Raw genomic sequence first — 110,094 nt, 5'->3', positions numbered from 1 at the left:
CAAACAAAGCAAATCGACTTCCATCTAAAATATATGTCTATATATATATATATATATATATATATAGAACAAAGGTGTTAACTCCTCTCACGTCCAAACAGAGCGAGTCCCATTTTCCCTGAATCTCTATTTATTTCATGTGTTTGCGTTGTGGAGGAAGTGACTTGAGGAAACCAGGGAAACAATGAGACGCCACCAAACAAACAGCCCCACCCAACTCGACCCAGAGCGACCCCTCCTCCTCCTCCTCATCTTCCCTCTCTCTCTCCCCTCATCCCGTCATCCGGATGACATCAGCGGGGGGGGGAGGCGGCCCCGCCCTGGATCAATAGAAACAGTCAGCGAGTGTTTATGTGCACAAAAGAATAAGGAGAAACAGAAACTGTGTTTACATGAACTGAACTAATGTGAAATCAATGTTCACATTGCAAATATAAGTAATCAGATTACTGAGGTGACATACATATAGAAAAGATTTGATTTTTAGAGACAAATAGAGAAAAAGGCTGTTTTTGGAGATTGAAAAGTATTTTGAGTGAAATACAGCCGAGGTTCCAGCATTTAACTTCAGGTATTTATATGTAGCTGACGTTACATGCTCCCAGAGCCGTGTGAGAGCGGGTTGACACCAGAGTTAGGGTTAATGTTAACTGAGCACATGTGGGAGATGTTTATGTTGCCTGTGAGTCAGTTCAGAGCTCAGAGTCTGAGTTGTGTTTCTCTCCATTAGTTTCCTGATTGCTTCTGGATATCAGAACCAATCCATCGTTATTTTCTCTTGGATGAAACTGAAAAGCTCTGGACCAAACCCAGTCGCTGTGAAACGTCCCCGAGACTCAGAGAATCCATTTGGACGTCAGAGACAGAGGGTTCCTTCCTGAAAAATGAGTTTCTTGGCAGCTGACAGATGATGAAAGTGTTTCTGTTCCATTCCCCGAGCCTTCAGTCCGGGTATCAGAAGAATGGATTTTTCAATTTTCGTCCTCCACTTTATCAGGAAGACAATTTTTGAGAGACACATATTTTTTCTCTGAGCTGATCGAGCTGCACGACGCCTCCATCGTGAGTCTGACCTGCTCTTCATGTTCAGGCGCTCACAGCACATATAGAGTTAGGTCAAGAAAGTGGTTGTGTTTTAAAAAAGAGACAGAAAATGTGGACCTTACCGACTTCTAACTGAAAAACATTACATATTTCAGGCTTTGTTTTAAACTCTCCTTCCCAGCCTGGCCACCAGTGGGATGATAAATCACTGTACCTCTCGCAAAATGGTTCAACCACTTCTGGGCTCTGCAGATATATATCAGTTTATATTTCTTGCCACAGCTGGGATCAAAAACACACTACATCCGGAGCTACAGCTCATTTAAAGAGTAGTTATGATTGACCAGATGTGGGTTTCACATTGTTTTTCAACAGACAGTTTACTTTAAGGGAAGAAATACTGGGAACGGTGGAAGAGAAAGGCATCAGAACCAGTTGCTCTACTTTCACTGGTCACTGATAAATGTCACAAACCTCAGAACATGTCACGTTATCTGAGGTTTCCTCCGGTGGAGCCGCCCTCGTCTGTGAATCACTCATCTGGTGACGCACACATGGAAAACACTGATAAACAGTCGGATGCAGGGATTCTTCTGCATGGTCACGTCCCCAGTGTGTGTACGCAAGTGTGTAGCGACCTCTGTGTGTGTGTGTTCATCAGCATCGTGACTAATGAGTCTCAGGCCCAGCAGGTTACAATTCAAACGACCTCCCGACAAACACACACACTCACATGCATGAATTCTCCCGCTCACTCCCTCACTCACACACAGACAGTAGGAAGGTGATCTGCAGGAGAAGCTCTGGGCCGATGGCTCTTCAGCAAAGTGCCACAGGGAAGCTGGCGGCTGCCGTCGTGATCCGCAGCTGCACAGGAACACTACAGACCCCGAAAACACAACCGCTACACTAATCTGTGGATACACAATCTGCACGGCTCCTCTCATCCACCGGTCCGGCCCGGAGAGATGGAACCACCCACACAAAGAAGATGGAAGAATGTCCAGGATTACATAATCTGTGGGCTTTATGTAAGAGCAAGGGCGAGTCGGTCAGTTGGAACACTCCTTTTTAGGGCTCCTCTCTCGATCTCTCTCTCTCTCTCTCTCCGACTGGGTGACTGGATGGGTGGATGGTTTGTGTGCCACTGGCGATGCCCCAGACCAGTACCTCTGTGACAAAGAATGGCGCAGATGGCGGCCCAGGGCTGGCTGCCGCTCAGGGAACCAAATGGCATGCCACAACAGGTCCAGATGGACTCGGGCTCTCTGGTTTTATTTTCCGCCTCTGAATAGATGGAGGACAAACAGCGAGACAGACACGGGAGAGAGGGAATAGGAGAGGAAGAACAGGGCTGACGGGGGGGGGGGGGTCAGAGGAACAACGTGAGGAGAGGGAAAAAATAGATTTGCTCTTCACCAGATTCACCAGCTGCATCTTTCACCAACTTCCCATCATCTGAGCTGAATCACACAAGTGAAAGATTATCTGACTGAATGAGAAATAGTGAGTCTTCCTCTCCTTGGATATGGTTATTATAGAAACTACTGTATGATTTGTCTCGGAACATATGAAGGTGAGAAAGGAAAGTACATTTTCCAGAAATAGCCGCAGGTGGTTCTCGCACATTTCTGCTTGTTTCCGATTGGTCCAGATGAGACGTTCGACTGCTGATTTCAGTTCAGACCTGAGAATGTGAACAGTACGAGGGGCGAAAGGAAAAGGGCTAATCTGAGAAATGAAAGAAAGTCCTCCTGGTTCTTTGTGTGGATTCTAAGTGTCTGCAGGCTGCGAGCGGTGGAGTGTTGTTCCACAGATCAGCCTTCGAGGCAGCTTCAGACTCATGTGCTAACAAATTACTTTCTCCTGCAGGATATTACATTTTCTATAAAACATACAAGCCACAGGAAATTCTCCAATGCACTGAACTTAACCAGGGACGAGCTTTGATCTGCGGTATCCAGGTTAACGTGAAATCTGAGGATGGGAGGTTTTGAAAGAGACGTCAGTCCAGTGTGGACATTCGACGTGGAACAACCTTTGTGAACTAGCTCCATGGTCTCATTCATCCGGGGACGAGGGGAACCCGCTGCTCCCTAATGAACGTCCACACATCACAGAGCAGCTCATTCTATTCTTAGATCAGAGTTTTCTCCCTCACAATCAATCGGTTCAGATTCTGTTTAATAATCTCTGCAGCATCATTACAGAATGGATTTCTATTCTGAGGGCAGCAACTGGGTCCAGACATAAATCCAAAGATAAAGAATAATGGTCGTGAACAGTCACAGAGCAGCCGACACTTGGCCGTCACAGGTCTGCGCTTGATGGGACTTTTACTGGGTATTTCATTTTCTGAATGATAAGGATTAAAAAAGTCAGTGTCTGTGGAAGATGATTGTTTGGTGAAGCAATCCTGGAGCCGCACCAACATTTAATGGGTTCTTCCTCCACCCATTCCGCACTCTTCCACTAAGTTTGGTAGTATTCCATCGGATGGTTTTTGTGTGATCCTGCTACCTAACAGACAACCCCTGGCAGATTTAACAATAAAGGCTTTAAAGCAACATCAAGTAAAGGTTACTGAGCAACAGCGCCCTCTGCAGCCACAAGTGATACTTCAGTCTGTTAAGCTGTGAGCAGTTAAACGTTTCTTTAATATGCAGAAATCAAATCCTATGAAAGCCCATCAATCGGTTAACATTTACACTCCTCGTAGCACCAGGCCTGTTGGAACCAGCTTTAACAAACATTTTAAAAGTTAAGTTGATGAATATTGGAGATAAACTCTTTTAATGACGTCTCAGTCGTTGATTCATTGTTCTGCATTATACCGAAACTTGCTGGATTAGAAGACGCTTCTCACAGGTTAAGGTAGAATAGTTTGCAACTGGATGTTATTATAGAACCCAGTGAGACCAGCAGTGTCTCCAGGTACAAAGTCAAAATGACCCTGACGCAGCTGCAGGTTGACGGCATCGAACTCACGTCTCCGCTGCAGGACTGCTGAGCGGCGTGATCATGTACAGGAAGTAGACCACACGGAATGAGCCATGAATTATTGAGCTGCAGTAGTACATCACAGATGAGGCATAACTAGGGCACATTCCAGCTCCGCGACTCGGGGCTTCTGGGAGCTGTTCGGAGATGCAATGTGTCGTCGGCTGCAGCGGGACAAACTGTACTGTGGCACAGTGTACCCGTCTGCACTGTGACACGCTGCCTCCTCTTCCTCCTCTTCCTCCTCTTCCTCCTCTTCCTCTGCATCCTCCTCTGCCTCCGCATCCTGTGTCAACCCTGCTCGGGTTAAGTGTGTTTGTACTTGATGTGTTCCAGTATGTGGTGTTCGGCCCCGTGGAGGGAAAAGCACATATGTATATATGACAGGTGTGTTTTGATTTTTCCAAAACAAATAATCAAACATGTAAAATAAAGGAAGTGACTGAGATGAGCACTAAATTAAAGATAAAGCTCCGTCATTAACTCCAGGGAAGCCACAGTGAACATAGAGGATGAGTCAAATGATTCTTACTGCGATAGAGCTGTAAATTCCTCAGTCAGTATTTTTAAACTGCTCCCTCAGTGTGATGATGAAATATTATAAGAACTGTGCTCGTAGCCAAATTCTTAATATTTAAAAAGTAACTTTAAACCCAACTCTGATTCCCTGCCACCGACCTCTTCCTCAGAGCTTTATAATAAAAACAATAAAAGCTTATAACATATGTACCAGTTAGTGTGGTTCCCATTCATCCATCTTTATATCCTGCTGCTTCTCACCTGAGAAAGATGTTTGGATGCAACAGGATGAAATCGGTGCAGAAGGTGAATTCAAACCACCTCCTGTAATTGTGCTTTGTGCAAAAACAAACTTCCATTGTGTGTTTGATTTCATTCTCAAATGGAGTGTGACTGTGAGACACAATGTAAACAAGGTCCCCGAGGACACGAGATGTTCTCTGCAGTAGGTTAATCCCCAGTAACTTATATAACCGTCAGCCGGAGCACTTTAAAGAAAGAGCAGAGAGGATGATCCTTACGGATTACTGGAGACTCAAACACCACAATCTGTCGGTGCACGAGTTGTGTGTGTGTGTGTGTGTGTGTGTGTGTGTGTGTGTGTGTGCTGGATGAGTTCAATGTAAAGAAAGGAAACACAAAGCGGGAGTAACACAAACGATCCCATCACCTCAAACTGAGACTTTCACCTTGTTTGCCTGCGTGAACTTCCAGCAGGATTATCTCATCGCAGACTGGGAGTCGATACTCGTGTCCTTGAGGGGAGAGTTTGTGTGAAGACGATTCAAAGAGAACAAACTTCCTCATGAAAGAAGCTTCTCTGCTCCCGGAGCAACGTGCACGTCCATTCAGAAGCTGCTTGAGTCTGCTCAGACGTGATGATGCAGCTCGGTCACAGAACCTCAGGGCTTCATGACATCAAGCCTCCGTATGATGCGTCTTTATTTGGAGAATAATCCCCCCCCCCGATCTTTCATCCTGTCATGTATGAGTCACGTCTTCTGTTACATTACAGAGTCCGTGACGGGGCGGTGCCGACGTTCTGTCCCTGCAGAGCTTTACAGATGATAAATCCTGATAATTAAAAAGACCTTTCAACATGTTGTTTATTTATTTTAGGAAAGATCACAATGATGCATTTTTGAATAACATTATAAAATAATCAGTATCTGGACCATAGTCTTGGTTTCTTACATCTTGGACCAAGAAGAAACTAGAATCACCGCTCTGCAGTTTTCTGCCAATCAGGACAGGTTCAGCCCACTTTTACAGAATCATATGAGGTCACTGCGACCTTTGACCTTTGACCACTGAAATCTAAAAACTGGAAACGCTCATTTGCGTTTTCACATACAGCCCCTCAGGAAACGTCTGGACTTCAGTGTGTGGAAGCCAAGAAAAGACTGAAGTGAACTGTGCGTTGAGCGAAGCCACAGGAAGATCAGATCGTTCCATGAGCAGCAAAATGCCCTGATATATATTTATTGTTTTCCTTTTCTCCAACACGGTGGCAGACGTCACTCGTTCTGGGGACAAGTCTCCAAAGAGGAACCGTGATGAGCTGCTAATTGAGAATCCGTATTCTACTTTGTGCTTTATGTCACTTTTCTCCTCTCTCCTCATCTCCTCAGCGTTTCTTCTTAACTCACCAGGGAATCTCCCCCCCCCCCCCCAATACAAAGCCAGGGGAAGTTTGTTCTTCTCTGCAGGGAGAATAATTAGCCTCATCTTCCTCCGCTCGCCGTCTCCTCTCCTCCCTCCTTCATGCCTGTGGCGATGTGTATAAATGAGCTCAAACCTCGCTGCTAGAAAAAGCTCGTGCAGGCTTCAGCTGCATAACAAAGAGTTCAGCTGCTGCTCTGGAGGAGAGAGACGCAGTTCTCCAAACGCCTCAATGTCATTCGGAAACAAAACCAACAACTCTTAGAAGTAATCAGACGTTTAAAGCAGCCGAGTGGAGACGAGGATCAGGTCGGAGAGATGCAGCTTGAGCATTTTCTATAAATATTCGGTCACATCCAGCTGCAGGGTAACTTGTCTTTTTGATGATGACATGTGATCACGGAAATATTTAAATGTGATCACATTTAAATATTTCCGTAGCAGCCAAATAAATAGATTTAATAAAAACATCAATATAAATTATGTAAATGTGAAATAAGGTGTCAGTAAAAGACGAAAATGTGTTTGAGCGAACACAAAGCTGCAGCTGTGATTTCCTGTGAGGTGTATGATGGAGGTTCATCATCCTCATCTTCACCATCATCTTCCTCATCATCATGATCATCTCAATGGAAACTACGGCTGAAGGTTGACATCTGAAAGCTGCTATGTTTGCAATATGTGTCACTAGTTTCAGCAAATCATGGAATAACAAAAAATGCACTCATACAAATATGTAAATATATTCAAACCATGAAATATTGCTGTAACAAATATTTAAATATTTATTTTCCTTTTCACACAGCCTGAAACCACAGGTCACTGTATCTGGTTTGCATATTTAAAATTTTAAGAAATCTAGATCTTAGAATTACCAATAATTCTCTCGTCAGGATCTTTAAGACGTTAAGAATCTCAAATAGACAAATAACGACCGTCTGCAATGATCCACATTTCCCTCCTGCTCCCTGAACCAGCTCTTGGAGTCTTATCCCCACTGAGCACACAGAGCAGAGCGCTCCTCTGGCAGAGCGGCAGCTGTGGTCAGCTCTTCAAAAGCAGCATCGTGGAATGATTGTGCTCAAAGCCGACAGCAGGAGGATCAGATGTGGCCTTTGCAGATCAAACGGCTCCTGTCGCCTCGGGGGGGCGGGGACCAGGCTCAATGAACCGTGGCATTCGGAGCTCGCACAGTGAGATATGAATATGTAGCTGTGAGTTTCTTAAGAACCAAAAAAAAAGTCTGGATAAAAGACAAACCAGGACGGTGGGGGTGGGGGGTTGCAGAAGGGACAGAGGACGCCTGAAGTCAGAGAGACACACCGGTGACCGGAGGGCCGCTGCTCCCCGAGTCCCAGACCTGACAGAGGAAACTCACTGGGAATGCAGAGTGATGCTGTCACGCTGCCCTTGAGCAAGGAACTCAATTCTCAACTGGTCGGCTGCAGCTTCAGTAACTGTTGCTCAGCAGTTTCCAGTGCAGCAGGAACATCTAATAAGGAGGATGGTTCAGGGAAGAGCTCAAGCATCACTTCACAAGTTCTGATTGTCATTACGACTGACCTTCATTGACCCTGCCTCCTCCGTGTTAGGAGACAGGACATGGACCAAACTGAAAACTCAAATATACACACATTGAGATCATTTTAGGTCATTATCACACTGATGTTTGTTCTTTTTTCCATCAAGATGGCAGCGTGAGGATATTTTGGTTTCATTTTCTGATTGTCGGAGACGCGTCATCCATGGTTATATACATTCAATGGACTTTATATACTTTTTAGGGACGTTATATGGACTCTATGGTATGTTGTATAGAGTGTATTAAAATAAAATTATGTTAATGGGTTATTTGTTTTACTACAGAGGATGTTTCCCCTTGTTAAGTGGTTTGTGCATATGGGCTATACGAATATAATTAGTATGATTGATTGACATTTGATAAGGAAATGTGCTTAATTGATAAACAGCTGTTAATGCTGACATTAGCTATGAAGCAGTATCAAAAAGCGACATAAAGCAGCTTTAAAACACACAAACACTCGAGTAAAGCAGCACATTTATCAAATTCACTCCCTGGATCCTCACAACTACATTCGGGCTCCTACTCTACGATATCTTGACTTCACTTCTGGACAAATGGAGGAAGTGGAGACGTGTCGTCCATCTTTATTGTCGGTCCATGATGCAGCTGAGCGTCTTCTCATTGCATCACGATGCTCCATATCAGGAAAGATCTCTTGACGTCACATCCTGTATCAAACTCTAATCTGTAGATGTGAGGGCTCGAGTGTGTGAGGGTCTGAGGAGGAGCTGCCTCCGGTTCTCTCTGATCCTCACCAGCATCAAGGCTCCGTTGAATATCTCGTGTTTGGAATCTGCACAGTGTGACCCACAACTGTTTGTGTAACTCTGGTTCCAGGACTTGAGCAGTTCACAGTGTGACAGGCTCAACAGAGCAGCACTGAGCAGATCTGGAGTCTGGGCTCCAGGAAGCACAGCAGGTCTGGGATTTGTTTCGCCCCCTGTCTCGATGACCAGGATCAACCTGAGATCCATAAACATGTTGTTACCTGGAGAAACCACAACACAACCAAACCGACTCACACACACACACACACTGTGTCCTGTTTGAATCCTCAGCACTGTGTCTATTAGTTCTGATCAAAGTGAACTCGGAGCTCTGTCCAGGACTCGGTCTGATTTCAGCCCCGTTCACTTTTTCTTTGATCAGTTTGATCCCAATTTAAATGTAAAAAAAATCTCCTATAAATTATTAAGTGTAAGTTCTATCACGAGCGACTGTGAAAACATCTCAGTCGCTCAGCGTCACCCGCAGCACGGAGAACTCTGGCCTCCTTTGAGAAATGAAAAAAGGAGTTTAGTGAAGTTTGAAAATCATCTTATATTCCTCTTATATCAACACACTTTATATTGTGTTGTATCTGCACTGCATCAAAAAAGACACTAACCCTGTGTAGCCCTGACAGAACAACAGTCCATACAAACATGAGGAGGTATTTAAATATAGTGACGCTTTGTCACGAGGTGCGTTTGAAATACATATTGTAGAATCTTGTAATATCAGAGAGGTTGAACAGTTAAGGAAACACTGAGCGTTGGGTTGATTCCCTTTTCATAAGACAATAAGGAAATCAGAACTGACTGGATGCTCGTCTCGTTTCTTTCTGCCTCTCTGGTCGAGCCCCAGGTGTTTATGCTTTGCCGCCATCTAATTGGTCAATTATCATGATTGTGTGGTGGGCTGCAGACACACACACACACACACACACACACTCACACAGACACACAAACCCTTCCATTATTCATTCTGCTGTGGAGGCAGACTCTCACCACAGCCCAGCTAAGGGAGTTGGCAGAGAAGTGGGAAATGAGTCGATTCCTGATTCCTCTCTATGTGTTTGAACCCGACCTCCGAGTCTCACACACACACACACACACACACACACACACACACACACGTGCACAGTTCACTTCCAGATCAAATCCATCTGAAGTAAAGAATGAAAACAAGTGACTGTATCTGAAATCTGGTATTTACAGAGGAAGCTATTTGGGAGTAAAACGTGGAAACAGGTTTTTAATTCTAGTGCGTCTTCATGAAATAAAACAAATATATTTACTCATCAGAATAAAATCACATGACCGTGGAACCAGCCTGTTGAAGAAGCTGTGACCCTCTGGTGGAAGAAATGTTCAGAATGTTCTCTGACAGACGGATCAGGAATTCTCCAAAATGAGAGCGAGCATATTTTATTTCTGTAGATAACTACATGGTCCGACAGATATAGAATCTAATCTGAAGCTGTTTGGGTGTCATTTAATAAAAAAATCAGCAGCAGCTCGTCCCCCTCTGAGGATTAATAAAGACATGATGCTCCTGTTTGTCTCTTTCTGTTCTGTGACTGTGTTTAACATCAGACTGTAAATAAAGAAGAACGACACATCTCCACTTCCTCCCACTGTACAAACACAAAGCCAAGTCATCATGGATACAGGAGGCGGAGAACATGGAGAGGAGCCGAGGTCGAGGACAGAAACCATCTTTGAAAACATCTCCTGGTTCTAGTTTGGCCCATGTCCCATCTGTTAACGTGGAGGAGGCTCCTCTTCAGCCCTGATGTGATCATGGGCAGCAGCTGAAGCTCACATTCCAGAGGATGCTTACATACCAGACATACATGGACCCAGACCTCCGGATAACATGAGCATCCTTCACTTAACGGCTCTGCCCTCACACGCCCTCAGTGGAAGTGGAGTCAAGTCCTTCACGTGAGAATGTGAAGGGAATTCATCGTTTGCAGACTATTTGGGGATTTGAAAACACTGAGGCCTCTTCACATCTTATCCAGCATGAAAAGCTGTTGTGTATTATTAATTAATAATTAGCAGTTCCTTGTTTTAACTCGATTAGGCACTGATTGATTAACGTGTGACTCATGATAAACATAAAGAATAATGGCTACAAGTTTATGTTTTAACGTCAGAGCCTTAAACCATCACTGAGGTGGAAGCGGCTCTGCAGCACAACCCTCTCGTTAAGATTCACAGGATTCAAGATTTGGTTTGCAAATTAGGACACACACACACACGCACACACACACACACACACACACGCACACACACACACACACACACACTGTAATAACCCTGTCAATCATTCCACAGGAAGCAGGAGCAGTGAACCTGAAACTCCACGATGGACGAAAAACAGGAAAAATGAACCTGCTTATTAATCAGTCATTAATTATGTGGCAGCTTTACGACGAGGGAACTGAAGACAATCGTTGGTATCACACCTCAGCAGCCGATCGGCAGGCTGACGTTTACCAATCAATGAGAGCCACCGGGGGGGAGGGGGGGGGCATTATGCAGATGTGCTGAAATAAACAGAGACACGCCCACACCTCTGGGAGACGTGAGGTTGTTATATTTGGTTTTATATCTACAGGATTAAAAACATTAGCTGGAATAAAGAATAACTCTGATGGAGGCAGCGGATTCGTCTGAACAAGATTTGATTTGTACATTTGTGTGGTTGTGAAAAAAGGACTTTATTCATCTTATGATGAGCGTCACACGGTTCTTCTGCTTCATTATGATTTATCACCAAACAAACATTGAAACGTGGAGCTGGTGACATCATGACATGCTGTTGATCTTGGTGCTGTGACATCATCACGTCATGGATTTCCAGGCATTTCAGTGACTCAGCGTTCACACTGTGTTTACAACAGGGAATGCATTGTCTGATTTTATTTATTTGATTTTAACTGACTCTGTGAAGCAGCCTTGGGTCCTTTGAAAAGAGCTTCATAAATTCAAGTCATTATCATTATTATATAAGTTTGTTTCTGTAGGATCTCCAGGGTTCAGTACCTGTAGTCACAACATTTACATGGACACCAACAATCTGACTCTTCACCTTATTATAAGATATGATCGATATTATAATGTTTATTTGCTTTGCTAATAGAATATTCCAGTCATGCCTGTTTACATGTTGCAGAGCAGAGTGTGATTATGACTCAGATCAACATCGTGTCCCACTTCCTGTTTACACTCAGGTCATGTGTTGTCGAGCAGCTGGTTACTCCGTGAAAATCATAATTAGATCAAGACGTATTCATGCCAACACAATGTGACCAAGGTCAGAATAAACTGAACATCTTATTTATATTCTGACTCTGTCACTTTGGGTTCTGACAGATTATAACAAGCAGTTTTTAATACCTCCTGTCATTCGTCTGTCTGAGTCTGGTATTTGCAGCCCTCATGTTTCCTGTCATTTCCTGAGCTGTGTGACAGACGTGACAACACAACCTGCTCGTGCCACACGCTGCGTGGAAATGTACACAACCTTATCCTGTCGCACAATTTAACTACTGATTTAAAAAATGTAATCTCACTTAACTGAATAAAAGCAGCCCTGTGGGGGCCATGGGCCACGATGTGTCGTGAATAAAACATGAACCCTTAATATTAAGAGAGAATGAAGAACCCCCTGCTCTGACGTGTGTCTCCTTACAGCCACAACCAAAGACTGTTTATTATCTGATATGAAAATGTCCTGTTGGTTTAACAGCCGGTGCGGCCTGGAGCATCTTCAACGCATGAATTTAAAACACACTGTTTTCTAAAGGCTCTGTGCTTGGACACGATAAGAGGAGCTGCTGTTCCCCTGTTAACCCCCCCCCCCCCCCCCCCCCCCCCGGCTTCAGTCCCACTGAGACGTCTGTATGTTCCTCACCTATTATTATTATGTGAATTTCTAATTAAAAGCAATGCAGCAGTTTTTATAATACTTGTAAAATCAAGAAACCTTTTCATAAATATTTAGTATATTTATTTGAATTGCTCTGCAGCAGAAACCTTCTTATTGGTTTGTTTCTTCTCCTTTATCTCTTATGTTAAAGGTGATTTATTCCTTTGTTTTTCATCATAATTACACAGAAACCACTGAAGGGATTTCCACCAAACTCTGGAAGATTGGACCTGGACCAAGAAAAGAATTTGGCGTGGATCTTGTCGAAGGGCAAAGGAGCGGATCGAGTGTTTCACCCCCTTTTCATTCGGGCGTTTTCAGAGAATCATTTGCGGATCTCGATGAAAGAAAACAGGGATAATTAGAAGACTGACATTTATGAGCTGGTGCACGTCCAAGTAAAAATATGGATCTAGCAGATTGAAGCATGGTTTGATAAGGGGACGGCTGGGACGTGGCAGAGGTGTCCTTCTAGTCTGCATCTTCAATTATTCATCCGGTGCAAACATCTCTCATTTCTTTGTTTCTGCCCTTTGTTTCTTTTCATTTATTTCTATAATTTCTTCATTCAATAATCACTCGCTCGGTGCTGTTATCTCACAAACTGCTGGAACAATCACTCTAATCCCTGTTTGTCTTTCTGAATCCCTTCTGTGCACGACATCACATGCAAAAACCAAAAACATATTTAATGGAACGGCTCTGATTGTCTGATTTTCTATCGCAGTGAAAGAAGCAGGAGGTGAAGCTTGACTCTTCCTCTGGTGATGTCAGCTGAGTAATGTGAGCGCGCACGGATCACCGGCTAAACTCATTATCCGCACTGTTTCCACCGCAGCACGCTGGCTGCTCCTAATGAGACTGATGCTGGCATCGGTTTCATCGATTATCAGAGGGAGTCTGGTCTCGGGCGGTGGTACAGTGTGTCGTACGTCCAGGTGCTAACATCTATTTACATATACTTATTAAAGACACATTGGCACAGTGACAAGACGCTATAAATATTGAATAAAATGTGCATAATAACCTAAATATATTACTATATTACTCCTTATTACTGTTTATATACATGTTAAGGTTTAATTTATTCTGCCTTTTCATGCAAAAACATCCTTTCAAGATACAGCCACGCTTCCTTTACGTTGGTGTTTCTGACAACGACAAACATGGCAACAATTCTTATCTTTGGGAAAACAGGAGGAAAATAAATTGATATTCTCTAAAGATAAGAATAAATTAATAAAAATGAATCAAACCCTGATCTGCATCAACACAACAATCCCACAAATGCCACTTATCAGCATCTGCTTTATTTATCCAACTAGCTGAACAACACACCATCAGTTTGACTCTGTTGATCAACTTATATATTTCTTATATTTAACAACATAGGATTCCTAAATAGGATTTCTATCAGAAACACAAACAAATAAATAATTTCACACAGACTCTATAATTGGTATGTGTCCCATCTGCTACCATGGAGGAGGCTTGAGACCTGTACTGCTGCCAGCCTCCAGGGGGCGATCAAAACATTCTGACTTCATATCAATAAGTGTGAGAACGTGTGTCTGTGTCGAACGTATGAATGATGACAGATGTTTGTTGAAAGTGTCTGAAGCGTCAGATCCAATAATCTGATATTCGGAGGAGGTGGCGTGAGCTGAAAACACAAGTCGGTGCAACCTAAGAGTCAAACTATGTGAATCAAAGCGACTGTATTCACTCATATTCATACGAGCCGCAGAGCCACGCTTTGAAGTCGAGCTTTAATGAGATAAACCGACTTATTGGGGTTAATCAGCTTAAACTGTTCACTGCAGTCCTTTGTGACGCTGAAGATTTTGTGTTATGATACAAACCAACACCCAAACATTCACAGATTAAACATGATGGCCGTACATTCTGTAACCTAGAGGGTCATGTGGGGGCCGGAGCCAATCCCAGCTGACATTGGCCGAGGGGGGGCGGAGCTCCACCCTGGACAGGTCGGCTGTCCATCACCGAGTTTCTCTTTACCATCTGCACATCAAAGATAGGACTCCGAAGGTCAAAGGTCAGAGAGCGACCCTGCCTTTGTGTTCAGGGCTGGAGGTTAAGTGGAGGGAGCTGGTTCAGAGACGTGAAGGTCCAAACGTCAGCTTTTCAACAAAGACACCGACTCCTCAGGACTCGGGTCAAATAATTACAGAGGAAAACAACTTAACAGATCTTCTCTGATCTTCCCATGAGGAACGCTGTTTAAACACTAATGTGACTAATAAACTTCTGACTCAGAAATGAGAGTTTCTTTACCAGTTGCAGCACGAAAACATATCTGTGGTATGAGTAGGAAGCTGTATTTTAACAGTAACCAGTTACTATTTCTATGTCTCGATTCTAAAGGTTTATATTTGATGATGTTTCAACTTTAAACTGACGTATTGACCTCTGACATCTTCTCATCCCTGAATTAAAACCGACATCATCAGATGAAATTAAACCTGTGACCGGACAAAGTGACATTTCCAGGAAGAGTCGACTCTACGTCAGCCGGTCGTCGCTCTGTGTGCAGAAGCAGCAGGTTGGAGCAGAGAGCTGGAGGCCGGCGCCCGGGCTCTGACTCAGAATCACAAGACCAGCAGCCGGTCCTGAGACCAGCCGACCCTTTCAAAATAAACTCTTCAGAACAGATCCTGATATTCCCCTGCTCCTCAGACGGCTAATTTCATCACTGTGCCTCAGTGTTTATATCTGTGTGTGTGTGTGTGTGTGTGTGTGTGTGCGTGTGCGTGTGTATGTGTGTTAGCAGGCTGCTATGACAGGGTTACATAAGACGTGTGTGTGTGTTTGTCCAGTCTGATGACAACAGAAGGTTACTTTAGATCACACACACACACACGTCTCTCTATTGTTGTGAGGACACTTATTGACACAATGCAGTCCCTACCCCCCCTCTCCCCCCACCCTAACCTTAACCTAAGTCTTGACCCTCAGATGACCTCACTCTTTAGGGTCTATGCCTGAAATTGAAACTCAGGACGATAATGGCCGCTCTGGGGAATCGGAGCGAACCCGATGACATCACAGCGTCTTCACGAACATCTTCCATTAATATAATTGATTCACTGGTGGTCTCTTAGGCGCCATGGGGGGGGGGGGGGGGGTCACTATCGCAGCCTGGGTCAGGGGTTTAACTCCCGCCAGAGCCACGCAGGTCAGAAGGTCAGCAGTGGTGTTACTGTACTGGGCTGTGGACTAATCCCATCTTCAACTGGTGCTGGTCACCCGTGGCCTCTAACGGGATTACATGTTCAATAAGACAAAGATGTCAGTGTCAGAAAAGTGTTAATGCTCTGGAGTGAGACAGACGTCTGTCTCTGTCTGTGAGGCTCACGAGCAGAGAGAGGACAGAAGTGTACAATAACAAACAGGCCTCATAACGAGTCCACTGAGTCCACTGAGTCCACTGTCTCCATGCTATGACCAAGGCCTCGGCTCAGGACATACGTTAGGACGTCAGAGGGACAGTTGGACGTCCTGCTGGTGACGATAGAGCAGAGGATCATGGGATCTCATTGAGACAGAGCAGCATCTGAGGAAGATTGCTGTTTTAAATTAAACTACAAAAATAAACGGTGATTGTAGAAGTTTCTAATTTGTTCCAGAAAAAAAAAAGGTTTCTCCTTCCGATTGGGTCGAACTCATTGAACGATGAGGTTTTTATCTGAGGTCTCATCCCACCTCTGTTTTATTTGGCTGCGTATAAACACAGTCAGTGTCTGTGTGGTGGAACCAGGACTTTGGGCCTCGGGTTCATCACCTTCACTGACAGTCACTGAGCGTTAATGAACCTTCGGCCTGAGGGAGAAATGCTGCACGTTGGTTTTGGCCGATGTCCACGCTCCCACCACTGATTTGCTGATGTTGGAGAAAGATTCTTGTCTCTGAAGAAACACGTTTACATAACCAGTGTCCTTCTATCTGTGTTATGCAACCAGCCTGGATTGTGAAAAACGTTCCTGTGCCACATGCTCATCATTCCTCTCTGGGCCTGGTTTATATTTGTGTCAGGGACGTTCTGGCTCTGTGAGCAAAGAGCAAATGTTAAAAACGAACTATGAGCACGAGCATGTACTCTGGCAGTGGCCTCACGGACCGACCGCTCTCAAGTTCAATTCCCTGCAGAGGACAAGGACCTGTCCATCAACAGGCATTTGCCGAATTGCACTTGAGAACAATATGTACAGAGACATTTGAAAACTCAGATCAGATCCCACCTGGTTTGTTAGGAGACATTCAAGCTGCAACAAAGTTAGAGTCTGATGTGTGAGTGTGAACGAGGAGAAAGTTTCCTCCTTCTCTCCCTGAGCGTCTGTTCTCTGTGACTCTGGTGAGTGGGTTCCATCTCCTGTGAGAAGAACTGACTGAGAGTCACTGCCTGTCACAACCAGCTCCAGTTGAAGAGTGAAGCTGATTGTGGATCAGTTAAAAAGACTCAGAAGTGATTAAAAAACAGTTTTATCTCAGCAGGAAAATGAGGGGAGCCCTTGAGATGGGACGGCCCACTTGTCCCCCTGTGACACGGCCCTGCTCTGCCTCCACAATCTCTAATAACAGTCACACGGCTCTGATTCAATCTCAGTTTTAAACGTTTATTCATCAGAATGTTTTTGTAATCGTCAACAAAAGGCTGCAGTTAATTATCCTCATCCTAATGGAACCTGCTCTAATGACTGGAATCTACGATCAGTAAATCAATCTTCTTCTATGTCACCGACTGTACAGACACGAGTCCTCGGCCTGGTCGTGAGCTGCGAGTCGGATTCCTCCACTTTTCAAACACAGTTCAACCTACACATGGTGAAAAAAATCAATTAGGATTTCGGCACAACTCTGGTTTCATTATGAGATTAATCCCACGAAGAGCCGTGATGCCTTAAGAGAGTTAAGACGTCGGCGGCGACATCGGGGCGACTCATCTTCTCCGACTGCCGTGTTTCTTTTGCTCACGATCCAAAACATTAGCTTAATCTTCGTCCAGCACCTGCCGCCACCTCCACCTGGGCCTCGTGAGCCCAAAGGCAAAAACATCCAGAGGAGGCGTAAAGTCAGGGATGAGGAGGAAACCTCACCTGACCTCCCTCTGCTCTGGAGAGAGAGAGGGGGATGAACGATGGGTGGATCGTCTGAAAGACTGAAACCAGCTGGAGAGAAATGAAGCCGGGTTTTATGTGATGTGGTGTTTTTCTACAGCTTTAGCCCCTTAACCCTAAAAACCCTGACCTCTGACCCCCGGTGATGCACAGACACAGAGCGAGATGACGAGTGACGGAGATGAATTTAAGATCCATGTTGTCTGCACCACTTCAGGAGAACGGCTGCAAATATAATCAGTTTTCTTTTTTTAAATTAAAAACCTCCTTTAGGTATATGATGCAGGAACAAGTCGGACCATGTTTGAAGTATCTGTACAGAATGAAAGGATGAACGGAGGAGCAGAAAGGATAGAGGGGTTGTCAGCAGTGGTAGATTGTGTGAGGAGATTATATTGTATATCCAAATAATCTAGTTCTCTTCATAATCCATGATCACGCTCCAATAAGCTTTTGGTTACAGGCTCAAATGCATGAAATACCAAACTGAAATGATTTTATTTTTTATCAGAAAGAAGAAGCCACGACTATGAGGAACAATATGATTCTCACACTTTTTTAAAAAGGGTCAAGAGTTGAAAAATCCTCGGAGTGTGCAGGAGGAGATTCAAATGAGGTGATAACTCAAATATCAAGTTTCTAACGAAAATCATTGATCGGTCACATTATGAATTCAACCTGGTTTGATTGAATTAGGTTTTCGTGCTCACGTCTATTAACATGAACTCAAACCTGAATAAAGAGCGACTCCCTGGACTCGGAGCAGCTGAAGAACCTGGACACATTCCACCAGAGCATCTTTACATCCTCACAGGGTTTAAACGTCTTTCATGATCCGCTCCATCAGATGTTATGGCTGTGGATCACCAGTGGTCCGCCCCCCCACCTGCTGCCATGCTTTACTGGGACCTGACTGAATGAAGCCAGGGGCCGAGCTCAGAGAGGCTGCTGAACGGTCCCGGGCCCTTCGGTGCTTTGTGGACGGAGCATAAAGAGACACGTTCATTGTTTTCTCATCAATGGGAAATGGACGAAACCATCAATCTGCCGGCCTCACTCTGTGCCGCTGGGCTAAGTGATTAAACAAGTGGTGCCAGTTGGCACAAGCTCACCGGGGACTCGCCTGCTCCCCCAGTTGTAGCCACGTAAACAAGAAGCCAGCTTAATAATTTCCTTTCTAGCTGGTTAATTGGCTTTCTGTGGCGTCTGCCATCCTCGTCTGTAGATCACAGCCACAGAGAGAGAAGAGGAAATCCACAGAACCTGGTGTCATCCACAAAGACACAAGATCTCTGCCATCTGTCGAGGAAGCTCGAAACGCAGCTGAGACCACGTTCTGTTCATAGTGTGGCAATATTCACAAAGAGGTACATTCAATCACAACACACACACACACACACACACACAGCATGGTGGACATCTGTTGCTGCTTCTGGGAATATATATCCTCAGGAATTTTAGGTTAATTAAAATTCCCACAACTTGCTGTTTTTCCATTAAAGCCGTCGTGAGCGTGACGCCCTCAGAACCCAAACGTCCTGACTCCGCCTGCGTCACGTTCCGGTAGCAGAAAGTTAAAATGGAGGTGACTCACCAGTCTGTTGTCACATCGCGCTCGCTCGTGGTTCAACGTCCCAAAAATCGTCGTCTGCTGGAAAGAAAGACGAGAAAGATTCAGTCACTTTCATGCAAAACACGGTGAGAAGCTAACATTAAATCAGGAACATGTCAATTCAGGGTTGTTTCGTACAATGGAGCAAAGAAATCGTACTGTAAGGTCATTGAATTTCAAGGCCCTCATAATGAATTAAGAATAATAAACACTGCACATGTGGCCTGTTACACAACAACAGGATTCTAAAGGACTTTATGAGGAATCTTTCAATATCTGTGGAAAAGTGAAGAAGCTTCTTGGATGAGAGGAAAACACAGTGAATCCTTTAAATGACTGGAATCTTCAGCTTTCACACGGACACGAGGTGAAGCAGCAGGAAGTCTGTGTTCGCTTCTTTTATTATAATTTAAATGATCAATAAATAAACGAAGGAACATGGAACAACTAAGGACAATTTAAAACTAGAGTTACATTTCTCCTCTGCAGGCCCCTCGTGCTCCTCAGTCGAGTGTATCGGTCAAAACTAATCCAGCAAACCAAAGCAGATAAATCTCTTGGCAGCACAAAGCAGCGACCGAGCAGAAACCTGATGAGCTGTGGGCCGGTGGAGGTGGACGCCACTGACGGCCCGACGGGGGGGAATTATGGAGCTAATAAAAACCTTTGATTTATCACGGCGGGACAGGTGCCTGCGCCCAGAGGAACGGCCGTCATCGGCGTTTAATGTGCAGCAGAATGTGGGCAGCTCATCCGGGCTCATTAAAGTCGAGCAGAATGAAAGTGCTTCTCTCCGCAGGTCACATGACCACCTGACGCCGACACAACAGACACAGATCGACAGACGAAGACTGAGAAAACTGAGGATCGTGAGAAAGAAGAGAAGGAACCGAGCGATTAACAGTTTGTCCCGGGATTCAGAGACGAGGAACAGATCTCTCCTTTATGTTTGTGCTGAGGCGAGTTATGAGGTGCAGACACAAATGAGTGTGAGGTTTGCTGAGTCACTGGGGGGAGATTCATAACTCTGCAGAAAACTGCTGCTGCACGAGCAAAACATTATTTAACAGATGATACGTTTTTACTGAAGATGTTTACATCAGTGAAACAAGGTGGAACTATGGGTCAGGGAAGAACCGTTATAATTATGGTGCGGATCCAGATTTATATCAATTTCTTTTGTTTTGAGAAGGTATTTGATTTCTTGGTCTTGAAGATGCAGGAACTAGAATGTCACCCAGAAGAGCTCAAATCACTCAGAGAAGCTAAAATCGATCAGAAGAACTTCACATTCTAGTTCCATTTGTGAAATTTCGTGCAGATTCAAAAACATTTCTGCATCTTCAAGAGCACAAAATCAAACCTTTCCTCAAAACAAAGGTTTCCAGTCTGCTTCTCTTTATTCCAGCAGAGTGTAAACTCGAGTGGCAGCGACTCTGCAGTCAGGGTGGGCATTCACTCAACTTTAATCTCCTCAAGTTGCGCACTGGCAGGGATTTATGAGCAGAAGCCCACAGCTGCATGCTGTTCTGTTGCATAACTCAGCCTATTAGCCGACATGTTTCTCTCTGACACACAAACAGGAAATCAATGGGAAAGGCCACTTTGATGCTGCCACACTGGATGTTGTGTTCATTCTGCTTCTGGTCGAGGTGACGCGTTAACATGTGTTTGTTTGTGTGCAGGTGTGTGTTTCCTTTCATGTGTGTCACACTCCTTCGTTATAAAATATGCTGTTTTTTTAATAATGCAATTGAACATATGATTCAGAGAGAAAATTAAAAATCTCTTCTGAGGAATTGAGGCCATAATAACATATAGAGATAAATCCTCTTACAGCAAATTGACAGAAAATGGATTATGCTGATTAAATCATGGAGGTTTGTTTTATCAAGCCCGAGGATCAAGAGATCAACTCATATTTCACAGATTCCTAACAGAGCCTTCTTCTGCTGGACAGAGCAGCGACACGAGCCGCTGTCAGAGCTCCTCCGTCGACCACGTTATCTCAGATCCTCTCCAAAACCCACAGACACGTAATGACCGAGATCATTTAGGAGCTGTTTGGATAACGGTTCATTTCAGCTCTTTATCAGACGACCTCCTGCAGCGGGAGCGTGACCGGCGTAATCTCCGAGCTCTCTGACCCTCGGCCGTGCCAACCAACCGGCTGCCCCCCCCCCCCCCTGTCACTTAGTCCGTCTGGTTATTAATTCAGGCTCAGGCCGAGTTATGTGAGTCGTGTACTGGGCTAATTGAGAAGAAAGAACGGTAAAGGATCATCAGATTTGTAGGAAGTATGAAGGAGAAGCAGAGAGAAGTCACACTGGAGCTACTGTAGGTCGTGTCACAGCAGAGCAGCCTCGACCAATCACAAGCCAGTCTCAGCTGTCAATCACGACATCTTAATATCATCAAATAACTGATTAACAACATGTTAACATGCATCAGTGTGATAAGAACGACCTGAAATGACAGAAACCATTTTTTACTCATCTGCTAACATGGAGGAGCTAACTTCAGAGGTTCTCACTCTGAGGAGGATCTCCTGGAGTTCAGGTCCCGTCTGGAAGCAGCTTCACATTACGACTGGAAACGAGTCACAGTTCAAACGGCTCCAGGTTCAGATGAGGGAACAAGTGACAGGAGCAAATGACCAGAGCTGCTGGGTGACAGAGTCAGGAAGCAGTGCACAGACGTCCAGCTTCTCTCACGTCCACTCGGCCTCTCAGCGTTTTCATTTCCAGTCGTGAGATAATCGCTTCGGGGACTTGAACCCCTAAGCGACGCTTCTCCCTGTGACCTTTGACCTGTGACTTGTGACAACTACAAAGCTGCTGATGGAGGCTGACCACCAGGAAGCCGCCGCCCTGCGACATCTGAGGGAAACAGGATTGTTATCTTGATGAAGGCTGCTCTGAACTACAGCTGACCTGCTGGAATTTACTATTTTTTACAGCTGAACGGAGACAGCAAGCCTCTGACCTCCATAACCCCTCCTCCTCCTCCTCCTCCTCCTCCTCCTCCTCCTCCTCCTCCTCCTACACGATTGCCCCTGCAGTTGTATTCTACGTCTAATTAGTTATACATATTTTCCTTTTATGCATTTATTAGAATAGATCCTCGTCTTTATCTGATCCCAGCGTCTGACTGATATTTTCCCTCCTGAGACGTCCAGTAAATCTCGTTTTGTCCTTTTCGAGCTTTGTGCAGCCGTCACGTGACTCGGTTACAAAGCCCGGATCACAGTCTGTGTGGTTTCTGGACAGCCTCTGCCTCAGATTGAAAAGACTTCAGGATCGTGTGACCCCGGTCAGTCCGTCATTCACTGTGAACCAGGTCAGCGAATCAGGCCACGGCGCTGCGGAGCGACCGTGTAGTTTTGATATTTGTCGGAGATTGACTGCATGTTTCATTTGGCCTCTACACCGTTCTCTAAACGCTCACCGCGATTACAGGGACGGCTCAGAAGGAAAACAGGACACGAGAATATGAAAACTGCAGCGAATCTGAACGAGGGAATGACCTTTGAATTCAACATCAAATTACACACAGTCGGATTTATTTCATCAAGATACAGGAATTATTCTCATTGGTTAAAATCAAACAAATAGAAATCTTCTGTTTCTTTGCAGACCCTGTTTTTTGTTATTGTTTCTTCCTGCTAACAAACAAACCAATAAACAAACAAATTAAAATATCTAGAATGTCTCTCAGCATAAAGTCCTAACTTCTCAGTCTCCTTCTGACTGTATCTGCAACTTAAATGTATCTGCAACAAATTCCACACACACTTGGTTTCAAGGCCTGTTTTTGTTTTCCCATCAAGATGAAAACGTTCTTTCTTTGCCACTGTCGAGTTCTTCAACCAAGTTTTGAGGAAATCTGATTTGTGCCCAGGAAATTGTTTATTTTTAAGAGGACCCAAATCTACGAGTGTGTGAGATTTGGTGAAGCCTGATTGAATCTAAGGGGCTGTTGGACCTGAGCTTTATTGTGTAATTACAGTTGTCTATAATAAAACTATATATTTTACTTTCTAAATAATGTTTGTCTAACGTCTGATGAATCAGATCTTTGCAAACATCCCTGAAATGAAAACATCCTCAGTCTAAAACCATCACGTCTGCATCCGGCCGCATCTTCATTAATAAAACTGGTCCCTTGGTGTTTACCTCGTCCTATAAAAAGAAAACAGAGCCGACTACACCGTGTTTAGATTGGATAATAATCCCGTGGGCGTCATCGTGGAGATGGCATGCATGCTGTAGGTCTGCGGAAATTAAAATTGGATTATTCCTCTGGAGGACTGCTTGTAGGAAGCAGATTTGTCAGCTGACGTGGAGAAAGGGGAGGGGGGGGGGTAGCATCCATGTCATGATGCTACATTTTCTGTGCGTTGTGTGTCCCGAGGGAGAAGTGAAGCTACATGAGCTGCAGTTTGTTTATTGTCCTGTAGGGGGCAGCGATACCTGGAGAAATCAATGTTTGACCCATGAATGACCTCATTTCCTGACTTCTAATGTCACATGACATCTTATGACGGTGGATCATATTCTGACTTTTCTTTTATCACATGATTTCTCAACGATATTAGATAAAGACTGTCTCTGTTTGCAGGGATCTCTTTCTTGTTGACCTTGACCTTTGACCTTTGACCCATCAGCTTTAGAAGTACATCACCTGGAGATAAACTCCATGATAATCTGTCCATCTGTTTCTGAGTTATTCTGCAACACACACACATACACACACAGACACAGACACACACACTACCCTGCTGCTGTCATGCAGGATAATCAACTTCTTATAGTTGTAATACTTGTGATGTGATAACATGACACAGCGTTTTTCCTGTGAACAGACAAACAGACGCAGTCACAGTCTGAACCTGAGGATCTCGTGATATCGACTCAGGACATTGCTGTGAACGATGAAGTATCTGCTGCCTCTGCTGACTTGAGGTCTGTGGGTTTGTGGTGGTTTGTCGTCGTCTCCTCCAGTTTGTGTTTAGTCGCCTGAAGAACTTCTTAACACCCGTGAACCCACCGGTCCTCGGAGCTGAACAGAGTCGGTTCTGTCTCCTCCGGTGTTTCCCTGGAGGTTCGGTTCAATGATCTGTAACAGCTGCAGGTGAATCTAATACTCGTTTCTCTCTTTAACTCTAAAGCTGTGACCCACTGACACACAAATGCCTCCTTCCACCCCCCCCCCACCCCCCCCCCCCCCTCCCACCAGGTGGAACCTTCCTGGCCCAACACACTGTATCCCAGGATTCATTGCACTTCTGTGACTGCTGTTCTAATACTATAAGATATGTAAGAATGGATTTAATGTTGAATAAGTTGAATATGAAGTTTCCTGTGACACCAGGAGCAGCTTCAGGCCGAGCTGCTCCATCACCACTGGTTCTCCAGGTGACTCAGCAGATTCCTCTCCTGCCTCTCGGTGTCAGTGTCACTCCTCAGGCTTCAGAAGCTCCGACCAGGGAACAAAAGCCCGGCGCTGAGCTCAGGCTTCTCAGATGATCGGCGCCAGGCTCCTCGGATCCTGACGAGGTCACAGCCGGACGCAACCCCCCCGCCCAGCGAGCTCCAGGGGCCGCTCGCCAAAACACAAACTGCCAGATTACACAGTCGTCCAGGGTTTGTTTAATACTCGCAGACTGACAGAGGGAATCAGGAGCGAGATGAAAGACGAGTTCGGCGAATCAGCCCGAGTTCAAGAGGCAGGACGTGTTTTACAGAAACCATCAGAGTTCTGTTCTCCTGTTCCAACAAAGGTTTCATGGATGAAGTTATACGATACGATGGAGAGAGAGAGGACGACATTAAACAAGAAGAAGGTAAGAGGGGGGGGGGGGGGGCGGGCAGGAGTCAAACAGAAGGAGAAGATCAAAGGGATGGCCTCCAGCATTCAGTCCTAAATGTGTGTGTGTGTGTGTGTGTGTGTGCGTGTGTGTGTGTGTGTGTGTGTGTGTGTGTTTTATACCATCTTCAAAGTCGTTGCCCTCGGCCCATTAACCACTAAAGCTGAAACCTGGTTCTCCATCACAGGACGACCTGGGATGGAGTCAAACCAGTGTTTCAGTCGGCCGCTGTGGTCATGTGATGTTTTGTGCACACTGAACCAACTCAATGGTACATTCTGTACAGTCTGCTGTGTGTGTGTGTGTGTGTGTGTGTGTGTGTGTGTGTGTGTGTGTGTGTGCAGAATGTCTCTCAGAGGAACACACTGTTCCACAAAGACCAATTTCCCACACGTCTGTGATCTAGAAGCATCACAAATAGGTTCAACCTGAAGGATCCAAACATCATTCCCTGAAAAACTCAAACTCACAGTGGATGTATAGATCAGATGTTTGTGCGTTGAACTGACAAACAAACAAACAAACAAACAAAGAGACCAACAGACGCTGGTGAAAACAAAACGACTGACGGAGGTAGAAGAGTCATTTGAGGTCTCAGAGGTTTACGTACCCTCGGTTTGGACGGAGGCCTCAGGCCCAGATGACACTGCAGAGAGGGAGAGGAGACAACACGTTAATTATTATAATGCTTATTCTCATATTAAATATGAAGTTACATATTTGTTCACTTTTATAGGAACATATGAATGTGGATTTGACTCCTTTCCAGAGAATTGGGAAATATCCTCTCATTATTTTTGTTTACGTCGGTTTCTAGAAAAGTGGATTTGAAACGTGCAGCCCACCGCTGGATGTGGATCCAAAGGAAGATTTATTCTGTTGCTTTAAAAATAATTGCTCTTCCCCTGTCGCACATTTTCTGTTGCATTAATGTCTCGTCCTAAACGCTGCAAATGCAAAAATGCAAAACAGCTGAACTGCAGCCGTTAAGATGAATGGAGCCATTAGTGATTCTCAGAGATGAACATGTTGAGTTTCTACACACAGACGACGACAACCAATCCTAATGAATCTTAAAAAGAGACAAGAGTAACACACACTTATACACAAAGATACACACACAGCTCCCCATGTACACATCCACACATCAATCACATACACGCACACGTTCATACACACAGTTTGTCGCCCAGTGTAGAGCTATACTTTGATGTACACACACACACACACACACACACACCCACACACACACACACACACACACACACACACACACACACACACACACACACACACACACACACACACACACACCCCTCCACCCTAACACATATATTATTTGATCCACAGAGGAAGCAGCATTAAACCTCCAGGAGGAAACGGTGGATTTAATTTTACGAGCGGCAGCATCTGGGGATTTTTTGGGGGGTGTTTGGTGGTACAGGAGGGGGGGGGGAGACAGGATCATTTGACCTTTGACACAACGAGTCTGGAATCTGACGTTCGCTGCTGTTACTCGTGTTTCCTTCATGAAAAGCTGAAAAAAGGGGTTTTAGTTGTTTAATAAACGAACTCAACACAGTTCTACAAAGATCATAACATGATTATTTATAAACATTCAACAGCCTCAGCTCCCACGAGCCTCAGAGCTTTAATGTTCCAACGTCTTCATCTTCAAATAATGAATGTGTTTATGAATCCGTTGGAGGCTAAATGAAGAGGCCGCTGTTCATTCTTCTTTTAATTAAGGATTTTGTGCCGAACACCCGTGAGTAATCGTTAGATAACGTTTTTACAGACTCATTTGTGTGTTTGTTTGTTTTAATAAAGAAGTTTCGTCTCTTCGCTTCACGTGAGGATTTTTAAATTTTAAAGAAAGAGCCGATTCAGAGATGTTTTAAAGATGTAATCAAACAGGATTACTGCAGGAGCAAGGGGGGGGTAACACACTGCCCCCCCTACAGGCCCACTGCTGTATGTTAGGTTCTCACTTTCTCCAACCAGGAGGACACATACCTGCAGTAAAGACCCACAACAGACCCTGTGAATTCCTCCAAGCTGCACCACACTGCACACACTAATACGAATCAGTTTCCTAATATAAGATATGAGTCATTTTCTTTAATATCCATGGATTCACTTGACGGACGTCTTCATCTGCTTCTTCTACGTGTAGGACACTATTTTTCCTGCAGTGAATTCTGTGGATAATGTTCCTGCTTTATTCTCACCAGAGTTTTACTTTGGTCCAGCGTTTTAACTTGGGATCTGGAAGAGAAAACTTTGACATAGCTTGTGTCCCCGAGAGACACACGAAACCTAAAGAGACATTTGTACCTGACATGAAAACAATTTATCACAATTTGATTCAGTAAGTTATTGCTTCAAAGCACCATTTAAAATTCTCCCTTTAGATCTGCTTCTTTATCTTTACATGAAAGAAAATGTGTCAGAATAAAAACGAAAATCTGAGTATAATCTGAGTAGTTCTGCTTTCATCTGTCCTGAAGTGAGGACACGGCTGAACACAGATTATAAAACAAAGGATTCACTTTATGACCTGGTTTTAATGAATTCTGCAAATATGACTTGTCTTGTCTCATTTCGACCTTCATCCGCCCAGAAAAAGTTTAAATATCAAAGCTTCCCTTCGCAAACTTTCCCTCCTGACCTCTCTTCACCTCCACTGTCATCATCTCGTTAATTCCATTGAAACCAAAGAGCAAATATATCATCCATATCTTATGATGCCGCCCTCCGCCCAATCAGACTTCACAGGCGTCGCTTTAAGTCCACAAGCAGATCGTATCCCCCGAGTCGGACGGAGACGATCTGATTGGTCTGTGGACGGAGCAGACGAGAGGGGTTTCATCATTTTTGTCCTTTTTTGTTTTTTACTGCTGCAGACAATGGCCGTGACCTTTAGAGGAGTCGTAAACAGAGAGAGAGAGAGAGAGAGAGAGCGTCACGGTGTCTGTGATTGAACACGTCTTTGAAGGGGGGGGGGGTGAATTGGAGAGAGAATGGCCTGGTGTCTTTGCACATCGGATCATGAGCTCTGGACATTTGGTTCCTCACATTTCAGACGTCTCATCCCTCTTTTGGAGGTTTCTGATATCGGATGTCTCTTTTCTGAGAAATAAGATTCAGGACAAACTCTGGAAAAACGATAGGATCATAAACGGTGTTAAAAAACCATGTTCATGTCAGGATGGTGCAGTCGTTGCTTTTAACTCAAGATCTTCATAAGTTTTTGTGGAATCAAGAAGTAGAAGAAATGTGAGAATCTGCTGATTCTGTTCCTACAGGCTGAATATTCCATGGAGACGTGAAGATGAAGAGAAAATGGAATCAAAACGTCTTTAATCACAAACACGTGAAAGATAAAGAGAGGATCTCAGTTCTGAGTTTACTGTTAATTCATATATTTTACATTTAACGGCACATCTGCTCCACTTCAGCAGTTTACAGGAAGCTGCCGTGAACAAGAGGCAGTTTAATGTCCACCACTGTTATCTGCTAAATCTGTCCCAGTGGGCAGAGACCTCGGTGACCCGTCGCTGCTGGAGCCCTCGCCCTCTGTGGAAGGTCAGACGTGTGTGTGTGTGTGTGTGTGTGTGTGTGTGTGTGTGAGTGTGAGTGTTTAAAGGTCACACGGGACCTGGGTGCATCAGTCGTCCTGGAGTAATGATGTATGAGGTGTCAGTGGGGCCGTGGTCGTTCTGTTGGGGGAGTCGACCTCACGGGTCAAGGTCAACTCTGTGGTCACATGGTTTCACTGACAGTAACAGGAAGTCTTGAAAAGGCTGAACTCTCACATCAGCCGAGCCGACACCGAAGATGTTTACTGCACAATGACACAATGACTGAACAGAATAACACACAAAGGACGGCTGAGGCATATTCTTCTTCACATCAATTTTAACCTGATGGTGGCGCTGGATGGAAAATGATTAAATTCATCTTAAGGTGGACAATTTGAAAAACACACACAAATATTTACTGTGCACAACATTAAGTGTGTGTGTGTGTGTGTGTGTTTGTGCGTGTGTATGCAAGTGTACTTATTTTCTGCAGAGACGCAAGCTGCTATCAACAAGCACATATTGACCTGAGGTCCCCCCCCGCTCTGGTTTGTGCTTATGTAGAATTGTACGTGTGCATATGCAGTGGTTGGCTCTGCAAATAAATGTGTGTGTGTGTGTGTGTGTGTGTGTGTGTGTGTGTGTGTGTCTGCCAATGAGCCGGAGTGTAAGAGACACTGTTATGTGCATATGAATGGCGGGGGGTCTCCTCTTCCCGAATGCAGAGCGCCTCCAGAGCGTCTCATTGCTATTCATGTGAATGAGTCTCCTGGAATCAAACCACAGTCAAAAGCATATTTGAGTTCAAATGCTGGAAGAGAAATCCAGCAGAGTTTCCTCTCAGATGAAATCGGCTTCACTGCTTCAACTCGCCTGGTGTTCACGGTGCAGCTGAACAGAGACGCTCCCACCGCCGCCTGTCGGCTTCTTCAGTCCACCATTTGTACTTTTCTGCTGTGACCTTTTGACCTTAAGCTGCAGAATTGATTAAAAACATCAAAAGCTGTGGTTTTTGATGTTAAGTTGATTTATCTTCTCATCTGAGAGTCGAACCTTTACCGAACTTCTACTGATTCCCCAAACGTCCGTCTGTATGTTGAGTATCTTCACGAAGCGTTCACTCTACTTCACATTTAGGACTTGAACTCCTAGTGGTCATGGAAGTGCAGCACAGAGTTTTGTGCGATTCAGTCACGTGACGCGTTCAAGATGAATAAAGATCTGATGAACCATCGACCAGCGTTCTGCTGCGATCGTTTCACTGCTGCAATGCTTCATACAAACTGAATCACAGAGCTTTTGTGTTGAAGGATTGTGAACTTGGGTCTGATGATTGTGTTGGTTACAAACACTGACAGAGGAACCCGGCAGGATGAACACAAAGCTGTCTACCTTCACTCTTACACATAACGTCCAGAATGCAAACAATAGAAAGTGACAGTGTTTTATAGAATTGTTCTAATGACGACACAATGCGACTCAAACGTGAAGCTCCTCATCACTTGACTCCCTTCCAGCACCTCCCTCCCTCCTTGCTCTTCTCCTCCTCCTTCTCCTCCTCCTCTCCTCTTCATCTTCCTCCTCCTCCTCTTCCTCCTCCTCCTCCTCTTCCTCATGATCACTCCAGGATCATGAGAGGACGGTTGTGATTTGAGTTCACTGAAGAACTGGATGTCTGTGTTCACACCTTTTTTTCTCAGAAGAGAATTTGCTTCCAGTGAATCTCAACGGCTCTGAGCCCGAGAGCGACTTAAAGAGAAAGCACATCCAGAGCAGATGACACGAACAATATCTGCTTGAAAGCACAGAGCGTCCTCTTCGTCTCCTCAGCGCTCGGCTGCTGTGACGTCCTGAATTCACCCACATTTTGACAAAAACAACAAAACATGTGACATAAACGACACACGATCATTAGAGTGAGAGTTTAAAGGTTTTTAAATTCAGTCAAAATCATGCTTGTATGGATCTTTGTGTATTTAAACATTCTCAACAGCAGTGAAGAAGAGTCCTCAACCTGCTGCTGAGGCTGAACCCATAAAAACCAGCAGGTATTTCAATGAGCAGCTTTTATTCTGTTGTTCTTCTTCACAAAATTAAGAATAAAAGAAGAAATGTAACATTTAAACGTCTGTTTCCCAGAGAGTCGGTGGATTAAATCACTTTCTCTCTCTCTGGACTCCAGTCGACCAATGAGCTGCACGTGGATGTGTGTTGCACGCTGCCCCCTTCTGGTTATATCACATAGTAAATACATGAACTGGATAACTGACAGAAATCATGGAAAACTGCTCAGATTAACACTCATTGTAATAATAATAATAATAATAATAATAAACTTTGTCTAGCCAAGCACAGAATGCAGCTCAAGGTGCTTTCCGTAAAACAGAATAGAACCAGCAACCTCTCAGTTGCCAACACACATGTTTAAATCATTCATTGTATATAAGAGTTTCCATAATAATAATTATTTGCAAGCAAAACTTTAATAAAAACTAGTTATAGTTGAATCACATTTGTTGATTTACTTTACAGGTGGTAGAAATGTGAATCTATAATCCTGCAGGTTTCTGGTGAGAAGTTTATTCTCCACCTGGATTTGGTTTGCCGCCATCTTTTGCCAATTTCTTCAGATAGAAACTCAGAATCAGAGACTTCTCCCAAAATATGATTCTATTCAAGCCTTTAATATCAGTGTGATGGATCAATAATTATCAAAACTCTGAAAAGGAAAGAGAGTTTGAAAACTAGTCAAAGTAGCTTTTGAAAGTTCATGAAAAAGTAAAGTTCTGTTTTGTTGGCGCCGGTATCCGGCAGCCATTAGAGGACTCGTCCATGATTCCTCCTTCAGTCACGGGGGGGAGGGGGGGGGGGGGGGGGGGGCACTTGATGACAAATCGCTGTGGATAATAGGAAATCTGCTCCCTCTTGTGATTGGCACATTCTGGAGGAAGCGCAGCTGTTTGTTGTGAAGGGAGAAGAAGAAGCTTCATCAACAGTCGATCCTCCGCCCGTCAGGAGAAGCCCTCTGTGACGAGCTGTTCTCTTTGACTGACAGCTCGCTCTGATGAGACCTTCCACCCAGTGGCTCTCCTCCTGCAGCTGCAAGGCTCAGACTCGATGGTCCCAATTAAACCACTTCCCTGCATAGAAAACCAGTCCTGATGTCCATGTGGAGACGTCCGAACAGACCTAGTTTTTATTTATCTACAGTGAAATGTTAGTGTGACAAAAAAGCAGCGGAGCATCTCTTCACCAGATTTCATGGTTGAAAACCGTGGATTAATAAAATGCTTGTGAATCTAATCTCTGTCCCCCGGTCGATCTGCTCCGAGCAGGTCATCGTTTAATTTCCCCAGAAGTTCCCGCGATGATCCTCTCCGACACATTTCTGGGATGATTTTAATACGCGGCTCTCGCCCAGTGAGCGTTCAGCAGATTGAGATGATGCTCGGGGGATTAACGGTCCCGCGGCTGCAGTGGATTACGACTCCTGTGTGTTTGTATGTGACGGGGATGAATATAAAAAACTGTTGTTTTCAATTTGAGCCTGTGTTACACAACAGGTCTCGTTTTTCAACACTAAACTGAATCGTGTTTCCTTTTGTTCTTTCATCTCTGGGACTGTAGCCGGTGTATATAGATGTAATGAAAAATATATATATATATCTTTTGTGACTTGAAGAAGTGGCGTTTGCTGAGATGCTGAAGAAACGGGGTATAATCAAAGATCCTGTTGTTTTGGAGACGTCTTCCCTCATTTAGCTTCTCAACCCATGTTCTCTTTTGCCTTTCGTCAGTTCAACAGACACACATCTCTTTTCTTCCTCTCAGAGCTCAGGAAGCCAGATAATAAGGGTGTTGCACACTTCTCTTTCCCCAGCGACACTTTCCACCTCTCGGGGGATCATGAGCAGCTCCCAGTGAAGATTGGCTCAGGTTTTATATTTCATTGCAATTTGTTTATTTTCTGCTACGTGTGTAAAATGAAGAGAATCCACCGTTCACATTTAAAACACAAAGACAAACCTTCAGGGCGACACATCAGACAAGGAATCCAAAAAGTTCTGCAGTTTCTACTTTTCAACAAAAACACATTTCACAGCAGATTTATCCATCAACCCGTGAAGAGTTGAATGAAAGTGAATGGTCCTGAGGCAGAAGATCAAGCAGGTGCAGTGTGTGTGTCTGTGTGTCTCTGTGTGTGTTTTTGTGTAGCAGTGTAAGTGTGGCACACTGACCCATATACTTGAGTGTTTCAGCCAGTTATCCCCTGAGACTCTGCTTCCTGGCACCAAGTCACCAGCTTACAATAAAAATCTCAACATAATCATCCTTAAATCATTCTTGGCAGGAATCTGCAAATATCATAGAATCAAATCTGCTCCATGTCGCAGGAGGAGAAAAGAACGAACCCACAAAGTGAAACCAGCTGGTCACAAACTCAGCAGAGATGAAGCACACGCTCGTGTTACAGGAATTTTACAGGTCATTTCAAATGACCATGAATCCACATCAACATGCAGGAGAAACATCTTGTGTGGGCACAGATCTGAGCTCCTGGTAGCTGTCAATCACAGGGATCTGCCTCAGCCTCCCGGTACCATGGAGAGGTGATGCTGTGAACATGTGACCTGGTGATGGATGAATGTTGGTGAAGATGACAGATAGATGATGAGAGAACTTCAGCTTCTTACCTCGAACAGAGGCGCAGCGCTCTTGTCTGGAAGCGTGCAGCCCAGGAGCTCCGACAGGAACTTTGCCATCGAGATGAGAGGAAGTGATCCTGAAGTATTCCTGAACTCTTCAGTGTGAGCAGAATCAACAGGTGAACTTCTCTGATGCGTTCAAGGACCCTGCGCACATTCCCCTTCTTCTTCTTCTCCTTCTTCTTCCCCTTCTTCTTCTCCTGCTTCTTCTATTCCACTTCTCCTGCAGCTGCTCCAGTAAACCCTGCAGAGAGGAGGAGGAAGAGGAAGAGGAGGAGGAGATGTGCAGCTGGATGCAGGATGAAGGTGTGAGTCCAGCGTAGTGAAGCTCAGTGTTGAAATCCTCTGAGCAGCGAGTAGGTGGTGGTGGTGGTGGGGGGGGGGGGGGGGGGTGGAGAGACAGGAAGCAGGTGCGGCCAATGGGAGGGGCCGAGCAGAGGGGGAGTGGGCGGGACCTCTGGTGTCAGGTGGTTCCTCATCCTCCTGATTCATAGAGAGAATAAAGAATAAACCAGGAATCACATCAACATGATTAATCCTCACATTCATTCTGTGTCACACTCAGTATTTTATGCTTTGACCATAAATTAAACCATAATTTAACGTATTTTAATAGTTTATTTTGTACGGTTCAACACACGTGCAAATCAAGAAAACAACTCCATCAATTTGTGACACACAAAAAGTCAACACATGCAAATACAGAAACGTGCTGCACAAATCTAAACGAGTCCGGAAAACCAACAAATCCATAAATGAGCCTTCAAGGATTTGTGTTTTACATGTGTTGTGACTTTGTGCAGCGCGTTGCTTTATTGTTGAGTTATCACTTTTATCATGTGACCACATCTGACAGTGATGCATGTGTTTCTTCTCATGTTTTTAAATGATTTATTCATCAGAATCTCATAATTCATCTGCAGCCTCTGTGTGTGTGTGTGAGAGACGATTCTACTTTGTGTTCATTAGATTCAAACAAAAACAAAAGCGATTCATGCAGAAGTTAATCTGAAAAAGCTTGTAAATCAGTTGTAAATCTAAGTTTTACATTGTACATCAACTCGAGGTCGGGGGGGCTGCAAAGGGAAAAAGGAAATGATAAAGATTCCCAATAGGGAAGATATAGCTATAGCATATTACAGTTGTAATTTCAAAATAAGACGTGTAGCATTTAGGAATATAAGACACAAAAGGGATGAACATATTTCCCTCATTAAATATTCATTTGTAATTGTGTTGCTGTGTCTGCTCTTGTCCTAAAGGGATCATATTGTAATCTATTACTTCATATGTGCCATGAGGTCCTGATCCCGGCACCATCCTTTCAAATTAAATCGACTTTGTGTTCTCACTTCTTCTTTCTGCCTCTTGTCACCGTTTCCACCTCCTCCAGTAACGGCTGCACCTGAAACAGCCTCCATCCATCTCACTGGTCCACTGGGAGTCTCCTCCGCCCAGTAAAGGATCCCAGTCCCTGAAACCAACAGACAATTCAACACAGATTATCAAACTCTTCACACAAACACGAGGCCCCGGGTCAGAATCCTAATTTAATCCTACACATCATATTAATCTGCTGGAGAAAGAAAGAGGTTTCCACTCAGGGATTCGACATCAAAGGATCTGTTCACTTCATCATCTGAGGAAAAAAAAACAAGAGATGAATCTGAAAGGACTTTTATTTTGATACTGGTTGTTCTTAGAAACCGTCATAGTGGGTCAGAAGGAGATTATCAGGTCACGACCCTCTGGAAAAATTTAAAATACCAAACAGAAATATTAAGTGTGTTAATCCACAGTTAGGGTTGAACCCCCCCCCCCCCCCCCCCCCCCCGCTTCATCACCATATTGCATGTTGTTCCGATCTGTTTTATCTTTATTGTATCTTCATCACAGCCTCGTGATGACCTGAGGAAGAAGAGTAAGAACATGAAGGGAAGCGGCTCAGGAGACACGAGTCTGGATCTTCTGCTTTGAAAGTGACGTCCATGTTCCTCTGCCTTCCCCCCCCACTCGGCTGTGACGGTCACAGATCGGGATGTGACCACCATCACACGCAGGATTCATCTTCATATTTCCAACGTCTCTGCTGCACTTTGAAGTATGAATGTATGTGGGAGTGTAAGAAGTCTGTGTGATGTCACCTCTTTCATCAGGCTGCCTCGTCCCCCCCCTCCCCCCCCCCCACACACACACACATCCAGTGAAAAACTCGGAGAAGGAAAAAAGTTTTGAAGAAGTTTCCAGCTCAAAGTAGAAAGGAGTGAAGTTCGAAAAATTGAAATTAAGATGAAGCAAAAATATTCAGAACTCATGAAGAAGTCAGAGGGAGTTTCAATATTTAAGTTTGATTTCATGTTCTGAGGGTTAGAGCTGGAACAATTTCACCAGGAACCAGGCCCCCCCCCCCCCCCACCCCCTCAGGGGCGTACCTTTGTGGGTGGGGCTTGCAGCACTGACGATGCCTGAACTGTTGTAGTTTTTTATTGAAATATTCTTCATGTTTGGGATATTTTGGCTTCAAGAGGAAGTGGAGAAGCTTCTTTAATCTATTTTTCAGACTCGACCTGCAGAGCAACTCCAGAGGAATTCTCCAGAATTAATACGAGTAGGCTGCAGTTAGAGAAAGTCTGGAGGAACTGTGGAGGATCTCCGGAGTTCACTGCAGGTCTGAGAGCAGCTTCATTGAACTTTGTGGAAATCAAACCTGCAGCTTGTTCACTTCAACTCCTTCGCTCCATTAGAGCTTCCTGTGGGTTTTGGCATGTTTACATTCTGGTGACACAAATGACTTTGATGTTACCTCCTGTTGTTCCACCTGCTGCCTGGATTACACACACACACACACACACACACACACACAGACACACAATCGTAATTAGATGAATAAACCTCATTTATCTAATAACTTCCAACACATAAAAGACAAACTGACAGCGTGCAACAAATTGTCGAAAGAAAAAAAAGAAGAGAAAACACAATTAATGAAGCAATCAGCAAGCTCATCGCCCCCCCGCTGCTGTATGTGATTTTGATAATGCTGTTTAATGACGAGTCCGTGTTGGCTGGCGAACGCGGCTCCATATGTTGCTCCAGCTGTGGGGAGCTGCATCTACATGGTCCAAGGCAGCTTCAGAGAGCGAGGCCCCCTGCTGGGATATGAAGCTTCACATGTTTGTGTGTGCGAACCCGTCGGCTGCCAGGACATTTGATTTATCCCCCCCGAGAGGATTCTGCTTCCCTCTTTCACTCCATCATGAAGGTTTACGTGTTGATGTAGAAATGAAGTAAACGCTGCAGACGTGTTAAGTTCACTTCAGAGATCATGATTCTCCTCCGCACCACATCTCAGGGTCTGAGGGGCTTTTACTTATCTCTGGTGCAACTGGAAGAGAATTCAGGTCCAGGCACAAGAAAAAAGATTATTTCTGTTTGGAGAATCAAGAGATAAGACTTTGAATTTGAAACAAGTTTCATTCAATCCTGAAACCTGCAGATCCAGATATTTACTAGATGTGTTGTAATGTGCACGTGTGTTAATTACATGTGTTAAATGTGACATTGCAGCACCTGTGGTTTCATAACCCTGCAGGGTCCTCACCGTGCACACAAGGGTTTTGCTCTGTGAGCAGCACATTTCTCCAATGTCAGATATGTCCCAAACATTCAGTACCTGTTTCAAAATAAAAGCACACCTGCATTTCTGTTGGCTGATCCAATTAATTTGTTTTATTGCAGGACTGGAGGATGCTGGATATTGTAGAGTCCTGGCTTTAAGTTGAGAGCTAAACCGGCTTAGATTTGAGGAGATGCAGTTGTTTCACTAGAAACCTGACGTAGCAGCAGTGCAGCCCACAGAGTTAATCCAGGTTTAGATGATGGAGATGGAGTTGTTTCACTAGAAACCTGACGTAGCAGCAGAGCAGCCCACAGAGTTAATCCAGGTTTAGATGATGGAGATGGAGTTGTTTCACTAGAAACCTGATGTAGCAGCAGAGCAGCCCACAGAGTTAATCCAGGTTTAGATGATGGAGATGCAGTTGTTTCACTAGAAACCTGATGTAGCAGCAGAGCAGCCCACAGAGTTAATCCAGGTTTAGATGATGGAGATTCACTCGAACACATTTCCCAACTGGCTGAAGGTTTGTGCCTCTGCTCAAAGATTTCTCATTTCTCCTGAAGCTGCAGCGACGAAAACAAGAGACACATTTCAAAACACTTTATTTTTCTTTAATAAAATATCAAAGACAGGATCAATAAACAGAGGAACTCACACATGCTCACACCCTGACACGGTGACACTACCCCCCCCCCCCCCCCGTTCACCACAGCAGCTGCCTAATGTTGCATCAAAGACCCAGACGCTCTGGAAACTCAGTGATGGAGAGTTTCTTCTTCCTTCTCATCCCTCTCTCCGTGTCTCTGATGGATATTCACAGCGTTGGAGCCACGACGCTGCTCCATCATCAACCCCATCGACTCCACAGATCACGAGAGAGAGAGGACAGAAGAGAGAGAGATTCTCTGCACTGCAGCACAACAGAGGGTGTGATTTATCCTCCGCTCGGCTGCAGGGACATCACGTTTCACCATTTAGCAAATGAGCCCTAATTCACCCCGATGGCAGAGAACACACTTCCTCTCGTTTTTTGGTTCTCAGCCCGAGGCCGAGATCCGGCGCCGCTCAGGAAGCTGAGTTCACTGCTGTGTCTCCGCCCCCCCGAGTCCGTCCTCCCGTGCATAACAACACAAACAGCCAGTTGACCAGAACAACACGTTCACCTTCAGTTTGTGGTGGTTCCCTCAGTCTGAAGCAGGAAATGCTGATTTGATGTATTTGAGTTCTTGTCTGTTTCACGTTGAGGTTCACTGATGACACTCTCACCAAAAATGTAAGCAACTTAAAATGCTGTTTGCATGTGGACAAGAGAAATGATTGTTCAGGGGCGTCAGAATCCCAGAGAAGTTTCCTGACGAATAAGAACTGAGAGAAGGTCCCTGAGATGAATGCTTTACTGTTAAACTATAGAAGTTCTCTGTTGTGTTTTTGAAAGCAAAGTCTATAAGAAGCCCAGATTTCACAAACCTCATCCAGAGCTCCAGATATTTAACATAAGCACTAAACCGATGGTGTTTTTCTCCTCTGCAGCTTCTCTCTGGTAAATGATGGATGAGGACGGATGTGTGGCTGAAAGCTTCTCACTCTATTAATAATGTACTTGGGAACAGACGGCAGGTACGAGGAGTAAAAAGAGTTTCTTCACAATCTGTCCTCTGAGACGCTCGACTCACGTTACACAGGAAAGATGTTTAACATTCTCAGTCGGTGTAAATTGATTGGATGTTGGTTTCTGCACTTTTCAGTCTCTTATTTCCCTAAAATGTCTTTCAGAAACATGAACAATATGTCAGTTCACACTTTAATTGGCCCTGAAGTGACTCAGCTCGGTTGAGGTCTGCAACTCGTGCATCTTCTTTAAACTGTTTTACGATTAAAACCAAACGTAAGCAAAGCTCTTACAGGAGACCTGTGATGATTCCACAAAGAGAGCACGTAAAGCTTTTCAAGTTAAAGCTCATATTATCAAGGCTAATTGCATCATGTCCCCATGACCGACAAACAGACAGAGAGACAAACAAACGCTGATGGAAACCTAACCTCCTCTGCTGATTTAGAAAATGCATTAACTGAATGTTTCTCCAGTCTGTTGCAGCAGACGACTCCGGACTTTACATTTTTAATTAAACCCATTAGCTGCATGGCTACAACCTCCTCGAACCCCCCGAGCCCCCGTCTGATAAAACGTGACGATCGGGTTTAAATAGACAAAGCAGGTGAAAGGAAACCGGCTTTCAAAGTAAAATGTGTTTAAAGGTGTTGGAAAGATTCAAAAACTCTGTGATGTCGTCTAATTTGATTGTCGTTTGTCGTGTTTAACGTGAACTCATCTTTGTGTGTTACTACTGAAGGGGTTGGGGGGGTCGGGGGGGATGATCGAGACCTCAGATGTTGTGTTGTTGGAGGTGAAATTATTCCCAACATCAGACAGCTGAGCCGACACACACACACACACACACACACACACACACACACACACACACACACACTCACACAGAAACGCAATTTCCCTTTCCGTGAAATCGAGAGGAGCTCGAGTCTCGTCCGCCGTCCACAAAAATGAGATACAGGCAATTTGTCGGGTGATGATGTGAATTTTACATTCATTCATGCATCGACTGAAACCAGATGCATCCTTCACCTCATCAAATTCCCTACTGGCTGAGTGACACACACACACACACATACACACACACACACACACACACATCTGATATGTCAAAAACGAGAACAAATCTCACGGGCTTGATGAAAATGTCAGATTCAGATGAGAAGGAGCAGAATTCATCACCTGTTTGTTTTCCTTCATCTCTTCACAGTCCAATGACGAATGAGCGAACTGTAACACAAACTTCAAATCCCCCCGGCCGCAGTGAATCACTCACAATCTGAATCACTCAGTCTGATGCAGGGAAACATGCAGCATGAAATCAATAAGAGACAAACTAGAGAAATGACCAACGAGCTTCAATTCTCCATGATGAGAACGTGAGGAGACGTCACATCACAGAGTTTGTTCACTGCAAAGTGAGAGAGAGAGAATCCATCGAGATTTCTGCTGAAATACACTTAAACAACATCCATCCATCATCCATCCATCATCCATCCATCATCCATCCATCATCCAACCATCATCCAACCATTATCCAACCATCATCCAACCATCATCCATCATCCATCCATCATCCAAACATCATCCAACCATCATCCATCATCCATCCATCATCCAAACATCATCCAACCATCATCCAACCATCATCCATCCATCATCCATCCATCATCCATCCATCATCCATCCATCATCCAACCATCATCCAACCATCATCCATCATCCATCCATCATCCAAACATCATCCAACCATCATCCATCATCCATCCATCATCCATCCATCATCCAAACATCATCCAACCATCATCCATCATCCATCCATCATCCAACCATCATCCAACCATCATCCATCATCCATCGATCATCCAGCCATCATCCATCCACCCTAACCCCGATCTGCCTCATACCTTCTACCTTAAACAACCATCTTTACATGAATTGTTAAGTTAGGTCCATGACCCATCCACTAACATGGAGTTGGCTTCACTTTTGGGAGATGCTGTGTCGTCCATCTTTATTAACCCTCTACAGATTGAATAACACTCTCTGAGTGTTTGGCTGAACGTGCTCTTGCCACCCCCTCAACACCTCGTCTTTGAAAACAGTCGACCAATTAACTCCGCCTCCCTCCCGCCGTTATCTCCGTGTTCCTGTAGATAATAAATCATCCACCGGTTTCCCCTCAGGAACGAGCGGGGAGTTTATTTCCTACCGGGCTTCTCGCTGTGCAGCAGGTTTTAACGTCAAGGAATCGGATGAGTTTAAGACCCGGGAGTCATTTGTTCAGCAGTTCTTACAATCCACCTAAAAGCAGCAGGGGCAGTTTAATAAGTCCCAGACGGAGGAGGTGACGGAGGAGAAGACCCAGACGGATCCTGGAGTCTGTTTTATAGACAACGTGCGGTGCAGGATCTGCTGAGGCGTTGATTTCTTACTTCCTGCGAGGCAGTTTCATACGACTGTACGTTCAGACCTGTCACCTGGAATTGATCCGAGCAAATTGTTCAATCTCCCGAGTCTCAAGACAATTTAAGATCTCCTCATAAAAGAGATGTTTGTTTACTATCACTGGATTTGTCCCAACAAATTACTGCTGCACATCATCTTTTACTTTTATGACTGTTTTATAAAAGATACGCTCACGTCTCACAGATCGGACTCACACTGGCACTTTGAATTAGTTTTCAGCCCTTTTAGTTTGTTTGTTTGTTTGTTTGTTTGTTTGTCAGCAGGATTCGATTGGATCTTGACGCTGAAGCATTAATTCTTTATCACTTCCATAAAATTGTGAGATTATTTGACATTTTCACCATTTTCCAAGAGCAAAATTCATGGATTTCGACAAAACAAATCTTGACACAATGCGATTTTTATCCAACATGATGATCCCTTATTTGTCCCACAGCAGATTTACTGTTTCCTTTTCCTCTTCTCTCCTTTCCTCTTCATCTTCTCTGTCCTCCTCTTCTCCCAAAATCGTTTCCTCTCCTCCTCTCTCTTAGAAGTGGGTCAGCATCACATCGACTCCTCTTCCAATCCATCACTGGTGAAGTACCAGTGATGTTTAATCTCGACACCGCTCGAGTTACTGGTCGAATAGGTGATGTGCACTGGTGTGTGTGTGTCTGTGTGTGTGCATGTGTGTGTGTGTGTGTGTGTGTGTGTGTGTGTGTGTGTGTGTGTGTGTGTGTGTGTGTGTGGTAAAGACAGCGATTTAGCAGAGGCACCCTCGATGGAAGGTAAACCCCTGACCCCGCCCCTAATATCTCCAACCTGTCACTCTCCTCTGACTGATAAGATGCGATCATCTGGAGGGCGAGGACCGGCCGGGGAACAGGATGTGGAAAGAGCAGCAGCAGCAGGGTAAGACAGGATCAGCCCACGCAGGATGTTATCATTAAAGAGCATCAGGGGAAGGGTTTTAGCGTCGTGCAGAGTGACTGTCTGTGACGCTCTAGAAGTGCAAAAGGACCTCGGAGCTAAGAGGATAGAGCGACATCTGATGTCTGGGTTCAGACTCAGGGTAAAGGCTGCAGAGATTGTTTGGAAAGAGGAGGAGGCAGGAATTTCACTGAAAATGTGACATTTTCTCTGATTAAGAAAAAACAACATTATTTAAATATGAAATCTGTGAAATTGTCAGGGATGCCTGATCTCACATTGTTTACAAAATCCTAGATCCGCCTCCGGGATCTGCACCAAAATTCTGAAGTTTCCTTCCCGACTCGTTTTACCTTCTGTAGTAGTTTTTGCATCATCTTGCTTTATTGATGGTAAAAACATAACCTCGGTGGAGATGATAAAGATGGACGATGCATCTCCACTACCCCAGTGTTTGGATTCTGGAAGACGTCACCTCTGACCTCTAAAAGGTCAATCAGCCTCATTCTCATTCTGAATGACTTCTCGGTCTTACATTGACTCAGAAACAGTCTGGGTCCTGAGATCAAAGTCTCCTCACGATTGGGTTCTCATGCATCTGGACTCAGAGCTGTCGACTGTTGAGTCCACGTGATCTTGTCAGACCTGTTTGTTAAACCTCCTGAAAGCTCTCAGGTGTCGAACGTGAGTTGATGACTCCTGTATGTTCATCACTGGGATTATCAGCACTTCACTTAATGTCACACAGTGTCACAAATCTGATTTAATCTCTGAACGCCACAACTGTATTTAGCCAATGAGTCGTGATTTGATGGAGGTGAGCTAAACACACACACAGACACACACATCACGCACACACACACACACACGTCACGCAAACACACACACAGATAAGCTGCAGTCGTTTCATCCCCTTGAAGAGCAGTAAAGCTCCGTGCTGGGGATAGACGTGAGCGTCATTAAAGCAGAGTTAATGGATTTATGGTTGTGTTAATTGCTACAGATAGAAAAGCTGTGACCTTGTGTGTGGCTTGTTCAGGTCGCTCTGCCTTCAGCCCATGAGCAGGGAGCAGAACACTCACCGGAGTCGTCCATCAACAAGCCGTCAGGAGCGAGTCCTACTTCTGCCTCTGATGTCCCATCTGGGTGAACTCCTGCTAGAGAGAGATGATGTGAGTGATGCTGACAAGTGTGTGTGATGTTGTGTCTCTGAACGATGGATCCCAGTGTAGACAATGTGGGCACAAGCAGAGAGCTCTGGGGCCACTCTCGGTTTTCAGTTCACTTCCATGCAGGAGAGCAAATGTTGCAAATGCTATAACATGACGACAACCACCAGTAACAGTAATGATTGAGATCTAATAAGTTTATCATCGAGTTCACAATCATGATTTATGAGGCCGCTGGGACCTTGACCTTTAACCCCTGACCACCAAAATTGAATCAGGTCATTCTTGAGTCCAATTGAACATTTGCTTCTAATTTGAAGAAATTCCATCTAAACGCTCTTAAGACAGACAGACGGAGCACCTGAGAACACAACGCCCCCTGCTGGCACGGAGGCATAACAAGCTAACGTGAGCCTGACTACAACATCCCAGTGACATTACGTAGTTTTGTGCAGTTGTGTGTGGATCTGTGCTACATTTATATTTAAATAGCTTAATAAACGTCACTGTGCATTGTTTATGAATGTTTGTCGAAGTATCTCTAGTCTCTCTCCTCCATTTTAAACTTACTGTCCCATCAATAAAGACCAACTGCACAAACATATTCAAAAGGTTTGATGATGTTAAACGACGGTTTGAATCCATAACATCAAATTCAGAATTGTTAGCAGAGTGGTCAGCACCTCCGTATTAGCTCTGACTATCTAGGCCACACAAAGCTTTAGCTCCAATCACATAAACTGCCAGTAAGCCCGAGCGCTGGAGCATCAGAGCCAACATCCAGTGTGTGTCACAATCTGGAAATGAGGGAGACGTGAGGCAAATATTAACATTTTAATGATTTCAGGCTGGAAAACCAAACACTAAAACATGTTATTCTATGTTTCTTCAAAGGCGTAAACACCAGTTATCAAATATCATATCCTGATTCTTTTCTCCGTCTCCTCTTCTCTCGCTCACACATCACAGAACAACATCATTAATTCTGCCCTCCACAGGTCATGGAACCGTCTCCTCATGATACCGAACATTTGATCTCATTATCACAAATTAATCGTTTTCTCTGTGGAGTTGTTTTAACCAGCGAACGAGGGAAAATATCTCATCCGTCATTCTCCATTTCACCAAACTGTGGCCACGCCTGGCCGGGCCGGGTCACAGCAAAGGCTCCTGGGTAATCGGGTTTGAAGTGAAGGCTCATTACCTCCTTTATTTCCTTCTGACCGGCTCAACCACACCACAGGCCTTCTGGGTAATTCTGAGGCACCGAGTGGGTCCAGATGTGGGAGCTGACGTTCATGTTTTCTGCTTTTATCTGCAGGAAACAGAAAAAGACGAGATTTGATCAAATGAAAACGTTAAAGTAATCCTCTGAGGTGCATCCTGCTGCAGATATGATCAGATATGAACAGTGACTCAGATTTACTCAATTTAACTGAGTGCTACCTTTAAAGAAAAATATATTTCCAGTCAATTTATTGGATGGGTTCTTCTAAATTCTACTTTTCAGATTTGAATATTTAGTCATTATTCAATTTGACATTTTAGTTTCTCTCGTCAGAGGATTTGATTTTGCTTGACTGTACGTGTTTCTGCTGTTTTGAACAATGTGTTCAATAATGAATAATAAATAGTCAATAATCACGAAGTCCCAAGTTATCAAAAACATGAAAACACATCAGTGTAACAAGAACAACCTAAGATGACAGAAACCATATTTGAGAAAAATTATTTAAAGGGTTCTTTCTCTGTATATTGGTCCATGTCCCATCCATTAACATGGAGGAGGCCAGATTAATCACCTATGCTGCAGCCAACCACCAGGTGGCAATCAAGACTCTTTGACTTCACTTTTGGGGGCCTGTCCTTTCGTCCATCTTTATTTACAGATCGTCTCTGGCAAATAAATCTACTCTGTGTGAAGCTCCAGTGAGAAAATACATGTTTTGCTTGTTTGCGTTGTTTATTTGTGTATTTATAATTTGGTGAATGAGATTATTTTTTAAAGAAAATATAACCCAATAGAAGAAAGGCAGAAATTCCTATCTGAGCTTTAAGTTGTGTGTTGAAAACCTGACTGAACATCAGAGACTGATCCAGACTGGGACTCTTCATCTGTGTGAATGTGAAGTATTGTGTTGATGAAGAAGAAGAAGCTTCACGAGCTCAGGTGAAGCCTCTCGTGTGAGCCCGTTGGTCCATGAAGCCGCCGTCAGAGCGTCGAGCTGCAGAATCACAAGTTCTGATCACGAGAGACTTTCTCTCCTCCGCTCCACACAACCTCCCTGAGCGCCCCGGGCTGAGGCATGTTGACACTACACGAGCCAGGTGTAATGGAACTGACCTCCACCGCCAATCCTCCGCCACTCGGCAAATAGACCCATCAATAATGTGTGCAGCGCTGGGCCGGGCGCAGCACGAACTGTACACTCTGCAGATTGTAAATAAAGGTTGGACAGCTGCAGCAGCAGGGGCGAGGCCGCTCTCTCTCTCCAGACGTCTGCAGGGCGAGCGACCTTCCACAAGTAAGTAAGTTGTGTTTACGCGGCTCCGGGATTTAAAGGCTCGGTGGTCATTTCTCCAAATGTCATTTTAATTCTCATCCACCCACTTTTCACCACTTATCCAAGGTCGAGTCGCAGAGGAAGGAAAAACACCCTCGGGTATCAAACCACCGGGACATCACCCGTTTGGTTTGTGAGCTGTAGTTTGAAACCTTGATTTGGTATTCTGTCCGACGCCATCTTGTTTCTTTAAACCACAAGTCTCCATATTTGAAGGAGCAGGGGGTGGAGCCTGACTGAGAGCTCAAGGACACTGCACGCCCAGCTCCACCCATTGGACGTTACTAGCTGTCAATCACAAGGTCAATGCATACGGTGCTTTACGTTCTAATCGACTGTATATCAGTTAAAAAGACTTAGACGTCTTTAAAAACCAGAGTTTATCTCCGATATTGAGCTGGAAACTTTTAAAACATGAAGAAGGAAGCCGAGGATCATGGGTAATATCCAGTGTTCAGTTGTGTCCACTCAACACGTTGATAGACATTAAACACCACATGTGGCTGCAGGGGGCGCTGTTGATCAATAAATGTGACATAGTGTTGCATAATTATACAAATATATTCCCATATTAGTTGCTCACTTTAAAAAGCTGCTGACCATTATCAAAATATTGTGATTTACTTATTTATTTATATATCGACAAGAGTCCATCTGTTCTGTGCTGTTGTAATAAAACTCATCTCGACTCCTGTGATTGTGTCAGAACTGCTCATTATTCTCTCTGTGATGAGAGTCTTTCAGTCTGTCAACGTGTTGGATCCATAATGACACCTGCAGCTCGGACGCTTTGATCTTAGCGACTCGATGAGGAGTGGAAGGGTCGAGCAGCCACGTCACCTCCGGGCGCCGACACGACACCACAACACAGACGAGGAGATTAACGGAAATAGAGCAGAGATTGAGACAGACGTGAGTTAAAGGTGTCGTTTAGAAGGAAACGATAAATTCATATTATATTATCATAGGCCCGCTGCCCAAGAGACATTCACTGAGGGTAGAAGGTCTTTTATTTTGACAGTGCTCTGTTGCACCTTCACATTCGGGGAGAGTTTGATGATCAGAAGCAGAAACAAGAGGAAGAAGTTTCCTCGTTTAAGAGACGAGAAGTTCACATCTAGTGATTCTGCATCAATTCACCAGTGACAGAGGAGCACAGGGCAAAGAAATACAAAATATAAATATTACATACAATATTGGGCTGTTTTAGAAACGTTCAATATAAAGATAAATATTGTTTAAGTGTGTCATTTGTGTGTATATATAAATAGATTTTATTAAGGAATAGTCAAACGTCTCTGTTGACAGTTGACCCTAGAAGCCATATGTCCTGTAAACCCGTCCTTCAGTGCGTCGTGTGATGAGCTGTGGTCGCAGCCGTCAGCTCCTCCGTCAGCTCCTCCGTCAGCTCCTCCGTCAGCTCCTCCGTCAGCTCCTCCGTTACATCTGAGTTCATTAAGTCAGGGTGATGAGCTGTAGATCCAGACAGCAGGGATGTGATGGCAGCCACTTCTCCTGCCAACACTGATTAAGGTATCAGGGCTCATACCTCGGGAAAGGGGGGGGGGGGGGGGGGGGGCAACAAAAACATCCCAGACTAAGTAATGTCTCTATAATGGGATGTGAACACTGGAGATCCAGAGATGGCACGAGGAGGAGAGGAGAAAGTAGGAGAAAGGAGGAGAAAGGAGGTGAAAGGAGGAGAAAGGTGGAGAAAGGAGGAGAAAGGAGGAGAAAGGAGGAGAAAGGAGGAGAAAGGAGGAGAAAGGAGGAGAGGGATCAGGAGGACTGGAAACGAGCAGAGAAGACTGATGTGCTGTCACGGAGACGAGTCCCCGACAGATGGGCGTCCACCTGGACGTCTCTCCGGGGAAATGGTTTTGATGTGGTGTCAGAACCCGGTGAAGGGGCAGTGGGCTGGAGATCCCTCCTGTTAATGTTCCTGAGGTAGAAGTGTTTGTCTGTTTGTGTGTTGGTAGATTTACACAAAAATCTAATTGAGGGATTTAAGAATGAAACTTGATATGTGTCAATAGAGAAACCTTTTGTATTTGATGTGGATGTAGATCAGTATATAAAAGTAAAAATGGTGTTTTTCCACATTGTCACTCTTCAAAAGTGAAGCCACATCCTCTTGATCGCCATCTGGTGGCTGGCTGCTGCAAAGATCACAAACCGCCACCTCCTCCATGTTAGCAGACGGGACATGATGCAAACTAAAAGTCAATACATGCATCAAATAAATCACTCTATGTTCAAGTGTTCACATTTCTGTTAAGTTATTGTTTAAATTAAATATCTGATGCTGTCAAAACAGAGCGAAACGATTGACCGTTTATTAAAAGGTTCTGACCACAAATAATAAAAACGGACATATATCGTAAAAAGGTTTGAAGACGTCTCACTAATGACAAGGTATAATTGTGAAGCATCGACGCAGGACAAACATGTTTAAGACAGTGACAGACGATCAAAACATGAAATTATTGTATCAGCCCAGTTTCATGCATCAGAATAAATGATGCTGTGATTCTGCAGCAGGTTGTTCTGAACATGTAAAAGGAGCTCAGGCTGAGACGAGAGGCTTCATGTTCCCCTCCGGTGTTACACGGCAGCTGGCGCCCAGCGGAATAATCCCATCATGCAACACGTCGTGGTGACGGACAGGAGGAGAGAGGAGTGCTCCTTTTGTGAGGTTTAATTTATATATTTTGGTTTCTCATATGAGCAGAGACACAAAATATTGTTATATTACAGATGTTTTTTTTTTCAGCTGCTCCAGATGTGTGGCGCCACCACATGTTGGGTAAATGAGATTGAATTAATCTGCTGTCTGGTAGTAGGAGATAATCCATGAAATCCACAGTCTGCATCGTGTGATGTAATCGCCTGCTCTCTGATGGAGGTCTGTGTTACGCTGCTCTTTAATAAGAATAACCACTCATCACATAATACCATATCTCAACAAACGCGTCAGGAACTTTTTGTATTCTGGTAAAAATGTTCAGTTGCTCTCAAAGGGGAACAGACTACAGTTTGGTGGTTGAGGGTCAAAGGTCACTGTGACCTCACAAACCCCTGTTTTACCTCATGAAGTTGTTTTCTTAAGAATCCTTTCAAATCTGTCAGAAAATTCACAATAAAGAAAACATAAAAGCACATGTATAAGATACAAGTGTCTATAACTTCATCTATCCGCTGTAAAAATACAGAGATGTTGTGGTTTTTGGATGTAAATATAGTGTCACATTTAATATAGATTGTTATCATGTGCTCATGTGGAGTCTCCTGTTCACACCACTACTGCCCTCTGGTGGAAATATGAAGGTAACACTTCAGTTTGCAATATTCTTTCTTTTTTTATTGCCTCTCATTCTTGTATCTATTCACCTTTCTTTCTTTCTTTCTTTCTTTCTTTTTTTCTTTCTTTCTTCCTTTCTTTCTTCATAGTTATACTTATAGTCTTTTACACTTTGCTGCTCCTGGATCTTCTAATAAACTACAGAAATAAAAATTGAAATGAGACACGTGACTTTTTACATCGTTATTCTACAACGACTCATCAATCCTCTTCTTTCAAGTTTTTATTCTCTGCATGTTTCTATGTTTTTAAACTTCTGTGTAATTTCCGACTTCTTTCGTTAACTGCGTTTATTCGATTTTACATTTTAACAACTCACTATACACAGAATACATAATATTAAATTCATAATAAAACACAAAATATGTTTTATTCTAAATGATAATTTATTTCTCTTCTTTCCTATTCATTAATTTGTGTCTCTTTATTTATGTCCTCTCTACTAAAACAAACAAAGCGGTTGATCTTCCCTCAGTAGACGATCTTTGCACGGAACCGGAAGTGGAGCTGCTTCCGGTTTCCCCGCCCTCTGTCAGCTGATTCCCGTCTGTTTGCAAACAAACCCGGGCCCCGTGGATTCTGTCTGTGGCTCCTCCGAGCTCCTGTAGGCTCCGTGTGCCTCCTCTAAACTCCGTGTGGCTCCTCTTGAGCTCCTTGTGGCTCCTCCTGAGCTCCGTGTGGCTCCTCTGAGGCTCCTCCACCATGGAGGGACATGAAGACATCATCGAGCAGCAGGTCGAGGAGCCCCTGGAGGGGAAGGAGATGAGGAGCCACGCCGTCTCCTCCTCCTCCTTCCCGGGCAGCGTCAGTCCGTCCGAGGGGGAGGAGCCGAGCAGCACCCAGTCCTCCCACAGACTGCTGGCCTACAGCGATGCTCTCATCTCCATCATCGCCACTGTCATGGTGAGACCCCATCAGAAGATAGAAGATATAATATGAGATAAACTTAAGATAAGGTAAAAGATAGAGTAGGTAAACTTAAGATAAGGAACTCAGTCCTCCCACAGATGTGCTCATCTCCATCATCCCCACTGTCATGGTGAGACCCCATCAGAAGATAGAAGAGATAATATGAGATAAACTTAAGATAAGATAAGAGATAGGGTAGATAAACTTAAGATAAGGTAAAAGATAGAGTAGATAAACTTAAGATAAGGAACCCAGTCCTCCCACAGATGCTCTCATCTCCATCATCGCCACTGTCATGGTGAGACCCCATCAGAAGATAGAAGAGATAATATGAGATAAACTTAAGATAAGATAAGAGATAGGGTAGATAAACTTAAGATAAGGTAAAAGATAGAGTAGATAAACTTAAGATAAGGAACCCAGTCCTCCCACAGATGCTCTCATCTCCATCATCCCCACTGTCATGGTGAGACCCCATCAGAAGATAGAAGAGATAATATGAGATAAACTTAAGATAAGATAAAAGATAGGGTAGATAAACTTAAGATAAGGTAAAAGATAGAGTAGATACACTTAAGATAAGAAACCTAGTCCTCCCACAGATGTTCTCATCTCCATCACTGCTACTGTTATGGTGAGACTCCATCATAAGATAAGATATAAGATAAGAGGCGAATGATTGACAGATGGTTGATGCGTGGGCGGGGCCTCAGTGCAGAGACTCCTCCCCCTCATCAGTTATTAGGATTCAGATGAAAATTAGATTTCATCATCAGATGTAAAAAAAGCTCACTTACATTTGATTTTGTCAAATGAAACTTTTCATTTCCTGTTTTCCAGATTCTACCCGTCGCCCACACGAAGGTGGAAGATGACGAGGTTCGTTGTGACTTCAGTGATTCATGTGTTGTAGCATTAAAAACCCCTGGAGTCAGGAAGTAACCACAGATATTATGATTCATAATGTTCACCATGTGGATATTAAATCATCTTCAATGTGACCCTGTTGTAAATCTGAGTGTGTTGCAGGAGTTGAGACAAAGTGTTCAGCTGCTGCTCAGCACAAAGATCGCTGTTTACCTCATGACCTTCCTGATCGTGACCGTGGCGTGGGCGGCTCACATCCGGTGAGTCGTGAAGTGATGATCACAGCAGCTGATTTCAGTCACTCATTCATTATTCATCACTTGTTTATTATTCATCACTTGTTTGTTATTCATCACTTGTTTGTTTTTCCATTCCCAGGTTGTTTCAGGTGATTGTGCGCATTGACGACTGCCTCGCCTTGTTGAACCTCGTAAGTGCTACCGAGGAAATCAGGAGTTCAGGAACATCCTGTTCATACAAGTTTTACCATCTTAGATATTTACTTAAACATTCAACATTAATATTAGTCCCAAATATAAATAAACAAGATGTTAGTGTGACCAATAGTTCTGTCAAGTTTTTAAGAGTGACATAAAGGAAACAAGTTTTTAAAAACCCTGTAGAACAATTATGAAAATATTTATTATATTAATTTAATTAATTAATTATTAAATGTATATTTGAGTTAAAAACAAAGCTACGTAGAGAACTGTTAAAGTTCTGAAAACGCTAAATGAGAAAATGTCCCAGAGAGAAGTATGATTCATCACATTTTACAGGACAGAGATTCAGATGTTAAAATTCCAATATATTGTATATTGACATAAAATAACATGATTTAATACAAACTATTTAAAACGTGGAAACTGGATAAAAAACTGGTAAATTGTATTCTTCATTTCATTGGGTCTTCAAATATTCAAAAACAACTTTGTCATATGAATTAAAGTATTTATCTTAGAATTAATAGATGATTTGTTTATGTTGGTGGGATGAAATCATCAGGATCATGTTTTCAGGACTTTATTTGCGATGATTGAGACTTCTCTCTCTTGTTTCCATCTCTCTTCATCCTTCTCTCTTGTTTCCATGTCTCTTGTTTCCATCTCTCTTCATCCTTCTCTCTTGTTTCCATGTCTCTTGTTTCCATGTCTCTTCATCCTTCTCTCTTCTCTCTTCTTCCTTCTCTCTTCTCTCTTCTCTCTTCTCTCTTCTTCCTTCTCTCTTCTCTCTTCTTCCTGCTCTCTTCTTCATTCTCTCTTCTCTCTTCTTCCTCTCTTCTTCCTCCAGGCCTGCATGATGGTGATCACCTTTCTACCGTACACGGTGAGTACGAGTCAGTGGAAGTTAAATCAGATCAGTTCATCAGTTCAAGCTCCTCATTCTCTGCTCGTGATCTTTTCTTTTGCAGTTTTCTTTAATGGCGACGTTCCCAGAGAAGATCCTGGGGATTCTCCTGTTCTGTGCTTGTGTGATGGTGACCGGCGTCCTTCAGGTGAGCCTAGAAACAAAGTGCTAATCCGTTTTGTCTTGTTTCTTATTCTCACTCGGTCACGACTTCCTGTGTCTCTTGTCTCTGCAGTCGCTGATCGTGTTGTACGCCTTCAGTCGCCCGTTCCTCCTGAACGAACAGATCCAGATCTCAGAGAACCGGACGTTCTATAAACACCACATCCTCAAGGTCATCATGAGAGTTCCCCTCATGTGCCTCTTCGCCAGCATCTTCTCCGTCATCTTCTTCCAGCTGGTTGGTGACTTCTTGTTTTTCCAGTCGTATTTTTCATCAGAGGACAATCGTCTTCCTCAGGATTCCATTTGTCTTGTACCTTGTTGTTGTGTTGTGATGTTTAATTATACTCTTTGTGTTTTTTCAGTCCTACGTGCTGTTAGCCATCGTGATCTTCCTGCCTTACATCTCCCGGGGTCTGAAGTGGTGTCGCAGCAAAGCAATGGGTGAGTACCAGAGTCTTACCGGACATCAAAGTTCTTCTTTTCCACTGGTCCAAAGAAAACTGTGAGGGGAACATGGCTGAAGGCGCCAATTTGGCAAACCAGCGAGCTGAGAGCACCGAAGTATTCAGGACCTTTGTGACGTTGAATATGAAAAACGACTTCTCTACCATCTCTTTGTAGAGGGTCAACCTACGTTTACTCATGAAGGTTTTACAAAGCACTCACATGTGTTGAAGTTCTAACCAGTTGTGTGTCTGTTCCAGGTCCCGTGGACGAGTCTCCAGACTCCTTGATGTTCTACACCTTCCTCCCTGATGAACCGCTCACTAAAGAACGGGTGGAGGCTTTCAGTGACGGAGTTTACGCCATCGTAGCAACGCTCCTCATCTTGGACATTTGGTTTGTGTCTCTTCATTACCTTGAATGGGAAAAGACAGATAACTATCAGATAGCTAAAAGAATCATTGTGTTTTCATTAGAGTGAACTCTTTATATCTCTATTTAGTTAAAGATGCTACAGCAACATCTTTCTACAGTAGCCCCAAATGGACAAAACAAACGCTGGCTGTATGAAACCTGATCTAATCACCTATAGGTGCATTCAGCAGAACAGTTGAAAAACGTTTGTACCTTCTGGTTCCTTCCTTCAGCGAGGACAACGTTCCAGACCCGGCGGTTGTACGGGACCAGTTTGGCGGCAGCCTGGTGGCGGCTCTGCAGGCCTACGGTCCCGAGTACCTCGCCTACTTCGGCTCCTTCGCCACCGTCGGCCTCCTGTGGTTCGTCCACCACTCGCTCTTCCTCCACGTCACCAAGACCACGCGCTTCATGGGCCTGCTGAACACCTTCTCACTGGCGTTTGTCGGAGGGTTACCTTTAGCCTACCAGCTAACGCAAGAATTCCCGCCCAACTCCCGGAATGAGCTAGAAGCCATTCAGATCAGCTGCGTGATTATTTTCTTCGCAGGTATTTTCCAGCTGACCATTTGGGTGGTCGCGCTCTACAACGAGCGGGAAACTCTGCACCCGTACGTGCGCTATGGTGGACGGGAGCATGTGTTCATGCTAGCTAAGCTATCTCTGTACCCCTGCGTAGCCTTAGGGACATTTTTCCTGACGTGTATTCTAAGTAAATTCAGCGCTTCCATCTTCCACCTGATGGAGATCACGGTGCCTTTCGCCTTTCTGGTGTTGAGGCTGTTGGTGCGTGTCGGGCTCGCGCTCATACGGCAGGTCTTCTGTCCCGATCGGGCCGACCTGAGGATCGTTGTGGAGGAGGAGGTTGACGAGGCCAGAGTGCCGTTCAACACGGTGGTGGCCTAACGAGCTGCTGAAACAGTTTGTTTCTGAAAGTGAAACGACCTCTCATGAGGAGCCTGTTGGGGTTTGAACCAGGAACTAAATGGAAAATGGATTCTTCTCTGTTTAGCATTTAAAGAGGTTCAAATCTTGAGAGGCAATCGATCAGATCAGGTGTTGAAGGTGAGTTATGGACCTGTAGAGGTGAAGGAAACTCGTGGTGGACCAGAGTAGTGAAGGTTCCTGACAGACAAAGCCTCTCCACTCATTTAGTCCTCGTAACTGAAGATACAGCAACGCTATCATCTCAAAGCACCAAAATCCTTTTATCAAGTAACCCTCACTAACGCTTCCAGCTTTGGTTTTATCACTCATCCAAATCAGACAGTTCACAAAGATGGACGAAGCGTATCCATTTCCACCCAAGGGCAGGAGTGATGTGGAGTGAGTCATGATGGTCCACCCTTTTCAATTTAACTTTAAATTACTTATTTAAAACAAACTTGAAGGAACCTAGACTTGAACCGACCACCAGGGGGGGCGATCTAAATGTTCTGGCTTTACCTTCATTGAGCTGTCATGTCGTCCATCTTTAAATACAGTATGGCTGATTCTGGGAAATGGCTTCAAATCATGTAAGTAACGCACAAATTTGTAACTATTCAACACATGCCGCAACACACAAATCCAACAAAGCAGGAAAAAATACAGGTTTCTATAATTATGGTTCAGTTTCTGTGTCAATCAAACTGCTGCGGTTTGAAATCAGTTCATGTTCAGACACATTCACACATGAGCGCTGAGGGCAGAAGAATTTCTCAATGCTTTGCTCAAGGGCACGTTGGTTTTCCCAGACTTTGGCTCAAACACTAGTCTGAGTTAGGATTGGGTTGTCGGGCACTTTAAACGTTACACTGAGCGGGCGGCGCCATCTCAAATTGCACTATTCTCAAAATATAACCATGTTTGTGTGTCATAACAACAGGAATATTAATCTCACCTTTTCAAATATGTCCCGCAGTCGTATTCCCTCCATTCTTATCTTTTAATAAGAAATGTATTGAAATGAGAAAACTGTTGGATTATGATGCAGAGCTGTTGTTGCTTTTAGCTTCAGAAGTTCAGTTTTTTAAAAACTTTAAATGTTGCGTCTTTTCAGCGTTAGATTATTTCAATCCTCTGAACATTTTCAGTTTCTGCTTGTGTGCTGAGGTTTCACCAGGTGTCGCTGTTGTGTGTCCTGAGCTACCGCTGTGATGATGTCACTCGCTCTGAAGTACTGATGAGCTTCATATATCGGCTCAAATCTGAAATGCACTTTAATGGAAATCTGTCACGTGATGGAGGAGAGTTTGTTTTCTTCAGAGTTTGGACGAGTGACGACAAGAAAACGTTGAATTATCATTTTTTGTCAAATGCTCGAATGTGATTAGACTGAAAATGAAAATGTTATTGTTTTTTAACTCAGCTGCAGATCAGCTGCAACTGTGGTTTGTTTGTATGTGTCTAGGATGGATTCAGTTTGATGAAGTACTTTTGTTTCCAGGACTCTATGGAGGAACGAAAGCCAGAACTTGTCTGATATTTAATGTGAAAGTCTTAGGATCCAAAATAATGCACCCAAAATGTCGTCAGTTTGACATTTGAACATATACATATGACATAATGTATTTTAAGCCATATTTTCAGAGTTTAGAGACATAAAGCGTCTTTTAAGTCCCAACCGTAGCACTATGTTTTATTTTTTGTAATGATCTTTCTCTTGGCATCCCTCTTTGTTTTGTTGTTGAATGGAAAGCTTATTGATATAATTTTGGTGTTTGTGTATCTTTTGTTTTTATTTCAGATATGTAGCCTGAATTAATCAACAATTCAATCTAGGAATTGATGTGAGAATATTTATTTTGTCATTCATCAGCCATCGGCAGCTTGCTTCAGGTCGTCCGTCCGTCCACAATGACATGTGATTTGTTTCAGTTGTCAAAGGTTAGTGACCTTTACATGAAGAAGTTTGTAGAAATATATACAACCAGTGATGTAATTCTAGTTTTCTCTTGTCACTCCTCCAACAATGTTCAGTGTTGATTGAGACAGATTTCTATTGTCAAAGCGTCAATGTCTATTTATTGTGTTATTGCTTCACCAGTTCAAACTCTGAATCTGCCTTTTCACACGTCTTTGTTTCGTGAATAAATCTGAAATTGTTAATTTTAACTAAAAATTCAATCACTTGTGATTTTTGGAAAACACATGAAACCCACTGAACAAACAGGTTTCAAAACATTTTAAAGAAAAACAACTTTATTCACCTCCATACAGTAAACAGCTGCAATATCCCTAACAAGATATCAACACGTGGTTTATACAGAACTTTCTACCGCCCCTATATTAACAGCATACCTCCTCAGTATAACCTTTAAATATTATCCACTCCAAAAAGCTATAGATTTTCATTAGAAAACATTTCTCATCAAAGCAAATCAAACAAAATATACAGAGAAAGAATCAATTAAAAAGACGAGCGACCAATCATCAGCAGTGCATCATCACCTGACGTTTCAGCTTCTAGGACTCGTTTCTCTTCCTTTACGTTTGTGTTTCATTCACCTTAAATGACACCTAAAATAGTCGACACTTAAATTCTCATTTCAACCACAGCTGTGAAACTGGAGTCTCAAGCGTGTGAATGTTAATATTCTTATAATACTTCATTGATGCTTCTAGTTGACAGTTAATTTTATAGCTTAATGTCGTTGTTTCTAAATTAATAAGATGATTACTAAAATAGTTGCAGGAGGAATAAGTCAATCAGTTAAAAAGCTCTGTTTTTTAACCTGTAAAACAACATAAAATCTATTTAAATATCTTTGGGTTTGGAGAATTCCATCAACCTGGAACTTTAACGGAACATTTTCAACATTTGACATTTTTCAGACAAAGGAAAAACAAATCAAACATTAAATTGGAACCAAAGAAATAAACACGGAATTCAACAATTATAATTTGTGTGCAGACACACTCCAGACAACAGTTTCAAAACTTCCAAATAGTTTCACTGTTTTCAGTTTGAGTAGATTTGTTTTGCTTCCTGTTTTTGGTCAGATTTCAGCGACAGATGCGTCACACGTGTTCGGCTTCATCTTGTTCAGTGTGTTACATTGGACAGTGAAGAGCAGTTGTGTAGTAGTAGTAGTGTGTGTTTTTATGAGGTTTTGTTATAGTGCGACACAGCTGGTCCCAAAAAATCCCCCCCCCCGACACCACATTCACCTTCGAAAGGACGAACTGGACAAATAAATGAAGACTTCCTGTTCGTCCCACATGTGGAGGAAGTGGACAGAATAAAATGCATTGCACGGGCCTCAGAGGAAACTGTTAGAGCTCCAGCTCCAGACTCTCTCTCCCGACCGACCTCACTGAGGAGGAGAAGTCGGGACCGGACGGAGTCGAGCGTCCGGGTCGGGACCCTGGAGCTGTTCCAGTAATCGAGGGAAGTCGGTGTTAATCACACATTCATCTCAGAAGAGCTCTGGAGAATCAATGCAGATCCTCTGCAGAATGAAATCCTCCAATCAAAATTCTCAAGACTTGCATAAGATGAAAATATTGCCAGTAAAACCACCGCCCTAAATATACTTCAGATATGTGTAAATACAGTACTGCACATACTGTATACACGCACATGTCACACAGCAGGTTGTTATCATCGATAACATCTCAGATTGTAAACTACATTCAGAACTGAATCCGTACGACAGGGATTTAAAGCATAAGGAGAGAAGAAGAGTAAAGAGTGAGGACGTGGGACCGGTCAGAGTCAATCCCCCCCCCCCCCCCCCCCCCCCCCCTCCCAGCACCTCCACTGCTGTAGTGCAACTGAAGTCGTCGGTTAAATCAATAAAGCAGGAAGCACGAGTCTTAGATAAAGGAATAGTTCCACATTTCCAATAACACACATCTTAGTTACTTTCAGAGAGGAAGAGGAGGAGAAGGACGAGGATTAGGAGGACGAGGAGGAGGAGGGAAAGTAGCCCCCTCTGAAATGTGTTACAAATGTTAGAACTATTCCCTTAAATTCTTTTTCACATTCTCTAGTTAAAGTTCACACCCTCTAAATAAACAGCAACCGCAGATCAACTCTACGTTCCTACTTTTAAAAATCTAATTTGTTCATGCTATTATTATTTCTCTTAGTTTAAAAGTGATCTTTTTACCCCAGCAGGTCACATACATAGTTATATATTAAGTATTTGATTAGCTAAATATCTTCAAAATGTATTTATGTACAATACATGAGTGTGAGGCTGATGCTCTAGTTTTTGCGTTAACATGCCTACAGTCAAACACTGTTGACTTTTTGTGCGACTTATTTAGATTCGGACAGAAACCTAAAAGCTGACAAGTTCACGCTGTGGAGGAACAACAAGAAACATGGCTTGTTCAAGCAGAAGCCTGACACGGGACTCAGGGACATGCTACATGAGGTTAAGATCCTTAAATAGAGCAAACACCATGAAAAACAGTGTTTACAGTTCAACGACCCTGCTGCATCATGACCTCACCCCGAACCCCAGAGCGACGAGCGGCGCCGGGCGCTCGGCCGCAGCTCAGGTCCACGTGTCAAACGCTCTGGGCCCAGTTCATGCTGGTGAAAGCTTCTTAAAATCCATTTGTTCTGCTCAGGTCAGTGCAATATTTGCCGTGCGCAAGGGAAACCGCACGTCCACCGTCCACCTGCGCCGGGAAAGCTGTGTGCTTTGAAGTCTGTGTTGTGTGAGGAGACATTTTATCTTCTGTCCGCGAGTCTTCAGGATGTGGACTTCCTGTTTGCTGTTGTAGTTTATGTGCCGCTCCAAGTGGGAAAGCAACAAAGCCACTTGTGTTTTGTTATTTTTTGAATGAGAGTCGCTTCAGGTGGGATTTGGAGCTGGTCTGTGGTCGAGTGAAGAGGCGGCAGGATGACGACAGGAGCAGGGAGGGGCCCGGGGTCAAACACCATACAGGCATACGTGCAAGTGTCTGTGTGTGTCTGTGTGTGTCTGCCTGTGTACGTGCCTACACAAACTATCCACACCATCACACACTCACTCCCCCGTCATCCCCCCCATGTAGTCGTTCACTCGGCCTGGGCGACAGCGGGGGGGAGCATGCCCCTCTCTCTCAGCTGGGAGTGCAGTGTGTGGAAGATGCTGAGCTGCTGCTCGGGCTGAAGCATCAGCAGCTGCTGCAGCACCTTGCTCGGGTTCGGACCCCTGCAACACAACAGTCACAAATAAGACAACAAGCGACAGGAGCGTCACAAAGTATCTGGATCTGCAGCTGGGACGTGTGTGATCAGCGTCTTTGAAGTTTCATGAGCAGCCGAGCTTCTCACCTGATGAAGCTGGCGATGTAGACGTGCGTGAAGGTGGCCATCAGGTACTGGCAGTCGAAGCGATCCATGATGCCACCGTGTCCGGGGATGGTGCTGGCAAAGTCCTGCAGGAGGACAGAGACCAGGGTGAGGACAGCATGAGGACATTTCAGGATCAACAGAGACGGTGTCTGATGGCAGGAGGCTGCAGTTCACCTCCACAACCTCCGTGTGTGCTGCTGAGTCACTTCAAAGGACACAACACAAGTGCTCCGACCAGTTTCTAGATTATTTGAATGTCGCCCTTAAACAAATCTCTGTCTGTGAGCTCGAGGCCTGAGGTGGAGTCACTATGACGACTTGTGATTGATATTAAAGTTATGATAACAAAGACCACAGGTTGAACTGATAACAAACACTGACTCGTGGCAATGAAACTGAAAATATTCATCCAACGACACCTGAATCTACAGGAGAGGAAAACAAAGGACGAGAATAAGGATGAGGAGAACAGTAGAAAACTGACTGACTGGATTTGAGCCATCAGAGGAATCGACTTTTCTCAGATGTGTTTAGACATTGAAATTCACACTTTATTCTCAAAATGCAAACAAAATGAATCCTGCTCCTCAAATTTGTATTCTCACGTCTGGTTCTAATACTCGTCAGTGTGAAAAACTGATTCACAAAGGAAAACTGTGTCTACTTTTAAAAATGAGAAAGGAAAACAAGACTAAGACAATATGTCCGATGTAGGAAAGCAAATCTTAGATGATGTTGTCTTGTTGGTGAAGGGCAGAGACTGAGATGTTTACTTTGATTTTGAAGGCTCGCTTGAAGCCGCTGGCAAAGAAGCCGCCGAACGGCCCGATGAGCGACGCGAAGGACGAGAGGAAGATGCTGTGGATCTGGAACGGATAGAGGTTCACTGTTTTCTGAAAGAGAGAGAGAGAGAGAGAGAGAGAGATCTCATTGGATCAACCGCTAACTTACTTTTTTTTATCTTCTCGATATTAGAATCTTTACAAAGGAGAAGTTTGAAGAGAATTTAAACTACATTATCAGGAAATCTAAAAAATATGTAAGAATTTTCTTTCCCAAATGAAAAATAACAAATCTAATAATTACAAAGATAATAAGATGTATTTGTGTAGCACTTTTCTATAAAAACCTACAAAGTGTTTAATTTTAGGATAAAACAACAACAACAACATCTAAATAAATAAAGTAAATAGAAATATCTCGGTAAAACTCATTTCAGAAATGAATTTAGTCAACAATCAGATTCTGGGAACGACCAGAAAATAGTTTCACAATAACATGACACTAAACAAATAAAGTAAAGATATTAACAATATAGAAAAATTATATTTCCAAAGGTCTTAGTAGATGCCAAAGGGACAGCGTCTTACCCAAGTCACAAGGTTTTGTACGACGGCAGGAAGTGTGTACTCCTGCATCACAAAGATATCCGAGGGCTCACACTCGACTGTGAAGCTGTTGGTTTCACTGTTGAATCCCACAGGACACACGAAGTACTGGAACCGAGCCAGGAGGTAGGCCAGCTGAGAGTAGAACCAAGAACAACAGCAGTTAGTAGAGATCAACGTGTGACTCCAGGTCCATCGATGTGTCGCCTCATCGGGATCATCACACTCCTGGAAACACTTTCACTCAAAGACGCAGCGGAAGTTTTGTGTCCTGATTAAAATCCCAGAAACCTAATTTACAAACAGAACGTGAGACGGAAGCTGGAGATCATGTGACTTAAAGTCATGAAAACAGTGACTGGCGGTTGAAGGCATGATGGGAAACTGCCAGCAGCTTCGGGATCGGCTGTGATAACCAGCTACAGTTTACACGTCTCATTCTTTTTAGTTGGAATGTTTATCTTTACTAGTGAGAGTTTTACTATGGAAAATACTCTCCACCCAAAGTCTGGGATGTAACAAAGTACATCAACTTGTACTTATGTAAATTTTTCATGTAAATGTACTTTACTTGAGTATTTATTTTCACTTTTACTCCACTACATATATCAGCAAATATTTGTACTTACTTTAATTATGTTTTCAAGTATATTTAATGCAAGGATTTACTTACTTTGACTTGAGTAAAAAAGTAAATGTGGTACTTTTACTTATATACTCACTTTACATTCGTTTTACTTCAAACTTGAAGTATTCCTTGTGCTTTTGAGATTAAAAATAATATAAATAAAAATAACTTCCTCCAACACCATTGATAACTGGAGTTACAGAGAGAGAGGAAACAGCTTCAGCTCTGATCTTCCAGGATGAATCCATTCTCTCCGGCGGTGGGAGGAACAGGGAACGTGTTTGATATTCACTGAGGCTTCATTCAGAGTCGTATCTAAACGAATCGACACTGCATCAAAGGCGGCGTCAGTGCGCTGCGATTTGATGTGATCACAAAGTCGAGTGTGAACTCTGCCAACAGCGTTCAGCCCTGAAGGATTTTCTCTGGTCGACTTCAGGCCTCACACACGAGAGCATGTGAGGCAGCAGCGAATGTACTGTACTCACGATGAAGCCGAAAACCACCGTGGAGAAGTAACCGCCGATGAAGCCCTCCCAGGTCTTCTTGGGCGAGAGCTGCGGGGGGGGGGGGGGGGGCAGAAACAGCGTCGGTCTTTCATATCAGCATGACGTGGTTCTTACTCGCCAACATGTGATTTAAATAAACAGCGTCTCTGAGATGGCGTTTAGATTTACCTTGATGAGAGGCGTCCTCCCGAAGAAGAATCCAAACAGATAGGCCCCGATGTCGTTACAGATCACGATGGAGATCGGAACGATGAACCTGGGAAACAGGATTTAACAGAGAAGTTTAGACGTGAAAGGAGAAATGAAACCAACCAGAAGAGAAACTGATCTCGTGTCTGTGGCTGGGAATAAATTATCTAATCTATAAAGGATGAATGGCAGACAGGGAAAATACATTCGTATGTTTTTTCTACTGTGGCAATATGTTTGTTTTTATTGTGAAATTCAATGATTTGCTATCTTCAGAGAAGTTAATTAAAACAGAATACACGTGTGTTTGAACTTTAACAGAATGACGAGCTACACAACAGTGAACACGGGGGCAAGGACACATATGTGGTGATAATCAGAGATAGCAGGGCCGGTTGCTCTGGTCGGTCTGTGTCCTGCTTACCAGATCATTCCTTCAAACAGGTTCTGAATGACAAGGTGGGACTGAGTTACCACAATCAACAGGGTCACATGGGTCCAAGCAAACTGGAATGGCAAACACAAACACAAACAGGACAGTGTCACTGCACTGGAATGTAGCCGCGCCTTCTCAGAAGTTGGCTTGTGTCAGAAATAGTGCAATCGTACAAACAAACAGGTGAATGAGGTGAAGGACAGGGACGGAGCCGCAGGGTGAGATGATAAACAGCAACTGTCATATGCATCAAAACAATTCAATATATCTATGAAAAAGAGCAGGCAGCAGGTGGAGCAAATTCTGAGGAGACGCATGCAAATAACAAGGCAGCAGCATTTTGAAATCGACCTCATATACAAGATTAATTATGAGAAAAGGGCAAAATTGTTTTTAGAAAGGTTTAACTTGAAAGGATCATGATTCAATAGGTGGTTAGGAAAACACTCATGTCTGCAGTGAAAGCATTTGCATAGATTTGCCTGCACAATGAAAACACATCGACTCAATAAAAGCTAAATGGGCAATAAAGTCAGTCCAGGCCAATAAACTGTGCTGCACTAGAGCGGCCTTCAGAGGTCAGAGGAAGCTCGACAGATGCATGAGAAGTGAAATGAAGCTGAAGCCATTGCAGAAGTCCGGCAGCTATCCGGAGCTGCTCTCACACATGCACTGTTAACATCAGCTGTTTGACTGAACTTTTCCAGAGGGGCTGCGTGTGAGTCAGTTGCAGCAGACGTCTTCGCCTACAGCCCTTCCAGAGAACGCCAGGGGATTACCCACAGTTCAGTGCGTGTCTGAGAGCAGCTAACGTGTGTGATGCACAGTAACAGAAGGGCCACAGCATTTAAAAGACACTTCTCCAATGGCAGACAGCAAAGCAGGAAGCGGTGGAGGGAGGTGGAAAGGAAGGTGAGTGGTGTAGTAGAGGAGGAGGAGGAGGAGGAGGAGGCGGAGGAGGAGGTTACTGGGCTGATACACACCATATAAAACTGCAGGCGGTAATGTTTCTTCACTAAACTCAGCACAAACATGCAGAAACCTGTGAAAGAGTAGACAACATGCTGTCAGTTATTACTTCAACATTACAGAGGTTTAAAAATCTGTACACAACAACAGTAACACATCATATGTAATGTACAGGGAGGTGTGTGTCTGGTTGTGCTAGTGTGTGTAGCAGGATTATTCTTTACATGAAGAGATGAGATTTGAATCTACTTGAGCCTTGGACGCCCCTGAGCAGATTGAGAACTCGCTCTCTGCTTCAGGGCGTCCTTGGACTGAAAGGCAGCTATGTCAGCGAGACTCGGGCCGACGTGTTCAACCCGCGTCCGACTCTGAAACTCAACCACTGAGCGATCAGCAGACAGATCCTTTATTCATCCCACAGGGAATCTCTGTGAATCTAACTGCTGCTGTGATCACACCGTGGTTAAGGACTAATTTATCCATAGCCTCTGGAAATGCTTGATTTACATTCAGATGGATGCTGTTTTTTTATTCAATTTAATTTGGACTTTTCAACAAGTCGGTCTTAAATCTTTTTCCTCGTCAAAGCTTTCTTTAGCTTTGTCTCCAAAGTAAGAAAATCAATTTGAAGACTTGTTTTCAGAATTTACTTTGTACTTGTCGATGTTAAAACTTAAGCAGCAACGGACTAATTTGAAAAGTCGCCTGTGTGTAAACACTAAATAATAAGACTCCCTGTTAGTCGTCTAACTAGAATGTCTGAGTATAATGGAGCTTGCAACAGTCCACTTCAATCCAGCAGCACCGAGGTCCACACACTGCTAGATTTCACTTCCTCTCAATTTGCCTCATCATCTAGATCCATGAATTATTCCCTCAGAAAACCTCAGAGAGAAAAACAAATTCCTGGATGTGCACCAAGATGTAATGGGCTCTTCTCTGACCCGTCTCATGGAAATTCATTAGGTGGTTTTTGCGTAACCCTGCAGACTATCAGCGGTATGCTGCTCACAGTCAAGTAATAACCAGAGCTTTGCCATCTGCTCTATGAAAAGGCCTGAGTGACGATCTGAGTTTTACTGTCATCAAAACATGCAATAGTTCGGAATGTGATGATATAACTTTTCAACTCTTGACTTTTGTTTCCTCTTTGGTGTGTAATTTGTGTTCCTCCCTTTTCTCCACGTTGCATAAATGTAGAAGCAGAAGAAGACGCATGTGTTTGTAAATTAGTGTCATATGATCCAGAGAAGGAGAAAAAAATCACAACAGTACAATGCATTCAGTAAAATCCAGGATATAAGCTATTTATCAGATATTTATATATCACTGGTTAACTGCTATGTGACGATAAAAGCTCAGCTCAGTGTTTTATGAAGCATCCTGCTGCTGTTTAGCGGAGCAATAAAAATCTCCCGCTGCAGGAACATGAAAAGATTTAATATGTCACGATGTAAATCACTTTAAAAACTCAAAGGTTTATATTGAATGTCTTCCTGCGGCTTTTGTTTTTGTTTTATTTCCTCCTCAGTAATGTGACTTGTAACTCTGCTACAGACTGTTTATGGTGAAATCTATTCCATAAAGAAGAAGGGGGGGGGGGGGGGGGGTCAAAGAGTTTTTCTTTTCTTTTCTGAGATAAGGAGTCTGGATGGGGGGGGGTCACCTGCGAGGTACAGAGCAAAGGAGATGAAGCGGTGATAGCGAGCCAGGAACTGCAGCGGCTCCTCCCTCTGCACCAGAGCCCCGAAGTAGTCCGCCACCGTCTCACCGTAGAAGAAGTAGTTGACGCAGATCAGGAAGTACCTGAGGCGGAGAAACAGACGGGACTCGTTTTACTTCACATGTTGTTTGAGTTGGCCTCAAGTCTGTTTGAGTGCTTCTTGGCTTTATCATACATGTAGGACAGTTTCTGTCTTTATGAAGAAATGAGCTACTGCATGAAAAACCTCTTGTGTGGGTCACTTGGTTTAAACGTCTGACACTGGCTGTACATTGACCTGCTGTGTGTGTGTGTGTGTATGATGGGTGGCCTTGGGGAAAGGGCAAGTTTCAATTGTTTCCAACACGGCAGTGATCTTTGCTCCGGGCTGAGCGCTGCTGCCACATGCTGCGGGGGTGTGTCTGTGTATGCAAAGGTGACACTGCAACAGGAACGGGAGCAAACAAGGAGGATGTGGCTACAGACGAAGCCGAGTCAATGTTTCACTGAAGGAAGAGCTGAGTTAACAGACTTCTTCCCCCTGCTTACATACCAATACACTACTCATACTGATATGAGCAAGTTAAAAAGATTCTGATATCATTATATATCAGCTAATATGTACGAAAACAGACATTTCTCGATAAGATTGATCTCAGGACAAAGAAGTTTGATTGAGGTTTGATATTATACAGTTCAACCAAAAACGTTATTTTAAACACCTCTAAATAAATAGAAAACACAAAGGTATAGAACTTGAATTAAGAGAATTCACTTTTTTGGATAAATAGAAACAATGCACATTGCTTATTCTGTAAAATAACTGTGTTCTATATCTGTGAAAGGCCCATATCGGATGATTTATATATGTGAAGCAATAAATCTGTCTGGCTTTACTATTTTCTAGAACAGTCTGTAGACTTCCCTGGAACATCCTTATGGACTTGAAATCGACATGTTTTGAGTCTGAAGTACAAATCTTCCCTTCTCTGAATTATCTCCGACCACACAGACGCTGGACTGATTCTCAAACCACTTCCTATTTGTCCATTGCCACACATCCTGTGCTGCTGACTGAGAGATTGGTCAGATAACTGCTCTAATCTCTGTTAACAATGTTGTAGAGCATATCTGCTGCTAGTGTAACATCCTGTACTCACCAGCTCAGAGTCCTGAACCAAGGCAGCTCGTAGGAACGGTAAACTCTGTATCCGATGTCGATGATTTCTTGAAAACACTTGATCTGGACGGTCATGACCTAGATCAGAAGACAGGAGCAGAGCAGAAGGGTGACTCGTGAACGGATGCATTGACGACTCAAACACCAGCGATGGTATCGATTGCTGCCACTTACCACTAATAAAAGAGCGACAGGTCCCATGTAGATGATGAGGAAGAAGCCTGATATCATGGCTATTGACAGAACCCCTCGTATCCAGTAGTTCTTCCATCTGTGGAGAAAGGAAACTTTGAATGAGTGATTTATTTCCCCCTGAACATTTATTTCAATAATTTATACTCCATATGGCGAGAGGCCAGTATAAGGTATATTATTCACTGTCCAAAGCTCCTGTTAGAATTCCATCACATTCATCGGTCATTTGTTTAACTGTGACGTCTTTAGAGTCAGCAAAGTCATTAGACACATCCACCCACCCTCTTCCCCCTGGTGGCAGGCTGCAGTATAGGTCTCAAACACGGCCCCCTCCATGTCAAAGAGGGAACCCTTTCAGTTCCTTAAAAAAGTTCCTGGGTCTAAGGGTAGGGGCGTCTGTAGCTCAGGAGGTAGAGCGGCTTGGCCACTAACAAGAAGTGTGACCAGGTGCTGAGGTGTCCTTGAGCAAGACACTGAACCCCAAATGGCCCCTGGCGGCTGTGCCAGCACAGTATGAATGATGTATGACAGAGAAGGTATGAATGGGGGAATGGCAAAAACTGTAATAATACTGTAAAAGGACTTTGAGGGGTCATCAAGACTAGAGAAGTGCTAGATAAGTGTAATCTACAGAAATGCTGTGGCTGCAGCCACCGGGCTCATTATCACCACCTGCACCTTCCACCAGGACGAGCTGTGCCGTGACGCTAGCGTGGATAAAAGTGTGGAATGTGTTTTTCACAACACGTCAGCCGGTCCGTGCTGCTGTGAGACAAACTGACGCATGGCCGCCGCCTGCGAGCAAAACAAAAGAGAGGGACGAGCTAACAGCTGCACAGGAGCTGCCCGGACGCATGAATGGAGGAAAACAGCTGCGTCATCAGAAAAGCTGCTGCTCAACGCTCACTCTCTCTCCGACTCCCTCCCTCCCAGCATCATTCACTCACTTGCACTCAAAGCACCAACCTTCCTCCTCCCTCCGCCTCTCCCTCTTTATTTTTACTACAGCTTCTCCATATGTTTCTCTCTCCCTCCCTCCCTCCCTCTCTCTCTCTGCAGTCTGTTCATCCACAGCTCTCTCTCTGCAGCACACCACCTCCAATGCCGTTCAAGCCAGCAGGGATTAGTGCTTCCCTCCTCGTGAGCCTTTAAGCCCTGTAACCTGGCCGTCGCTCATTGGTCACACCCTCCACAATATATATATGACCCCGTGTGTCACAGACCTGCAGTTAACCTCCGGGTCGATGGGATGTGTGCAGTGTATTAACAGAGAGTTACTGTATTTCCTCCACTACATTAATAAGGGCGTGTTCATGCACCTCTGCAGACTTCATTCTATTTCTGGTCCAATTAACCTACATGGTGCGGGGGAGGTGATCAATCACTCTGTCAGGCTCTTTCTATAAAGGATGAAGGAGAATCTGCTCGTTACAGCAGAATAATGGTTGAAATCACAGCAGAGAAGTTGTGGGAAACTGGACCCTGGCGTCAGGGACATTTGCTCCTCGTCTAACTTTCCTACAGATTATTTCAGTTTCTGAATACGGGCTGATTATTGTCCCATTGTCCTGTGGCAGGGTCGAGTGGTGAGGATGCACTTTAGGAACAAACAGCAGCTGCTAGCATCTGTCTCCCGAGAGGGTGAGTGTGTGTGCATGTGTGTGTGTGTACCTGGGCGGCAGGCCCTCCAGAGCTTTGTTCAGGCATTGTGGAGTGTTGTCTGTGTCTGCTGTGGAGAGAGGAACATCTGGAGTGTCTGCTTTGGAGTCTGCGTCACATTCTCCGTCTGCGTCACCGTGCAGACCCAGCCTGTCATCACCGTCGCCCTCCTGTCAGAACACACACACACACACATATTCAAACAGTGTTTTAAGATCACCTGACACACAGGTTAGTGTAGAAAGCTCAGACTGCAGAGTCGTGCACACGAGGTGACAAAAGAGAAGGTAAACGTGACAGGTCAGACACTGAGAGCTGCTGAGATGCAAACGACAAGTAAATGTTGAGGTCGTCACGAGTCTGAGTCGAGGAGAGAAACATACGACTCAGCAGATGGCACTTTAATTGGGTATTGCTTTTACCCGTGTGTGTGTGTGTGTGTGTGTTAGCATTGAGAGGTTTTCACCAAATTTACTTATTAATTTTTGGGAGTTTATCTCTAGATGATCGATTAAAGGTCAAAGCTGCTAATTATAGAGCTACGAGAAAAAGTTAATAAATATTGATCAGAAAATGATGTGATGCTCTGATCTTTGTATACTACAGACACAACTTGAAGCGTATATAGATTTAAATAATCATCATGATCTTGTAGTTGTGGGTGTGTTTGTTCGTTAAGTCCTTATTATACGTGAAATACAAACAATTACACCCACTGAACTTAGCAAAGACTTATTTCTTCAATCATAATAAATGTATTATCTCATGAACAGTTGTTTATTTAATGATTAACACTTTATATTTAAATCCATCTTTAATATCCGGTGCTGACCTGAAGTGAATTTCATTTCTATCTCTGAAACTAATCTCAACCTTTCAATTTCAACATGAAAATGTACACAAGGAGAAAATGTTTGACTGGAGGCCGGTGAGGAAACGTGAGGATGACGGAGCTGAAAGTCTAAACCGAGTGTCGCCAGGTTAACCTGCTGCTGCCCGGGAGGCAAACCTCTTTATTGGTGTTGATGAATCTTTAATCTGGATTTAAACCCAGTAGACAGACACAGTGTGTGTGTGTGTGTGTGTGTGTGTGTGTGTGTGTGTGTGTGTGTGTGTGTGTGTGTGGAGAGATGGATTATTTGAAACTTGATATTTAACAGTTAAACCGAAGCAGTAACAATAACTACTTTACTTAAAAAGTAAAATAAGTGACATAAACCCAGCACTTGTGTTCTTAATTTAACCAAAAATGTCTGGGAGGTAACGAAGTAGTGAGAGGAGACGCTTCTTCTTCTTCTTCCTTAGGGAGTCTGTTTTTAAACCAAAAACACACACAAACACACACACAGAGAGAGACACAGACACACACTAGCAGATTAGGTGTCTCTCTGCACTTGACGTCCTCGCTGATGCTCCTGGACATTTCTTGCCTTTCATGGTTGCTTTTACTCAAACGTGGCTAAGTACGGTGAGCGGAGGGCGCCGGGGTTAACTCAGACAGATTTTCATTTAGAAAGAAGGTCTGTGATCTTGTCCAGATTTTGTGATTAGCCTGGGGTCGCTTCAAGTGGCATTAGTGCTCAGGAGAGAAGATGAAGTGTGGATTTCTCCTCAGGTTTTAATGAGGAAACGTTTTTCAGGCCTGCAGACTTAAACCGTGGAAAGCTTCAGGGTCCTTTCAGGAGGAGCTGCCTACACACAGAGTCCCAACTGAAAAAGGAAAATAATAATTCCCACGACACTAAAGTCAAAGAGAGACAGAGCGCTTAGCTGTAAGTTTGATTCGCAGTCATGGTCACCACATGAACAAGTTTAGCTGTAGCTGTTTACACAGAGCGACCATTTAACCAGCTGATCAGAATAACTAGAAAAGTTGTCTACTGTTTATATTTTACTATAATAATGTTTTACATTTAAAACTTCTTAATTAGTTAGTTAGCAAATTAATTAATTAGTTAGTCAGCAAATTAATAAAAGATTCTGTGAAGAGAAACAAGCCTCTGGTCAGTTCATTATCTCAACCATACTAATATGTTACATGCAGAGCTACGTTATTAAAGCTTAATCTGAGTGAATGTTCATAATCTTTTTAATCAAATTGTCCAACACTGTTAATCTTTCGTCTATTGAGTGAAGTTTGGTACCTGCTGTGTAATCACAGTCAAACAAAGCTGCAAATCTGTAAGATATCAACGTGAGTAGTGACACCCTGAGCAGCTCATCAACACCGGCTGATACAGACAGAAAACACCGTGAACAGAGGTTTGATTGAAACACCAAAGCTGGTGGTGCATCCAAGAATTCACTTCTACCAGACGCCCATGTTTTCCTACAATCTGTGAGCTGCAGAGCCTGAGAGGTGGAGGTGGCAGCAGCAGCATTGCGACTGTCCTTGCAGCTCATCTCAGCTCCCCTGTCGTCTTTGTCCTCCTCTCTTGGCTATTGATGCCTTCTCTGCAGAGCCAGAGGGAGGAGGAGGAGGAGGAGGAGGAGGAGGGAGTCGGACTCACAGAAGAGAGAGGAGGGCGATGAGTCGCTAATAAAGTCGTGACAACCCCGGTGTTACCAACTGCCTCCGTTCGTTTTGCCTCCAGATACCAGCACCGTCATTATGATTATTATTGTGTCATTTGTTGTGACAAAACATCCCGAAGACATCAAGAAAACACACTTCCTTTTAGCCTTTTGGGATGTATCAGAAATTTGACCTAATACACAGAACTGCTGTTTGACACCTGATCCTCTAACTCAACTTCACCATGAAAACAAATCTCTGCAGCTCATTTCATTTGGAGGAAACAACGATTACTTTGTAGAAACAGCACGAGGGAAAACAATTAAAACCACGTGAGAGTTGTCGCAGTTTAATACAAACAAAAGAATCAGTTACATTTTTGGGTAAATTTGTGGGATGTTAAAATTTGACCAACTACAAACAGAAACCATCACATTTTTATAATGTGTCAGTATTTCAGACCCTCAGAGGAAAGAGATTCTGAAATAATGATGCATTGAGGAAAACTTAGCTCAGTGCAAATGTACCTTAAATTCTTTACTAAGAGATAAACTCCTAATTTAATTATGTTTCCGCTGTCTTCCAAGCTCAGCTATGATTTACCGACTCATACTGACATTTACTTTACTTACACGTTACTTTGTGAAAATCTTTTCTAAGAATGTGTTTCTGCAAGAATTCAGGGACAAATGTGTCATTGTGCAAAAAGAGGGTTTGAAACCAGATCATCAAACCAGTGGAGAATCTCTGCTTCTTTACTTTTACACCCGTGAGATGGATTTCAGACTTTTAAGAAATCTGAGATCGATTCACTGAACCCATGACTTTGGGACAGTCTGAGACATAACAGCACAACTGATGATGTTCACTCTTTGAGAGAACTTGGACTAACTGGTTTTGCTGCTCAGCCCTGCAGATAAAAAGCTGTTTCCTGCTCGGGTGCGTGTCAAGTGTGTTTGCGAGTCTGTGGATGTGCAAGGTTATCCCAGAATGTCCAAAGCATGACTGATAAAATGGGCACAGTTAACACCACCGTCTGCAGCGCTGACAGGATTAACGAAACCTTTTATGGTGACAAATTTCCCACCAGTGACAGGGGAGGGGAAAGGTCCAGTGAATCAGGCTCATTGAGTCACAGATGGTATTTTGTATTTAAAGCATACACTGACAAACACTGTGAGTCACGACTTCTTAGTTTCACCTGACTACATGTGGGACACATTCAAATACACAGAATTCATTCAAACTTATTATTACTCCAGTACAATATCAGCTTTTAGGAAACAGCAGAGCCTCTAAACCGACTGACTATCACCAGACACAACAAAACCTGCCAAAATTCATGAATACACCCTGAGTCATCACAAACTCAACCAAAATAAGTAGTGTCGTGAGTTGAGCATCAAACAGCATCCAAAGAATCTACGACATTTAGTTTTAATCACAAGATTACAGTTTTCATCCAGATAGCTCTGGATTAACCTGGAAGCTTGAATCGCAGTGAGAAGCTGCTTTATTTATTATTATTTATTATTGTCAGCAGCAGCAACAGCCCACCCCCCCCCCCCCCGGCACACCAAACACGTCTTTCCACCTGTGAGGTGCAGACCTGCAGCATAGCCAGGCTCACTGAGGATCAATGAGTAAGCTAAAGCATGCATTGGTTCACTCATGCTGCAAGGAAGGATTTAGGCTAATCAGCAGTGAACATTGCCCTGAAGTAGCACTGCTGCAACTTTCAACTCTCTGAGGTGCAGCACGGAGCAAAGAGGGACATGTTCCAGGAGACACAGCAGAGGGACGCCTACGAGGTGGCACTCAAACCGGAAATCAATACAGCTGGATGCATAAGTAATGGGAAAGCAATGTCTTCATTCATGACTAACAGAGTCTGAGGCTTAGCACAACATGCTTATAGTACTTCATTTTGAAAACACTGGTTTACCATTAGACATTTAGCATATTGGCACGCTACCATACCATCTTTCAAATGCTACCATGAAAGCCAACATATAATACATCCGAATGTCAGCATGTTATGTTAGCATTATGTTGTATCTCAAATTGGTTCCTGAGTTGTGTATTTGATGAATGCTTTATTATATAATGCTCTTGTATTTGTTATAATATATATTTACATTTGAATGTGCGTGTGTTTTAGTTTTGATGTATTTTCTCAAATTGAAGTAGATTGAGTTTCTTCTTATAAAATTGCCGTTGGCAAGTAACCTTGTTCAAGAGCTCTGATTTTAACAGCCATTTAGAGAAGTCTGGTGCTGGGGGGGGGGGGTCTCATCCGAGCTAATCAGAGCTTTGTCAGTAAGAACATGAAGACGCAGGTTATCCTCCACTGTCAGAGAAACAATGGTGACACACGTGGATAAGAGCCAAGAAGTTTAAGAAAAAACATAAAGAAGAATCTATCTATTTAGAAAACTCATGTTAATATTCCAAGAACCATACAAAACTGAAAAAAACAATATCTACAGTATCTGTGTTGTAACTTTACTGAGCTTGCAAACACAACATAATGGAATCTATACACAGAGCCACAACATGAATACCAGTCCTCTGCTGTCCCACAACATTTCTAACTAGGTCTGTGTGGAATGAAGCTGTGACCATCAGAGCGTTTAAGTGCCTGCTGCCACCATCACTGCTGCTGCTGCTGCTGGAGGCTTCCGCTACGCCCAGCCAACCAGCAGCCAGCCCTCCAAGGTCAACTGTCGTGTCGGGGTCTCGAACAGCCGCTAATTGTCCCGACAACGGTGTTAGAGCCGTGACTGGAGAGAAGCAGTGTGAAGGACGGTGGCTCGATATGTAAGTCGAGCACACAGTGCATACGGCTGTCGAATAAATGGAAGTAAGCAGAAGCAGCATCGCAATTCAGGGGACGCATCTCCGACTGGACGGATGAAGAATCTTCTCACGATCCAGAAATGAAGCCAAAGTATCACAGAAACAAACGCTGCCATTTTGCACTGACGTATCATTTGGAGCCAGAGTGTGAGCAGTAGAGATCGTGGGAAGACGCCACGGTTTCACGGTCCGGTCGATTCATGCTCTTGACCATTAGGGAGTCACTATGTCAATCATGACGCTGCCCCCATTTTTATAGCAACAGATAACTAATTAAAGCCCCAAAATAAAGAACACTTGAACATACATCAGCATGATAAGAACTCACTCTTCTTAGCAAAAAATTGTCTCTGATGTATTTGACTGTTTCATTTGGCCTGTGTCCCATTGGCTAATAGGGAGGAGGCAGGGTTTGAGTCTATTATGCAGCCGACGTCAACGCCCAACAGGTTTTTCCTCTTCCCTCTCTCCAGATCAGTTCTGCTTTCATAAGAAACTGACAGGATTGGCAGTTACAACAACAGGGCCACAACCTAGAAAACGAGTTGCCCAACCCTGCTCTCTTCAACTCTGGGTTTGGACCCTCTCTTCAGTTTATTCCTTCTGATCTGAATCATAGTGGAATAATTCATGTTGCTGCTTTGTTGTGTTGTTTTTTCACAACATTTAAGGATAGGCCAGTCAGGGCGTGGAAACCAGAGTCACATGGACCCACAGGAAGCCAATAAATCAGACTGAGGTTTGGTGACTCGATGCTACAGAAAAGAAAATGATAAAACCCTGATGGAGAATATTTAGCAATTTGATAGGAAAGTTTAATTAACCATTAAAAAGAGTGTTGTCCTCCTCTATAAATGTAAAACAAGGGTTAACAGTCTGTTTCCCTGCTTGACCCCTGTCGAGTCATGCACCTCACATATCTCTGGTGTTGGGGGGGGAATGAACTGTGAAAGAGCCAAATGTGGGGTTCAGTGCCAGAATGTAAACACACGGCTAAGCAACAGTAACCACCGGGGACGAATACATTTAGATGCACAGCACATGTGACTGATGTGGTGGATCTGTTTTTAGCACCGGAGGCTCCAGAGAGCGGTGAACTCCACACAGCGAGAATCAGAAGCTGCATGAAGCCCCCATTGAGGGATTTGAACAAGACGACCCATGAACATCCCATCCTTCCACCAAGTTTCCTGCTGTAACAGTTAACAAACAAACCAATGGACAGCAGTGAAAACACAGCATCCCTAGTGGAGGTGAGAGCCTTCAGAGCAGGAGGGTTGAGTCCACAGCAACAACTACTTGGTGAGAACCCTCTTTAACTATATGATCGTCTCATGTACAGGAGACAGTGTTAAAAACCAATGTAAGAAACCCACAGACGAGGACCCAAGCCACGAAAAGACATATGGACAATTCAGAGTCTCCAGGTCTTTGGACTGGGGGAGGAAGCCATAGGAAAAACTCACACCGACACTGGGAGATCCTGTTCAGATCAGGATTCTAAGCAGAAACCTCTTTACTGGTTTGAGTTTATGCAGGGACAAGCAAGGGGAGGGGGGGCCTTGAAACACCCTGTTTGACTGGACATTGTTTGGTCAACAGCTGATTAAAAAGTCAAGACTGACAGGTCCAGATCAGTCAATGCCATCGATCGGTAATGGCTTCAGCTCTGAATTCATTAGTTTTTTGTCACTTCATATTTTCTATTTGCAGAATCTCACTGAAAACTCAGGTAAATTAAAAAACTATCAGGATTGAATCCACGTTTCAAATGTATCTGGTCATTTTACGTAACTTTCACTGCGGCTTAGTATGACGTCAGGTCCTTGATGTTTTTGTTGACGTCATCATCACAATACATTATTATTATTATTATTATTATTATTATTCTGTTGTTGTTGCTGTGGTTGAATCTGTGTCATTGATGACAGGATTAAAACATGGGGGGACATCTTCAGCCATGATAACATGAACGGCCCACTAAATAAAAGTCGTTATTTCGTCACCGTGTTGTTGCGGGAGCTTGTTGCGGGAGCTTGTTGCGGGATTACCGGAGGCTAACTCATTAGCTCATGTAGCAACGGTTGCTAACTAACCGGTAACCGCAGCTAACCCGGCCGGCTGACCGCAGCCACAAACCGGCCCAACCCGTTCCCCAGGCCGGGGCCTCGGCGGGGGCAGCCGGCCTCTATTCTCCGGCTTCACGTCGTTTACCTTGTCGCTGATGTTGTCGGTGCTGTCGGTGTCTGCTCCGCAGCCGCCTCGCTTCCTCAGCTCCGTCATGTCTCGCTCGGTTCTCCGCCGGGACGCGAGTCACATATACCGCCCGCCTCCGGGGGGTTAAGAGGAGGGAGGAAGAGGAGGGTATCCCAGGTTATTCTCTCTGTCCCTGGCTGTGTGGACCCGGGTCGGACGTGGAGCTGCGGCAGCGGCAGCAGGTGAGTGGTGAGACGGCAGCAGGTGAGTGAACAGTCCACTGCGTGTGTTTGTTTATCTCCGCAGTCTCCGGTCCTCCCTCATCCGTCAGCTTCCGCCAACCGTCACTAACGACTTCCGCTGGACTCTTTCACATTAAAAGGCTTCATACGCTTCATTTCCTCTCATCTTTACTTCTCCGATAAATTAAAAAATGTTAATGATCAACACTATCAAAGTGTTTTATTATGAATTCGTCTTCTAATTATGTATCTTAGAAAGTAGTACAGGTCGCTGCCACAAACCAGCAGTGTGGGAAAAATCAAAGTTAATGCTTTAATCTACATATTCAAACAGGATTGAGAAGAAGTACAAACTTTTGTCTGGTATGTTGACATATTCAACAATCTCTCTCTCTCTCTCTCTTTCTGTCGGAGTGCATGCTGGGAGTGTGGTGAGTGACCTGAGTGACCTGGAAAGTGTGTTCAGTCTGTGATTGTTCTACCTTTTCTTTGCGCTGACTGGGGATCCCTGGACCTCAGTGAGTGACGATAACTACCTTGTGTAACTGCACATCTAATGGCTAAGAAGCCATTAGATGTTTAAAAAGTAAAGAACAATGTTTTCTTTAACCATACAATGGTTAAGAAGCTTGATTTCTGTTTAGGATGAAGACTATATTAATGTTCCATATGATATAGCAAAGAGAACTGCTTAAGAACTGCTGAGTTGCAGCACCATTGTTTTAGTTTTTTATAAATAAAAAAAGAAAACATGTTAAATGTATATGTGTCTTTTGTCATGAATCTTTTTGTTCTCACAAAATATACAGAGAAAATCGGTAATATGTAATTATCACAATTAATCCACAGACAACTGTTATTAATTTGATTCCAATTTTTTTATTATTTCACAGCCCTAATAAAAACAAAAACAGAATAAACAAATATCGTTCTCGGCTAGATTGTTGTTTTAAACATCGATATCGGCCAACAATTTCCATATCGGTGCATCCCTAGCTGTTGCTTGAAAGTATCCGCTCTTCCGGCTTAAATTCAATTTAGAGATTGTTGTGTACACTACTCTTTCACCTGGTCTTGGACCTTCAAGGCGGTTTGGAAGCATACGCTCCCGCTTGATCACAAATTTGCCTTCCTTGACCATAGCACCCTTAACCTGAGGACATGTACTTCTTGTGGTACTTTTTTTTTCAAGAGCAGAACTATTTTGAGCAGTACTCTTTGTTTCTTTTTCAAAATCAGATGCAGTTTGTTGGCTTTGCTCCTCCAAGACAGCCCTTTGTATATTTTCCTGTTTTAGGGCATCTTCAGGTTGGGCCTTTCTTGTCTTGTTCTCTGACTGTTCTACTTTGAACGTATCGACCGTATGTTGGCGCTTAGCAATCGTAGCTGGATTCTTGGATGTGATATCATCTTTCTGTTCCCTGATTTCTTCATGTCGCTGACAGGGAGCTCTGATGGGTTGGCTCTCCATCCTTAGCATCATCTCCTCTGCATCTGATGAGGCGTCTTTTAGCCTCAAGTATTTTCGATATAGTCGAAAGTTCTGTTCTCTAGCGTTCTTCATGTCTTCATCGAGTCTGATGCGAGCTTCTCTTTCTTTCTGGCCGTAACTTCGAGCAAGCTGACTCTCACCTAGAGCATCCTGAAGTTCATATTGTAGCTTCTTGTTCTCAGAAGCCAGCTGGTGATTTTCCTGAGTAAGCTGGTCCAGTTTAGCTGTGTCCTCCTGGTGCTGGGAGATGAAAGCCTGATGAGCAAGGTCCTTCTCACGTAGAGCATCATCAAGTTCACTTTGTAGACTCTTCCTCTCAGAAGCAATTTTGTTAACTTTACGACACAGGCGGTTCACTTTATCTGTGTCCTCCTGCTGCTGGGAAATGACAGCCTGATGAGCAAGGTCTTTCTCACATACAGCACTCTCAAGTTCACCTTGTAGCCTCTGGATCTCAGAAGCAAGTTGATGATTTTCTTTGGTCAGCAGGTCCAGTTTATCTGTGTCCTCCTGGTGCTGGGAGATGACCTCCTGATGAGCAAGGTCCTTCTCACGTAGAGCGTCATCAAGTTCACTTTGTAGACTCTTCCTCTCAGAAGCAATTTTGTTAACTTTCCGACACAGGCGGTTCACTTTATCTGTGTCCTCCTGCTGCTGGGAGATGACAGCCTGATGAGCAAGGTCCTTCTCACGGAGCGCATCATCAAGTTCACTCTGTAGACTCTTCCTCTCAGAAGCAATCTTGTTAACTTTCCGACACAGGCGGTTCACTTTATCTGTGTCCTCCTGCTGCTGGGAGATGACAGCCTGATGAGCAAGGTCCTTCTCACGTAGAGCGTCATCAAGTTCACCTCGTAGCCTCCTGATCTCAGAAGCAAGTTGATGATTTTCTTTGGTCAGCTGGTCCAGTTTAGCTGTGTCCTCCTGGTGCTGGGAGATGACAGCCTGATGAGCAAGGTCCTTCTCACGGAGCGCGTCATCAAGTTCACTTTGTAGACTCTTCCTCTCAGAAGCAATTTTGTTAACTTTCCGACACAGGCGGTTCACTTTATTTGTGACCTCCTGGTGCTGGGAGATGACAGCCTGATGAGCAAGGTCTTTCCCACATACAGCACCCTCAAGTTCACCTTGTAGCCTCCGGATCTCAGAAGCAAGTTGATGATTTTCTTGAGTCAGCTGGTCCAGTTTAGCTGTGTCCTCCTGGTGCTGGGAGATGACAGTCTGATGAGCAATGTCCTTCTCATGGAGCGCGTCATCAAGTTCACTTTGTAGACTCTTCCTCTCAGAAGCAATTTTGTTAACTTTCTGACACAGGTGGTTCAGTTTATCTGTGTCCTCCTGGTGCTGCGAGAAGAAAGTTTGATGAGCAAGGTCTTTCTCACATACAGCACCCTCAAGTTCACCTTGTAGCGTCTTCTTCTCAGAAGCCAATCTGTAAATTGTCCGTCTCAGGCGGACCACTTCATCGGTTTCCTTATGCTGCTTGGAGATGACAGCCTGATGAGCAATCATTATCTCATGTAAAGCACCCTGAAGTTCGTCTTGTAGCTCATTGTTCTCAGAAGCCAGTTGGTGTTCTTTCAGTTTCAGCTGGTCCAGTTTATCTGTGTCCTGCTCCAGGGAGATGATAGCCTCATGAGCAAGGTGCAGAGCCTCCTCAAGGTCATCTTGTAGCCTCTTCTTCTCAGAAGCTAGTTTGTGATCTTGATCCTTTTTCTGATTCCGAAGGATGATAGTGTCTTTACCAAACTCTAGAGCCTCCTCAAGGTCATCCTGTAGCCTCTTCTTCTCAGAAGCTAGTTTGTGATTTTGATCATTTCTCTGATTCAGGTTGATGACAGTGTCCTCACTAAACTCCAGAGCACTCTGAACTTCATATTTTAGCTTCTTGTTCTCAAAAGCCAGACGTTGATTTTCCTGAGTTAAACGGATCAGTTCTTCTCTGTCTCTCTGCTGCTGGGAGCCTCCAGTCTCATCACCCCTCTGGAGTTTGCAGTTCTCCCCTTGTGCCTTCATGTGCTGACTCTTCTCTCGCAGACAAGCTATTTCTGTTCGTGCTTGTTCTTGCATCAAGTCCATCTTCAGTGCAGCTCTGGCTTCGCTTTCTCTCCACGGGGCTTTTCGCAGACGAGCTATTTGAGCTTTTTCTTGCTTCAAGTTCATCTCCAGTGCAGCTCTGGCTTCTCTTTCTCTTTGTGGGGCTTCTTGCAGACAACCTGCACTCGCCTGCTTTGATTTACTTTCCTGTGAAACAAAACAGTTATTACTCATGTGCTTTGAAGCTGAACCAATTTAACAAAATTGGGGGTGAATTATCTTATACATTTCGCACGGAATTATTAAAATAGAGTCAATAATTGAAATGGAATCATAATACCTCAAGCTTTATAATCGTCTCCATTTTCTCCTCTTTGTCTTCGGTCTCCTCAAATTCCTCTTCACTCTCCTCTTTCATAACTTCTGGTAAATCGATCCTCTGATGTTTGGTCATAGCGACATACAGCATTTATTGTCTACCTTACTGATACTACTTCATTTCTACGGTTTATTATTGACAAGTGGTAACCAACATCATAGGAGACCAACATCATGCTTTAAGATCTTTAGTTCTTAGATTCCTATTTCCTATGAAGTTGACCTCTTTATTAAGCATCACATCTGAGGCCAATGAACGGTCATTATAGAGTTCCTAAAGGCTAAATTACGTTTCAGCTTTAAAAACAACAATATTATATAAAGAAGTCATCCGAAGCAGAATCTTGCTATTTTTTTTTTTTAACTCTTTATTTGTAGGACAATTTCATCTTTTAGTACAGGGAGGTAAAACAAAAGACAAATACAAAACATTAAACAATTACCCATATTCAAGGTCCAGGGTTGATCAATAAATTATCAAACCCAGTACGTGCATACAGTCTCACTCATTGGCCAAGTAGGCTTGCCATTTCTGCCATCGTTTTTCACCTAAATCTTTTTGGAGTCTGACTGAATAAGTTATTTGCTCTAGTACATGTACAGTTGCAATCAGAAATATTCAACCCCCCAAAGATTTTAAGGAGTTATCAATTAAAGTAGACAGAATTTTGTTCTTTGATCAAGATTCTACTTCGGATGCCTTCTTTATGAGTTGAGTGATAAAGAAAATCAACACGGAAAATGCATGATGTAGTATTTGTCTGTAGCAGTATATTTTGTTAAGATAGCCATGTAACAATTATTCAACCCCTATACAATATTGTTGTTTTTAAAGCTGTCTGACAGTTTTTTTTGTCCTAAAGTTGAGTTGAAACATTATTAAGCCTTTGGGAACTCTATACTGATCCTTCATTTGCTTCAGCTGTGATGCATATATAAACCCCACCCATCAAGGTATTCAAGGTGAGTTGCAATCATGGGAAAGACAAAGGAGCTTACACAAAAGCTGAGAGAGGAGATTATTTCATCACACCTGAAAGGCCTTGGGTAGAAGAAGAATTCCCCAAAAAATGATATTCCAAGACACACAATTTGGAACATTATAAGGAAGTTTACAACTGATGGAGCAGCTTCAAATATGCCTGGCCGTGGAAGAAAGCCCAGCATTTCATCAAGGACCCTCAGCAACTTAGTCAGAACAACTCAGATAAATCCCTGTGTGACTGCAAGACACCTACAGGATGACCTGATGAAGGCTGGTACAAGTGCTGCAGTGGCAACTATAAGACGTGCACTGAATAATAAAGGACTTAATGGCCGGCTCCAAGACGCACTCAGCTCTTGACCACAAGCAACATTAAAAGTCGACTAGAATATGCCAGGAGGAATTTGGATAAGCCTACAGAGTTTTGGGTGACAGTTCTATGGACTGATGAAACCAAACTGGAACTGTTTGGACGTATGGACCAGCGGTATGTCTGGCGTGTGAAAGGACAGGCTTATGACCAGAAGAATACCATCCCCATAGTCCAGCATGGAGGTTGGTCAAAGATGATGTTGGGCTGTTTTTCTGCGGCAGGAACTAGCAATCTTTATTGTGTACATGACATCATGGATTCACAGAAATACCAGGCCATTTTAAAGAGGAATGTGATTCCTTCTGTTGACAAATTGAACCTTGGTGATCATTGGACTTTCCAGCAAGACAATGATCCAAAGCAAAATCTCCAAGTCCACCAAAGCTTGGTTGAGAAAAAGATCCTGGAACGTCCTGGAGTTGCATTTACAGTCACCAGATTCAAATTTGATTGAAAATCTTTGGTGGGATTTAAAAAAGGCAGTTGCAGCATGGAAGCCATCAAACATCACTGATCTAGAGGCTTTTGCACAGATTCCAATCGAGAGGTGTAAGAAGCTTGTCCGCACTTACCGAAAACATTTTTTAGAAGTTATAAAAGCTAGAGGATGCGCCACAAAGTACTGAAGCTGGGGGGTTGAATAATACTTCACATGCACATGTGTTGAAAGAGTTACATTTTTCATTTGAACTTCAAAGTTAAGTCAACTTCTGTTGTCAAAATAACTAAAATATGCATCAATAAATATCTTTTGTTGTTTGATGAGGTTTTTTTGTCATTTATTGTCATTATCTGTCATCCACATCACTATAATGTCTATTGAGGTGAGGGGGTTGAATATTTCTGATTGCAACTGTAGTTTTTTTATCCTGTGGATCCAGGATGAACATAAACTCCAGCATAGAGAGGCTGAGTGAATGTGGTCTGGACTCTGTGGAGGAGAGTCATGGTGTGAGAGACTCTGTAGAAGGACAGAACACCTGCACTGTGATCCAGGTACACTCCTACTCTAGAGGACACAGGAACTGACACTGGAGTCCTGATTCTGTTGTAATAAAATATATAACTATTGTCATAACAAGATAATGAACAAGATTTATTATTGTATCCAAATATAGATTCACTTGACTCTACTGCTCTTCTGATATTCTTGTATGTGACTGCTACACGAACTGATCCTCTGTCCTCCACCTCCCAGTAACAACGTCCAGTCAGACTCTCTCTACTCAGGACCTGAAGCCAACCAGTGAATCTGTCTGGGTGATCAGAATAAGACTGTTTCTTACATGTTCCTGTTACTTTTCTGTTCCCCTCAGATAATAACAGATGTTTGTTTGCTGTGTTTGGATCCAGTGTGATTTCCTGAGAATATCTTAAGAAGTCAGCTCTGGTCTCTGGCTCTGGTTGTGGCAGTAAAACATCCACTTGAGACACAATCTGTGAACTCTCTGTCTCTCTCAGAATGTCCTGTAGTCGACCTCTGACCTGTGACACAGCTGCTGTCACATCCTCAAAGTTCCTCAGAGGACGGATCCTGATGCTGGATGAGTGTGTAGATCCACTGAGTGGTGACAGTGAGGGGTAGTTGTGTAGAAACTGGTTGTGATCCTCTGTGTCTGAGAGCTGCTTCAGTTCCTGGTCTTTCCTCTTCAGCTCAGTGATCTCCTGCTCCAATCTCTCCTGAAGCTCTCTGACTCGACTCACTTCAGTTTCCTGCTGGGATCTGATCTGCTGCTTCACATCAGAGCTTCTTTTCTCCAGCAGACGGATCAGCTCAGTGAAGATCTTCTCACTGTCCATCACTGCTTTATCAGCAGAGCCATTGATGGCCTCCTCCTCCTGTTGAAGCATCTTCAGGTCTTTCTCTGTGTCCTGGACTCTCTGCTGGATTGTTTGTCTCCTCAGCCCGAGCTCTCTCTGCCTCTCAGTCCTTTCTGCTGCAGCTGTAACTGTGTCGTGGTCTTTATGTTCATCCACAGAGCAGAGATAACAGATACACTGTCAGTGCGGCAGAACATCTTCATCACCTCGTCGTGAAGAGAGCAGATGTTCTCCTGGAGCTTCTCCGAGGGCTCCACCAGCTTGTGCTTCATAAATGGAGCTGATTGAAAATGAAGCTGGAGGTGTTTTTCACAAAAAGAGGCCAAACAATTCAAACAGGACTTGATAGCTTTCCGTTTTCTCCCAGTGCAGACATCACAGGCCACATATCCAGGTCCAGCATAGCAGTGATCAGCAGGAGCAGCTTGGAGTCCAGTCTTCTTCAGCTCCTCCACTAAATCAGCTAACATGGTGTTTTTCTCCAGGACAGGCCTAGGTGTGAAGGTCTGTCTACACTGAGGGCAGCTGTAGCTTCCTCTCTCCTCCTCTTTGTCCCAGTGGGAGTTAATACAGCTCTTACAGTAGCTGTGTCCACAGCCAGTAGTCACCGGATCCTTCAGTAGATCCAGACAGATCGAACAGCAGAATCTTTTTCTGTCCAGGTGAATTTCTTGCTGCGCCATTTCAGCTGCTGCCAGAGACTGAAGAACCCGTTCACTTCCAAGCAGTGACTCATTTCCCACAGTTCACAGCTTGTTGTTCACTGGTTCTTACACTGACACACCTGTGAAGGGAGGAGACACAGACATGTCCTGACTGGGAGGAGCTGGTTGTGTTTGAGGAAGAAGTTGTTGGTTTTTCAGGATTTACTGCATTGCACAGTGACCTGTTCTCACCTGGTGTTAAGAGGACATTCAGTGAGAGTGTGTTTTACGAAGAATGAAAAACGAACAAAGTGGAATAAATGTTAAATTAAGGTTAAGGTCGTCTTTACTGTCCCTGAGGGGCCAGTTGGTTTGTAAATAGTTATAACACACAACCCATACTCATCATAACAATAAATACATACACAAAAAGAGCGTTAAGAATCCATTAGTCCTTTGTCAAAATACAAAAATATATTAAAAAGTGCGTGTGCCAAACACCAGGGCTACAGCTGGTTTAAAAGTCTGACTGCTGAGGGGACAACAATCTTGTCTGTCTGTCCGTCCGTCTGTCTGTCTCTCTCTCTCGCTCTCTCTCTGACACGGCATCAAACTGTGTCCGGCTGTGGACTGCTCGGAGGAGGAGGTCAGTCTGGCTGTAGGTGAGGTTGTTGGGTATGACAGTGTGAAGTCTGCCTCACGAATGAACAGCACTGTGGTGGTTTTTCTAGACAGCCCAGACAAGCTAACCAGCTACTGGAGAGTGGAGTTGTGATTCTGGGCTCTTTCAGACCTGTGTTGTCCCCGGCTGATCCTGTCAAAAAGGTCCTTATCGCTAATGTGTCCCCGTTTCTGAAAAATTAGCTCTTCCAAGACATGGAAAGTTCATGTCCCAGATAAAGATGATCCCCATATATTGTAAATCTCAACATCTCAAACATGTTGTGTCTTTCAGGAGACACGTGTTCATGGTGCAAAAACAGAGTGAGGATGAATTAATCCTGGTCTTCAGGTTTAAAATTGAGGAATTTAATTACACGGTGCATGGTACATCAGGTAAAATGAAGTGTTTGGGCTTTGGGAAAGAGGGACATCTGATCCGATGGAGCCACAGAGCGACACACAGGTTCACAGGAGGAGAACAGTGAGGACAATTTTTTGATTGAGGAAGAGTTTCTCAAACTGTCAACCAAAAGAAAAAGCCCAGAAAACAAAACAGATAGTAAACAAGCAAACACAGTTTCAAAGATAAACCCACCGTGTCCTTCCTCTCAGTCAGAGGACAGTTTGATGAACACATAGGAGAACCTGAAGGAGGATGAAGAGTCTTTACTGGGGGGGATGACCTGGAATAAAGAAGGTCTGAGATAGCTGGGCATTCATCTTGGGGATACAACCTTCATGAGCAAAAATTGGGACAATGTTTAAGAGAAGGTAGAAGGACGTCTTACAAAATGGAAGTGGCTTCCCCACACATGTCTTTTAAAGGCTGCACCCTTATCATTAAAAACCTGGTTTCTTCCATGCTATGGCACCGACTGGCATGTGTGGACCCCCAGCACATCTGCTGGCCAAAATACAGGCTGTGATGGTGGATTTCTTTTGGGACCGTCTGCCCTGGGTCCCAAAGAGTGTCCTCTGGCTGCCTAAGGAGGAGGGGGGACATGGACTTGTCCACTTGGCGAGCAGGGGGGCCGTTGTCAGGCTCCAGTTTGTCCAAAGACTCTTGACTGGACCTGGCGACCTGGTCTGGAGACCCGTAGACCGTGCCTTACTAGAGAGATGTGGTGGGCTGGGCCTGGCTGAGTCGTTGTTTCTAATGGATGTAAATGGATCTAAGTTGGACAACCTTCCAGTTTTTTACAAAGGACTGCTCAAAATGTGGGGAATGTTCCATAAGGACAGACTGAAGAACTGGGACTCTCTGCACTGGCTCCTCAAAGAGCCAGTAGTTCACAGGACTCGGCTCCGATATGATGTAGAACCAGGCCTATCTCAGAAACTGTGCCAGGCCAAAGTCCTCACACTTGGCCATGTGGTGGAGGTGTGTGGCCCTCGCCTAGCCTACCCTGCAGGAGTCACATTTATAACTGTTACGTACGCACAGAACGGGGCCTGAAACGTGCGTACGCCACTTCTCACGCAAACGTTGGGATTTATAAAAACAGTCTTTTCCACACAAACTCTGACCCATGCGTACGAACGTTTTGGCAAATTACGTTTAGAATCTATTAACAGCAAAGTTACAGAGCCAAGTCATTAGTAGGTTTATAATATCCTCCAACACTGTATGTATCATCAAATCACTGCAGTGAACGTGACTGGGCTGGAAGCAAACGCTGCAGCCTCTTCAATGTTTTTCCTTCCTTGATTATAACTCCCTTGAGCTGAAGACATGTACGTCTTGTGGCACTTGTTTATCTCCGCAGTCTCTGGTCCTCCCTCCACCGTCAGCTTCCGTCAACCGACACTAACGACTTCCGCTGGACTCTTTCACACTAAAAAGCTTCATACGCTTCATTTCCTTTCATCGTAAATTAAAAATGTTAATGATCAACACTATCAAAGTGTTTTATTATAAGTTCATCTGCTAATTATGTATCTTAGAAAGTAGTACAAGTCGCTGCCACAACCCAGCATTGTGGGAACAAATCTAAACTTATGATTTAATCTACATATTTGAAAAAGGAGTGAGAAGTACAAACTTTTGTCTTGTATTTTCATTTGATCTGTTAATAAGAGATGAGGAGAGCTTTATTCTTAAGGGAAAGTCATTGACATATATCGGCCAAGAATTTCCATATCGGTGCACCTGAGTTAGACGGATCAGTTCTTCTCTGTCTCTCTGCTGCTGGGAGCCTCCAGTCTCATCACCCCTCTGGATGTATATATGTGTCTTTTGTCATGAATCTTTTTGTTCTCACAAAAATATACAGAGAAAATCGGTAATATGTGATTAATCATGATTAATCCACAGACAACTGTTATTAATTTGATTCAAATTTTTTATTATTTCACAGCCCTAATAAAAACAAAAACAGAATAAACAAATATTGTTCTCGGCTAGATTGTTGTTTTAAACATCGATATCGGCCAACAATTTCCATATCGGTGCATCCCTAGCTGTTGCTTGAAAGTATCCGCTCTTCCGGCTTAAATTCAATTTAGAGATTGTTGTGTACACTACTCTTTCACCTGGTCTTGGACCTTCAAGGCGGTTTGGAAGCATACGCTCCCGCTTGATCACAAATTTACCTTCCTTGACCATAGCACCCTTAACCTGAGGACATGTACTTGTGGTACTTTCTTTTTCAAGAGCAGACCCAATTTGAGCAGCTCTCTTTGTTTCTTTTTCAAAATCAGATGCATTGTGTTTGCTTTGCTCCTCCAAGACAACCCTTTGTATCTTTTCCTGTTTTAGGGCATCTTCAGGTTGGACCTGTCTTGTCTTGTTCTCTGACTGTTCTACTTTGAACGTATGGACCGTATGTTGGCGCTTAGCAATCGTAGCTGGATTCTTGGATGTGATATCATCTTTCTGTTCCCTGATTTCTTCATGTCGTTGACAGGGAGCTCTAATGGGTTTGCTCTCCATACTTAGCATCATCTCCTCTGCATCTGATGAGGCGTCTTTTAGCCTCAAGTATTTTCGATATAGTCGAAAGTTCTGGTCTCTAGCGTTCTTCATGTCTTCATCGAGTCTGATGCGAGCTTCTCTTTCTTTCTGGCCGTAACTTCGAGCGAGCTGACTCTCACCTAGAGCATCCTGAAGCTCATATTGTAGCTTCTTGTTCTCAGAAGCCAGCTGGTGATTTTCCTGAGTAAGCTGGTCCAGTTTAGCTGTGTCCTGGTGCTGGGAGATGAAAGCCTGATGAGCAAGGTCCTTCTCACGGAGCGCGTCATCAAGTTCACTCTGTAGACTCTTCCTCTCAGAAGCAATTTTGTTAACTTTCCGACACAGGCGGTTCGCTTTATCTGTGTCCTCCTGCTGCTGGGAGATAACCTCCTGATGGGCAATGTCTTTCTCACATACAGCACTCTCAAGTTCACCTTGTAGCCTCCGGATCTCAGAAGCAAATTGATGATTTTCTTGGGTCAGCTGGTCCAGTTTAGCTGTGTCCTCCTGGTGCTGGGAGATGACCGCCTGATGAGCAAGGTCCTTCTCACGTAGAGCGTCATCAAGTTCACTCTGTAGACTCTTCCTCTCAGAAGCAATTTTGTTAACTTTCCGACACAGGCAGTTCACTTTATCTGTGTCCTCATGGTGCTGGGAGATGAAAGCCTGATGAGCAAGGTCTTTCACACATACAGCACCCTCAAGTTCACATTGTAGCCTCCTGATCTCAGAAGCAAGTTGATGATTTTCTTTGGTCAGCTGGTCCAGTTTAGCTGTGTCCTCCTGGTGCTGGGAGATGAAAGCCTGATGAGCAAGGTCCTGGTCACGTAGAGCGTCATCAAGTTCACTTTGTAGCATCTTCTTCTCAGAAGCCAATCTGTAAGTTGTCCGTCTCAGGCGGATCACTTCATCGGTTTCCTTATGCTGCTTGGAGATGACCGCCTGATGAGCAAGGTCCTTCTCACGTAGAGCGTCATCAAGTTCACTTTGTAGCGTTTTCTTCTCAGAAGCTAATCTATAAATTGTCCGTCTCAGGCGGATCACTTCATCGGCTTCCTTATGCTGCTTGGAGATGACAGCCTGATGAGCAATCATTATCTCATGTAAAGCATCCTGAAGTTCGTCTTGTAGCTCCTTGTTCTCAGAAGCCAGTTGGTGTTCTTTCAGTTTCAGCTGGTCCAGTTTATCTGTGTCCTGCTCCAAGGAGATGATAGCCTCATGAGCAAGGTGCAGAGCCTCCTCAAGGTCATCTTGTAGCCTCTTCTTCTCAGAAGCTAATCTGTAAATTGTCCGTCTCAGGCGGATCACTTCATCGGTTTCCTTATGCTGCTTGGAGATGACAGCCTGATGAGCAATCATTATCTCATGTAAAGCACCCTGAAGTTCGTCTTGTAGCTCATTGTTCTCAGAAGCCAGTTGGTGTTCTTTCAGTTTCAGCTGGTCCAGTTTATCTGTGTCCTGCTCCAGGGAGATGATAGCCTCATGAGCAAGGTGCAGAGCCTCCTCAAGGTCATCTTGTAGCCTCTTCTTCTCAGAAGCTAGTTTGTGATCTTGATCCTTTTTCTGATTCCGAAGGATGATAGTGTCTTTACCAAACTCTAGAGCCTCCTCAAGGTCATCCTGTAGCCTCTTCTTCTCAGAAGCTAGTTTGTGATTTTGATCATTTCTCTGATTCAGGTTGATGACAGTGTCCTCACTAAACTCCAGACCACTCTGAACTTCATATTTTAGCTTCTTGTTCTCAAAAGCCAGACGTTGGTTTTCCTGAGTTAGACGGATCACTTCTTCTCTGTCTCTCTGCTGCTGGGAGCCTCCAGTCTCATCACCCCTCTGGACTTTGCAGTTCTCCCCTTGTGCCTTCATGTGCTGACTCTTCTCTCGCAGACGAGCTATTTCTGCTCGTGCTTGTTCTTGCATCAAGTCCATCTTCAGTGCAGCTCTGGCTTCGTTTTCTCTCCACGGGGCTTTTCGCAGACGAGCTATTTGAGCTTTTTCTTGCTTCAAGTTCATCTCCAGTGCAGCTCTGGCTTCTCTTTCTCTTTGTGGGGCTTCTTGCAGACAACCTGCACTTGCCTGCTTTGATTTACTTTCCTGTGAAACAAAACAGTTATTACTCATGTGCTTTGAAGCTGAACCAATTTATCAAAATTGGGGCTGAATTATCTTATACATTTCGCACGGAATTATAAAAATAGAGTCAATAACTGAAATGGAATCAATAATACCTCAAGCTTTATAATCGTCTCCATTTTCTCCTCTTTGTCTTTGGTCTCCTCAAATTCCTCTTCACTCTCCTCTATCATAACTTCTGGTAAATCGATCCTCTGATGTTTGGTCATAGCGACATACAGCATTTATTGTCTGCCTTACTGATACTACTTCATTTCTACGGTTTATTATTGACAAGTGGTAACCAACATCATAGGAGACCAACATCATGCTTTAAGATCTTTAGTTCTTAGATTCCTATTTCCTATGAAGTTAACCTCTTTATTAAGCATCACATCTGAGGCCAATGAAGGGTCATTATAGAGTTCCTAAAGGCTTAATTATGTTTCAGCTGTAAAGACAACAATATTATATCGGCGCTGAATAATTGCGTCATGGCCATCTTAACAAAGTAAACTGTTACACACAAATACTACATCATGCAATTACCGTGTTGATTTTCTCTTTCACTCAACTCATAAATAAGTCATCCAAAGCAGAATCTTGCTCTTTGAAGTAACTATAAATGATAAATCCTTAAAATCTTTGGGGGGGGTTATTCTGATTGCAACTGTACATACATCGTACTCTCACGGCTGTAAAGGTTAGCCTACTGTATACAAATGAACTTGGTATTAAAATGAACATGGCTTCAGTGAAACAAGTAATCAACATGCTAGGTAATGACAAAGAAGTTCAACAACACAAAGTCATAGGTTTACTTTTCTGGCAGACAATGTTCCCGACCAGCTGCATCCAGGGTCCAGCTGAGCTCGGCTCGCCTCCTCTTGTTTTCAACTTCCTTTAAGTTCCCTGTTATAGACTAACGTCTGCAAAAAAAGACTCAACATGCTATCTGTCTGTCTGTCTGTCCATCTTGACCTTTTCTTTGCTCTTTCATTCTTTACTTATATTAGAGGTGTTTTGTTCCTTTGTGAGTAATAGTGTCAGTAGCAGCAGGTAAGTCGGTAGCTGCCGGTGTATGTGTCCGGCAATGGACTGCTCGGTGGAAGAGGTCAGTCTGGCTATAGGTGAGGTTGTTGGGTATGACAGTGTGTTCATGATGCTAAAAAAGAGTGAGGAAGAATTAAACTTGGTCTTTAGATAAAAAATTGAGGAATTTTATTACACGGTGCATGTTACATCAGGTAAAATGATGTGTTTTGGCTATGGGAAAGAGGGACATCTGATCTGATGCAGCCACAGAGCGACACACAGTTCACAGGAGGAGAACAGTGTGGACAATTTTTTGATTGAAGAAGATTTTCTCAAATTGTCAACAAAAAGCAGAGATTTGCAGATATGCTGTAAGTTTCTATGAGGAACTCTTCAAGATGGAGTTCCAAGAGAGACCAGAGGTGGGACAGACATTCTTTGAGCGTCTACCCAAGGTTCCTGCAGAGGTCAGTGCAGAGCTACACAAACAGCTCTCTGCTGAAGAACTACATGCTGCGCTGCAGAGGATAAAGAACGGCAATGCTCCGGGCATCGACGGACTTCCTGCAGATTTTTACAAGGTTTTCTGGCCTGTGATTGGAGGAGATCTGCTGTTGGTCCTCAGAGACAGCACAACAAAGGACAGCTTCCTTCGAGCTGCAGGAGAGCGGTCCTCACCCTTCTCCCCAAAAAAGATCTTCAGGAGATAAAGAACTGGCGACCAGTAGCTCTGCTCTGCACTGATTATAAACTTTTGTCCAAATGGTTGGCCACGAGGCTGAGAAACAGTGTTAATTTTGGCAGCAATTTTTGATTTTGTCTTAGTCTTTATATGAAAATGCATATTAGTTTTAATCACATTTAGTCATTTTGATCCTTTCTGGTTAAGTCTAGTTTTCTTCGACAAAAACTCAGAACATTTGAGTCTAGTTTTAGTCACATTTAATAGCCACATTAAACTCATTTTCTTTCCTTCTCAGGCCCAGGGACCCCGTGTTGTGTCTACAGCTGCATAATAGTCTAGCTTGCAGTACTAAGGTCACTGTACTTCTTCACTTCAATTATTAATTTATTGTCATCCCTGTTGAAGAACTTCTCCGCTGTTTCCTCCGTTAAATGTCGGTGTCAAGGGTAAATTACGTATTCTCCACTCAAGCCTATGTGTCTCTCACTCTGCTGAATCACCGTGGTGCAGAGTTCATTTGTATTTTTCAGATCAGGGTTAGGGTTAGAGGGATGACCGCCATGTTTTTTTTTTTCACGAAGAGATAGAAGCACATGTCACGTGTCCCCAGCCTCCTGACTCATTATTACGTGGAATTCATACGAATTCTAGTGCATTACTTTGAGTAAGACTTTCTACGAAATTTTGATGAGACCAGCTCAAAATGTGGGGAATGTTCCATAAGGACAGACTGAAGATCTGTGACTCTCTGCTCTGGCTCCTCAAAGAGCCAGTGGTTCACGGGACTCGGCTCCGATATGATGTAGAACCAGGCTTCCTCAGAAACTGTGCCAGGCCAAAGTCCTCACACTGGGCCATGTGGTGGAGGTGTGTGGCCCTCGCCTAGCCTACCCTGCAGGAGTCACATTTATAACTGTTACGTACGCACAGAACGGGGCCTGAAACGTGCGTACGCCACTTCTCACGCAAACGTTGGGATTTATAAAAACAGTCTTTTCCACACAAACTCTGACCCATGCGTACGAACGTTTTGGAGACGGGAAAGTGGCGATGCAGACGTGAGGTGGTGAACTGTTCCACACAAACCTTTTAATTTAAAAATAAAAAAAAAAGACTTAAAGCAAATTACGTTTAGAATCTATTAACAGCAAAGTTACAGAGCCAAGTCATTAGTAGGTTTATAATATCCTCCAACACTGTGTATCATCAAATCACTGCAGTGAACGTGACTGGGCTGGAAGCAAACGCTGCAGCCTCTTCAATGTTTTTCCTTCCTTGATTATAACTCCCTTGAGCTGAAGACATGTACTTATTGTGGCACTTGTTTATCTCCGCAGTCTCCAGTCCTCCCTCCACCGTCAGCTTCCATCAACCGACTCTAACGACTACGCTGGACTCTTTCACACTAAAAGGCTTCATACGCTTCATTTCCTTCCATTGTAAACTAGACGGATCAGTTCTTCTCTGTCTCTCTGCTGCTGGGAGCCTCCAGTCTCATCACCCCTCTGGAGTTTGCAGTTCTCCCCTTGTGCCTTCATGTTCTGACTCTTCTCTCGCAGACGAGCTATTTCTGCTCGTGCTTGTTCTTGCATCCAGTCCATCTTCAGTGCAGCTCTGGCTTCGCTGTCTCTCCACGGGGCTTTTCGCAGACGAGCTATTTGAGCTTTTTCTTGCTTCAAGTTCATCTCCAGTTCAGCTCTGGCTTCTCTTTCTCTCTGTGGGGCTTTTGCAGACCACCTGCACTCGCCTGCTTTGATTTACTTTCCTGTGAAACAAAACAGTTATTACTCATGTGCTTTGAAGCTGAACCAATTTAACTGTGTCCTCATTGTGCTAGGAGATGACAGCCTGATGAGCAAGGTCCTTGTCACAATTAAATATCCTGAATCTGGTATCCCATTGCTTATGAACATCCTGGGAACGTATGGGCAATACTCTGGAATATATTACCAACACATGTTAGAGACTGTGCCACTTACACCACCTTTAGAAAAAACCTTAAACAGTGGTTAGTAGCAAGCCAGACCTGCTCTCATATGTAACCTTTGGTCATTCTAATTTTTTAACATGGACTCTTGATATGGGGACCTATTTTGTGTGTAAAAGTGTTTTTTTAATCTATTTTGTATACTGGTATGTTGTTTTTATGTTCTTGACTTGCCTTAGGACAACGGATGAAAATTAGCAATTAAGCTAACTCCGGCATATTTATATTGATGCTCTGGCTGACATATTGATTAATGTGCACTGTCCTAATCAAATAAATACAATAATAGTAACCCATCTTATGAAGCTAGGTGGAAAGATATTGAGTTATCTTTAATTGAAATACCTATCCAGTCAGTTCTGGGTTGCCCTGGCAGGTTTAATGATGTTCACCAGCTACATAATCATTGTACTAGTTTCTCTCTGAGAATGTGGTCAGATGTAGTAAAGAAATATCAGCTCTGTAGAGAGATTGGAGTGTTGAGCTGGCCTGCGTTCCATCCACACTTCCCTCCAGGTTTACAGGACCATAGGTACAAACAATGGACTAAGCGAGGAATCACCTCCTTCTGTAGGATAATAAAGAACGGAAACCTAAAATCTTTTGAGGATTTGCGTAAATCTTATGAGTTGGGTAAAGATTTTTATCGTTACTTACAGATCCGCCACTTTTTTCTGGAAACAATAAAGACCCCTAATTTAACTGAACCCTCGAAAATAATTCAAAGTTTTATAGATGCTTATGATTCCAAAAGTACTAAAGGTATCACTGGAAAACTATACAAAAGCTTTACTTTATTGAATAAAAACTCAACAGATTATATTAGACAACGCTGGGAAAAAGAAGCTAATATAGTAATTCCAGGGGAAACGTGGCTTCAAATCTGGAAAAATCAATCCACTTCCTCAAACTCTTATTTCTGGCGAGATTTCTGTTGGAAGAATTTGATGAGATTTTTTATTACCCCTAACCAGACATCAAAATTTACCGGTACGCAGGTCTCCTGCTGGAGGGGGTGTGGTGGGATTTCTGCAGATTGTGTTCACGTCTTTTGGTCTTGTCCTTGTATTCTACCTTTTTGGAGGGAAGTGAGAGAGTTAATTGTGGAAACTCTGGACATAATACTTGACTTTTCTTTTTGCTGTTTATATCTTGGAGAACTCCCTGAAGGTCTCAGTAAAGGAGACACATACCTCATGAAGATTTTCATGGTTGCAAGTAAAAAAGCAATTACTAAATGCTGGCTCCAGAAGAATCCTCCTACCATGAGACTCTTAACAAACATTATAAACTCCATCCAGGCGATGGAGAACTTGACTTTTGTGCTGCGGCTTCAAAAGGATAAAGGAGAGGAATACTGGAAAAAATTGGATTGCTACAAACATAAAGACTCCTGATTCTATCTCACTCCATTCCAATCAAAAGCGAGAAATATTTGTATTTTGTACTGCACCTATGCTTAACTTTTCTATACCTGCTTCCAAATGTGTGCACTGTCGTGTCCTAGCCCTACTTTACTTGTTTGTTGTTTTATGCTCATATATAAAACGAAAAATAAAGTATACAAAAAAAAAAAAAACAGCCAAACCAGTGGCACAAAAACAGGACCTGCAAGAACAAATGAGTAGCTGCACTAACACCTGCATGAATAACCGCCAACGCCTTGCTCAAACCTTGTGCTACTTTTTTTTTTTTTATATACAGTAAGTGCCGGGAACAGGTGTGATTCACAGGGACATTTTCAAAACGCATGAAGTAAGCAGGGATTAAAGACCTATGCATAGCAACATGCTTCCTCAAAAAGGTTAAGTACACTGCTTAGTTTCAAAAAGGGCTGAAGCGGCATCAACTAGCTACATATCAAATGGATTAGACTCAAGGGGAGGAAACAAGCCACATGTAAAACCAGCGAAAGAACACTTATAGCAGGAGGATTGATCAATTCACAAAGTGGAACTATGTTATTTCAAAAAGGTGGGAAGTGAACACAAAGAAATACTGAACAAACTAAAAATAAATGAATCTTTGGATACGTAAAAAACCCTATACACACAATCCACTTCGTAACTTTCATTTTTGCGAAGTGCCTTCTTCAGAGGAGGGATATTTGGTCTCTTTGTTCTTCCGCACTTCCTCCAACTTCTTGTCCTTCTCCTTGAATTTCTCATTCATTGCTGCCATAATTGCTGTGCGGTTCTCCTTGTTGGCCTCCATCTTCTGATTAAGCTTCTCCTCTGCCCTCTTGCTGTAGTTGTTGTTCTCCTCCTGAGCTTTCTTTAGCACTTCCTTTTCATGCTCACGCTTCTCAGCTAATTGCTTCAGAACCTCTGCCTCATGGTTCTTACGTCTCTCCTCTGCAGCATCTAGCTTCCACTGTATCTCCTCTAGAGAGAGATCCTTCTTCTTGGGAGGAGGCAGGGGGAACTCACACTTGGCATCGGGACAGCATCTGCCAGGATGACCTCAAAGGCCTGGCCAGAAGACCGCTTGTCAATCTCCGGCTGCCATCTTTAAGAGTGCTGCAGGTCAATTTACCTCGCTTGTTGTGTGTTACCGGCTGCGTGGACTCCCGGAGCACAGAGAACCTGTTGGGGATGATGAAGTCTGGCACACCCTCCTTCTGCTTCTTCTTCTGTAAGATGCTGATCCAACACCAGCCGGACTTACGGTTAGTTCTTAGTTTAATGAAAAGGACCCTGACATTTTCTTTGTGTTGTTTGAGCATTTAGCAGCGGCACGAAATTGGTCTGATGCGGAGCGAACCCTATTACTTCAATGTGTGCTCACTGGCAAGGCCCAGGAGGCTTTCTCAGCCTTGACTGTGTTGGTCCTTTGCAACGATCCAAAGTCGGCAGTAACTTTTTGTTCACAGTGATTTGTCAGGCTACGCGCTATCCTGCGGCCTATCCCCTCAGAAACATTACCACCAAGTCTGTTTTGAAAGCTCTGACACAGTTTATGTCTATTTTTGGTATCCCAAAAACGATTCAATCTGATCAGAGGTCTAACTTCACTTCAAAGCTATTTGTAGAAGTGCAGAACCAGTTAAATGTCAAACATTCTCTGTCCAGCGCATACCATGCCCAGAGCCAGGGAGCTCTAGAAAGGTTTCATCAAACGTTGAAGTCCCTCCTCCGTGCATATTGCACTGAATCGGACCGTGATTGGGAGGAAGGATTACCTTGGCTGATGTTAGCTGCCAGGGAGGTGTCCCAAGAGAGCTTGGGTTTTAGTCCCAATGACCTGGTCTTTGGTCACACAGTGCGAGGCCCTTTAGCCTCCCTGCACAGCGACTGGCAAGCCAAGGAGGCCCAAAAAAATGTAAAAGATCACGTTGCTGCCGCGGTTCCAGTGGGTCCTTCAGCTCCACCTCTTGATCCAACAGGGGAATTGGAGGAAGAGTGTTATACACCAGATGATGGAATGTTGAAAGGGTGTCTTAAAAATTCAGAGTCACTTTCCAATCTTGATGTAATATTGAATCATTTACCTGAACCAAAGCGAACCCCCGCTTGTTCAATAATCTGCCTTCCTTGACCATAACTCCCTTAACCTGAAGACATGTACTTCTTGTGGTACTTTCTTTTTAAAGACCAGAACCAATTTGAGCAGCTCTCTTCGTTTCTTTTTCAAAAGCAGATGCAGTGTGTTTGCTTTGCTCTTCCAAGACAGCCCTTTGTACCTTTTCCTGTTTTAGGGCACCTTCAGGTTGGGCCTATCTTGTCTTGCTCCATGATGGCGCTTAGCAATCGTAGCTTGATTCATGGAGATGATATGATATCAAAGTCATAGGTTTACTTTTCTGGCAGACTATGTTTCCAACCAGCTGCATCCAGGGTCCAGCTGAGCTCGGCTCACCTCCTCTTGCTTTCAACTTCCTTTAAGTTCCCTGTTATAGGCTAACATTTGAAAAAAAAAATCAACATCCCATCTGTCCATCTGTCTGTCTGGAGCTTTCTTTGCTCTTTCCCTCTTTACTTATCGTAGAGTTGTTGGGTTTTTTTTTAGGGAACAAACTTTATTGCTAAAGTCATGGTAACATACAGTATATTCAAACCAAAAGACATTATCAACAGTTCAGAACAGTTGATATCTTGTTGCATTTTAACTGCATGAAGCATCAGGACCAATCAATGGTAATGAAAAGCCTGATGAAAAAACAAAGTTATTCTACAAGATAGTATGAAATCAGCTGCCAAAGAGAAGTCTACAGGTAAAGAAAAACCCAGCTATATCCACACAAAATCTAAACTATGACCAACTAACAGTGTAACTGCATCAGTATCAACAGTGTATTCAAATCCAAGAAAGAATAGTTGTGAAAGTATCAGTTAAAAAAATATATCAAAATCTTTGGAGAAGTCAAAACGGTTTTCTTGGTTATATCAAACTAAATCTCAACTACTTTCTTCGCCTCTTTGTTGTTCCTCACTTCTTCAAGCTTCTTCTCCTTGAACTTCTCGTTGAGAGCTGCCATCCTGGCGCTGCGGTTCTCCTCATAAGTTTGCATCTGCTGATTTAGTTTCTCTTCCACCATCTTGCTAAAGTTGCCGGTTCCCTCGATGGCCTTCTGGACGACTTCCTTCCCGTGCTCTCGTTTCTCAGCCAAGTGTTTCAGCACATCAGCCTTGTAGCTGTTGCGTCACTCTTCAGTAGCCTCCAGCTTCTTCTTAATATCATCGACATATCTTTCCTTTTAAGAGGAGACAGTGGACATTCCACCTTGGCGTCGGGAGTTGAAGGGCTCAGGATGACCTCAAACGCCTGAACTGAATTACGCTTGTTCAGCTGTTTCACTTGGATATCTCCACAGATTTCCATTTCAGCAGAAGGTGTTGTCTTTAATAACACGTCTAGTGCTTCAGTGTGTAGATCCTCCTTCAGCTCAACTTCTGTTTCAGACCCACAGACCGCCAACATCTGCACCTTCCAGTAGCAGCAGTTTAGTTGGTAGCTGCCGGTGTCTGTGTCCGGCGGTGGAAGGGGTCAGTCTGGCTGTAGGTGAGGTTGTTGGGTATGACAGTGTGTTCATGATGCTAAAACAGAGTGAGGAAGAATTAAACTTAGTCTTTGATGAGCAAGGTCCTTCTCATGTAGAGCATCCTCAATTTCATCTTGTAGCTTCTTGTTCTCAGAAGCCAGACGTTGGTTTTCCTGAGTTAGACGGATCAGTTCCTTCTCTGTCCATCTGCTGCTGGGAGCCTCCAGCCTCATCACCCCTCTGGAGTTTGCAGTTCTTTGCCTTCATGTGCTGAATCTCCTCTTGCAGACGGGTAGTTTGAGCTTGTTCTCACTTCAAGTTCGTCTCCAGTGCAGCTCTGGCTTCGCTTTCTCTCTGTGGGGCTTCTTGCAGGCCACCTGCACTCACCTGCTTTGATTTACTTTACAGTTATTACTCATGTGCTTTTGAAGCTGAACCAATTTAACAAAATTGTAGGTGAATTATCTTATACATTTCACACAGAATTATTAAGATGGAGTCAATAATACTTCAAGTACATAAACTGACATTAACACTGGAGTTTCTCTAGTCTGACACTGCAAGCAGTTTATCTGAATATACTTGATATTGAATCACACATTGCGTAAAGTGACACCCGATGAGAGGGCTGATGTTACCGCGTCGCTGGCTCCGATGCTCTCAGCGTATTTTTAAAAGATGCTCGAGGGTTGGATAAATATTGTCCATGTTTAGTTTTTCTAAAGCGCCGGGCAGTGCTAATAATATCACCCATTGATCCAGTTGTATTCAAGCATATACTTACTTTTTGCTCCAACATTAAGCAACAGCGTCCCAACATTAGTCTTTTTTAGTGTTGTCTTTATATACCATGTTCCGAGGATCATACATTTCACTGTACTTCTTCACTTCAATTATTAATTTAATGTCATCCATGTTGAAGAACTTCTCCGCTGTTTCCTCCGTTAAATGTCGGCGTCAAGGGTAAATTACGTATTCTCCACTCAAGCCTATGTGGCTCTCACTCTGCTGAATCACCGTGGTGCAGAGTTCATATGTATTTTTCAGATCAGGGTTAGCGTTAGATGGATGACCGCCATGTTTTTTGTTTTCACGAAGAGATAGAAGCACATGTCACGTGTCCCCAGCCTCCTGACTCATTATTACGTGGAATTCATACGAATTCTAGTGCATTACTTTGAGTAAGAGTTTCTACGAAATTTTGATGAGACCAGCTCAAAAATTGGGGAATGTTCCATAAGGACAGACTGAAGATCTGTGACTCTCTGCTCTGGCTCCTCAAAGAGCCAGTGGTTCACGGGACTCAGCTCCGATATGATGTAGAACCAGGCCTACCTCAGAAACTGTGCCAGGCCAAAGTCCTCACACTTGGCCATGTGGTGAAGATGTATGGCCCTCGCCTAGCCTACCCTGCAGGAGTCACATTTAGAACCGTTGCGTATTTCTCACGCAAACGTTGGGATTTATAAAAACAGTCTTTTCCACACAAACTCTGACCCATGCGTACGAACGTTTTGGAGATGGGAAAGTGGCGATGCAGACGTGAGGTGGTGAACTGTTCCACACAAACCTTTTAATTAAAAAATATTAAAAAAGCAAATTACGTTTAGAATCTATTAACAGCAAAGTTATGGAGCCAAGTCATTAATAGGTTTATAACAGGAGTCGTCAACCATAGGTACGCGTGCCAATGAGCCATAATCATTGGCACGCAGTCGTTTTCCTCAAACGACTGTTTGGGCGGCGTGATAGGTTTCTCCATCACGCCACCTGTATTAACACCTCCCAGCCGCTAGGTGCCAGTATTGCACCATTGGCTGGATGCCAATCGCCATTAATTAAGAAGAAGAAGTCTCCCGCATTTTCCCGCACGAATCTCTGCGAAGTGCGTAGTCAGGTGTAATGGCGATGGCATGTCCCGTGTCTAAAAAACTGAAGGCCCGGGCATTTCAGCTCTCATGGGAAGAAGACTATGGTTTCGTTTTGAATAAGGACCGTGCTGTATGCCACTTTTTGTTTAGAAAACGTGGTTTGCCGAACGTCCTGCGTTAAGCGCCACTTTGAGTCAAAGCACGAAAAAACTTTTAAAGACCCGGCAGACAAGGGAGAATCCATCAAACGTGCTGTGTCCAGGTATGGGAAGCAGGCCAACTCTCTGAAAATATTTGCCACCGCCAAAAACCATGGGACCGAAGCAAGCTTTCGCATTGCTCACTGCATTGCGAAGCATGGAAAACCATTTACTGATGGTGAAAATATAAAGGAGGCTTTCCTCTCCAGCTCAGAGGTTCTGTTTGAAGGACTACCAAACCAAGAGACAATTAAATCAAGAATCTGAGACATCCTCATATCAGCTCGAAGTGTTGAGCGACGCATCGAAGAAATGGCAAAAAATGTCCGGGCGCAGCAAACAGCTAGGTTAAAAGATGCCTTGGTGTTTAGTGTTGCACTTGATGAGAGCGTGGACGTGAACGATGTACCGCGCTTGGCAGTCATGGCAAAATACTGCGATTCGACTGTAAGAGAGGAACTCTGCTGCCTAAAGCCACTGTCCGAAACAAGTAAAGGTGAGGACATAGCCAGAGTGTTTATGGAACATTTTGAGGAGCGAGGGATTGACATCGGCAAGATTTTTGCGATAACAACAGATGGCGCCCCCGCCATGGTCAGGAAACTGAGCAGTCAGACTAATTGAAGAAAAAGTCGGTCACCCGATCACGAAACTCCACTGCATTATACACCAAGAAAATCTCTGTGCAAAGATGTCAAAGTCAGATCTAAATGAGATAATGGCTACGGTGGCAATAATTATTATCTTTATAGTTAAGCGATCCTCACTGTGCGTTCACAGAGACATCCCTCTCCACTCCGCGATTCGCTGGCTAAGCTGCGGAAAAGTTTTGGAGCGGTTTGTTGGCTGCTTTGATGCCATCAAGGCCTTCCTGGCTGAGAAGGGCCAGGACTACCCAGAGCTTGAGGACGAGAAGTGGGTTGTGAAACTCATGTTTCTCACGGATATTACGGGACATCTCAACGAGCTCAATCTCCGGCTGCAAGGTGCAGGGCAAACTGTTTTGGACATGTTCGACACATGGACAGCTTTTGTCGGCAAGTTAGCAATATTTGCAAGTGACGTTAATAACTCCACTTTCCACTACTTCAGACACGTAAGGGAGTTGTCATCGCAGCGCAGCATCGATACCGCTGAAATATGCAAATGCATGAGCGAGCTCAGGCTGGAGTTCACAACACGGTTTGGGGACTTTCAGAAGTATGGACCTATTTTTTCTTTCTTGATCAGGCCTGAAAACTTTCATGGACAGGAATTTGATTTATCTCTGATAGACTGGTTGGATACAGAGGGCATGGAAATGCAGCTGATTGAGCTGAGGAGTTCAACACTGTGGGTGACTAAGTTTGCAGAGCTACGGAAACAGCTGGAAACCACAGCAGCGCAACATCACGGAACCTTCATGTTCACCTGCTGGACATCTTGACCGGAGAAGTTCAACTGTCTCCGGAACGTTGCACTGGCTTTACTGACAGTCTTCGGGTCAACGTATCTGTGTGAGCAGATATTCTCACACATGAAGAGTGTGCTCAGCCCCTCCCGCAGTCGTTTGACCACGGACCACTCCGAAGCATGTGTGCACCTTAAAGTCACTAACTACATCCCCCAGATAATGGAGCTCAGCAAAGGAAAGCAAGGTCAGGGCTCACACTGATTGATAGGCATTATTGTATTTGTTGCAGGGCCTACACTTGTTTTCATATGTTTCTGTTGTGCCCCTCTTTTTCTCTGACTCAGCTGTTGATTTTTTCATGAGGTCACATTCTTGTATAGCCCTAGTACTGTTATTTATGTTTGATCTGCTTTTGTCCACTTTGGATATTTCCAATGCAATACTTGTTAATGACTTACTGAAAGCAATGTTTTGAAATGGTGTCAGTGCAATCTGTTATTGGGTGGGGAAATTCTGAATATGAGTGTGGTTGGTGGGGTTAATGACAGAACTATGGTAGCTTCAGTTGTCATAGCAACTCAAAATATGTTTATTTTGTCCAGTCTGGGCTACTGTAAAAAAAACATGGTGGCCTCTTATAAAGTGTTTGAATATAAAGTGTTTAAATATAAACACTTTGTTATAATATAACATAATATCAGATCCCTGATATTATATATCAGGGCTCACACTGATTGATAGGCATCATTGTATTTGTTGCAGAGCCTACACTTGTTTGCATATGTTTCTGTTGTGCCCCTCTTTTTCTCTGAATCAGCTGTTGGTTTTTTCATGAGGTCACATTCTTGTATAGACCTTTTACTGTTATTTATGTTTGATTTGCTTTTGTCCACTTTGGACAATTCCAATGCAATACTTGTTGCCATAGTGTTTTGAAATGGTGTCAGTGCAATCTGTTATGGGCTGGGGAAAATCTCAATTCTCATGAGTGTGGTTGGTGGGGTTAATGACAAACCTATTGTACTAATGAGAGAGATTATTCAAAGTGTTGATATATATATAGCCAATATGCATAGAAAAAAATGTCATGTCTGTTTTATATATGAATGTTGTTCAATAATAAAACCTAATGTTAAAAATAATGTTGATATGGCACACTAATTGACAAAAAAATGTCACATTGGCACTTGCTGTGAAAAAGGTTGCTGACCCCTGGTTTATAATATCCTCCAACACTGTGTATCATCAAATCACTGCAATGAACGTGACTGGGCTGGAAGCAAACGCTGCAGCCTCTTCAATGTTTTTCCTTCCTTGATTATAACTCCCTTGAGCTGAAGACATGTACTTCTTGTGGCACTTGTTTATCTCCGCAGTCTCCGGTCCTCCCTCCACCGTCAGTTTCCGTCAACCGACACTAACGACTTCCGCTGGACTCTTTCACACTAACAGGCTTCATACGCTTCATTTCGTTTCATCTTAAATTAAAAATGTTAATGATCAACACTATCAAAGTGTTTTATTATGAATTCGTCTGCTAATTATGTATCTTAGAAAGTAGTACAGGTCCATGCCACAAACCAGCAGTGTGGGAAAAATCTAAGTTAATGCTTTAATCTACATATTCGAAAAGGATTGAGAAGAAGTACAAACTTTTGTCTCGTATGTTGACATATTCAACAATCTCTCTCTCTCTCTCTCTCTCTCTCTCTTTCTGTCGGAGTGCATGCTGGGAGTGTTGTGAGTGACCTGAGTGACCTGGAAAGTGTGTTCAGTCTGTGATTGTTCTACCTTTTCTTTGCGCTGACTGGGGATCCCTGGACCTCAGTGAGTGACGATAACTACCTTGTGTAACTGCACAAGGTAGTTAAGGTAGTTAAACAAGGTAGTTAAACATCTAATGGCTAAGAAGCCATTAGATGTTTAAAAAGTAAAGAACAATGTTTTCTTTAACCATACAATGGTTAAGAAGCTTGATTTCTGTTTAGGATGAAGACTATATTAATGTTCCATATGGAATAGCAAAGAGAACTGCTTAAAAACTGCTGAGTTGCAGCACCATTGTTTTAGTTTTTTATAAATAAAAAAAGAAAACATGTTAAATGTATATGTGTCTTTTGTCATGAATCTTTTTGTTCTCACAAACATATACAGAGAAAATAAGTAATATATAATTATCATGATTAATACACAGACAACTGTTATTAATTTGTTTCCAATTTTTTTATTATTTCACAGCCCTAATAAAAACAAAAACAGAATAAACAAATATCGTTCTCGGCTAGATTGTTGTTTTAAACATCGATATCGGCCAACAATTTCCATATCGGTGCATCCCTAGCTGTTGCTTGAAAGTATCCGCTCTTCTGGCTTAAATTCAATTTAGAGATTGTTGTGTACACTACTCTTTCACCTGGTCTTGGACCTTCAAGGCGGTTTGGAAGCATACGCTCCCGCTTGATCACAAATTTGCCTTCATTGACCATAGCACCCTTAACCTGAGGACATGTACTTCTTGTGGTACATTTTTTTTCAAGAGCAGAACTATTTTGAGCAGTACTCTTTGTTTCTTTTTCAAAATCAGATGCAGTTTGTTGGCTTTGCTCTTCCAAGACAGCCCTTTGTATATTTTCCTGTTTTAGGGCATCTTCAGGTTGGACCTGTCTTGTCTTGTTCTCTGACTGTTCTACTTTGAACGTACCGACAGTATGTTGGCGCTTAGCAATCGTAGCTGGATTCTTGGATGTGATATCATCTTTCTGTTCCCTGATTTCTTCATGTCGCTGACAGGGAGCTCTGATGGGTTTGCTCTCCATACTTAGCATCATCTCCTCTGCATCTGATGAGGCGTCTTTTAGCCTCAAGTATTTTCGATATAGTCGAAAGTTCTGTTCTCTAGCGTTCTTCATGTCTTCATCGAGTCTGATGCGAGCTTCTCTTTCTTTCTGGCCGTAACTTCGAGCGAGCTGACTCTCACCTAGAGCATCCTGAAGCTCATATTGTAGCTTCTTGTTCTCAGAAGCCAGCTGGTGATTTTCCTGAGTAAGCTGGTCCAGTCTAGCTGTGTCCTGGTGCTGGGAGATGAAAGCCTGATGAGCAAGGTCCTTCTCACGGAGCGCGTCCTCAAGTTCACTCTGTAGACTCTTCCTCTCAGAAGCAATTTTGTTAACTTTCCGACACAGGCGGTTCACTTTATCTGTGTCCTCCTGCTGCTGGGAGATGACAGCCTGATGAGCAAGGTCTTTCTCACATACAGCACTCTCAAGTTCACCTTGTAGCCTCTGGATCTCAGAAGCAAGTTGATGATTTTCTTTGGTCAGCAGGTCCAGTTTATCTGTGTCCTCCTGGTGCTGGGAGATGACCTCCTGATGAGCAAGGTCCTTCTCACGTAGAGCGTCATCAAGTTCACTTTGTAGACTCTTCCTCTCAGAAGCAATTTTGTTAACTTTCCGACACAGGCGGTTCACTTTATCTGTGTCCTCCTGCTGCTGGGAGATGACAGCCTGATGAGCAAGGTCCTTCTCACGTAGAGCGTCATTAAGTTCACCTCGTAGCCTCCTGATCTCAGAAGCAAGTTGATGATTTTCTTTGGTCAGCTGGTCCAGTTTAGCTGTGTCCTCCTGCTGCTGGGAGATGACAGCCTGATGAGCAAGGTCCTTCTCACGGAGCGCGTCATCAAGTTCACTCTGTAGACTCTTCCTCTCAGAAGCAATTTTGTTAACTTTCTGACACAGGTGGTCCAGTTTAGCTGTGTCCTCCTGGTGCTGGGAGATGAAAGCCTGATGAGCAAGGTCTTTCTCACATACAGCACCCTCAAGTTCACCTTGTAGCCTCCGGATCTCAGAAGCAAGTTGATGATTTTCTTGGGTCAGCAGGTCCACTTTATCTGTGTCCTCCTGGTGCTGGGAGAAGAAAGCTTGATGAGCAAGGTCTTTCTCACATACAGCACCCTCAAGTTCACCTTGTAGCGTCTTCTTCTCAGAAGCCAATCTGTAAATTGTCCGTCTCAGGCGGATAACTTCATCGGTTTCCTTATGCTGCTTGGAGATGACAGCCTGATGAGCAATGATTATCTCATGTAAAGCACCCTGAAGTTCGTCTTGTAGCTCCTTGTTCTCAGAAGCCAGTTGGTGTTCTTTCAGTTTCAGCTGTTCCAGTTTATCTGTGTCCTGCTCCAGGGAGATGATAGCCTCATGAGCAAGGTGCAGAGCCTCCTCAAGGTCATCTTGTAGCCTCTTCTTCTCAGAAGCTAGTTTGTGATTTTGATCATTTCTCTGATTCAGGTTGATGACAGTGTCCTCACTAAACTCCAGAGCACTCTGAACTTCATATTTTAGCTTCTTGTTCTCAAAAGCCAGACGTTGGTTTTCCTGAGTTAGACGGATCACTTCTTCTCTGTCTCTCTGCTGCTGGGAGCCTCCAGTCTCATCACCCCTCTGGAGTTTGCAGTTCTCCCCTTGTGCCTTCATGTGCTGACTCTTCTCTCGCAGACGAGCTATTTCTGCTCGTGCTTGTTCTTGCATCAAGTCCATCTTCAGTGCAGCTCTGGCTTCGCTTTCTCTTTGTGGGGCTTCTTGCAGACCACCTGCACTTGCCTGCTTTGATTTACTTTCCTGTGAAACAAAACAGTTATTACTCATGTGCTTTGAAGCTGAACCAATTTAACAAAATTGGGGGTGAATTATCTTATACATTTCGCACGGAATTATTAAAATAGAGTCGATAACTGAAATGGAATCAATAATACCTCAAGCTTTATAATCGTCTCCATTTTCTCCTCTTTGTCTTTGGTCTCCTCAAATTCCTCTTCACTCTCCTCTATCATAACTTCTGGTAAATCGATCCTCTGATGTTTGGTCATAGCGACATACAGCATTTATTGTCTACCTTACTGATGCTACTTCATTTCTACGGTTTATTATTGACAAGTGGTAACCAACATCATAGGAGACCAACATCATGCTTTAAGATCTTTAGTTCTTAGATTCCTATTTCCTATGAAGTTGACCACTTTATTAAGCATCACATCTGAGGCCAATGAAGGGTCATTATAGAGTTCCTAAAGGCTTAATTATGTTTCAGCTGTAAAGACAACAATATTATATCGGCGCTGAATAATTGCGTCATGGCCATCTTAACAAAGTATACTGTTACACACAAATACTACATCATGCAATTACCGTGTTGATTTTCTCTTTCACTCAACTCATAAATAAGTCACCCAAAGCAGAATCTTGCTCTTTGAAGTAACTATAAATGATAAATCCTTAAAATCTTTGGGGGGGGTAATTCTGATTGCAACTGTACATACATCGTACTCTCACGGCTGTAAAGGTTAGCCTACTGTATACAAATGAACTTGGTATTAAAATGAACATGGCTTCAGTGAAACAAGTAATCAACATGCTAGGTAATGACAAAGACGTTCAACAACACAAAGTCATAGGTTTACTTTTCTGGCAGACAATGTTCCCGACCAGCTGCATCCAGGGTCCAGCTGAGCTCGGCTCGCCTCCTCTTGTTTTCAACTTCCTTTAAGTTCCCTGTTATAGACTAACGTCTGCAAAAAAAGACTCAACATGCTATCTGTCTGTCTGTCTGTCCATCTTGACCTTTTCTTTGCTCTTTCATTCTTTACTTATATTAGAGGTGTTTTGTTCCTTTGTGAGTAATAGTGTCAGTAGCAGCAGGTAAGTCGGTAGCTGCCGGTGTATGTGTCCGGCAATGGACTGCTCGGTGGAAGAGGTCAGTCTGGCTATAGGTGAGGTTGTTGGGTATGACAGTGTGTTCATGATGCTAAAAAAGAGTGAGGAAGAATTAAACTTGGTCTTTAGTTTAAAAATTGAGGAATTTTATTACACGGTGCATGTTACATCAGGTAAAATGATGTGTTTTGGCTATGGGAAAGAGGGACATCTGATCTGATGCAGCCACAGAGCGACACACAGTTCACAGGAGGAGAACAGTGTGGACAATTTTTTGATTGAAGAAGATTTTCTCAAATTGTCAACAAAAAGCAGAGATTTGCAGATATGCTGTAAGTTTCTATGAGGAACTCTTCAAGATGGAGTTCCAAGAGAGACCAGAGGTGGGACAGACATTCTTTGAGCGTCTACCCAAGGTTCCTGCAGAGGTCAGTGCAGAGCTACACAAACAGCTCTCTGCTGAAGAACTACATGCTGCGCTGCAGAGGATAAAGAACGGCAATGCTCCGGGCATCGACGGACTTCCTGCAGATTTTTACAAGGTTTTCTGGCCTGTGAATGGAGGAGATCTGCTGTTGGTCCTCAGAGACAGCACAACAAAGGACAGCTTCCTTCGAGCTGCAGGAGAGCGGTCCTCACCCTTCTCCCCAAAAAAGATCTTCAGGAGATAAAGAACTGGCGACCAGTAGCTCTGCTCTGCAATGATTATAAACTTTTGTCCAAATGGTTGGCCACGAGGCTGAGAAACAGTGTTAATTTTGGCAGCAATTTTTGATTTTGTCTTAGTCTTTATATGAAAATGCATATTAGTTTTAATCACATTTAGTCATTTTGATCCTTTTTGGTTAAGTCTAGTTTTCTTTGACAAAAACTCAGAACATTTGAGTCTAGTTTTAGTCACATTTAATAGCCACATTAAACTCATTTTCTTTCCTTCTCAGGCCCAGGGACCCCGTGTTGTGTCTACAGCTGCATAATAGTCTAGCTTGCAGTACTAAGGTCACTGTACTTCTTCACTTCAATAATTAATTTATTGTCATCCATGTTGAAGAACTTCTCCGCTGTTTCCTCCGTTAAATGTCGGTGTCAAGGGTAAATTACGTATTCTCCACTCAAGCCTATGTGTCTCTCACTCTGCTGAATCACCGTGGTGCAGAGTTCATTTGTATTTTTCAGATCAGGGTTAGGGTTAGAGGGATGACCGCCATGTTTTTTTTTTTCACGAAGAGATAGAAGCACATGTCACGTGTCCCCAGCCTCCTGACTCATTATTACGTGGAATTCATACGAATTCTAGTGCATTACTTTGAGTAAGACTTTCTACGAAATTTTGATGAGACCAGCTCAAAATGTGGGGAATGTTCCATAAGGACAGACTGAAGATCTGTGACTCTCTGCTCTGGCTCCTCAAAGAGCCAGTGGTTCACGGGACTCGGCTCCGATATGATGTAGAACCAGGCTTCCTCAGAAACTGTGCCAGGCCAAAGTCCTCACACATGGCCATGTGGTGGAGGTGTGTGGCCCTCGCCTAGCCTACCCTGCAGGAGTCACATTTATAACTGTTACGTACGCACAGAACGGGGCCTGAAACGTGCGTACGCCACTTCTCACGCAAACGTTTTATAAAAACAGTCTTTTCCACACAAACTCTGACCCATGCGTACGAACGTTTTGGAGACGGGAAAGTGGCGATGCAGACGTGAGGTGGTGAACTGTTCCACACAAACCTTTTAATTTAAAAATATAAAAAAAGACTTAAAGCAAATTACGTTTAGAATCTATTAACAGCAAAGTTACAGAGCCAAGTCATTAGTAGGTTTATAATATCCTCCAACACTGTATGTATCATCAAATCACTGCAGTGAACGTGACTGGGCTGGAAGCAAACGCTGCAGCCTCTTCAATGTTTTTCCTTCCTTGATTATAACTCCCTTGAGCTGAAGACATGTACGTCTTGTGGCACTTGTTTATCTCCGCAGTCTCTGGTCCTCCCTCCACCGTCAGCTTCCGTCAACCGACACTAACGACTTCCGCTGGACTCTTTCACACTAAAAGGCTTCATACGCTTCATTTCCTTTCATCGTAAATTAAAAATGTTAATGATCAACACTATCAAAGTGTTTTATTATAAGTTCATCTGCTAATTATGTATCTTAGAAAGTAGTACGAGTCGCTGCCACAACCCAGCATTGTGGGAACAAATCTAAACTTATGATTTAATCTACATATTCGAAAAAGGAGCGAGAAGTACAAACTTTTGTCTTATATTTTTATTCGATCTGTTAATAAGAGATGAGGAGAGCTTTATTCTTAAGGGAAAGTCATTGACATATATCGGCCAAGAATTTCCATATCGGTGCATCCCTAGCTGTGTTTGAAAATATCCGCTCTTCCAGCTTAAATTCCATTTTGTGATTGTTGTGTGCACTACTCTTGTACCAGGTCTTGGGCCTTGAAGGAGTTTGGTAGCCTACGCTCCCGCTTGTTCAATAATTTGCCTTCCTTGACCATAACTCCCTTAACCTGAAGACATGTACTTCTTGTGGTACTTTCTTCTTCAAGAGCAGAACCA

At 43.6% G+C, this 110,094-nt stretch overlaps 3 protein-coding genes and 3 pseudogenes across 4 annotated transcripts; 1 reads left to right on the top strand and 5 right to left on the bottom strand.

Moving 5' to 3' along the window:
• The first annotated feature begins 49,648 nt into the window (after nt 1-49,648).
• tmem175 (transmembrane protein 175) lies at nt 49,649-56,368 on the top strand. Of its 2 annotated transcripts, none has more exons than XM_062381330.1 (10): nt 49,649-50,023; nt 50,870-50,908; nt 51,059-51,156; nt 51,275-51,326; nt 52,187-52,222; nt 52,308-52,391; nt 52,479-52,643; nt 52,771-52,849; nt 53,113-53,248; nt 53,500-56,368. In XM_062381330.1, the coding sequence occupies exons 1-10, from the start codon at nt 49,823-49,825 to the stop codon at nt 54,170-54,172; spliced, it is 1,563 nt and encodes a 520-aa protein (XP_062237314.1). In that variant the 5' UTR covers nt 49,649-49,822; the 3' UTR covers nt 54,173-56,368. The 2 variants fall into 2 exon arrangements, with proteins under 2 accessions (XP_062237314.1, XP_062237315.1); XM_062381331.1 differs by lacking the exon at nt 49,649-50,023 and adding an exon at nt 50,301-50,327.
• Nucleotides 56,369-57,992: 1,624 nt separating this feature from the next.
• cds1 (CDP-diacylglycerol synthase (phosphatidate cytidylyltransferase) 1) lies at nt 57,993-76,285 on the bottom strand. Its single transcript, XM_062381339.1, has 13 exons — nt 75,987-76,285; nt 68,411-68,568; nt 66,719-66,815; nt 66,525-66,622; nt 65,329-65,468; nt 63,677-63,735; nt 62,682-62,764; nt 62,237-62,324; nt 62,048-62,116; nt 60,914-61,066; nt 60,317-60,436; nt 59,523-59,626; nt 57,993-59,400 (listed from the first exon to the last, which is right to left on the bottom strand). Exons 1-13 carry the CDS (start codon nt 76,053-76,055, stop codon nt 59,265-59,267), a joined length of 1,374 nt encoding a protein of 457 aa, XP_062237323.1. The 5' UTR covers nt 76,056-76,285; the 3' UTR covers nt 57,993-59,264.
• Nucleotides 76,286-80,501: 4,216 nt separating this feature from the next.
• LOC133950908 (tripartite motif-containing protein 16-like) lies at nt 80,502-83,983 on the bottom strand (annotated as a pseudogene).
• An 11,406-nt stretch (nt 83,984-95,389) lies between these two features.
• Nucleotides 95,390-96,097, bottom strand: LOC133933423 (stathmin-like; annotated as a pseudogene).
• A 1,665-nt stretch (nt 96,098-97,762) lies between these two features.
• LOC133933414 (stathmin-like) lies at nt 97,763-98,193 on the bottom strand (annotated as a pseudogene).
• Nucleotides 98,194-101,235: 3,042 nt separating this feature from the next.
• LOC133933406 (paramyosin-like) lies at nt 101,236-106,678 on the bottom strand. The gene is made up of 4 exons (XM_062380513.1): nt 106,565-106,678; nt 104,500-106,430; nt 101,835-101,916; nt 101,236-101,403 (listed from the first exon to the last, which is right to left on the bottom strand). Exons 1-4 carry the CDS (start codon nt 106,676-106,678, stop codon nt 101,236-101,238), a joined length of 2,295 nt encoding a protein of 764 aa, XP_062236497.1.
• Nucleotides 106,679-110,094: the final 3,416 nt, after the last annotated feature.

The sequence above is a fragment of the Platichthys flesus genome, chromosome 3 (genome assembly GCF_949316205.1).
Source record: "Platichthys flesus chromosome 3, fPlaFle2.1, whole genome shotgun sequence".
Taxonomy (NCBI): domain Eukaryota; kingdom Metazoa; phylum Chordata; class Actinopteri; order Pleuronectiformes; family Pleuronectidae; genus Platichthys; species Platichthys flesus.
This window is presented reverse-complemented; position numbering and strand designations above follow the sequence as displayed.

Coding starts and splice junctions, on each gene's coding strand:
- LOC133933406 (XM_062380513.1), bottom strand. CDS start 106,678: ATGACCAAACATCAGAGGATCGATTTACCAGAAGTTATGATAGAGGAG. Junction 101,917..104,499: donor GGTACGTTCAAAGTAGAACA/GTCAGAGAACAA, acceptor CTGCTCACACAG/ATACGTTGACCCGAAGACTG. Junction 101,404..101,834: donor CCGGTCAAGATGTCCAGCAG/GTGAACATGAAG, acceptor TGCACCTTGCAG/CCGGAGATTGAGCTCGTTGA.
- cds1 (XM_062381339.1), bottom strand. CDS start 76,055: ATGACGGAGCTGAGGAAGCGAGGCGGCTGCGGAGCAGACACCGACAGC. Junction 66,623..66,718: donor CTGTCGCTCTTTTATTAGTG/GTAAGTGGCAGC, acceptor CTTCTGATCTAG/GTCATGACCGTCCAGATCAA. Junction 62,765..63,676: donor ACCGCCTGCAGTTTTATATG/GTGTGTATCAGC, acceptor TTGCCATTCCAG/TTTGCTTGGACCCATGTGAC.
- tmem175 (XM_062381330.1), top strand. CDS start 49,823: ATGGAGGGACATGAAGACATCATCGAGCAGCAGGTCGAGGAGCCCCTG. Junction 52,223..52,307: donor TCACCTTTCTACCGTACACG/GTGAGTACGAGT, acceptor TTTCTTTTGCAG/TTTTCTTTAATGGCGACGTT. Junction 52,644..52,770: donor CCGTCATCTTCTTCCAGCTG/GTTGGTGACTTC, acceptor GTGTTTTTTCAG/TCCTACGTGCTGTTAGCCAT.